The following is a 144,179-nucleotide window of genomic DNA, read 5'->3' as shown; positions in this document are numbered from 1 at the left end:
CTTTTGGAAGGTTTCATTCCCCGACTACCACTGTCACGGTTGATCACATGGACTGTTCTTCCCCGCACATGAAAACAACGTCTTCTTTCAACCACACGGAGGGTTGGAATCCTGCCTAACTCAACGCATATCTGCTTTAATTACCACACAATGGGAAGGGAGCTAATCTTTACATTTAAGAAGAAATAACTGATTAATGCAGGCTACATGTTGTCGTGTAATTAACTAGAAGTGTCCTTTATTGCAAAACCGTAACAATATATAGGACTCGTAGCCTTACTTGGGCATGGAGCTGCACAGCCCCGCCCCCGTGGCGCACCATGGGCTTGTCTCTTCTCGGCGACCCTGCCCTTCTTGTCCAAACAGAGCACGGAGCACATATTCACAATGGCGGCGAACGCCGCTTCCAAACCAGGGCCAGTTGAGAGAGCGCGCACCCCACACTTGTCAAGCGGTTTTGCACAAAGAGGGAGAGTTTGGCTGGGAAATGCAATCCTTGAAGGGGACCTATCTTATTTCATTTGGTGCAATGCAGTCAATTAATGGGAAACAGAGCCTTAAACTCACATAGAATAAAGAAATAACTATAGAGAGGTTCTATGATTGGCTACGTGCTTGTACATGGACTAGCTAAGGGGACGACCTTTGACCTTTACACAAATGGAGGTATTTACAAAGAATTACTATTTACAGAGGGTGATATTTACAACAATTACATCAAGTGCAGGGTTTCCCAAATCCGTTACACTGCACCCTCATCCTCCAGGCACGTCCCGTGCCTATAAAACTTTACTTAATGTGGCACGTAGGTGTAATTCCCTCTACAATTAATCTGACCCTGAGTGTGACAGTTTTAAAACACAAATAAGTATGTCCCACTGTTGCATTGCACCCTATCTAACAGATTCACGCCCACAGGATAACCGAATTGCGGAATTAATTCACAAACTAAACATGTACGGTGGGGAGCATTATTTACAAGACTCGTTACTTGGACTATTTACAAAACGCAACCCAGGACTTGTGATTTTTCTTTTGGGAACAAAAAGGAAAATGCTGTGGGAGGGGAGGAGACAGCATGCACTGCATCGACGCACCAGCACCCATAAAGAGCACCAAAACACCAAAGCACCAGAAAGCACCATCCAGTGCTCATTTCACACCATAATAATAAAACACACAAAAAAAACACTGATGCTGGTCTTCCTCGTTCTGCTCTGCTGGTCCGTCGTTCTTCCAGATGTTGTCGTGTTCTTTGCTTGCGGCCTATTTGGTGGAAATAAAAAGGCACACAACGCATCCATTTTTTATTTATGGCCCACAGGGGCCGACTATGGGTGGTTCACCTGTGGGCTGGGTGCCACCTCACAGAGGTCCGCAAGCAAGATCTTTCTTGGGCCATCGTGGCCGGTCCCAGCAGAGGGGTTAGGCCCCAACACGTGGGGTCCATTGGCCACAGACTGTGGTCCATAAGTGGTGCGTGGATGCAGGCAGCTGGTTGCGAGAATTTCGGGCACACAGACACGGCCTCCCACATGCTCCCTTTCAGTGCCCAGAGAGCACGATCCTCGGTTGGGAGAAGGAAGACAGAGAAGACAGGTGAGTCATGGGTCAGGGTGCAAGGGTACACATCAAACAAGGCAATGCAGAATCAGGGGCGCATGGGAGCGAGCTGAGAAAGGTTCGTCCCTACGTACGCCCCCCACATGTGACCTACACTGCCCCCCTTGCCCCTCCCCGTATTTACAAAATCTACACACTTACCAATTCGTCACTACTGTCTCGTCTTCCCCATATTTCCCTTAATACCAAATTCGTCACCACAATCCCTCGAACCAAATTTGCCACAAATTCAAATTCCTCATCAATTCCTCTTAAGGAGGAAGAGATGGAACATTAAGCACAATGTCACACCCACGTCATGATGCGTCTCACAATCCAAAACATTTGCACAGAAAAATAAAAACAGATGGCATGGTGTGGAGTTTCGTCACCGCAGGTGAGTGGATGTAGATGGTGCGAGGGGATTCTTAATCCTAACTATCCTCTAAATGACTTTAATACACTTTACACTACCCGGGGTCTTTTCCTGCCAATCCATTGGCCATCTTACACTCCATGCGGTTTTAAGAACCAATTCCCATTGACCAAACTGTGGTGCTTCATCAATTTGGGGTCTCACTCCCCCAGTTCAACTCCCTGTGCCTTTGAACAATTTCAGGACCAGGTTGGACAAATCCAGGTTGGACAGTTCAACGCCCTCGGCCGTTTGGGTACCGCCCCTGTGCTCTGTTTTGTGGCCTTATATGGCAATGCCACGGTCTTGTTACCTTATTTGGGTATGGAGCTGAACAGCCCCCCCGCCCCCCCCCCCCCGTGGCGAGCCACGGGCTTGTAGCCTTACTTGGGCATGGAGCTGAACAGCCCCACCCCCGTGGCGCGCCATGGGCTTGTCTCTTCTCGGCGACCCCGCCCTTCTTGTCCAAACAGAGCACGGAGCACATGTTCACAATGGCGGCGAACGCCGCTTCCAAACCAGGGCCAGTTGAGAGGGCGCGTACCCCACGCTCGTCAAGCGGTTTTGCACAGAGAGGGAGAGTTTGGATGGGAAATGCAATCCTTGAAGGGGACCTATCTTATTTCATTTGGTGCAATGCAGAGTCAATTAATGGGAAACAGAGCCTTAAACTCACATAGAATAAAGAAATAACTATAGAGAGGTTCTATGATTGGCTATGTGCTTGTACATGGACTAGCTAAGGGGACGACCTTTGACCTTTACACAAATGGAGGTATTTACAAAGAATTACTATTTACAGAGGGTGATATTTACAACAATTACACCAAGTGCAGGGTTTCCCAAATCCGTTACAATATATATATACACAAAGAATTAAGTTAAGCACCCCCCCCCCCGTTTTTTTACAACCTCGCACATTACAAGTTTGTTGTCATCAAAACAGTGTAATATACCCATGATATTGCTATATTTTCTGGAGAAGTGATATTATGGTCACATAAAAACATAACAATCATGCCGTTTTCAATATTTTATTCTGAATAATTTAAGGTGAAATTTTTTGGGAATTTTAGGCATATTTTCACCTCAATTTAAGTATGGAGCTATAGGTCCATCACGGACAGTGTGGATGACGTTTATGTTTTCTAACGTACAGTCATTGTTCTGAGAAGACCTCTAGCGATCTTTGCGTCAATAACGTGTGTAGGACCCACGTGATCGGATCACTGACTCAACCCTACGTCTCATAGACCCTGTAAGCCGTCGTATGCGTTGCTGTGGCAGGTTGTTCCATTCCCGATGTAATGCACGTTCCAATTCATCCAGATTGGCTATTGGAGGGACCATCTTCGCAATTTGTCGTCCCAACATGTCCCAAACGTGCTCGAGGGGGTTCAGGTTCAGGACAGGATTAGGGGGTGCTTAACTTAATTCTTTGTGTAGGGGTGCTTAACTTAATTCTTTGTGTATATATATATATATATATATATATATATATATATATATATATACTGTTGCGAATATGGAATTTGGCCTCCATATCCGCTTGTAAATATTCCCCTATTTCTCCAATACTCCCCAACTTTCCCCAATCTCCCATCCCCCATTCCCTAGTCCCATTGCATGTAAATAACACTCAGTAGAGCCGACCTTCCCCTTATTCCCCCATTAAATGTCGTGCCCAGGTCCACCGCACCACACGTAGACAACTTTCGGACATCTTGCTAGTTATTCTTAATCTATGTCAGTTAAGGCCTCGTCTCCATTAATTATGACTCTTCGTTGCACCAGAATGTGATTATATGGCATCAGTAGTGAGTTTAGGACCTTTCCCATACCTCCTTCCATCTTCTTCCCCAACAATTACAACAACAACAGAGGAGATGGCGGCGGCGCGGGGGAGGATGCGTCCTCACACCGGCTCGATTAGCGCCATTGACCACGCGCTCCACGGGGTTACCACGGAGGGGCTGGCTGTCAGCTCCTCCTCAAGGGCGGAGCCTGGTAACCCCCCGCACCCAATCAGAAGGGCGGACCGATTCCATCTGGGGCGGCGCTAGCGAGCCGAGGGCGTGTCACTCCCCGCCGGATATACGCGGCCACGTAGCGGACGTGACGTCAGATTCGCCCCCAGCTGGAGAAAGAAGGACCTGCGAGCGCTGAAACAGATGCGCCTGAGTTTGGAGAGGCCTGAGAAAGACCCGCCTGAGAAAGAACGTCACCTCTGAGCGCTGCGACGAGACCTCCCCGCATCTCTGGACCGAACCGTGTTGACCCTGCTTTGAGCCAAGAGTGCACCTTGAGCCATCGATACCCGCTTTCCTGCCATCAACCCCCGTGTGAGTCAGCCGTTGTCCCGTTTGTCTGTCGTCTGTCCGGGGATAATATAAGATTGTGTCTAAGTGCTTGTCTTTCTATGTTGTACCTCTCGTCCCTGTAATCTGACCTTCCGTAACGAATATAATCTCCTCCGGAGGTCTTGAGAACCGAATCCCTGGTGTCGTCATTTTATAACCCAGCCGGGTGTCTTCTTTTTCTTATTGAGCCAGCGTAACGCGACTTCGTCAACGTCGAGTATAGTCGGGTAATTTGTGCGGACACGACGGCCATTCCGCTCGGCCCACTTTGACATCAAAGTCGTGTCTGTAACAATTGGTGTCGAGGAGTGAGATTCGGACCCGGGACTAAATTAGTTAGGCCCAAATTTTGGGAGGGAAAATCGGTTCGGAGCGCGTACGGCGCTCGACCGAATCGATTCGGAGCGCGGTCCCGCGGTTACTGCGCTCGCCGAAATTATAACGAAAAAAAAAAAAATTTGGATTTGTTTTACGAAACTCGAATTTTGCAAGTCGCGCTATGGCGGATCAAGACGGCTGGGGTCCGGTAGGGGAGAGTGAAGCAGGGTCGGTCCAGGACCAAATTGAGGGACATGAGGGACATGAGGAGAGCGAAACAGCGAGGGTAGCAGGCACGCAAAATGGCGCCTCGCAAGAGCGCGCGGTAGCCGAGCCCGCTGTATCAACGGGCTTTAACATGCAGCCGATTGACATACAGGCCCTCATTGCGCAGCTACAGGCAGCTGTACAGATGAGTATGGGGAGCCAAATTGAGCGATTGGGTGAGCGGTTGGGGAACCGGATGGATGCTCAGGGTGAGCGATTGGAGGGCCAAATGGGGGTAATGGGGAACCGGATGGATGCTCAGAGTGAGCAAATGAGGGTTGATAGTGGGCGATTAGAGGGCCAAATGAGGGGTACCGGTGAGGGATTAGAAAAGAAATTTGAGGGGTTAGACAACGGGATAAAAGAGGTGAAACATGGGTTAACGGGGGTAGAAAATAGAATGGCTGCCCAGGAGAATCAGATAGAGGGAGTGAAAAATGGGTTAGAGGGGTTAGAAAACAGTATGGAAGGCAAATTGAGGGACATGAGGGACCAAGCGGAAAGGGAAGTTAAACAAATGGAGCAGCAGATAGAGGGGGTCAGAATGGGGGTAGAAACCAAACTGGATGCTCACAGGGAGGAAATGGAGCAGATGAGGGTGGCATCTGGGCAGGAGATGCAAGTGATGGGAGAGGAGATCAGAAGAGGAGTGAGTGAGGAGGTCGGAGGAGTGCGCGAGGAGGTGAGGCACTGTAAGGAGCACATGGAGAAGGAGGTGAGAAGGGGGACTGTAAAGTTACAAGGGGGCATAGAGGACCTGACGCAGGAGGTGGAGCAGCTGACGGTGGGACAAACGGAGTTAGTGGAGCAGGTTCAAAGGAACACTGCGGTATTAGGAGGTTTAAAAGCGACACAAAACGACATAAAAAACGACTTGATAGCGACAAAGAGGGAATGTCAGATGGTACGTGAGGGACTGACAACGAGGCTGGACGAGGTGATAGAGGTTATGGAGACGAAGGACCGGCAGGTGAGGACGCACATGGAAACGGTCAAGGTAGCCTTGGAGGACGAGCTTGAGGAGACGTACCGGGGAATAAAAGAGGTGAGGCACAAATTAGAAGAAGTGGAAGAAGGGGTGAGCGAAATTAAGAAGCGACGGAGAGGGGATAACAAAGAGATAAAAGAGGAGATAAAAGAATTGGTCCAAAGTCTGTGTTTGGATCGTGATGTGCTCGTTAACCGGATGAGGGATTCGCAGGTGATGGAGGAGAAGCGAAGAGGAAGAGGACCCGGTGTAAGTGGTGACCAATATGGTCGTGCGTATGATGCGCCAGGTGATTTAAGAGGCTTGGGGGTCGAGATAGACCCGGGTGTTCGTGAGAGGCCGTTGGTGAAGTGTGCGACAGGTCTGGTGTGCGAAAGAGGAGGTGTGCGAGAAAGTCCGACTCTGGGGTGTGTGAGGAAAAAGTGCGTGCCAAGGAGTGAGGGTGCTGGCGAGAGTGAGTCGGTCGTAGCGCGTGTGCGAGGGAGCACATGGAAGCGCGGTGTGGTGAGTGTTACAGAGGGTGTGACGGGAGAGTGTGCGCGAGAAAGGTGTGTAACGGACAGGTGCCTGAGGAAAGAGTGCGCTGTCAAAGGCAAGGAAGAATGCACACCTGTGGGGAGTGTTACAGAGGGTGTAATGCAAGAGTGTGCGCGAGAAAGGTGTGTGACGGACAGGTGCATGAGGAAAGAGTGCGCTGTCAGAAGTAAGGAAGAGTGTCCACCTGTGGTGAGTGTTACAGAGGGTGTAACGGGAGAGTGTGCGCGAGAAAGGTGTGTGACGGACAGGTGCATGAGGAAAGAGTGCGCTGTCAAGAGTAAGGGTGAGTGCGCTGTCAGGAATGGAGGTGAAAGTAGTGAGAGTGACATGGAGCGTGAGTTAGTTGTGACAGGTGAGCGAGGATGTACACCTGGGATGGAAGGATGCGCACCTGGAATGGTAGAGCGTGAGTGGGAATGCACGCTGGAGTTGGTGGTGAGGCACGTGGTTGGGTGTGCGAATGAGGGCACACCTGTGATTGTCACAGAGGAGGTGACCGAGGAGGGGGCGCGAAGCGGTGTATTGGTGAGGTGTGCGAGCAACGAATGTGTGCCAAAGTGTTCGGTGGTCAGGTGTGTGACCAAGGCTGTGAGTGGAATGGGTGTACCTGGGTGTGTAAGGAAAGGTACGAGGAGCATGGGCACGGCTGGATGTGTGAGCAAGGAACGGGCTGCGGGGTGTAAGCGTCCAGGTGAAGCATCGACGTTAGACGGGGTAGAGTTTAGAACGACTTATAGCCGAATCGGGCCCTCGGTGCGTGCTGGGCCTCGCTTTGAACGGCCGCGTCCGTGCTCCACCAGGCGGAGCGGGCGGCAGGATAGGAAGGGTCGTTATGGCGACCACGTTTTGTTGAGACGTGCCGGCAGGTCGAGATCGGGACATTGGATGGCTCCACGCCGAGGTGATGTGTGGGATCTCGGCACGGGTAAACCCCCGTCCCTGCACCGAGTGCCGGACGCATCCAGCCGCTGGCACAAAACAACCAGCATCCATTGCTTGGCTTTACGAAGCCGGGTTTTGGACAGGGATTGGCGCACCGAGAGGTATTAGTGAGTAGACTGGGTGATGAGGTTAGTGTTTTGGACCCAAAATTAGAGAAAAACAAAATTTGATGATTGGCAAGGGATTGGCAGTAGTGATTGGCAGATGATGGGCAGTGATTGACAAATTTTTAATTTGTTGAAATTCGATGTGCAAAATTGGTAGTGAGAGACCCCCGATGTGGTGGGATGGCAAATCCACCATCCTTCCCATGTGGGGGCAAAGGAGCACTAGATTATGGGGTGTATGGCAGTGAAAACTAGCCCGGGTGGGTTAGGTTATTAGTAGGGATCTAGAAGAGATTGACATTAGGTAACGTTAAGTTTAGTTAGTGACTGATACCTGTAGTGGGGACGCAGGTAGATTAGTGTGGATGATAATGACGTGGGAGCGCAATAGTTTAAAGGGACGACTGGGAAGCGCAAGTTTCAGAAGGGAGTAGTTAGCTGAGATGATGCCGTGTGTGTGAGGATGGAACAGGAGTGATTGCACAGGTGTGCAACTGGACAGGTGTGTGGAGCAGTGTGTGAGTAGTGAGTGTGTGGATCAGCGCAAATGCGCTTGGGGAGAGAAGGGTGCAGGTGGCACCAGGTGTGAGAGCACAGGTGTGCAAGTACAGGTGTGTGGAGAGAGTTGGAGTAAGTGGTACGGAGTGGTGTGCATGGTGCGAAGGTGTGGATGGGGGAAGAGTGGACCCCTTTCACGAATACCCGGGGCGGGTAGTGTAAGTGTTAGGTAGAGGGTATAGGTAAGTTGTGGTTGGATATTGGCATTTGTGGTGCGGTTGCAGAATGGTGTTGTGAATGGGTGCATTAGTGTTGTGGAAATGGCGGGGCGTGTAGCCTGTTAGTGTGTGTAGTTGGTTGGGCACTCCACCACTGTGAGGATGTCGGCCAGGTGAGGCCGCAGGTGGGCTCTGGGAGCCGGTAGAGTTGTGGATGGGGCCCGAGGATCCGGAGGATGGACCCGGGTAGCCCAGTGCCAGAGAGGGCACCGAGTGGGGAGAGTGCCAGAGGGCCTTCCCCTGGTAGTTAGGTTAGGGTAAGGAGCAGGTAAGCTCGGAGGCAACTGCAGTGGTGGAGGTGTGCAGGTGGGTAGACCCACTGGGAGAGGTACACGTCGCAGCCCAGAAATTGTACGAGGGCACCAGGAGATGAATCGGGGGAGTGAGACCCCAAATTGAAGAGCACCACAGTTTGGCCAATGGGAATTGGTTTTTAGAACCCATAGTGTAAGAGGGCCAATGGTTTGGCCGGAGAAAGACCCCGGGTAGTGTAAAGTTGTTAAAGTCACTTAGGAAATAGTTAGGATTGATGAACCTGTCGCACCATACGCAGCCACTTACCTGTGGTGATGATGATGACTCCACACCTGTGTTTGCTTTGTTTTGTGCAGAAGTAAGAATTGCTGTGAGGATGTGTGAGACGCATCACGACGTGGATGAGACATTGGGGTGATTCCATCTCTCCCTCCCTAGGAGGGACTGATGATGAATTGGTAATGGCAAATTTTGATGTTGAGTTGAAAATGGCAAATTTTGATGAGAGTTGAAAATGGCAAATTTGATTGGTTAGGAGGGAGAGAAGACGAATTTGGTTTATGGGAGGAACGGGGAAGACAGTAGGGATGTTTGTTGATTTGTAAAGTAGATGTTTATGGGTAGTGTTGTGTTGTGTGGATACAGTAAGGGGTAAGGGAGGGGCCATGTAGGTTACCTGGTGGGGGGGGGGGGCGTACGATAGGAACGTACCTGTCTCACCTGGTTCCCATGTGCCCCCAGTGTGCATCACCTTACATTGCGTGCACTTTTGCGCCCTTACCACCTTACTCACTTGTCTGCTTCTTTTGTCTCCCACCTCCGAGGATCTGGCTTTGGGGTAGAGAGAGAGGAGAGAGAGGTGCTGGCTGCGCAGTTGTGGGCCTGCACTTTCGCTGTTTGCTGCCGGGATCGATACACCATATGGACCGCAATGTTTGTGGCCACCCACAATGGACCGCAGTTCGTTTGCGGCCAAGCACCACCCGGGGATGGACCTATGGGTCAACGTGGCACCTATGCCATACAGGTGAACCACTTTTAGTTAACACCAAGTGCACCACAAGAAGAGCAAGAGACACCTGCAGGGTTAGGGGTTGTCGAATTTATTTTTATTCCAATGAACAATGGTGACTGCACCGATTGGTGGTGGGGTGGTGCTTTTGATGCTGGGAAAGGGTGCTCTGCACGTTATTAAAGGCCGTCGGCCACAGAGCACTCGTGGGTTGGTGTATCGATGCTGGCAAGCGCGCTCTCTCTATGCATAACATCTGCATGTGTTCCTCCAAAAACAGGTCCTGGATCGTAGTGTAGATATCAGCGTAATCTTGTAAATAATGCTCCCTACCGGCTGTATGTTTAGTTTGAGAATTCTTTCCGGATTCGGTTATCCTGTGGGTGTGTTTCTGAGAGGAGAAGGGTGCAACGTCGCAGGGGGACATATTTACTCATTTGTGAATATCTATAAAACTGTCGCACTCAGGGTAGAGTTAATAGTAGAGGGAACTACATTGCGTGCCACACTAAAGTAGGTAAAAATTTATCGGGTCGGGACGCCCCGAGGGTAGAGAAGGGTGCAATGTTGCGAATATGGAATTTGGCCTCCATATCCGCTTGTAAATATTCCCCTATTTCTCCAATACTCCCCAACTTTCCCCAATCCCCCATTCCCTAGTCCCATTGCATGTAAATAACACTCAGTAGAGCCGACCTTCCCCTTATTCCCCCATTAAATGTCGTGCCCAGGTCCACCGCACCACACGTAGACAACTTTCGGACATCTTGCTAGTTATTCTTAATCTATGTCAGTTAAGGCCTCGTCTCCATTAATTATGACTCTTCGTTGCACCAGAATGTGATTATATGGCATCAGTAGTGAGTTTAGGACCTTTCCCATACCTCCTTCCATCTTCTTCCCCAACAATTACAACAACAACAGAGGAGATGGCGGCGGCGCGGGGGAGGATGCGTCCTCACACCGGCTCGATTAGCGCCATTGACCACGCGCTCCACGGGGTTACCACGGAGGGGCTGGCTGTCAGCTCCTCCTCAAGGGCGGAGCCTGGTAACCCCCCGCACCCAATCAGAAGGGCGGACCGATTCCATCTGGGGCGGCGCTAGCGAGCCGAGGGCGTGTCACTCCCCGCCGGATATACGCGGCCACGTAGCGGACGTGACGTCAGATGCGCCCCCAGCTGGAGAAAGAAGGACCTGCGAGCGCTGAAACAGATGCGCCTGAGTTTGGAGAGGCCTGAGAAAGACCCGCCTGAGAAAGAACGTCACCTCTGAGCGCTGCGACGAGACCTCCCCGCATCTCTGGACTGAACCGTGTTGACCCTGCTTTGAGCCAAGAGTGCACCTTGAGCCATCAATACCCGCTTTCCTGCCATCAACCCCCGTGTGAGTCAGCCGTTGTCCCGTTTGTCTGTCGTCTGTCCGGGGATAATATAAGATTGTGTCTAAGTGCTTGTCTTTCTATGTTGTACCTCTCGTCCCTGTAATCTGACCTTCCATAACGAATATAATCTCCTCCGGAGGTCTTGAGAACCGAATCCCTGGTGTCGTCATTTTATAACCCAGCCGGGTGTCTTCTTTTTCTTATTGAGCCAGCGTAACGCGACTTCGTCAACGTCGAGTATAGTCGGGTAATTTGTGCGGACACGACGGCCATTCCGCTCGGCCCACTTTGACATCAAAGTCGTGTCTGTAACAATACATATATACATATACATATACAGTGCGTATCAAAAAAAAGGTAATCCGAATTTAAGGGGCTAATATGCAAAGGGTTATTTATTTTGACAATTTACATGTGGTTTAGTAATTAAGAGGAGATCCCCAGCTTTCCATTTATACCTTCCATGCATCATTGCTGTCACACATGACCGAGTACATGTTCATTGAAAATGACAAGTTCAAATTGCATTTTTACAAGTTTGGCTAATCGATGCAAGTCAGGATAATTGGTGCAAAATGAACGTCAGATGTGAACTTTTCTCAGGAATGATTGGCTTTTATGCACCCACACCTTCAACATGTCCACCTCCCCTTTCAAGACAAAGCTCACAGCGGCGGAGCATGCCCTGAACTGCTCGTCTCACCATAGCCGGGTCATTGCGCAAAGCATCCACTTCATGTCGAATACGGCCCTGCAATTCGTCAAGATCATGGGGAGGAGTTACGAACACCTTGTTCTTGTTCTGTATATGTATATATATATTATATATATATATATATATATATATATATATATATATATATATATATATATATATATATATATATATATATATATTCTGGGATTTGGAATGTCCACAGGTGCAGCAAAAGTCTACAGGTTTATACGGAATGTCGCAAATGGGATTGATTAAAAAAAACTCTACTTTGCTTTTTCTCTGCAGGGATTCGAAATTTTCACGGTGGTGGCCTTTGATGGTGACCAAGAAAACCTAAATCCCATCATGTACACGATAGTTCAAGGTAATCAATTGTTTTTGTCATTATTTTTATTATGAGCCACAATTTGTCAGTTCATTTGGATATGCGGCCTGTTGGCCATTTAAGTTGCCAGTATTGCACACCTCAAAGCTGTAATGCGTATATTGTTTCTAGGAAGTGAAGGGTTGTTTCTAATAAACGAGACCAATGGTGTCATCAGAATTGAAGATGTCAACAAACTCCAGGAGTCAACATACAATCTTACTATAGAGGTAACGTTTGTGCTTGTAAGGTACAATGCTCAATTATATTGAAAAGGAGGTTCTTCCAATAAACAATGCATGAAACACCAGAGGCCTAAAGTTAATGATGTGACAAGGAAAGACACATACCAGATGTCTCTTCACTGAGAATTTGTGCCAAGAGTCAGATTTAGAAGTTGTCGCATGGCAGATTGGCATCCTCAAATTGAGCCTTTTGAATATGAACATGGCACCGTTTTGTTTTCTCAAATTGTACAAGTTTGTCAAACTTAGCGAAAATAAACCAAAAGTTTCACTGTATCGCAGCAGAACCTGTCGTATTGTTTTAGGCAACGGAAGTAGGACCACACGCAACAGGGCCGAACAAATCACGGGCTACAGTGATCGTTTCAATACTGGATGTGAATGACCACTCGCCAACATTCTATGGTGTTCAAGGTCCACAGCAAGTTTTTCATGTGAACATTCAGGAGCACCCACCAAAAGGAGAAGTCCTCCAGCCTCTCAATCTCACTGTCTGTGACCATGATAAGGTATGACCTCTGCCCTGCGACACCTCTTACACCGATCACCAATTTGGTAAATCCCGCTCATCCCTCCAGAACTTCAACACGGCAGTGTGCATGTCATCTTCCATTCCTACCTGCAATCTTTTCTACCCCAGTTAACCCTCTCTACCGCCATGTCCTTCCTGGTCACTGTCTTTTTTTTTCTCCCCTCTTCTCATTTCCCATAAAGGGGTCTCTGTACCATAACAAACCATTGACTGGAAGTATATCCTCGATGTGTGCGCACTGAAACTTTTGAGCTGTTTAGCTTGGGATTGAATCTCGGCCACCCTAAAAAAAAACTGTCATACAGGTAGTTCACATGTAGGAAGTGCACCATCCATAGGATAGGCCATTAGACGTTAAGCCGGAAGACCCATCTGCCAGCACTGGGTGGGTTAAAGGGGCGTTTTGGGGGATTGAAGGGGCAATCCCATAGTATCTTTCAGGAAGAGTAGAGAAGATTATCGCCGGAACCCTGAACAAATTACAAATCCTGCCCAAAGCACCTTCATTCATGTATCCTGTGTCAGTGGAAACATTCTGGGATTGGTTCAAGCCTTGAAATGTTTCTCGACTAGTTGTGAAATGGTCCGGAGCTCTGCAGAGAGTCTGGGCCTCTAATTATTTTTATTGTACAAATCATTTCTGGTTTTGTAAACTGAAGCCTGAAAACATCAGGGACAGAAATGCCAACACCATTTCGGATAACTTGTCCACCACGTGCGTTCTCCCCTAATCCTCTCTCCTCTACACATTCCTCATCCCTCTATTTTGTCCCTCGCTCGGATGTTGGTGTCCTCCTCCTCTCTCTACTGTCCCTTTAGCTCTGTTGCATCCTGATCAGTCCCAGTGTTCTAGCTCTTCCTTGAACCTTGACTTTGCATACAAAAAAAACATAAACCTATAGTTTTTCCTGTCCTACAATATGTATTCAATAGGACAGTTTATTGCGTACACAATTTGGGGAATGACGTGGGGGGGCAGGAAGGATGTCGGCCCGTATGCATTATTGCGGGTAGTAGTGTGATGAGGGCATTGAGGAGGTTAAAACCCTTTGCCACAACTGCCTCTGTAATAAATAGATGGCCCCTTTCTAAGAACACTTCACCCCGGTGTCCTTAGGGAAGCAACGCAAAGTTCCATCTTCGGATATGGGATCAGAGGGCACGTTTCAAGTCGTTCCGACAGTCATCGTTAACAAGGCCCCGATCTCTGTCGTCGTTAAGAATGGCAGCTTCATCGATCATGAATACAGGCGTGTTATCAAGTTTCAGGTGAGTGGTTTAAACCTGATCAGACTGGTATTAGTGAACACAATGTATTGAACAACCAAAGTTTTGGGATTTAACCGAACCAGTGCACCTCCAATAAAACTGTTAGATAGAGCAAGTGTATATTATGATTACTGAACTACATCCTTTTATCCCCAATGTTTACCGATGGATAAATATTCGGTGTGATCAATACTTCCTCAAGTCTTCAGTGATACAAAAAAGGAAGTTTACTTTATTATGTGATTACTCCACTTGTTTGTAGATACTTGCTGAAGAAATGGAAACGGTGGAACTGGACAGCTCTGTAGCAGACGTTGTCGTGAACATCATCGATATCAATGACAATGTTCCGGCCTTCAGTCGTGATCACTACGTGGCTCATGTGCGAGAGAACTCACCCGGAAGCTCTTCAATAATCAGCATCCTTGTGAGCTCAATTCCTCTGAATCGCCATGTTTTCATCCATTCTTACGATGAGCGTTTCCTGCACGCCCAGGTAACAAAGCTCGGTCTGAGAACTCACACTTGGTGTCAAAAGTACAAAAAGCCGATGGAAATTTTAAACTAACGTAACACACTTTGGATTCCAGAAGCACGGCAGAGTCGGGATGGTTAATACTTACATGGGTGACCTGGTGAAGCACCTGGTGGAGTTTGACTCGGTGACGGTTGTCAACATGCTCGGTCAAATCCGGCATATCCGCTCTTGGATTGGAATCTATAAAGAGAAAAAAACAAAAAAAAGATAATTTTTTTAATAGATAATTCTATAAAGAGAATGCTAGATCTAATTCCCCTAGCCCTAGCCCTAACCCCAAAAAAGAAAACTTTGGTTGAGATGCAACGCTAGATGGTAGCACTGCACCTTGGACAGGTGTACAAGTCTGGTGGATACATTTTCATTTCGATTGTGGATGTTAAATATCCCATTTTCCCAGTTGTCACCATTTTTGTTGTTGTCATACTGTGAAATAGTTGTTGTTGCTGTCATTTCCCAACTGTCAAATATCAGTTGTCATTTTCCCAGTCAACAAGTCTAGGATTGAGATAATTCCTTAACAGAGTGAATTGTGCCGAGAATGGGGCTGATACAAAAAGGCAGGTAAACTGATAAATCAAGGTAATGGAGAATGGATGTGTTGGTTGCTGTTCATATCCAAAGAAGGCCGTTCACTGAGATATGTGAATCACCTGGTCATTTTTTCGGAGTATGGAAGCTGATACCCAGACAACAACCACACTCTAAGATATAATATTATATATATATATACTAGCTGAGGTACCCGGCTTCGCCCGGGTTGAATAAGAATAATACAAATATATGATGAAAAGAACATGTATATTTTAGAGCAATATCACAGTACATTTCCTACATGACGTTTTGTCAATTTTCAATTTCTCAAAACCTCTTGGTATACAACATTTCTGGTTTTCTTACTTGGTGCCAAGACATAAAGATTGCTTGGTTTTCCAACCCTCGAGCAGCCCACGTACAGCTGGCCATGGGAAGTACCCGGCATTGCCGGACGGGGGAAGGGAGGGGAGGAGGAAGGGGAGGGGAGGGGAATGGGGGGGGGAGGGGAGGAGAGGGTGGGGAGGGGAGAAGAGGGGGGGAGGGGAGAAGAGGAGGGAGGGGGAGGAGGAGAGGGGAGAAGAGGAGGGAGGGGGAGGAGGGAGGGGGAGGAGGAGAGGGGAGAAGAGGAGGGAGTGGGAGGAGGAGAGGGGAGGGGGGAGAGGGGAGGGGGGAGGGGGGAGGGGAGGGGAGGGAGAGGGGAGGGGAGGGAGAGGGGAGGGGGGAGTGGAGGGGAAGGGGGGAGGGAGAGGGGGTGAGGGGGGAGGGGGAGGGGAGGGGGAGGGGAGGGGGAGGGGGGAGAGGGGGGAGGGGGGAGGGGGAGTGGGAGGGGGGAACGGCTAGCTTGGCAAGCGATAGCAGGCTTTTTACTTTTATTTTTACCTCAATGAGGGCTATATATATAGTCCGTGCTTGGAGCCTTCAAGTTCAACATAAAGTTTTTTTATGAAAAATAATGCAGATGTATAACAATCCACCAATGCAAGTTCAGAAATGAATGCAGATCCTTTACTTTGCAATACAAACGCAATTCCCGCCATTTCCACTCACGATCGAGGCCTCCACAGTGACCGCGCCTCTTCTTCCTCCTACAACTTCGTGTCACTTCTTTCACTCAAAATGCACGAAATTCTGCCGCATGAAATTATGTAGAGGCCTCGTCGGGGGGATTTAATGTAGATAAGGAAGGCGTTGTAACAGAAGAATCAAAATAAAAGTGGAAGAACATAAGGAAATGGGAGCTATTCTGGACCCACAGCCAAACCCGACAAACCATTGCAATACACCCCGAACGTCTAGCGCCGCCACAAACTACACCATGGAATTGCAGCTGGCGCGGTTTTTTAAAACCATTGATATTAAAATAAAACCACCGGGATTTTATGCCGATTCCGAATCTGTGTCTAAAACTTTTCTCCGATGTGTCGTTCTTGAGTTATAAGCGGACATCCAGACAGACACACACACACACAGACACTCCTTTATATATATAGAGATATATATATTGTTACAGACGCGGTTTTAGATGTTAGTTTACCGAGCGGTTTGGTATTACCGCGTCCGAACAGTTACTCCCCGATTAGAACCCTATCCCGCCCGATTCCACTCGAACGTTGGCCGAATCGCGCTACGCTAAATCAATGATGGAAAGGACACAATGGCTGGGTTAAATGAAACGACACAAGGGGTACAGTTCTCAAGTCCTCCGGAGGAGGATATAATTGGTGATGCAGAAAAGGGGTAGATTACACGGTAAGAGGTAAAGCACAGAAAAGATGGGCACTTAAACACAGTCTTATCTATCCCCGACAGACCACAGACAAACGGGACAAGACTGACTTACACGGGGATTGATGGCAGGGAAGGACAGGCAGTCGATAGCTCAAGGTGCACCTTGGCTCAGGGGCAGAATCAACACGGTCCGGTCCAGAGATGCGGGTAGGTATTTCAGCACTCGGAGGTGGCGTCTTTCTCTGTCCAAGCTGAGGGCGCATCTGACGTCACCTCCCTCTTCCTGCGCATGCTCAGCGGGGAGTGACACGCCCTCGGCTCGTTGTCTCCGCCCCAGATGGAATCGGTCCGCCGCTTCTATTGGGTGCGGGGGGTTACCGGGCTCCGCCCTTGACGAGGAGCTGACAGCGAGCCCCTGCGTGGTAACCCCGTCGGAGCACATGTTCAATGGCGGCTAACCAAGCCGGAGTGAGGACGCACACTCCCCGCGCCGCCGCCGCTGTTGTTGTTGTTGTTGTTGTTGTACCATGAGGAAGAGCTGCGGGGAGGTATTGGGAGGTCCTAAACTTTCTAACGGTGCCATACAATCACATTCTGGTGCAACGAAGAGTCAGAATTAATGGAAACGAGTCCTTAACTGACATAGACTAAGAATAACTAGCAAGATGTCCTATAGTTGTCTACGTGAGATGCGGTGGACCTGGATGCGACATTTAATGGGGGAAAAAGGGGGAGGTCGGGTCTACAGAGTGTTGTTTACAGAAAATGGGACTAGGGAATGGGGGATTGGGGATAGTTGGGAAGTATTGGGGAAATAGGGGAATATTTACAAGCGGATATGGATGGAGGCCAATCTCATATCCGCAACATTGCACCCTTCTCTACCTCGGGGCGTCCCGACCCGATAAATTTTTACTTACTTTAGTGTGGCACTCAGATGTAGTTCCCTCTACTATTAACTCAACCCTGAGTGCAACAGTTTTACAGATGTTCACAAATGAGTAAATATGTCCCCCTGCGACGTTGCACCCTTCTCCTCACAGAAACACACCCACAGGATAACCGAATCGCGGAAAGAATCCTCAAACTAAACATACAGCCGGTAGGGAGCATTATTTACACAAGACTGATATTTACACTACGATCCAGGACCTGTTCTTTGAGGAACACATGCAGATGTTATGCATAGAGAGAGAGCACGCATGCCAGCATCGATACACCAACCCACGAGTGCCCTGTGGCCTTACGGCCTTTAATAATGTGCAGAGCACCCCATCCAAGCACCAAAAGCACCACCCCATACATACAGTCAGCACCATCCGGTGCACCAATAAAGTGTTCAATAATCACCGGTGGTGTCGCAGCCGGCCGATGTTCTGCCGCTGGGCTTGCCTTCTTGAAGTGCACTTGGCCTTCTGGCTTCTTTCAAAAATAAAGAAAGGCGCCAACCGCGTCCATTTCTAAATTGTGGCCGTCAGGGGGGGCCAACTATAAGTGGTTCACCTTTATGGCATAGGTGCCACGTTGACCCAGAGGTCCATCAACGGGTGGTGCTTGCCCGCAAAAGAACTGCGGTCCATTGTGGGCGGCCACCAAAATTGCGGTCCATATGGTGTATCGATCCAGGCAGCAAGCAGCGAAAGTGCAGGCCCACAACTGCAGAGCCAGCACCTCTCTCTCCTCTCTCTCTGCCCCAAAGCCAGATCCTCGGAGGTGGGAGACAAAAATAAGACAAGTGAGTAAGGTGGTAAGGGCGCAAAAGTGCATGCAATATAAGGTAATGCACACTGGGGGCACATGGGAACCAGGTGAGACAGGTACGTTCCTACCGTACGCCCCCCCCCCCCACCAGGTAACCTACATTGCCCCTCCCTTACCCCTTACTGTATCCACAAAACACAACACTACCCATAAACATCTACTTTACACATCAACAAACGTCCCTACTGTCTTCCCCGTTCCTCCCATAAACCAAATTCGTCTTCTCTCCCTCCTAACCAATCAAATTTGCCATTTCCAACTCCCATCAAAATTTGCCATCTCCAACTCAACATCAAAATTTGCCATCAACAATTCATCATCAGTCCCTCCTAAGGAGGGAGAGATGGAATCACCCCAATGTCTTATCCACGTCGTGATGCGTCTCACAAATCCAAACAGCAATTCTTATTTCCTGCAACACAGAACAAAGGAACACAGGTGTGGAGTCATCATCATCACCTCAGGTAAGTGGCTGCGTATGGTGCGACAGGTTCATCAATCCTAACTATTTCCTAAATGACTTTAACAACTTTACATTACCCGGGGTCTTTCCCTGCCAATCCATTGGCCAACTTACACTATGGGTTCTAAAAACCAATTCCCATTGACCAAACTGTGGTACTTCTCAATTTGGGGTCTCACTCCCCCGATTCATCTCCCGGTGCCCTCGCACAATTTCTGGGCTGTGACGTGTAGCTCTCCCAGCAGGTCTACCCACCTGCACACCTCCACCACTGTAGTTGCCACCCGAGCTTACCTGCTCCTCACCCTAACCTAACTAACTGGGGAAGGCCCTCTCGCACTCTCACCCCCTCAGTGCCCTCTCTGGCACGGGCTGCCCGATCCACACCCGGGATCCTCAGGCACCCACTGACACTAAGGCTCCCAGAGCCCACCTGCGGCCTCACCTGGCCGACATCCTCACAGTGGTGGAGTGCCCAAACCAACTACACACACTAACAGGCTACACGCCCAGCCATTTCCACAACACTAATGCACCCATCCACAATACCATTCTTCCACCCGCACCACAGATGCCAATATCCAACCACAATTTACCTATACCCTCTACCTAACACTTACACTACCCGCCCCGGGTATCCGTGATGGGGGTCCACTCTTCCCCCATCTACACCTTCTCACCATGCACACCACTCCGTACCACTTACTCCAACTCTCTCCACACCACTCATTCCAATACTCCATGTATTCCACACACCTGTACTTGCACACCTGTGCTCTCACACCTGGTGCCACCTGCACCCTTCTCTCCCCAAGCGCATTCGCGCTGATCCACAACACTCACTACTCACACACCTGTCCAGTTCTCACACAGCATCATCTCATCTAACTATTCCCCTCTGAAACTTGCGCTTCCCAGTCGTCCCTTTAAACTATTGCGCTCCCACGTCATTATCATCCACACTAAACTACCTGCGTCCCCACTACAGGTATCAGTCACTAACTAAACTTAACGTTACCTAATGTCATCTTCGCTAGATCCCTATCAATATAACCTAACCCACCCGGGCTAGTTTTCACTGCCATACACCCCATAAACTATAGCGCATTTGCCCCACTTTGTGAGGGATGACAGAGTTGCCATCCCACCACATCGGGCATCTCCCACTACCAATTTTGCACATCAAATTTCAACAAATCAAAAATTTGCCAATCACTGCCCATCATCTGCCAATCATTACTGCCAATCCTTTGCCAATCATCAATTTTTGTTTTTCTAATTTCGGGGCCAAAACACTATCCTCGTCATTACAGTCTACTTATTACATCCTCTCGGTGCGCCAATTCACGTCTACAGCCCGGCTTCGTACAGCCGAGCAATGAACGCGGGTCGTTTTGTGCCAGCGGCTGGATACGTCCCGCATTCGGGGCAGGGACGGGGGCTTACCCGGGCCGAGATCCCACGCACCACCTCGGCGTGGAGCCATCCAATGTCCCGATCTCGACCTGCCGGCACGTCTCAATAGAAAGTGGTCGCCATGATGACCCTTCCTATCGGGCTGCCCGCTCCGCCTAGTGGAGCTCGGACGCGGCCGTTCAAAGCGAGGCCCAGCGTGGATCGCGTACGGCGGTCCTTTCGAACCCGCCGTGGCTCGGATCCCCACTGGTTCTCGCGGCACGCGAAGCCCGGCACGCACCGAGGGCCCGATTCGGCTATAAGTCGTTCTAACCTCTAACCCGGTTACCGTCGATGCCTCACCTGGATGCTTACAAGCATACGCTACCCCTTTCTTGCTCATACCTCCAGCTGTTCCCATGCTCCTCGTACCTATCCTTACACACCCAGGTACACTCATTCCACTCACAGACTTGGTCACACACCTGACCACCGAACACCTTGGCACACATTCGTCGCTCGCACACCTCACCAACACACCTCTTCGCGCCCCTTCCTCGGTCACCTCCTCTGTGACCATCACAGGTGTGCTTTCACTCGCACACCCAACCACGTGCCTCACGACCAATTCCAGCGTGCATTCCCACACACGCTCTACCATTCCAGGTGTGCATCCTTCCATTCCAGGTGTACATCCTTTCTCACCTGTCACAACCAACTCACGCTCCGTGTCACTCTTACTACTCTCACCTCCACTCTTGACAGCGCACTCGCCCTTACTCTCGACAGCGCACTCTTTCCTCATGCACCCGTCCGTTACACACCTTTCTTGCGCACACTCTTGCGCACACTCTCCCATCACACCCTCTGTAACACTCACCACAGGCGTGCTTTCTTCCTTACTTTTGACAGCGCACTCTTTCCCCATGCACCTGTCCGTCACACATCTTTCTCGCACACCCTCTCCCGTTACATCCTCTGTAACACTCACCACAGGCGTGCATTCTCCCTTTACACCCTCCGTAACACTCCTCACTACGCGCTTCCATGTGCTCCCTCGCACACGCGCTACGACCGACTCACTCTCGACAGCACCCTCACTCCTTGGCACGCACTTTTTCCTCACACACCCCAGAGTCGGACTTTCTCGCACACCTCCTTTTTCGCACACCAGACCTGTCGCACACTTCACCAACGGCCTCTCACGAACACCCGGGTCCATCTCGACCCCCAAGCTCATTAAATCACCTGGCGCATCATACGCACGACCATATTGGTCACCACTTACACCGGGTCCTCTTCCTCTTCGCTTCTCCTCCATCACCTGCGAATCCCTCATCCGGTTAATGAGCACATCATCACGATCCGAACACAGACTTTGGACCAATTCTTTTACTTCCTCCTTTATCTCTTTCTCATCCTCTCTCCGTCGCTTCTTAATTTCGCTCACCCCTTCTTCCACTTCTTCTAATTTCTGCTTCACCTCCTTTATTCCCCGGTGCGTCTCCTCAAGCTCGTCCTCGAAGGCTACCTTGACCGTTTCTATGTGCGTCCTCACCTGCCGGTCCTTCGTCTCCATTACCTCTGTCACCTCGTCCAACCTCGTTGTCAGTCCCTCACGTACCATCTGACATTCCCTCTTCGTCGCTATCAAGTCGTCTTTTAGTTCTTTCTGTGTCGCTTTTAACCCTCCTAGTACCGCAGTGTTCCTTTGTACCTGCTCCACTAACTCAGTCTGTCCCACCGTCAGCTGTTCCACCTCCTGCGTCAGGTCCTCTATGCCCCCTTGTAACTTTACAGTCCCCTTTCTCACCTCCTTCTCCATGCGCTCCTTACAGTGCCTCACCTCCTCGCGCACTCCTCCGACCTCCTCACTCACACCTCTTCTGATCTCTTCTCCCATCACTTGCATCTCCTGCCCAGATGCCACCCTCATCTGCTCCATTTCCTCCCTGTGAGCATCCAATTTAGTTTCTACCCCCATTCTGACCCCCTCTATCTGCTGCCCCATTTGTTTAACTTCCCTTTCCGCTTGGTCCCTCATGTCCCTCAATTTGCCTTCCATACTGTTTTCTAACCCCTCTAACCCCTTTTTCATCCCTTCCATTTGATTCTCCTGAACGGCCATTCTGTTTTCTACCCCCATTAACCCCTCCTGTATTTCCCCTAATCTATTGTCTAATCCCTCTATTCTACTCCCTAACCCCCCGATCTGGGCCCCCATGTCCTCCCTCAATTTCTCGCTATTGGACCCCATCCTTTGTTCTAACCGTTGGCTATTGGCCCCCATGTCCTCCCTCAATTTCTCGCTATTGGACCCCATGTCCTCCCTCAATTTCTCGCTATTGGACCCCATGTCCTCCCTCAATTTCTCGCTATTGGACCCCATTTGGCCCTCCAATCGCTCACCCTGAGCATCCATCCGGTTCCCCATTACCCCCAATTGCTCACTCTGCAGTTTGAGGGACGCCTGCATTTGCACCATAAATTGCTCCATGAGGGCCTGCATTTGGGCCATCCCTCCCACTTGTGCAGCGGGTGCGGCCGCCGTAGCTATGTGCGAGGCGCCATTTTGCGCGCCCGCAACCTCGTGCGCGAGGACGCCATTTTGCGACCCTGCCACCTTCACTGCTTCGCTCTCCTCATGTCCCTCAATTTGGTCCTGGATCGACCCTGCCTCACTCTCCTCTACCGGAACCCAGCCGTCTTGATCTGCCATAGCGCGACTTTCAAAATTCGGGTTTTTATTTTTGTAAAACAAAATCAAATTTCGCCGTTAATAATTTCGAGCGCGTGAAGCGCGCTTCGGGTCCGATCTCACTCCTCGACACCAATTGTTACAGACGCGGTTTTAGATGTTAGTTTACCGAGCGGTTTGGTATTACCGCGTCCGAACAGTTACTCCCCGATTAGAACCCTATCCCGCCCGATTCCACTCGAACGTTGGCCGAATCGCACTACGCTAAATCAATGACGGAAAGGACACAACGGCTGGGTTAAATGAAACGACACAAGGGGTACAGTTCTCAAGACCTCTGGAGGAGGATATAATTGGTGATGCAGAAAAGGGGTAGATTACACGGTAAGAGGTAAAGCACAGAAAAGATGGGCACTTAAACACAGTCTTATCTATCCCCGACAGACCACAGACAAACGGGACAAGACTGACTTACACGGGGATTGATGGCAGGGAAGGACAGGCAGTCGATAGCTCAAGGTGCACCTTGGCTCAGGGGCAGAATCAACACGGTCCGGTCCAGAGATGCGGGGAGGTATTTCAGCGCTCGGAGGTGGCGTCTTTCTCTGTCCAAGCTGAGGGCGCATCTGACGTCACCTCCCTCTTCCTGCGCATGCTCAGCGGGGAGTGACACGCCCTCGGCTCGTTGTCTCCGCCCCAGATGGAATCGGTCCGCCGCTTCTATTGGGTGCAGGGGGTTACCGGGCTCCGCCCTTGACGAGGAGCTGACAGCGAGCCCCTGCGTGGTAACCCCGTCGGAGCACATGTTCAATGGCGGCTAACCAAGCCGGAGTGAGGACGCACACTCCCCGCGCCGCCGCCGCTGTTGTTGTTGTTGTTGTTGTTGTACCATGAGGAAGAGCTGCGGGGAGGTATTGGGAGGTCCTAAACTTTCTAACGGTGCCATACAATCACATTCTGGTGCAACGAAGAGTCAGAATTAATGGAAACGAGTCCTTAACTGACATAGACTAAGAATAACTAGCAAGATGTCCTATAGTTGTCTACGTGAGATGCGGTGGACCTGGATGCGACATTTAATGGGGGAAAAAGGGGGAGGTCGGGTCTACAGAGTGTTGTTTACAGAAAATGGGACTAGGGAATGGGGGATTGGGGATAGTTGGGAAGTATTGGGGAAATAGGGGAATATTTACAAGCGGATATGGATGGAGGCCAATCTCATATCCGCAACAATATATATATATAGAGATATAGATATATATATATATATATATATATATATATATATATATATATATACACATATATACAGTGGAACCTTGACTTACGAGTGCACCAACTTACGAGTTTTCCGAGATACGAGCCGTCGCTCGGGCGGTTTATTGCTTTGAGATGCGAGCCGAGATCTGAGTTACGAGCTTACGCCACCCGCCACCAGGTGGGTTCCGGTCACGTGGTTATCTTGCCGTGCAAGTATCTCTGCCGTATATCGCTGCTGTTTTGTTTTCGCATTTTGGTTATTTTGGAGCTTACGCCACCCGCCACCAGGTGGGTTCCGGTCACGTGGTTATCTTGCCGTGCAAGTATCTCTGCCGTATATCGCTGCTGTTTTGTTTTCGCATTTTGGTTATTTTGGAAAATTTTCTTAGTTTTAACCATGGGTCCTAAGAAATTGAGTGCCAAGGGCAGTACTGAGAAGAAGAAGAGGATGATGTGCTTGGATATAAAACACACAATCATCGAAAAACATGAGCGAGGTGTGCGTGTTGTCGACTTGGTGAGGCGGATGTGAAGGCAGCTGAAGATTTTATTATAACTTTTGCCGAACTGATAGAAGCCGAACGATACATCCCCCAGCAAATCTTCAACTGTGACGAGACAGGGCTCTTCTGGAAAAAGATGCCGAGGAGGACGTATATAACGGCAGAGGAGAAGAGCATGCCAGGCCACAACTTGTTCAGAGTGCCGGCGATAGCTCGCCTTCTCTTTGTGGAAGACACGGTGAGATCCTCAACATCCAACAACTAATGGGACGCAAACGGGGCGCCCAGTTTAGCGGTACACACATTGATGAATCACCCTGCCTGTGAAACACCGACATGACAGGTTATAGCTGGGTCGGGATTCAAACCCAGGCTGGACAGTTTAGAGTCAAGTGTGCGTACCTCCAGTCCAGGCCATCCTGCCAACTTGTATGCTGCATACAGGTGAAATATAAAGCGCGAGATATTTTTTATATATACTGTATATTTAAAAAAAAATTGGTGTGGTTTTTGGCGGGCTGGAACGGATTAATAGCATTTCAATGCATTTTAATGGGGAAATTTAATTTGAGAAACGAGCAAATTGAGTTACGAGCTCGGTCACAGAACGAATTAAACTCGTAAGTCAAGGTTCCACTGTATATATATAGGAGCATAAGCTGGATCAGCACGTCGCTGCGTCCTTGGTACGACTCCTCCGCACCATCCCAACACACACCACTGTCTGCTACGGAATGAGGTGTTTTTATGGCGGCCGGAGTGCAAATCCTGCCACCAACCTCCTTGAGAGAAGACCCAGTGAGTTGGTATTCATTTTACTGACCTCTGAAGGATGACAGGTTGAGCCAACCCCACCTGGTATTAATTAAACAGCTGAACGGGATTCGAGCTCAGGACCTTAAGATCCCAAGCCCACCACCCTAACCATTAGGCCAACACCAGTTATAACTCTAAGATAGCCTACTGGTCGTCCAGGTAGGAATTGGAATTTGTTCAGCGTACCAGCCATAACTCACCTATTCATCACAAAAAGACGCCATGGGATCTTTTCTGTCCACCAAGTAATGCCAGCAGATGGAGTGGGCACCAGTTTAACATCTATCTGAGGGATGGCACACACATTGATGAATCACCCTGCCTACGGAACACTAGAGTGACAGTTTATAGCTCAGCTAAGAATGAAACCCAGACTAGACAGTTCAGAGGTGAGTTTGTGTACCTGTAGACTACCCTGACAGCCCTAAGGATAACTCAGAGACATGGTGAGCCATATGATTTCTTCTTGTGTCTACGTATCTTTGTATATTGTGTCTTTGATGACCTTGTTAGCTCGTTCCACGCGTAGCGAGAGACGTTCCACGCGTAGCGGGAGACATTCCACGTGTAGAGAGAGAGACGTTCCATGCGTAGAGAGAGAGACGTTCCACGCGTAGCGGGAGACGTTCCACGCGTAGTGGGAGACGTTCCACGCATAGCGGGAGACGTTCCACGCGTAGCGGGAGACGTTCCACGCGTAGCGGGAGACGTTCCACGCGTAGCGGGAGACGTTCCACGCGTAGCGGGAGACGTTCCACGCGTAGCGGGAGACGTTCCATGCGTAGCGGGAGACGTTCCACGCGTAGCGGGAGACGTTCCATGTGTAGCAGGAGACGTTCCATGTGTAGCGGGAGACGTTCCACGCATAGCGGGAGACGTTCCATGTGTAGCGGGAGACGTTCCACGCGTAGCGGGAGACGTTCCACGCGTAGCGAGAGACGTTCCACGCGTAGCGAGAGACGTTCCACGCGTAGCAGGAGACGTTTAGCGATCACTTCTGTGTCTGTTTGTGCATCTGTCCGTGTCTTAACTTTTTTTACCATTTCAGTTTTGTCATCAAATTTTCAACAAAGGTTAGTTTTGATATGGAGAAGACAAATTTATAATTTGGTCAAAAGGTCAAAGGTCAGCATCACCTAAAATCATCAAATTGACCTAAATGTAAAATTACCATTTCGGTTTTGTCATCAAATTTTCAACAAAGCTTAATTATGATAATATGGAGAAGACAAATTTATAATTTTGTCAAAAGGTCAAAGGTCAGCTTCACCTAAAATCATCAATTTTAATCAAATTGACCTAAATTTCAAATTACCATTTCAGTTTTGTCATCAAATTTTCAACAAAGCTTTATTATGATAATATGAAGACAAATTAATAATTTCGTCTCAAGGTCAAAGGCCAGCATCATCTAAAATCATAAGTGTTAATTATTTTTCATTCAAAACATGGTAGTTGTCTGAAAAAAAAACCGGTCCGAAACAATTGTAGTGGGTCCTTTTCCATCCATGGGAGGGCAATATTACAACAAAGTAGAAGTACGCAGGAAATGTTAAAATTGAGTTCATGACTTGATGCAATTTCAAAGCATCGTATAGATATCAGGGCAAGTGTTGTACATACGTGTTAAATTAACAATGCACTATTGTCCTTAATGCTGATCCTAAGCTTTTCTTACAGGCCACAGATCCAGATTCCGGCGATTTAGGAGAAATTTCATACTCGCTTTACGGTGAAGACAGCAAATCGTGAGTACAAAAGCGAAATTTTAATGTTTGTAATGAGCATTTTGAGATTGTTGGCCTTTAATCTTAGTGAATATTAAATTTTCATTTAAATCTTGATATTTTGAATGTCGCGTCAGGGTGAACACTGAGTGATCTTCATCCGGGACTGTCTAGGTATCATATTCCAGGCACTAAGTAGCCTGGACAAAGCTATTGTCTGAAACTTCAATTTCATCTTGTTAATTATTCTGACATTGAAAGGGGGTAGAAGGAAGCAATATGGTTTGGTGTCTATGATTGTTAGAGCCACCACCTATTCCTGGCCACTTTACATGCCAATTGTGCCCTCTAGCTGCCACATGGCCTCTCATGCGTTGCGGTATCACCTGGATCTCATCCCAGTGCTGCACATGTCACCTTTGGGCTTCGAGAGGTTGAACCCATGCTACTGGTCATCAGAATTCAGCTGCGGTCTTGTTGTGTCAATGCGTACAATCCATACTAGCCTGCCCTACGGTGTAGTTCCCCATGACCTCATCTTCCCTACTGCCACTCTATTCTTCCTTTTTGATGTCTGACTGCTCCCCAAGACATTATTTTATAACAACATGAACAGAAAAGTGGGACTGCCCCTTACTCGATCATCAGTGTGGTAAACTATGATCATCAGTGTGGTAAACCATGAAATCACTCCTCTCGCCTACCCATCTGGGTGTTGTTTATCATCATAGAAAATGTCTGGCAGATGGTGTGCAAGAAACAGAAGTCTGCGCCAAACTCACTTGTCTCAAGATCCTGTTTACCACTGTGAGTCAATAGCCACTACCAAAGGTTGGGGGCTCCTGCAATGTAAGTTATCACCATTCCAACTCTGATTTCTAAAAAATTGGCGATGCTCTTGCAGTTATTGCTCCCAGTAGATGTCTGGGCCTGGACCAGTCCAGGGTGGTATTATTTCAACATTGACTGCTGGCATCACCTTTGGAATCCAAATTGTTTCCCATGAGACCCTTTCAAAGCCTATTGTAAGAGAACAGCAAATGGGATTTGCTACATCTGGGATATAAACCTTTTGTTAACGAACAATAAGATCTAGGCAAAGGACATGAGAAAAGTTTGCAAAATCTTATACAGAAAACACACGTAGTAAATTGTACTGGCAAATACTGTATGTAATCAAAGCAAACTAGAGCGAAGTCGATGGTGCGCCATCGCAAATCCCCATGCTTCCCACCTAAAGCAAAGTTGAAAGATGGCAAAACGTTCCATCAGAAATGACCCAATATCAAATTTTGAGTTGGAAAATCTTCTGTTTTGACCCCTATGACGCAAAGTACCCACACCCTGGGTCATGAACCAGGGGTAAAATGCCAAAAAACGTTACATATTTCATGCGTCCCCCAATGTTGATTGCATGTACAGTTTCATGAAAAATGGTTTAAAATGTGCCCTAATTACATTTTTTGGTATTTAACCTTTTGACCCCACCCAGGGCATATACAAAATACTTAGGGCATATAAATTTGTTTTACATATACAAAGTTTCCAAACTTTAAAGTTTTAAAAGTTTTTTAATTAACAAGCTGAAATTGAAGTTTCAGAAAATAGCTAATTCGACCAGGATACTTAGTGCCTGAAATATGACACCTAGGCATATACATATACACAACGTTTCATTTTAAAATGTGCCCATAATTGGTATTTCACCATCCAGGTGGTGGGGCCAAAAATGACACTGAAATTGCACCTTATTGCCATGTACGTAGTCATTCGAGGTGCGGGACTTCGCCAGTGAGCGCGAGTGACTTGGCTTAAAAAGATTGGTGGCCGGCCAATTGGGAAACGCGCATTTAATCTGCATATGGGGCCGTTCAAAAAATACGTTAACACTATTTTTTAGGGAGGCTCGTAAGGCTTTGATTAAACCTGATAATTTAACATTCGACCTCAACAAAGCCAATGGAAATCTGACGCAACAAAGCCGAACAGTGTATAACCAGCAGAGGCCAAGAGGCCTAATGTGTTAGGCACACCAGAAAACCAATATGGCGGCCCTATCATTTAGTCTTGGTGCTATGGTGGGTGGAGTGAAGCGACAGATGTGGGTCAAGCACAACACCGACAGTGATGACAACAATAACAACACCGCAACGCTCTTGTAGACCTGCGATAGGTTGCAGGTAAAAACATTTTTTGAGACACCCTGTATGTATGGCATAGTACTACCGGTTACACGTCATATTAACCAATCTGTAAATCAGGGGGAATTAACTGTCTGTAGGGATGGGAACTTCGCTTGTACATCAAATTACTCACAATATCCAACCTTCAGCTTGCAAGAATGGTCAACTCAGACCTTGACTGCTGGGCAGCTATACTATTTGCTGGGTCCTTCATTACCCTGCGCTCGCGAAATGAAAAGCAGGGTTCGGTGATCGAACCCTGTGCGTGTGGCATACGCCGTACGTGTCTGCATTAAAAAAAAAAACATTTTCTCGGCAACCGCTGGTCCGATTGACACAAATTTTTTTACCCTAGGAGCGACTCTGCCTCGAGAATGTTTTATTGATAATTATTGCATCATAGGTCACATGGTACAGGTGCCATCTTGGAAAAATCGAAAAACATTGCACCTCTATATCTCCGAAACCATTCAATGGAAAAATTGAAACAAGGCTCATTGTCAAGTACTCCACATGGGGAGTAAGATATGTTAGTGATGATGTCATCGGTACCTTAATTATGATGTCATAATTCAACAAGTACAATGCTTGATCTGATCAGTATGAAAAAAAATTCTCTGCAACTGTTAGTCCGATGGACACTAAATTGTGACCACAGGCATGCCTCCTCCTGTAGAATATGTTAATGATGATTATGACATCATAGGTCACCTGGTACGGGCACCATCTTGGAAAAACTAAAAAATATTTCACCTCTAAATCTTCAAAACCACTCCATGGAAAAAAATTGAAACGTGGCTCATTGTAAAAAAAACTCCGCATGGGGAATAAGTTTTGTTAATGATGATGTCATTGGTGCCTTAATTATGACGTCATAATTCGACAGGGACAACGCTTAGTCTGATCAGTTTGAAATTTATTGAGTGTGATCTACGCAACAATTATATTAGAGAATATAAATTTGTGATGTCGTCGCTCACGTGGTCTGGCAGCCATATTGAATCAAAGAAAAAAAAATCCTTCAAAAACAGAAGAGTTGGCCATAGGCACGCCACCTCGCACCAAGATGAGTATTCACACAGGGTAAATATTCTATGAATACCATCTAGTTTTTGAAAGTGGACCGTCTCAACTGCAACCAGTATTGTGAACTATTTAAATAACAGACTTTTATCTTCTCAATTATTTTCTTGAAGCAAGGCATAACAACTATGGAGTGAGGTCTTTTCTATAAGTATGTTTACGAATTGTTAGCTTTGCTGGGAAAGTCGTTTAAGACAATTACCATACCTTGATCATATGCTTGTACATAACATTGTATAATTATTGTGACTTTGTTGGGTTCTTAAGTTATATTTTCCGGTCTCATGAAGTTCAGTGTCTGTCTGTCTCTCTTTTGTGATCGTAATGTCCGTAAACACAGCTTCCTCATACACCCAAGCAAAGGAACACTGTTCACACAGCCATGGACAAAGTTGGACGCAGACATCAGCACCGAATACCACTTTTTTATCCAGGCCATGGATGGTGGAGGCTTGTTCAGTGTTGCCAGAGTCCTAATCATAGTTACCACCATGAGCGACCATCCATCGACCTGCCCAGGCCGTGTACTCTGGAACGTCATGGCCAATGACGTGCCGCTTCACATCGAGGTAAGCCATTTGTAAAATCTGACAAGGTACAGTATTGCACATCTGAAGTTCCCAGCTTTCTACAAATGCAATCACATATTCTACATAATTTATTTTGGAAAAATCAGGTGCTTTTTTATGTTATAGATGGAATGCATTAATAACGAGAACGCCACTCGTAGAGCTCATAGTCTCACTTCCTGTATTCATTCTGAACAACAAAAAAAAATCATCATTAACTTAACACACTACTATTATGGTCCACTGCGATTATGGCCAATATACCCGTATCATCCATGTGCCATACTAGTACCCGACTGCAAAGCCGCAATGAGCCGGCGAAGCCAAAGCCTCTTGCCACTATTTTACCCATCACGATGACATCAGTAGGTTAGGTAGTTGATAGTAAGTCGGTGTAGGTACCGTACCTGGTAAGACTTGGTAAAAGAGAAGAGCAGATAGTCCTCCCCAATACCTACATACAATAAATGTCACAAGAAGCTTAAGGAAGTAACTATACGATGTGCTAGCTTAAGGCCTATTTTAAGAAATTTTAACTGGGCTTAACATACGTTTTCACAGTATGTGTGTCGTATTCTAACTTCAGTCGCTGTCAGGGCTGGTTCTCTCCGGGCACTGCAGCTTCCTCCTCCAGAAGAAGTTAGCTTGCAGTAAGATCAGTGCCGACAGATCAGACGATAGCGCCGTTTCAATGGCAATGTGTGACTGTCGACGTCGTTAATCAAACCGAGCTTTCTTTCTTTATGTAAACCGCTTATACCGTATTTCTGGCCGTGAAAAACTATCCCCGACGGCCACGAGATTTCTAAAAAATAATTCTTCGTCAATTTTAGAATATTTGACGCCATTTTCACCCTCCGAAATGCGTAATAAGCTTTTTAAAAATATTTTTTCAAATGCTCGAATCTCATTGGTTCCGGTGTTTGGTGACGATTTTCGTTGAAGATAACGAGGTTGGTATATTAATTACAAATTAGAGGTTCATTAGATTGTGAATCAAAGAACGACGGGTGAAACAAACTCCGATTGAACTTTTTCGCAATAGTTTTATGCAAACTTCCGCATCCGGTCGATGGCGGCCTCCATTGCGTGATTTGGTTTTAGAAATATTTTTTCAAATGCTCGAATCTCATTGGTTCCAGTGTTCGGTGATGCTTTTCGTTGAAGATAACCAGGCCCGTGCGGGCCGAGGTTGGTCTTAAAGTATTTTAATAACACATTAGAGGTGCATAAGAATGTGAATCAAACAAAGACGGGTGAAAGAAACTCCTATTGAAAGTTTTCAATTTGTTATGCATACTTCCGCATCCGCAAGATGGCGGCCTCCATTGCGCTTCGGAATTCTCAAGCCAAGGCATAATCTGGTTTTCGACATAATACGTACGCGTTTATTGACAACACCGGCTTCGCCGGCTATTATGTCATATAGTTTTTTGGCATAGTTATGACGTCTTAAGTTTAATTCTTCACTCACATCTCATCATAGATCAGAATGTGAAATTTCTGATTTTTTGGAAAAGCATTTCAATTCAAGCATTTATGGCTTCACCGATGACATCATCGTTATCACGCTACATGCCCCATGAGGAGTTGATGACATGTGCCAAGTTTTAACTTTTCTTGTTCAGCAGTTTCAGAGAAAATGATGTCCATTTTTTTCCTTTAATCCGATATGGCTGCCATACCATGTAACCTATTATGTCAGAGTTATCAAAAAATATTCTCCCTGTGGAGTCGCTTCTATGTTAAAAGGTTCACATCGATCGGACAAGCGGTTGCAGCGAAAAACATTTTAAAGCGAAACTATATGGACACGGACATACAGACACATGCAAACAAACACGGGCGCTGCAATAGTCTCGCATCCCCTTTGGTGCAAGACGAACTAGAATGGAAGTCGGTTGAGCGCATATCTCCACCAGGCTGAATAGTTTACGTTTTGTATCTCACTGGTAGGCTGGATCTGCATCCGGACCTCCACCAAAATCCAATCGGCTAGTTCTCGTCACCTAACCAAGTCGTCCACCTAGTTTTGTCATAACCCATCCATAACCTTTTGAGATATCGTCATATCTATATATATATAAAACACAGTGTGTGTGTGTGTGTGTGTGTGTGTGTGTGTGTGTGTGTGTGTGTGTGTGTGTGTGTGTGTGTGTGTAATGTTACCGATAGACTCCTAAACGGAGAGGCTTACGTGCTTGATATTTGACATAGACATGGCCATTGAGCGTGGGACGAACATGGCCGAACTCAAAATATTTGACGATCCATATTTTTTATTCATATTTACCTCAGCGCATTTCAGCGCACGGAATCAACGGAATCAGCGCAGGTGGGCGCTGATTCGCTCAGAGCGATCACGTGATGACGCTATGACGCTATGAACGCTATGAAAAAAAAAATCGCTATGACGCTATGAAACGCTATGACCGTTTATGACGCTATGAAAAAAAAAATCGCTATGATGCTATGAAACGCTATGACGCTATGAACGATATGACGCTATGAACACTATGACGCTATGAAAAAAAAATCGCTATGACGCTATGAAAAAAAAAATCACTCGCTTTGCCAAGGGGCTCGCTCCCCCCCGCCCCCGCCCCGTTTCCCTCCCCTCCGCCGCCCGGCAATGCCGGGTACTTCTGCTAGTATATATATATGTATATATATGTGTATATATATATATATATATATATATATATATATATATATATATAATTATATATATATATATATAATATATAATTATGTAATTTTTGACCCAATCGCTCAATGGTGAAGAATCACTTTTAAAATTTCGTATCTGGATCCAGAACTTCACCAAAATCGAATCAATTAGTCCTTGTCTCAAACCCACCATGCCCACAAAGTTTCTTCTAAACCTGTCCATAACTTTTTGAGATATCCTGCTCACACACAGATGGATAAATAGACAAACAGGGATGAAAACATAACCTCCATCTACCTTCGGTGGCAGAGGTAAATAAAAATGTGTGCATCAGACTTAGGTACTGTTCATTTATTTATGTGTACGCATGTGGAGAGGGGTGATGATGACAAAATTAAAACTGAGAAAAGTAAGAGAAAGAAGAATGAGAGAAATTTGGGAAGAGGAGAGAAATAAGTTTAGGAAGAGATCAGAGTGGAAGGAAGAGAAAGATGTAGCAAATTGAGGCTAGGAATAGGCAAAACATGTCCGTTATTTTATAAATAAATAGCACAGTATACTTGTGTGGGAATGCACACATAATGAGTAGGTCTGATTTTAAAGATGTATTGAAGAATCATCAAGGATATTTTTCAGTAAAACACTGTGGACATGTCTCCGAATGACCTCTTCATTTACCTGGTGTTACCCAGGCCAAGGATGGAGAGATGCCGTGGCCCGACAACCTGGTACAGCAATCGCTTGTCCAGGTAGAGCCTCTCAACATGTTTGAGCGAAACGGCTCCATGGGTCAACTGTACCTGCAGCCTCGGGAGTGCAAGTTAAAGACCTCGCAGAACTTCAATTACAACCAGCGATGCAACTGGACACAGCTGGTACGAGCACATGACTGCGGATTGCTAGTTTTCACCTGCACAATGTTGATCACCTTCAAAGTCTTCGACAAGGTGAGTTTCCCACATCTTGGAATGATTGCCTAGTGATTTGATGTTTGGGGTGATCGTGGTAGAGCTAGCTCATATTGTGCAGTACAGGTTCAAATTCACTTCATTTCCAGTGAAACAGAAACTAATTTTCCAGGGACAGCATTCCAAAGTCCAAGAAGTGCTTCCATAACAGAAAAGAGTTTATTTAACAATACCAGAAAAAGGTTCAGTCTGATGTTTGAGGAAAGTCCTGATAACCAAAATAGTCTAGACATGTGTGCCAACTTAGATCATCAGCAGAGCCGCACAATCTATGCCAGACATGTGGATGTTGTAGAGGCCTAGCCACACATATCGGAAACCATTACTAATGTCTCATTAAATGTTGTCTCAAGTCAAGATGCTTTGGTGGTCAAGTTTCAGATTGTATGTTGCTTCAAATTTCCTGTGTTGTCTTCCAGAAGACCCACATTAACACCTTCCTGATGAGTCTCAAGCAGGAGTCCTGGACTCTGGTGACCATTTTCTTGGGAATAGTAGCCGGTCTGGTAGCCTTGATTGCAGCAATTTCTACAGTCTCTTACTGGCGCAGCGTCAAGCGCGCCCGTGTTCATGCGGGGAGCTGTCAACGTTTGATTATCAGGTCTGTCTGCCGGGATCCACCCTCATCCAAGATTCTTCAACAAATGGAGGAAGGTTGTGCCACATACCGATTGCAGTAGTCAAGGGGGTGTAGCGTTATGTTTCTACGTCACAATGCCCCTTGCTCTAACTAATTGTGCATCTTCCTTGACAGAGCTACACTTCCTGTAATTGATAAAACATGTGGAATAGAGGAGAATAAAATGCCTTTAGCAAACTTCCAAATCCACAGACAAAGCTCAACATGTGGATGCTTATGATGCTTTAAGTTATACCTGGTGTCTGTGTGTGCATGTTACCTTATTTTCCAGACATCTAATGAAAGGTCAGAAGCAGATTTCATGAAGAACGTTCGCAACAACCCAATGCGTACACTAGGCGGCATAGGTGCACTTCTGGTCTTCCTCGTTCCCTTTGCACTTTTGATCTCCTCGCTAACCTTTTGTCGGAACAAGTGCTCAAAGCGCATTGCGCCAGTTCGCCTCATCATAATCACGAGGCCCAAGGACCCAACACCACACTACATCCGATGCCTGCAAAGGGTTCTTGGTAAACCGCTCAATAAGCGAAGAGCACGCACCAGGTTTGAGCATCTGCCACGACGACCACATTGGAATAATGCCCGAGTTCCTCTTCCCGACCACAATACCATTCGTAACATCTGCCGCCTCCCTGGGCCTCCTCCTCCAATTCCTCCACCTCCTCTACCACCACCACCTCCAGCACAACTAACTACAACAATGCCCATCTTGCCTAGACATCAGAATGGTCATGCTGGAGAAATTAAGTACAAGATCACTTCATCTTCATGGCAGGTTCAAGAGAAAGAAAGATTTGATAGTGCGGACCACAAAAACTCAGCAGTCATTACCGAGTTGAAAGAACGTTTCAAGAACGTGAAGCAGAAATGAAACTTATAAAACAGTTATCACCCTAAGATCCACCACGTCATTCTACATGATGCAAAAGCTGAAGAAAGGCATAAATTGAACTGTCATTATATAATTGTTTCCCCTCGACAGGGGGGTAGGGGGTGGGGGGGGGCGAGATCTGTTGCTTTTCTTGTTTCTTACTTTCCAACATAAACAATTGCACACCAATCCTTCATTTCTGCGTCAATTCTATTCAAAATATGGGTGGAAGAGCCCTGGTCCGATACACCCAGATCCTTTTTTTATGTTTTTGATTTGGACCCCCATTCCAATTTTAAAGGGTCAAAGTTGAAACATTAAAATCACAAGTTTTGCAATTCCCTTGTATTTGAGTCAATGGAGATGAGAGTTTGCACATGGATGCTGTCAAATAGCCCCAAACTAATGGGGGAAAACTTTGGACGAAAAGTGTTTTATCAATCATACAGATGTCAAAGGTCAAGTCAATAAAAAGTACGTTTTTTGCCCTACCTCTTTATTTAAGCTAATCCAGATAGGAATCAGCCAAACAAAGCCTTACCATGGTCCTGACAGAGCGAAGTAGACAGACAATAATTTGTTGCTTTTCTTTAAATTCCATAATTGATCAAAGGTCAAAATGGGGCACCAAATTAATATTCCTGGTCTACCCAGCATTCGTATTTCGACATTTGTATTTTGATCTGAAGAAGACTTGGCACAAAAGGACCTTCCCACAGCCCCTCAGACTAAAGCAGGAAGACTGTGGTTCGGTGTCTTGTTTTATATTATGTCCACAAAAAGCTAAACACGGCTATCATACATTTTCTAACTCACGTGACCCTAGCCTTCCTAAAAATTACAAATAGCCTTGCTCCTTCGGACTGATACCGACCAACTCCATTGGCTCATAGCCTATAATAAGGATTAACACATTACATTCGTTTTTATGGGTCACCGGAGGCATTATGTTTTCAGGTTGTCCGTCCGTCTGTCAGTCCGTGATAGGTTTTCGTTACCGCGATAACTTGAGAACGGCTTAAGGGATCTTAGTCAAACTTGGTGCAGGTATGTATAATGTGGTAAAGTTGAACTGATTAAATTTTGAGGTCCCGAGGTCAAAGGCCAAAGGTCAGAGGTCATGTTAGATAAAAATCCTGTTACCGCGATAACTTGTGAACCAGTAATGGGATTGTGACCAAATTTGGTACAATTATGTAGAATGGTGTAAATATTAACTGATTAGATTTTTGGGGTCAAGAGATCAAAGGTCAATGGTCAAAGTCTGTAATAGGTCTATAACTTGAGAACGCCTGAAGTGATCCAATTCAAACGTGGTACAAGTATGTATAATGATGTAAAGATTAACCGATTAGATTTTGGGGTCAAGAGGTCGAAGGTCAAAGTCTGTTATAGGTCGATAACTTGAGAATGCCTGAAGTGATCTAATTCAAATGTGGTACAGGTATGTATAATTATGTAAAGATTAAATGATTAGAATTTGGGGTCAAGAGGTCAAAGTTCGAAGTCTGTAATAGGTCTATAACTTGATAATGGCTGAAGTGATCTAATTTAAACTTGGACAGATATGTATAATGATGTAAAGATTAGCTGATTAGATTTTGGGGTCCCATAGTCAAAGGCCAAAGGTCAGAGGTCATGTCAGGTAACAATGTGATAACTTGTTAACAGCTGAATGGATTCAAATTAAAACTTGGTACAGGTATATATAATGATGTAAACATGAACTGATGTACATTTTGGGGGCAAGAGGTCAAAGGTCAGATGTCATGTCAGGTAAAAATGTGACAACTTGAGAACACCTGAATGGATTTAAATTAAACTTGGTACAAGTATTATAATGATGTAATAATGTGGGCGGAGGCATATTGGTCGACATCATGACGTCGAAGAGTGTCGTTTTAGTTCATGCCTTTTTTTGTCCTTCATGATGTCTTTAAAAACTACGGTTCCTGTTTGTAATGATTTTCTATTTTGATTCACTGCCAGAGAGGCAGATAAAGTAAAATAATTACCTTACTACTCTCTGCGCATGTGCGATCGGGACAAATTCAGAGACAAAGTACAGTAAAACAGAAAACTTGTCTTTCTATTCATTTTCCAATTCGTGTTCACAATATAACATTCGATTTAAATAAGTTGTTCCTCGATCATAAACTGATAAGACAGACAGACGGGTGGACATAAATCAATTGCTTAACCCTACTTTACTCATGGCTGTTTTTCCATAATTTGAAAAGTGAATGGTAAACTTATCAAATGCAGTAGCCACTGTAAACAGAAGACAGACGAATGCACAGACCGACACCACAGTTCACAATATATTATAATAATAATAATAATAATAATAATAATAATCTATCTATAATTCCAGTAATCTCTGTGTGTTTGTTTGTACGTTTGTACGTTTGTACGTTTGTACGTTTGTACGTTTGTACGTTTGTTTGTTTGTCTGTGACCGCTGTTTCTCGACAACCACGGGTCCGATATACTTTTAACTTGCCAGGTATATTGCTGGGGACCCGAGGATGTGCCTTTTCAAGGTTTCATATTAATCGGACAATTACTTACCGAGCTATGTCCAAAAAACGATTCAACCAATCAGAGAGCAGCGAACTATCGCGTGTGCCGAACGTGGCGGACACACTCTGCCTCGGATGGCACATTTGAGAGCGTATTCATTTATTTCACGTTTGCAAACTATGTTGGCGCTATGTTGGCGTTAAACTATGTTTTAAAACTAATAAAAACCATTTCATGTAAATAGAGGGGGGAGGGATTGTCACTGTACTCGCACGAGCAGATGGCGGAAGTGCCTGACCGCCAAGTGAAGTCCGAGCAACTCGCGGTCGAAGGTACTGTAACGGCGTTCGGGCGGGCGAGGCTGCCGGCTAAAGAACGCCAGCGGTTGCCAAGCTCCGTTTTAAAACTAATTAAAACCCCGGGGGGATTGTCACTGTACTCGCAAGCCGTTCGCCGTTCGCTTTGGCGTTGCGAATGGACCAAAACATTTCATGGACGAAACCATTTCATGTAAAGCGTTCGCCGTTCGCTTTGGCGTTGCGAATGGACCAAAACATTTCATGGACCAAACCATTTCATGTAAATAGAGGGGGGGATATAATTTTAGATATAGATATAGTACGGGCATGCCCTAGTAATAATAACTAGAACTGCCACTTTAAAACTGCTGGCAGTGATGACCGGTTTACTCGCACCCACTTTTGATGCAACCCCACTGTTGATACAACCCCACTGTTGATACAACCCCACTTTTGATACAACCCCACTTGTGATACAACCCCACTTTCATTGGACATGCTTTGACACAACCCCCTTGGATACAACCCCGACACACACACACACACACACACACACACACACACACACACACACACACACACACACACACACACACACACACATCCCCCCTACCCCCTCCCACACACACACCTACACCCCTCCCCCACATGCACACCCCTCCAAACACACACACACACACACACACACACACACACACACACACACACACACACACACACACACACACCTACCCACACCCACACATCCCTCCCCCCCCCCCCCCACACACATCCCTCCCCCCACACACATCCCTCCCCCCACACACACACACACACATCCCTCCCCCCACACACACACACACATCCCCCCTACACACACACACAACACACACACACACACACACACACACACACACACACACACACACACACACACACACACACACACCAAGCCCCACCCCCACACACACACACATCCCCCCTACACACACACACACACACCCCACCCCCAACACACACACACAAACACGCGCACACCCCTCCCCCCACGCGCACACACACATCCCCCCTACACACACACACACACACACACACACACACACACACACACACACACACACACACACACACACACATACACACACACACATCCCCCCTGCCCCCACCTACACACACACGTCCCACCACCCCCACAAACACACACATCCCCCCTACACACACACACACACACCCCACCCCCAACACACACACACACATATCCACACACACACACACCCCACCCCCAACATACACACACACACACACACACATCCATACACACACACACAAACACGCGCACACCCCTCCCCCCACACACATATCCAGACAAGCGCGCATCCCCCTCCCCCCAACCCCAAGACACATCCCACACACACATCCCCCGACACACACCCCCATGCCCCCCCCACACACACATCCCCCCACACACACAAATCCCCACACACACACACATTCCCCCTACCCCCCACCCACATACACACACATACATACACACACACAAACACATGCACACATCCTCCCACCCCCACCACACACACACACACACACACACACACACACACACACACACACACACACACACACACACACACACACACACATATATCCCCCCACCCCCAACACACACACACACACACACACACACACACACACACACACACACACACACACACACACACACATACATATATCCCCCCACCCCTAACACACACACATGCACACATCCCCCCCACCCCCAACACACACACAAACACACACATATCCCCCACCCCTAACACACACACAAACACATGCACACACCCCCCACCCCCCCCAACCCTAACACACATGCACACACAAACACCCCCACACCCCTCCACACATACACCCCTCCACACACACACATATCCACCCGCCCCCTCACACCCACACACACACACACACACGCACATCCACACATCCACACACACACACACACGCACACATCTCCCCACCCCACTTCCAACACACACACACACCCCTCCACACATACACACACACACACACACACATATATCCCCCCACCCCTAACACACACACATGCACACATCCCCCCCACCCCCAACACACACACACAAACACATGCACACATCCCCCCACCCCCCCCAACCCTAACACAAATGCACACACACAAACACCCCCACACCCCTCCCCCCACACGCACACCCCTCCAAACACACACACACACACACACACACACACACACATCCATCCCCCCCTCCACACACACACACCCCTCCCCCCCTCCACACACACACACATCCCTCCCCCCACACACACACACACATCCCTCCACCCCCACACACACACACACACACACATCCCTCCACCCCAACACACACACACACATCCCCCCTACACACACACAAGCTTATTTTTCAAGATATGCAGGTTGCAAGGTCAGACATAGATATGGTGGCGGCCATCTTGGATTTTGACGTGGCGACCCAATTTTCGATAGCGTTCTTCCTTGTGCCTAGATACACCCACGCACCAAATTAGAAGTTGCTACTTCGCTTATTTTTCAAGATATGCAGGTTGCAAGGTCAGACATATATATGGTGGCGGCCATCTTGGATTTTGACGTGGCGACCCAATTTTCGATAGCGTTCTTCCTTGTGCCTAGATACACCCACACACCAAATTAGAAGTTGCTACTTCGCTTATTTTTCAAGATATGCAGGTTGCAAGGTTCAGACATACATGGTGGCGGCCATCTTGGATTTTGCCGTGGCGACCCAATTTTCAATAGCTGGCGCATGCGCAGATGGGTTGCACTGCGATGCCACTGAAAAGCGACTGAGAAAACCGCGCATGCGCAGATCGCGGACATGATTCATTTCGATTTCTATCTTTATTTAATTTCCGAAAAGACGTCTGCATTCGAAAATCGCGTGATGACGTCACGACGTAAATGCATTTCTTCATATAACTTCAGATCGGCTGGATGGATTGTGACGAAATAAACGGCATCGTGTAGGGCATTTATTTGTGCAAATTTGAAGACCAATTACGACCATGACAGCCATTTCCTTCTCGCACAGCACCTTACGTAATATGTGGATGGATGTTTGCATATGCGCAAATGGGCCACTGTATTTTCGTGTATTACGTACGCGCCTTGATGGGCTTACTTTCAGTGAAATACGATCGAGTTAAAAATAGTCAGAATTTGAGCAAATCTGTTTCATTCGTTTGTTAATATGCCTCATCTATTGACAAATCTGCGATTATAATTTTTTTTGAAGTTCAAATGACCGCGGGAGATCGCGTTATCGTGAGCACGTTCTGGAAAGACAAAATGGTGTGTTTCTTCTTCTTTCAACAATAAAGACTTATAGCTTCGCGACCGTACATCCAATCATCTTGAAATTTTGCACACTTGTTACTCTGCATGACTTCTACTACAGTATGAAGTTTCACGTCGATCAATAAAGCGATTCAAGAGATATCCATTTAAAAAAAAAAATTTCGTTTAATTAACGATATCTGCCAAACCACGTGACCTATCGCAAATTCTAAAATGACATTTTAGTAGACTGACATGCTGAACAGATCTGTGAATTTTCTCCTCGATTGGATCAAAAATGAGGGAGGAGCTAGGTTTTAAAGGTTTATGCTTTAAAACGTCATAACTCTGAAACCATGTGTCGGATGATGTTGTGCTCGCTGACTTTTTTGTTCGTCATGAGTATGCGATGCCGCTTGCAAAGTTTGGCCTCGATCTGTTCAGCCGTTGCAGAGAAAAAGCGGTTTTCGTGTTTTCAAGAAAAACAATATGGCTGCCGAACCACGTGACCTACGACGTCACAAATTTATATTCTCTAATATAATTGTTGCGTAGATCACACTCAATAAATTTCAAACTGATCAGACTAAGCGTTGTCCCTGTCGAATTATGAAGCGGTCACCGCCTGAAGCGGTGAGGGCACTGAGGTGCCCCTCCGACACCTGCCTCCAGCGGCTACTCCGAAGCAGGGGACTCCGGGTTTGGGGACGTCGTACCCGGTAGTTTCCGAACCTGTGCTGGCAGGGTAATTCGCCACACTGACCGCTACGGATGGACCGACTGACCTGTAATAATGATAATGGATTTATTTCATACAGCGCTTTCCAGGAAGCCCTGAAGACGCTTTGACAGAGTGCGAAACATAAAACAATTGCGCAAAGACAAGAATCAATAGGAATATTTATTTGACACCCCAATAATGATATAATGACTTCCTCTACCCATTAATGCTGACGCGTGCTCGCTTCCTGCCTAGTGGCAGCATAGTTCTAACGGCGGGGAGAATGTGGTGAAAATGTACCAAAGTTGAACCCAGGTGTGATGCTCACTTAAACCGCTGGGCGGTGTCTATAAGACCTCGGACGTCCGCGACTCGAGGCCACTCCTGCGACTTTATACAATGACATGTAGAATTGAATGGTACGTACCCACTTATATTCTAGGCTTGCTTGCATTGACTGATATATCCAATCTTTCTCATATGATGCCTTGATCCTGACATATATATATATATATTGCATGGTGTATTTTACAGGATGATGTAAAGATATTATTGAGATTAAACCTATCTATGGGACGAGTTGTGGATTTGGTTGATTTTCACAACAAGCACCAATGGCCCGGAACTGTTCTACGTTGGTCAGGAATGATGTGTAGGCATCTGTTTTGTCACCACTTGTCCCAGGGCTCTGCAAGGGACACTTCAAGGGTTCAGCAGTGTCCCGCTGGCAAATCACTCAGTGATCCCAGTTTAGCTCCATGTTGAGTCACACACTGAAAAGATACAAGCATATTGGAATATTAAGAACCCAGTTTCTGTGTATAGTTCCATAAATACTTTGCTGGAACTCGTTGTAGGTCTACTGGTAGTGTTGCCATATTCAAAATCCTATTCAGTGTGTTCAGTGGCCTAAAAAAAACCAACATTTTCCAACCAATCTGGTCTTCTTATGACTACCAGGACTCGAGAAAAGCTATATTTTGTCATCGATGTCGGCCATCTTGAATTTTGACGTTTTACATGAAATTTTTTTTTAACTCCGGAGGGCTCCGAGGCTAACATCAATTAGTAGGCCCTAAGGGAGCCTCAGGCCAAATATTGTGCTTTTATCCGCCCGGTAACGGTAATCTTTAAATATAGCACTAAGCCACCTGACTACTTAGCCAATCATTTTTTTTTTTATTATTATTATTATTTTTTTGGATACTGAATACAGCTCGTGAAAGAGCTGACATTTACTATGTCATTTACTATCATGAAACATGGAAATTTTGTTTTTTGGGAGATGTTTTGGAGGGAACTGCAAATTCCTCTTCCACATTTATAAATGACTCCCAATGTGTGCATGCACCAAGCATGACACACACACACGCACACACACACACACACACACACACACACACACACACACACACACACACACACACAATGAGATACATATAGGCAATGGACTGAAACTAAAGGTAAACAAAGAGACACATACCTTATCAAGGCAGACATAGATAAACACACGTGGATCGAGGTTATAAACGCAGACATTGATGGAAGTAAATGTAATTTCGGCCGTAATATATCAGAATTTATAAAGGCAAACATAGAGAGACGTACCTGGAAAAAATACCTTTTTAAAGATAAACATAGATGGATTGATCTGAATCGTCTTTGTAAATGACATTGACAGACATACCAATACTGAACTTTGAAAAGGACATTAAGTAAATTTTTATGAAGGCCAACATAGACAGACGTACTTTAAACGAACTTTATAAAGAAAAACATCAACAGACACACCTGAATCACACTTTATTCAAAGGTGAAACCTTCATCTCCTTCAAGAATAAAAACACATGCAAAACAAGGTCTTTTGTTCAAAGTAAACAATGTGGACAAACCACACTGGTTATAGAGGAAAGGGGGTTTCCATGACGTTATCACATTATCTTGGTGTTGGCTTCACGGTTAAGGTGGCTGGCTTGAGATCTCAGGGTCCTGATTTGAAGCCCCTGTAATACCGTTGAATTAACACCAGGTGGGTTGACTCAGCCTGTCACCCTTCAGAGATCAGGAACGAGTACCAGCTTACTGTGATGAAATGCGCCATTCGTGTATCCTGCGTCGAAGTGGGGATTGTGTCCAGGATTGTGCCCAATAGTCTATAAACTGCTTCTGCAGCCCAATGTATCTGAGGATGCTAAAACGAGTGGTCAATCACATTACTGAGAGTCAGTAACTAAAATCTGCTATGATTGATGATCTGATTAGCAGGGTTGCTGGCAGGGTGGCAAAAAGCTGGCAGGGTTGCCAAGACTGGAGACTGGATGTATGCACATTCACTCTAAGCTGTCAAGCCTGGGTTTGAATCCCGACCCAGCTATAAAATGCCAATCTGGTGTTTCACAGGCAATGTGATGATGATGATGATTTCACAGGCAAGGTGGGTGTCCTGTTAACGAAGAAAAGGTACTCGTGCCCCATCCTCGACAATCTACATGGAGCTCAGTCTCTTCTGTCAAAGCAGTTTCTTGGCTCACGTTACAATCCTGGACGCGTTGCCACTCCAACACAAGAGACTCGAGTGAGTGTGCAGGGATTGGTAATTTGTCCAGAGTGCCGGTGATAACTCTTCATGAAGGACATCGTGAGATCTTTAGAATACAACTAATGCCAGCAGACGAGACGGCCAGCTTAACGTCCATCCGACGGGACATATGATAAATCGTCGTGTCTACAAAACACCAGGATGGCAGTTTATAGCTGGGTTGAGATTTGAACCCAGGATTGACAGCTCAGAAGCGAGTGTGCGTACCTTTCGGCTTCCAGGTACAAAATTACTCGTATATTTATCGATAGATGAACAGGTATAAACCAAAATAAATAAACAAACATACCAAGATTGTGAGTCTTGGAGACAAGAAGGAGTAATGGAGTATCAGAGTTCTTGTACGGTATCGAACGGCTTGCAGGAAGTGTTGTGGCTAAACCGTATGATGTAGAGTTACTTAACACTGTGAGGTGTTGTGACGTGGATGTAAACAAAGGCGCTCCTCCTCCTCCTCCTCCTCCTCCTCCTCCTCCTCATACTGCATTACAAAATACCCCTTTTACCCTTTTTAAGAATGTTCAGGGGTCTCGTTTTCCTATTATCTTTACCTACGTTTAAACAGCCTTTTTTAAAGTTCTCTTTCGTATGAATGTAAATTAACGTATACAGGGTCCTAAATCTCCATAGGACAACACAGAATCAAACGCCTGGTCACGTGTTCCTGTCCGACCTCAAACAAGGGAACCAGGCCATTTGGCCCATTATGGCCGAAACAAGGGGACGAGGAGTCAATTTGACCATTATGGGTGAAACAAGGGGACGAGGAGTCAATTTGACCATTTTGGCAGAAACAAGGGGACGAGGAGTCAATTTGACCATTATTGGAGAATCAAGGGGACGAGGAGTCAATTTGACCATTATGGCAGAAAAAAGGGGACGAAGAGTCAATTTGACCATTATGGGAGAATGAAGGGGGCGAGGAGTCAATTTGACCATTATGGCAGAAACAAGGGGACGAGGAGTCAATTTGACCATTATGGCAGAAACAATAGGACGAGGAATCAATTTGACCATTATGGCAGAAACAAGGGGACGAGGAGTCAATTTGACCATTATGGCAGAAACAAGGGGACGAGGAGTCAATTTGACCATTATGGCAGAAATAATGGGACGCGGAGTTAATTTGACCATTATGGCAGAAACAAGGGGACGAGGAGTCAATTTGACCATTATGGCAGAAAAAAGGGGACGAGGAGTCAATTTCACCATTATGGGAGAATCAAGGGGGCACGGACTCAATTTGACCATTATGGCAGAAATAATGGGACGCAGAGTCAATTTGACCATTATGGCAGAAACAATAGGACGAGGAGTCAATTTGACCATTATGGCAGAAATAATGGGACGCGGATTTAATTTGACCATTATGGCAGAAACAAGGGGACAAGGAGTCAATTTGACCATTATGGCAGAAAAAAGGGGACGAGGAGTCAATTTCACCATTATGGGAGAATCAAGGGGGCACGGACTCAATTTGACCATTATGGCAGAAATAATGGGACGCAGAGTCAATTTGACCATTATGGCAGAAACAATAGGACGAGGAGTCAATTTGACCATTATGGCAGAAAAAAGGGGATGAGGAGTCAATTTGACCATTATGGCAGAAACAATAGGAAGAGGAATCAATTTTACCATTATGGCAGAAACAAGGGGACGAGGAGTCTTTTTGACCATTATGGCAGAAACAAGGGGACGAGGAGTCAATTTGACCATTATGGCAGAAATAATGGGATGCAGAGTCAATTTGACCATTATGGCAGAAACAAGGGGACGAGGAGTCAATTTGACCATTATGACAGAAGCAAGGTAACGAGGTCATTTGTCCTTTTATGGCCGAAACACTGATACAGGTATTCTTGCGCTTTCAGAGACGGTCATGATACCACCGCCTATAACTTGGCTGGTCACCCCAAGACGATTTTCAATGCTGCTATAAAAGATCACTGATGAGGCAGATGTCACATCTTTACCTCCGCCACCTAATGTTGATGGAGGTTATGTTTCACCCCTGTCTGTCTGTCTGTCCGTTTGTGAACAAGATATCTCAAAAAGTTGTGGACGGATTCGGACGAAATTTGGCAGAGATGTAGCGTATGTGACAAGGACGAAATGATTAAACTTTTGTAAAGATTTGGATCCAGCTCCTAGAATTTTTAAAGTGATTCTTCACAATTGGGAGATAGGGCCAAAAACGATACATAGAAGGATATCTCAAAAGGTTATGGATTGATTTGGATGAAACTTGTTGGACAGGTTGTGTGTGTGATAAGGAAGAATAGATTCGATTTTGGTGAAGATCCGGAACCTTCTGTCTGTCTGTCAGTCGGCCATAATTTTTTTAAGTGATTCTTCACCATTGAGTGATATGGCCAACCAGGCGGAGGTATGCTCTCTACTGAGTGCCATTTTAGTTACTCATTGAATGAACATACGGACATATGAGACCATTCAGTCGGTAAGCCCTGGGAGGGCGAAACACACACTACAACATTGTAATAATGCTCTGCAAATATTAACAGACTCGGTATAACAAAAAAACATATCCAAACAAGAAAGAGCAATCAGAGATTGCAGACACTCGCCAGGACGTATTTTCAGTGGTTTTAAGGCTTGTGTTAAAACAAATATGGCGGCCGAACCACGTGACCAATGACGTCGTGTTTTTTTTCTACACCAATTCATCCCTAGATGATGCTCAAGAAATTTCATCTTGATCGGATGAAATTTTGTACTTGTCGAATTATGACGTCATAAAAGAGGGACCTATGACATCATCATTAACATATTTTATTCCCCATGGAGAGTTCTTTACAATGAGCCATGTCTCAATTTTTTTATATGCAGCGCTTTCGGAGATATGGAGATGCAAAGTTTTTTGTTATTTCACAAGATGGCGGCCATACCACGTGACATATGACGTCATATTTATAGCCGGCGAAGCCGGTGTTGTGAAAACGCGTACGTATTAGGTTGAAAAGCCAGATTTTGCTGGATCCCTTGAGAATTTCGAAGCTTTGACGCACCAAATCGCACAATGGAGGCCGCCATCTTGCGGATGCGGAAGTATGCATAAACAATTGCAAAAAGTTCAATAGGAGTTTGTTTCACCCGTCTTTGTTTGATTCACAATCTTATGCACCTCTAATTTGTAATTAAAATACTTTAAGACCAACCTCATTCCCCGGGCCCACATGGGCCCTGGTTATCTTCAACGAAAATCGTCACCAAACACTGGAACCAATGAGATTCGAGCATTTGAAAAAATATTTCAAAAACCAAATCGCTCCATGGAGGCCGCCATATTCCAGATGCGGAAGTATGCATAAAAAAATTGCGAAAAAGTTCAATAGGAGTTTGTTTCACCCGTGTTTTTTTGATTCACAATCTTATGACTTGTTCACAAACCTCTAATTCACAAACCTCTAATTTGTAATTAAAATACTTTAAGACCAACCTCGTTCCCCGGGCCCGCATGGGCCCTGGTTATCTTCAACGAAAATCGTCACCAAACACCACAACCAATGAGATTCGAGCATTTGAAAAAATATTTAAAAAAAGCTTATTACCGGTACCGCGTTTCGGAGGCTGAAAACGGCATCAAATATTCTAAAATTGGCGAAGAATTATTTTTTAGAAATTTCGTGGCCGTAGGGGATAGTTTTTCACGGCCGGAAATATCCGAAGTTGAGACGGAATTCGCCGAATTAATCAAGAAGGAAATTTTATAAATTTTAATCTCATCCAGAATGCAAATGGTGTCATTTTGAACTAGGTATGGTACCTACTACACCTACCTAACCCCAACTACCTAACCTACTGATGCCATAGTGATGGGTAAAATAGTGGCAAGGGGCTTTGGCTTCGCCGGCTCATTGCGGCTTTGCAGTCGGGTACTAGTACCCGGCGAAGCCAGTGTTGTGAATGAACGCGTATTATGTTGAAAAGCCAGATTTTTCTGGATCCTTTGAGAATTTCGAAGCTTTGACGCACCAAATCGCTCCATGGAGGCCGCCATCTTGCGGATGCGGAAGTATGCATAAACAATTGCGAAAAAGTTCAATAGGAGTTTGTTTCACCCGTCTTTTTTTGATTCACAATCTAATGTTGAAAAGCCAGATTTTGCTGGATCCTTTGAGTATTTCGAAGCTTTGACGAACCAAATCGCTCCATGGAGGCCGCCATCTTGCGGATGCGGAAGTATGCATGAACAATTGCGAAAAAGTTCAATAGGAGTTTGTTTCACCCGTCTTTTTTTGATTCACAATCTTATGCACCTCTAATTTGTAATTAAAATACTTTGAGACATGATGGAGTGACTGTTGAGTGAGTCGCCGGCTCATTGCGGCTTTGCAGTCGGGTCATATTAATTTAAAAATTATACAGGTGGAGTTGCACCTATGGTGAAAATTTCCTGTCAATCGGACCAAGGGTTGCAGAGAAAATCATATTTATTCTGTGCGGACAAACAAACAGACAATCAAACAGACTCAAATGCAATACCCTCTCCTCAGGCGAGGGTAACTAGAAGAAAAAGACATAAAATGTCATAGTTCCTGTTGTGGTTTTAGTAATTTTTCTGTACGGAGTTAAAGGCTGTCAGTCGGCCATCTTTCGTCAGATAACAAAACAAAATATACTGCATATGCATTATGCATACTCAATTACTCATGTATCGTCTTTGTGGCAAGTTTGAAAAAAATCATTCTATGCATGTTCAATAAATGGTTGAGGACACGTTTAAGTAACAAAATGGCTGCCAGTCGGCCATATTGAATCTGATCTGGGAAAAAGAAATGACATGCATAAGTAAGCCATAATTCATTATCTGTGGCTGGTTTATAACAACACCGACAAATGCATGTCCGTGAAATGGCTGAGGACATGTTCAACATCGGGTTTTTTTACAACTAAAACGGCCGTCAGTCGGCCATCTGTGATGGCATCGCGAAACAAAATTATGTGCATATGTGTACCGTCATGTATTGTCTTTGTGCCAAGTATGAACATAATCGGTCTCTCCGAGATTTGGTTGCAGACACACGGACGAGACCAAATTCATAAGCTCCCGTTTCTGACCTAGTACAATGGGGGCTCATAAACCTCATCCCGACATCAGGATAAAGATGCAGGCCACACCGATCAATCAATAATCAGATATCTGATGGGCAGGAAAAGGTTGCCGTTGTACAAAATATTTGTACATACAAGATCGCGACCGTTTTCAGGTGATGTAGCGAAGATGAAACGGTACAATGCGGATCACATAGGGACCGGATTCATCAGATTATAAACGGCACGCAAAACATCGAGTCTATTGCTCACAAGCGTCTTTGACCCAAGATGGCTGAGGGTCATGAAAAACAGGATGATTGGCTGAGTGAAACACGTGACATATCAGCTCCACGAAACAGCAAATGTGAATAGGCAGTTTACAGATAATTAACCACTGTCGTCTCACAACAGCAGAGAAAGTTACAACTCAAGCCAGGACATGTCAAATTAATAATGCAAAGTTCATAGAGTTTGCGAAACAGATGCTAAGTGAATGTCAGATCAGTTGTATCATGTCACACTTCAGCTTCGAGCAATAGGCACAACTTGTTCACTGGTCTGGTCAGGGTTGTGGACCGAGTATGGATTTTTACACTCCGAACGAGCCCCGACTTATCCGGATAGATGTCAACAATTTTGCCGAAAGACCACGAGTTTATTGGTGCACTTTGGTGTGAAGGAAACCTTGCTGCTTTGCTCATCCATGAGGTTTGTAGAAGCTCGACCCAGCGCGTCTGGACATGGAAGGGAAGTTTCCCAACAATCTTGTGAAGATTGGGTGATTGTTCCATCTCTCAGAGATAATGGTTATCTTTCATAGCATTGTTACATTCTCGAAGCGAAATGGCAAATTAATCAATTCCTTCCGTATCATCGGCCTTTATAGATGGCCATTTGAAGTTCCTAGATACCCTCGCCTGAGGAGAGGGTATTGCATTTGAGTCTGTTTGTCTGTCTGTTTGTCCTGTTACGGATTCGTCACTTCCGTTGTTGTGGTTTTCATCCACTGTAAACATTTTTGATTCCATGTACTATTATTGTTGTCGTTTGAAGGAAATAGAGATTACTATTTTCAAAAGGTAAAAAAGTTAATGTTTTAAAATGAAACCGGAACCGGACGATGACGAAGAGGAAGAGGAGGAAGAGAAGGCGGAGGGAGTGAGTCGGACAAGAAGCCGAGCTGCTTCGAGGTCTGGAGCGAACGATTGGCGAACGAGAGTCACGAGTGAACTTTGGGTTTCCCAGGAAAAGGATTCCTGCGACAGAGTTGTTATCGCTGTGACAGATCAACCTGCGTGTCAGGTTTTGCGGTTGATTCCGAGGAGAATCATCGTAGTGCCGTTACGCCTCGAGAGCGGGCCGTCGGCCATTTTGCCTCGCGCGCTTTGCGCATCGCTAAAGGTTTTTTCACTTCGCTTCAACCATTTTCACCACATTCAGACGTTAATCTGGTGTGCGTGTGTAGCGTGGCTTTTGAGTGGGAAATCTGCGGTTCGCCGATTTGGAGCCATGGAACGTCCATACCTGAAGGTGTGATTTCCCCGTAGCTTCTCGAGGACACCTTCGCCCATCTTTGGCAGTGTAACTGTCAACCCAACGGGATTCTGGTCTCGATACGACATCGTACGGACGATCACTGGAGTGGATCGACTTTGGCTTGAAGCCGGAATCAACTTTGGCTTGATGCCGGAATAGAGATATTGGGGAATGCTCTTCTTTTCGCTCACTTGGAGCACAGTGAGTTATATTGTACGAACCTGATGGTACCATCATAGGAAATATATATTGGTTGTACAATTGATTACTATTGTTGTTGTACTGTTATTCTTGTGTGATCTTAATACAATACTTGTTTGTTGGTAACAATTGGTGTGGTTTCACCATTGATCTTTGACATACAGAATAACACATCTTTCTGCCGTGACTCCTCTCAGGGCTCGGAGGTACACCGTGACCGGGGTTTGGGGAGGAGCACGTAACAGTCCGCACAGAATAAATATGATTTTCTCTGCAACCATTGGTCCGATTGACAGGAAATTTTTACGATAGGTGCAACTCCACCTGTAGAATTTTTTTAATGATAATTATGACATCATAGGTCACGTGGTTCGGCCGCCATACTGGAAAAACCGAAAAACCATTCTGTCGTCCATACCTTGAAAGATCTTTGAATGATGTTACGGGTATTCGTGCTCTTTCAGACACGCTTGCAATACCCCACCTATAACTTGGCTGATCACCCCAGGACGAGTTTAAATGCTGCTGTAAAAGATCACTGATAAAGCAGATGTCACATAACGATATAAGCACCAAATTCTTCTGCTTCTTCCAAATTACTCATTATTAAATTAACATACGGACATATGAAACCATTGAGTCAGTAAGCCCCGGGAGGGGGGAAGGAGGGCGAAACACACACTGGTAATGCACAAAACCTTGTAATAATGCTCTACAAATATTAACCGACTCGGTATAATAAAAAACCTATCCAAACAAACCTCATCCCGACATCAGGATAAAAATGCAGGCCACACCGATCAATCGATAATCAAAGTTATTTGTTCGGCAGAATAGGGTTGCCGGTGTACAAATTATATTGTCGTATTCACAGCCGGTTAACACCGAGACCCATGAAAGGATGGGCCGAAACAGGCTTTAACTCCGAGGCGTTCCGAATTATGGAGGTAAAAGCTCGCGCGCGTGGCTGAGGAGAGTCACGACGACCTTAAAGCTTTTAATAAACCAAACAGGATTATTCACGAACAGCCGACAAGGAAAAATAAAATAAATTATCAGGTTGGTAGACACATTTTGTCCGGGTTGGAAGACACACCCTCTCGACCAATAATGTGTCACAGGTAGGCGACTCTCGCCCGAAATAGATGGCACTTCCCGGGGTTCAATGTCAACCCCTCTTCCCGAAGGCGTGGAAAAAACTTGTTCCAGTTGGGAAATAGCAAGGTCAAATGTTGATGAATGGACTAGAATGTCATCCAAATAGACGAGACAGAATTTCCAATGCCACCCTTCCAAAACTCTGTCCATAAGCCTTTCAAATGTGGTGGAGCATTGCACAGACCAAATGGCATAACCTTGAATTGCCATAGACCTGTTCCCACTGAAAATGTGGTCTTCACACGACTGGCCGGGTCTACTTCAACCTGCCAGTACCACTCTTTAGGTCCAAAGTGCTATACCACTTCGATCCAGCGAACGCATCAAATGTCTCGTTGTTTCGAGGAAGAGGATATGAATCCTATCTGGTCACATCGATCAATTTCCTGTAATCCACACAAAATCAAACCTGTCCCATCCTTCTTCCGTACCAGGACCACTGGTGATGCCAATGCTCCATCAGATGGTTCAATTACGTCCTCGGCATACATTCTGGCAATTTCCTCCTCAGCAGTTTTCCTTTTTCCAAATGGTAGCCGTCTTGGCGGTTGCTTAATTGGTCTTGCCGCCCGCGTCTCAATCCAATGGTTTACCACTTTTGTGCGGCCCAGCTTCTTACCTGCTAGCATGAACAAGTCCTGGTTACGGGCAATTAACCAGTGGACTTGTGTGGCTTGACCCTCATCGAGTCCTGCAATACTGCGTTGTTCCAGATCTGCGAGTTCTTCAGGCCACTCACCATCGTCGCGTGCCCTGTAGGGTCCTCTATTCCGGACCTCCCATTACACTCTACCACCTCGATCCCCGACATCCAGGTAGCTAGCTGGGTGCCCGCTCTAACTACCCTTAGCTGATCGGTGGCATTTAGCACCTGTACTGGTACCCGTGTTCCTTCGGACCCTGCTAACATTCGTGCTACTGCGATTCCGTAAGTCATTGGCTCTTCTATCGGTTACACTAGTCCCAGTGGGGATGATTCACACCTGACGACAGCTCGCTGAGTGATGATCAGCATTTCTGAGTTTGGTGGTACAGTCACAGACACAATTACACTTGCATCCTTTGGATCTTTTTCTCTCTGCTCCTAAAATAGAACCATGTCCTTTCCAATCTTCAAGCACATCCGATCAAAATCCAACTGGCAGCCATTCTCGACCAGGAAATCCAGTCCAATCAAGCACGGGTCACATAGTTTCGCCACCCACACCTTTGTGTTATACTCCATCCCAGCCCACCGCAAGTTGATGACTCCACTCCCGAGTATTGGCACTGTCTCCCCATTGGCCAATTTCAGATGATACCCTGCTTCAAGGGGGAGTGGTTTCCATCCCTTTGTTGTGTGTCGCAGCATGTTTGGATGTACAATGGTTGCATTCGCCCCTGTATCCACAATTGCTCGAATCTGTTTCCCCTCTACTGTACACAAAACTGTGACATTCCGCAGCTGATCACCAACTCCACTCAACCCAAGCACCACGACTGAGGCTACCCCATTCACAGCCGGCTGTCACCCCACACGACCTGCTACGTCCAGTTTCCTGAATGACTAGCTCCATCTCATCTTGGGGCCTCTGATCTCCCTTCTGCAATATGGCTTAACGACCCCCCCGCTAACGGAGCAACTGCCATGGATATTGGATGTTTCATTTACATCCCGTCTCGGTCCTCTTCCGCCTGTGAACTCCTGTTGACGTCCTTGCTACCTACACTCCGATTGCAGGTGGCTCCATATTCCGCACCCCCAGCATGTGAGGTCCCTTCCCCGGGGATCAGAAAACACCATGTTTCCAAACACCTTCCATGCCAACTCGACCTGATGTGCTGTCCTGAAACGTCTTGTGAGGCATTGTACCACTTCATCATAGCCCAGTGGGTCTTCCAGCCAGCCATTCAGTATCCCCAATGCCCTTCCTCTCAATAACGCTACCAGCATAGCCGCCTTTTGACTAACTGTCCAACTGTTCAACCTGGCAACACACTCAAATTGTGTTAAATACACCTCTAAGTTTTCTTCCCCATTCCCCATTATTATAGGGGCCACATGCGACATCTCGACTGCATGCGTTACCCGCAATCGTCCCCATAGTAATGGAAGCATGAAGCCCACTTAGCCCAACAGCAGATAGGGAGGCAGTCCCGGGTTGCGATATGTCCCCCATACACCAAGCATTCTGTTCTTTAATTTTATCTGTCCTAATCCCTTCCAACTTCTTCTCCATTACTTGGAAACGAGTTTCCATTTCCTCCTTAAGTCCAGTCATCTGTCCTATCATGTTTTTGGCCTCAGCCCTCTGAGCATCAATCTTCTTGGTCATTTCAGCTCTTTGAGCATCCATCTTCTCATTTATTTCAGCTTTCTGAACATCCATCTTCTCATTTATTTCAGCCCTCTGAGCATCCATTTTCCCAGTTTGCACCCCCAGTATGGCCATTATGGAACTCAACTGCTGGTCGATGTCCCTCGGCATGGACGACACCAACTTTCTGCCACTGCCTGCTCCTGGGCAACTGTGATCGAATGGGCGGCTGGGAGAAAAATTTTCAGCACCCTCCAGCTGGCAGGACTCAGTTACCCTTTCCACAGATGTAACTGCCCTATCAAAAAATCCACGTCCATCCACCCCTGGATTAAGGGCGAATTTTATTGTCCTCTTTGGCAAAGGTTCCTGCATTGTTTTCACCATTTCCTCAAATTGAACTTCAGACTTGTCCATATCAAAACCTTCCTCCTTTCTCTTTGCCTCCCTAAAACGATCTCCCATCCCACTCCTGACACCACTTGTTACGACCTGGCCCCTGCGTGAATGGCTCGGGGTACTGCCTATTGCTCCGGAGATCCTAATCGATGTTCTCGGGAGGCAAATACATTCCCCGTGGGCGGATCGCACCATATGAGCAGTCAGAAGTGACCTGGCGAAGTTACCATCCAAATGCTGACACAATTTTACACCCCTCACTCTTCAACACACAGTATGCCAATCCAGAAATGCAATGCAAATTCAAAACAGTGGAATAAATGCAAATCCTTTACTCAAAATCAATAAAAAGAAAACACAGGGTATATCACCAAGGAATAGATAAATCATAAGGAAAAAAAATCCCGCTGATATGCAGCGGCAAAGATCGAGTAATTAAAGGACAAACAGGCGCCGAGACAAAACAGACAAGACAATTAAATGACCCACCCGGTATTCCTAGCTAATCCCAAAGGGGAGAGAGGGGAGAAGCAAAATAACAAAGGAATATTCGCCAGGATATAAAGAAAATAAAAGGTAAAATAAAACCGGGAGAGGAGGATGGAAATTCAGGCCTGTTTCAGGTGGCGTTCCGGTTGCCTCGCCTCAGACACATGTCCTGAGGATGGTGCCTCCCCTCCACTCTTCTCTTTCTCAGTGGGTGTCCTCAGACTCCACGAATGACTTGCCCAGAGCAGTTTCTGCAAAACCATAAAGCTGCACGTTGCCTCCGGTCGGTTCAGACGAAACTTGACGAGGAGCAAACGCTTCTGCTCCCTCTCTCACTTTTCCTCACGATCCCATGTGCACCGAGAAAATCCTCCTCCACCCCAATCTCTCCGGCACCGACTGTGCCTCCCACAGGCAGCCCTCAGAGAGATTCATCAAACCCTCAAAAATCTCACACAGGCCGAGTTTCTCGTCGAATCTTGCACCGAGTGTCCTGCATTCGTTTTTGCCTTCCCCCCGTGCCGACACACCCCTCCCCCCCCGTGCCGACACACTCCTCCCCCCCCCCCCCGTGCCGACACACTCCTCCCCCACCTCTCCTCCTCTTCTTTCTTTTCCACCCAGAGGTTCTTTCTCTATTCAATTATGTAGAGCTCCGGCAGGAGGGAGAAAGTCGATGAGGAAGATCTTTGTTTTTCTTTTAACAAAATAATAAAAAGAAAGTCGATAGGGGAGGAAGAAAGAAAAGAGCAAATCTGGTTTCACAGCCGGCCTGGAATTTCACATAAGGTACACCCCAACGATCACAGCTTCTCGTCATTGCAAGCCCAGCTCCACGAGTGTACCATCATTAAACAATCCACCCCACGAGTGTAACAATGGGCAGGGCGATGAGCAAGGCGAGGTGACAGCTCGATGACAAAAAGTTGATGAAGATCCGGGCAGGATAATCACAGGCACTGAGGGAGGATGAATACGTCTCCATGGCCAAGGCAGGATGGCCTCCTTAACGCTCTCCTTCCAATAATTCTCCTTAGAACTTCACAGTTCACTTCAGGAACGCTGTGAACACCACGGTTTTCCTCTCACACCTCTCTTCTTCTCCTTAGCCTCTGAGAGCTCCACTGTCTTCCTTTCCCGCTCGTCCTGGCTCCTCCCTATTCTCCTCAGCCTCTCCACAGAGCAGCGAGCTTCACAGCACCCTGTTCCCACCCAATTCTCCTCACAGAACTCACTGCTATTTGCTACTCCCTCGACTCCCTTGACAACGCTTTGGCTCCACCCCCGTCCAGGGGACGATTCTAGCCCCGCCCCTCTCTCTTTGCCTCTCACAATGTGATGGTGATGGCTTTCTGCGTCGATTTTCTGGGCTTTTGTGAACACTGAACAATTTTCAACAGAGATGTCACCCAGAGAGACATGTGGAAGTTTACATGAGGTTTTACACACATTTTTTTTTAACTTTAATGCCTCTATATCCCTGACCAAAGATGGCGGATGGTCATAAGAAACAGGATGGTTGGCTGAGCGAAACACGTGACATTTAAGATATTAAACAGCCCCGCGAAACGGCAAATGCGAATAAGCAGCTTACAGATCATCAACCACTGTCGGTTCACAGCAGCAGGGAAAGTTACAACTCAAGCCAGACTAGTCAAAACGTGGCAGGGTCAAATCAAGAAAGGTGATGCGCAATGGCGCTGCAAACGTCCGCAACAATGGAACGAGGAGGCCATTTGGCCCATCATGGCCGTGTTGTATTCCCGAGTTAATTTTGGACAAAGACGGTCATTTACGGGTGTTTCCTCGGTCCCCACGTCCATTCTTCTTCCACGTGCCCCTCTTCCCTGATGTTGGTGCGTTTATCTACTTTCCACTGCGTTCGAATCTTTAGTTTTCTTTATTTATGACCATCATATCTCATGAAGTATTGTCGTGATCTTCTTCTCCTTACGTAAGCACAACACAGCGAGTCACATCATTGGCTGAGGGCAAGGCTGTGCCGCTAACCCGACGACCATGTCGGGGTAAAGCAGCAATTTGGAATTTTGTTCATGGTGCCGGCGATAACTTGCGTCCTCTTCGCGAAGGACACCGTGGGGTCTCTAACTTCCACCAACTAATGGGATTGGGAGCACACGGGACGCCAAGTTTAACGTCCATCCGAGGTACGTCGCTCATATTGATGCCTTGTGGGTAAACGGAACTCTGGATAGTTGTTGAAAGAGGGAAAGAGAGTACAGGGGGCGGAGATCGACTCGGTGGGAATGTGAAGGGGGCGGGGAGTTTGGAACGGTCAGAAAGATTCTAATTGGCGGGGACGGGGAGGATGAATGGGCGGAGTGATGGAACGAGCAGAGAGGTTTAATCGGCGGGAGAGTTCAGGGGAGGTAGGAAGAGAGAGAGAGAATGTTGAGTAAGAATGAATATAAGAGAGCTGGTGGGGGTGGGATGTATCATGTATTGAAGGGAAGAGGCCTTGTGAAGGGAAAGGGGCGTGGTGAAGGTGGAAGGGGCGTGGTGAAGTCGAAGAGAAGGGGTGTGTTGAAGGGAAGGGGCGTGGTGAAGGGGAAGGGACGTGGTGAAGTTGAATGGGAGGGGCGTGGTGAAGGGGAAGAGGCGTGGTGTAGTTGAAGAGAAGGGTGTGTTTAAGGGAAAGGGTGTGGTGTAGTTGAAGAGAAGGGTGTGTTTAAGGGAAGGGGCGTGGTGAAGTTGAAGAGAATGGGCGTGGTGAAGAGGAAGGGGTGTGGTGAAGTCGAAGAGAATGGGCGTGGTGAAGGGAAAGGGGCGTGGTGAAGGGGAAGGGGCGTGGTGAAGGGGCGTGGTGAAGTGGAAGGGGCGTGGTGAAGTTGAAGAGAAGGTGTGTGTTTAAGGGAAGGGGCGGGCTAAATAGGATAGGAGAGTCAGTCAGCATGAAGAAGGTGGGGATTTGGGGAATAGTAAGGAGGCGGGCACAGCGTTTGGATCAGGAAGCTGCAATCATTCGGCGAGTTTCGGTGGCGACTCGGGAAGGTTTCTTGCAGTGAGATGGCGTCCGGTCGGAGGGTGATCACATTCGTCACAGGAAACGACAACAAGTTGAAGGAGGTGATTGCATCATTTATGTTGAGTTCAGTACATGACGTCATGCATTGCACGTGCCGTGAAATCGTCCACTTTCATTGTCATTGTGATGGTGCAAACTCGGGTTCGTGGGGTTCGATGCCTGAATCGCCGCTTCTTTAAAAACATCGAACTTGAATGGGAAATTCTCATCAAGCATTGCGCGGGGAAATCAATTGCAATTGAATCGAATGGACAATTGAATCGAGTGCAATTAATAATTATTGTTTGTAGTTTGAGACTTCCAAGTGCTTTAACCGGTCCGGCTTTTGCTATAGTTGGAATGGTGATGCCATCAAACATCCACCAACTAGATGGACAAGATGGACAGCGAGTCGAGCTGTTGATGGTTTTACTCCTACTGTGGTTTCTTCTCAAAACGAAATGGTTCAATTGAGAAAAGGGAGCAAAAAGTGTCCATTACAGCAAAGTAAACGAGAACGGCACTTGGTGGAGAGCACACCTCACCAGGCTGAGCAGGTTACCATTTGTATCCCACTGATAGATCAGATCTGGATTCGAACCTGAACCAAAACCTCATCGACTTGTTCTTGTCACTTACCCAACTTATCCACCAAGTTTCATCCGAATTCGTCCAAAACTATTTTAGATATCCTGCTATATATCGTTTTTGGTCCTGTCTCTCAATCGTGAAAACTCACTTTAAATTTTTTACTAAAAATTTTCAGATCCAGTTGCGGATCCGCTCCACCAAATTTCGTCCGAATCCGTCGACATCTTTTTGAGATGTCATGTTCACAGACAGACGGACAGACAGACAGGAAAACATAACCTCCATCCACCTTCGGTGGCAGAGGTATTAATTAGGTGTGTGTGTGTGTGTGTGTGTGTGTGTGTGTGTGTGTGTGTGTGTGTGTGTGTGTGTGTGTGTGTGTGTGTGTGTGTGTGTGTGTGTGTGTGTCCGTGTGTCCGTCCGTCCGTCCTGAAGCATAACATAGAGTGCTCATGTGATGACAGCTTCGTGCAACTGATTGTTTCAAATGGTTCAGGTTAAGACTGTGTGCTCTGTGTATTACGTGTGGTGTGTTTCAGGCAATGCAGATCCTGGGGGATAAGTTCCCATACCAGCTCATTGCCAGGAAAATTGACTGTAAGTAGACTTCAATATCTCCTAAAAACAATACTGTGTGTGTGTGTGTGTGTGTGTGTGTGTGTGTGTGTGTGTGTGTGTCCGTGTGTGTGTGTGTGTCCGTGTGTCCGAGTCCGACATCCTCGTAATCCCACAATCACTCTTACTTGAAAGAGTCACTTAGTCACAATTGAAGCACCTAGTCACAATCACTCTTACCCCCACCTTCATCAATTGCAAAATACATAATTTGCACAAAGAAGACAGACAGCTTAATATGGTTAGTTAGTTATCTCTGCTTCGTTTAATGATGCATCTAAACACACCTTTTGGTATTGTTTGGCAACTACTTTTGCAGAACTTCACAGTTGTCTGGGTTCCATGGCTATGTACTCGGCTTAAGTAGACCACAGCATCCCCTGGCATGCTGCCTGTACAAGGTTTATTGGGAAAGCCAGCTGCATGGCTTTCCTGCAGTGCTGCTTTAAAGGCCGTCCTTTAGCTCGAGTTGCAGCCCGTTATAGCAACTCATCCCCAGAGGTAACAAAGACCGGCAATTAAATATCTTCAAACAGATCTCCTACTGCAGATTGTTAAACTAACTTTGAGTAAATTACGAATGCATTTTGAGGTATTGCTTTCTATGCAATTCCAAAGGTGTTGCTTTATTTTTGGGTTTTTGTCCTGAAGTTTTTGCTGCAATTTTGGTTTGCATTTGAAGGAAAATTGGATCGATGAATAATTTAGTTTTTTTGCAATGTTATTATAATCCCATACTCTCTACCATTTGAGGCCTTGCTTGCAAAAAGCAGGAACCGGCGGAAATTCCACGTAATGTGAAACATGACATCAAATCCTCAACTCCTTCCCAAAGCCTCAACCACCCTCTCCAAACTCTGTCCCGTCTCTGCCCCCCAACCCGACTCTCCTCCCCCCTCCATGTAACTCGTCAACCCTCCTCTCTCCCTTATAGTCTATCACCTACACCCTTTAATACCATAGCAGATTACCCACCCTATGGGCAATGTTGTTCCAGGCGTGCAACACATTCTTCTGCCATTCCCTTTATTTGGGTGGTGTATAGGCAACAGACCGCTGCCTTGAGCGTTCCCAAAAATAAAAGTAACCCGGGTTACTTGCAGAAAGCAAATACATTCGCACTGGCATATATAATACATTGTGGTTATATAGCTTTGATAATTATTCCAATTGCACCCTTCTCGACAACCCCTAAGGAAGAAAATGGCAAAAAAAAAAAAAAAAATCTTTAGAGGCCATTTTTCCCGCAAAGCGGGAAACCGTGGTTGTTGTTGTTGTTTTTGTTGGTCCCCTTTTTGAAGCAATGTTTTACGGCCGGATGCCCTTCCTGCCGCCAACCCTGTTTGTCGCCTTTTACGACAAACAGGGAATTACCAGTGAACTGGTACTCAATTAGCCGACCTCGGAAGGATGAACAGGCTGAGTCAACCCCCCTGGCGTTAATTCAGCGATCGACTGGGATTCGAACCCAGGATCCATAGGTATCCTAAGCTGGCATCTTAGCCGCTAGGCCAACACCAGGGATACCAAGGTGGATACCCCAACACCAAGGAAGAAAATGGATGGGTGGAATTTTTTTTCTTCCCAAAACTTGATTGAATCAAACAAAACTTAAGAAAACACACCATCAGGGTGTCCTGAGTAATCCCTGAAAGGTTCAGCTTCCTAGGTGAAATCCTCTTGGAGGAGTAGATGAAATGTACAACATACAACATCCATACTGTATAGTATTCAATTTTTATATTACTTGAGCAGTAAAAATGAAAATTTTAATCCATCAAGTGAGTGAAAAATTACAAATTTAAAAGCACCGCATTGACCTTAAAAGCGACCGGTGGTGTTGACATCTCTGGCAGCCAATCTGAGTGCATCTACTCTCAACCAATTGTTCTGCTCTGTGTGCCGACATTGGTAATTGTGTCTAAATCCTTGAGAATTATGATATGCCGAAAGTGTAAAGAAAAAGTATCAGTTGAGAGCTGAAATTGAAAGGGTTAAGGCAGATGGAATAGGGTGTTGGTGCCACCACTGTTGTGTGCCAATTTGGTTTAAGGGAGTTGTCTGCAAGGACAATTGTTGAGAACAAAGAAAAAATTGAAGCACCTAGTCAGTTTACGACACCTGTAGGTGCGGAAACATTAACGAGATTGAGGAGCAGTTTAATGGAGAAGACGGAGAGACTTTCATCCACTTGGATTGAGGATATGAATCTGCATGCTATGCCTTAAACTAGGCAGTAATTATGGCTACGGTGCTGAGTTTATGTAATGAAGTAAAAGAGCAGGAAGGCGAGGGATCTACCAAGGAGACGGTCAGTCGAGGGTGTTTCGATCTATATAAACGTTGCAGCAATTTGCATAACTGGGGAATTTGCAATTGCGGACGAGCAGGCATCACCTGAATTGCCATTTAAGTGGTTCAGACCCTTGTGGAAGCTTACCCTCCCCAGCTATGTTTTAAAATGTGGATGAAATGGGATTTTAGGTGCGATCCTGTCCCCAGACCTTCTCGTGTACCCACGCATCTACGGAGTAAAGACAGTTGAAGGGCAAAATGGGTGTGCTGGGTGTGCTCCAAGACAGCTCATTGGTAGTAAATCATCCGTAAATGTACAAAATTTACATATTTTTTTATAACTAATTACTAATATTTATTTGTTTGGTGTTCAATAATGATTTCAGGTTATTACAGTTAATATTGTTATGAATTTGGGGTAAAGGGGAATATCTAGATTTAGGTAGATCTGCATAGGTAGGTGTCCGGCTGTCATGATAGGGAACCTCACCTGTAATTTCTGTGTTTAGGCGGTTTGTCGGGGTAAGTGTATACCTGTGATCATACGAGGATGATCCGGTGATGAATAGTTGTAGGGACTAAGATAATTCCCCTGTGTGTCAGACCTGGTGATCATACCTGTGTCCCTTATGGCAATGCACTCTTGTAGACATTAGATAGGCCCTTAGTGCACACATTAATTAAATCCCCCTCACCCCCTTGCAATGACTGACCATAAGAACTGACCAGAAAAACCAACGGGCAGCGGCTGCGCAGTACGCCACCCTGGCGACAAACATCGTGCAAGGCAGGCAATAGCCACACTCAGGACACCAACGCGGTGAGAAGATTCAGGAAGGTAAAGGAGCGACATACTGATTGGCCACCAGCTGATGAGACCACGGCCAATCAGTGCGGAAGGCGCAAAACCACTACCTAGAAGCGGGTTGCTGATTGAAGGACAAGCGCCGGTGACGTCAGAAGGCGCAAAAGACCACCAAGAAATGACGCACTGGTTGGGGGAGATAGAGAGTGACGTCAGAAGACGATCGATAAAACCACTGGCAAGCCGACATTTTGCCCTTCTCGTTCCTGGTTCCCTCCTGCCCGGAGCTCTTCCCTTTGCCTCTCTTCCCTTGGCCTCATGCTCTGGACTGGCACTTTGGACTTTTGACCTGTTCTTGCCTTTGGACTTTGGTGGGGAGACCAGCGCCGACGATTATCCTCCCCTGTTGTTCATGCTCCTGGTGCCTGCATGCTGCGCTGTGTGGGTGGGACAGACCGTGCAGCGAGCGGTGTTCGCGCCAACGCCCGAGCGGTTCGCGCCAACCGGAGCGCGGTCGGACGGCTGCGCTTGGAGCTGACCATCCCGGACAACTCCTGACGGCCACATCCATACAGATAAGCCCACACAATCCACAACAAGACGAGACATTTATTTTATTAGCCTTCCATTTGTCTCGTATCTGAAGTCTGTGCGGGGACGTCCCAATTTAGGGTTTAGTTTTTATTGTCGCGTTCCATTGTTTTCGGTTCCGTTAATTAATATTTATTGTTGTACATAATCCCGTGTTCGTGTGAAGGTAATAATTTGCAGGGAGAATACATCGTCGGGGCCAAAAAGGTAAGCCGCGGCATTTTTCCCCAATATCCCGGCTCGTGTATTGGTCCGCCATCAATTGGATTGAATAAACGCCTCCATTAAAGCTTGTTTTGGCCATCCGTGATTCCTGGTCTTGACCGAGGGGCAATTGTGCGACAATATTGTTACGTTTATGGGGGTAGGCAATCAAATACCTTGGTCCAGGTAGATTGTATAGATTACCATGCTCTGAATGTCGTGTAAGAAAACCTTGATGTAAATAAGTCAGCTCCTTGCGTTCGGTGTAAGTGTATATTTGTCTTCATGTGAGGGGTGGAGCTATGCTAATTAGTTAGGGCATAAGGCAACTTTCCCTGTATGTAATTGCCTCTGTGGTTTTCCCATTGTTCCTTATGACACTCGCAACACCAGCCATGCACTCAGCACCTATAATAAAAACCACATAACAAGCGACCGGATCCGGACATTCAAACACTACCACTGACGCCACTGGCCGAGTCATTGCCGGGGACGGCCGGAGGGACCGTGGGGCCCCGCCCAGGGGGGTGATGATTGGTCAGGGCGATGGACTCCTGCAATGGCGCTCACTGATTGGAGCGCGCATGGACATCATCATGGAACGTTCTAGCACCAGGGACAAAAAGGACACGTCCCGCCATTTTCCTTCTCTTGGCTCTGGGTTTTCATAGCGTGCAGTCGCATGTCTTGCTTGGTCCTGGCTTCCATCACGTACAGTTGCACTTCTCTCTCTGTCTTGGGCGGCCGTATTCCTGGCTCATATGCGATCGTGAAGAAGAAGAGTCCATCTCGTTTTTCTCCTCTCTCTCCTGGTCTGGGCTTCGTCGTGAGCAGACGTATTTCCCTCTCTCTGTTCCGGGCTGCGAGTAAAAGCGGATGCATCCTTCTCTCTGATCCCGGTGGTGCTGGCTTCATGACGGCTGTGTGCCATGGTGTGGGCGCCTGAGAGACCTCTGTGCTTTGTTGAGCGGACGGCGAGGAAGGAGCGAGGGCCTGTTTGCTTCACGTTTGGCGGCTGGCGGGTGAATGGACTTGGCGCCAATGCATGTTTTCCCGCGCAGGTACGCAGGACTTGGGACGACCCGACCCCCGGATGGCCACGGACGCCAGGCGGAGTAACAGGCAAATGCACCACATACGTTTTATTACTTTCGTTATTTTCCCCTTGTGTTGTAATTGTGTTTGATGGAGGATCCTCAATGTATAAATTTTAGTACTGCACATTTCTTGTTCCCTGGCATTTATTTTTATTAAACCATTGTTTATTGAATTTTAATTCTTTGTCTTGTCCGTTTATTTGTTGTGGGAATCGGATAACCCTGTGCTGCATCCGTCCAGGTAAGCTCGCTGCCCTCCACTACACCCTCGCGCATGCAAAATAACACCGCCATAGTTGAGTGAACCTCAATGTATTGAACCTCAAAAGTGAACCTCAACTGGCTTAATCGGGCTATAATGGCTTAATCGGGCTATAATGGCTTAATCAGGCTAAAATGGCGACCACATAACACATAACACCCCTGGTGTTGGGCTATTATGCCGGGTTGGGCATAACTAGATGCTATTCATAGAATACTGTTATGTTTGTGGGAATGTCAATCATTTAGGAGTCGTGTTGTTTTGGGGATCCCTGGTGTTGGGCTAGTGGCTAGGGTGCCGGCTTAGGATCCTAGGATCCTGGGTTCGAATCCCGGTCGATCGCTGAATTAACGCCAGGAGGGTTGACTCAGCCTGAAACCAATCCTTCCGAGGTCGGCTAATTGAGTACCAGTTCACTGGTAATTCCCTGTTTGTCGTTAAAGGCAGCAAAAAGGGTTGGCGTCAGGAAGGGCATCCGGCCGTAAAACATTGCTTCAAAAAGGGGACCAAAAAAAAACAACAACAACCACGGTTCCCGAAAAAGGCCAACCCCCGCTTTGCGGGGAAAAATGGCCTCTAAATGTGGTTATTTTTTATATATATAGTTGAGTGAACATCTCAGAGTTGAAGCTTGGTTGGCCATCCGTCACCAGGGGTGTTAATCCCGGGGACACGTTGAAGGAGCTGCGCTCCAACGCGAGTCGAAAGAATTGACGCGACCAAAGACGGAATTCGTCCGAGTTGCTTTATTGAAACAAAACAGCTTAGGTATTCTGAAAAGCCCGTTTATCGGGCAGCAATATATATACACATTTATGCCCGGGCGTTTGCCCGGGAAAACCGAGACCGGGCATGCCCGGGTGTCAAGGGCGAGTCCTGGAAAGGCGAGTCTGGACATGCCCGGGCGGCCTGGCAAGTCGAGGCTGGGCATGCCCGAGCGCTCTGGGCGAGCCCTGGAAAGGCGAGAGCTGGCATGCCCGGGAAAGACGAGACCGGGCGTGCCCGGGAGGTTCGGGCGTGCCCGGGAACAGCGAGTCCGGGCATGCCCAGGAGAGGCGTGTCTGGGACCATCCGGACGAGCCCGGCATGGCGATCGCGCCCTGGCCGCGTCCTGGCAGGTGCAAGGCGATTGTGTACATTCAGCGGGAACCGCTACAACGTCAATGTATATCATTGTCATGGCCGGAAATAGTGCATCTGGTCCACGTATCCTCATTAACACTGCTTTATGTTTCCGTTCTGCATGAATTGTTATCTATCAGGAACCTATCCTTCATGCAAACCGGGGTATTACTATAGTTTAATTCGCGCTAAAGCCAGGTCATGAAGTGCAGGGTATTATTGTACATACTTTCACTCCATTATACTGCATATAGATTTATAATACCTCCCTGACTATTTTATTTCCTCTGCATGGGTTGTAATAAAAACGTATCTTGCTTTCATGATAGACGATGGCATTGTTCAGTCTTCGAATGTACATTTAACTCTCCCTTTCTTCGGATGGTGTATAGACAACAGACCACAACCTAAAATAAATAAATAAAACTGGGGTTACGTACATATTGTGCATATATAATAGCCGGCGAAGCCGGTGTTGTGAATGAATGTGTACGTATTATGTTGAAAAGCCAGATTTTGCTGGATCCCTTGAGAATTTTGAAGCTTTGACGCACCAAATCGCTCAATGGAGGCCGCCATCTTGCGGATGCGGAAGTATGCATAACAAATTGAAAAAAGTTCAATAGGAGTTTGTTTCACCCGTCTTTTTTTGATTCACAATCTTATGCACCTCTAATTTGTAATTAAAATACTTTAAGACCAACCTCGGCCCGCACGGGCCTGGTTATCTTTAACGAAAATCGTCACGAAACACCGGAACCAATGAGATTCGAGCATTTGAAAAAATATTTCAAAAACCAAATCACTCAATGGAGGCCGCAATCTTCCGGATGCGGAAGTATGCATAAAAAAATTGCGAAAAAGTTCAATAGGAGTTTGTTTCACCCGTCTTTGTTTGATTCACAATCCTATGCACCTCTAATTTGTAATTAAAATACTTTAAGACCAACCTCGTTCCCCAGGCCCTGGTTGTCTTCAACGAAAATCGTCACCAAACACCAGAACCAATGAGATTCGAGCATTTGAAAAAATATTTCAAAAAAGCTTATTACCGCGTTTCGGAGGGTGAAAACGGCGTCAAATATTCTAAAATAGACGAATAATTATTTTTTAGAAATATCGCGGCCATAGGGGATAGTTTTTCATGGCCGGAAATATCCGAAATTGAGACGGAATTCACCGAATTAATCAAGAAGAAAATTTAATAAATGTTAAACTCATCCAGAATGCAAATGGTGTCATTTTGAACTAGGTACGGTACCTACTACACCTACCTACTACCAACTACCTAACCTACTGATGCCAGAGTGATGGGTAAAATAGTGGCAAGAGGCTTTGGCTTCGCCGGCTTATTGCGGCTTTGCAGTCGGGTACTAGTTCATCGTGGTTATATAGCTGAGATGGATATCAATAGCACTTACCCTTCGGCTGAGGCCTGAGGCCTATACATACAGTGGCTTGCATAAAATAAAATCATGGACGTATGATTTTCCTGGTTACAATTGTGGGCGGAGTCATCCCAGCTGTCCAGACAATTGGTTTTGACTGTAAGGCATCATACTCACGCAGATAGCTTCATTACGTTTTTAATATACAAGATAAAAGTGTTGGTATGTAATTGTGGATCAAATTAACATTTTTATGTGCATTTTCATGGCTCCTTCACTGTTGTGGTACCAGGACCCAATGTCTCATGGATCACGATTAATAGGAAGTCTGCTGCACACCATCTTGTCTGTGGTCCATGCCAGCAAATTTGGAGAGGCAGCCGGGACGATTGAACGATGAGAAGGACAAGCTCTTCCAGCTTTGTGTAAGCTAACAAGGCGGATGCAATGTATCTACAAGTGGAATTAGACCGGTCAGGTGCTGTCATGCTGGATTTTCACTTTTTGCAGAATTTTAATCCATCCAATTGTGTGCAGCACTCAGATGTGTGTTTGCTTCATTACTGAGAGTGTGGCTGTGCCACTGCCAGTGCCTCCCTTGAATTAGGGTAGGAATTTGGAATTGGCCAGGGTGCTGACGATAAATAGCCCTTTCTTAGCGAAAGGCACTACAGTATCCTTAAAGTCCACAATAGCCAATAGAACACCCAGTTTAACGTCCATCGGAGGGATGGCACACACGTATTGATGCCACGCCCTGCATACGACCGAAACACAAGGGTGACGGTTTATAGCTGGGCTGAGATTCAAACCCAGGCTGGACTGCTCAAAGGTGTGTGCATAACTCTGAATGCTGAATTTCAAGGAAATATTCGGATCTATTTTTTACAATAATCTTAAAGATCAGCTTCTGCATTGTCCTGTTTATGATGGATCAGTAGGTTTGTATCAGTGATATTGCCATGCCCTCATTAATGATGCAACTGAAAGCTGGACGTGACAAAAAATGACTAAAATTATAAAGTACATCTCCAAGACCGTGCCATAGCACATCGCCCACCTAAGGTGGGCTGACACGAGTAGTTCCGCCCAGAGGGTGGGATGCCTACTAGTGTACATAATGAGTTTGGAGCAGTAAGACTTGTCAGTACACTTCATACAGCTGTGATGGATGTTCAAAAGGTTGGCGAGATGCAACCACACGTCGTTTCAGAGGGATAAGCATCTTTGACCATTTCGGTGTCTTTTGGGTCTTAAGGGTTGTAGTGAAATCGTATCCGTACTGAACCCGGGTGGGGATGCTCGCTGCTCGCTGTCATTGTTGTCCCCACTAGGGGCGTGACTATAAGACCCGTTGCTGTGTCAGTGCTCCGAGACTTCTCCCTTGTGACATGTTACATCGGTAGCCTCGTTAATGGTACGCCTTTATAGAATATCTAGCTTGCTTGCATTGACTGATATGAATGGCTTTATGAGATGTCGCATCGTATGCTTATTGTGTATTTCTACTTACAGGAATGATCTGATGATCTAAATGCAATTAAACCAAACCGTTGGACTAAAGTTGTGCGGACCTGAATGGTTTTCCACAACACTTAATTGCATTTAAGATCTGCTGACATGGCTGGCAACAAGACGTTGACGGTGTCCATTTTCAGCGCCGACCCACAAGCCACGGACGGAGGCTTGCAACTCAAGCACTGGCTCCGACAACTGGAGCATCTCTTTGATGAGCCTGAGACCGCTCCGACGCCTGCCGCAAAGCTGGCAATATTACACTCAAAAATCGACTACCGGGTCTACCACGCGGTCGCTCAATGCACGACGTATGATCTTACCATCGCGGAGCTCAAGCGGCTTTATATAAAAGAAAAAAGCCCTGTGTATGCGCGTTATTTGCTGCAGACGCGGCGGCAGCAGCCCAACGAGCCTATGGATCATTACGCCCAGGAGCTCCGGCAGCTCATGCTGGACAGCGCCAAGGAGCCACGGACTCCCGAGCAGGCTAAAGATGATCGACTTTTAGATGCCTTCATAGCAGGGGTCTCCTCCCAGGAACTACGTCTCAAACTCTTGGAGAAGACCGACCTGACCTTCGCTACGGCGGTTGAGCAAGCGACGGTGTATACCGAAGCGCGGATGCAATCGAACGCCTATGATCGCACGCGCCTTTTGGCGGGCACCTCACTACACGCCCGGCCGGAGAGTACCACTGACGAGGACGTGGATCCGCCTGCTGAACTCCGGGAGGCTCCGGAGGATGACCCTACCCTGACAGCTGCCGTTACGACCAGCAGACCCAAGGCCTTGCGCGGGGCCGCATGTTTTTTTTTGTGGAGGGCCTCGTCATGCCCGAGTCGTGTGTCCGGCACGTGACGCTATTTGCCATTTGTGCTCGCTAAAGGGACATTACGCGAAAGTGTGCAAGAAATCGGCACGCGGCTCGCGGCCCTTCGACTCGCGCAGCCGCGGTCGCGCAGGCGCGGCAACCTTGAACGGGCTTGTAGCAGAACCCACGAGCCCAGCGCCTTACCCGACTTCGAAGGGGAGGGCCCCTCTCCGCGGCCCGCTGGGCGCGCAGACAACCTTGACTGGCGCCACCGGACAGCCACCAACGTCTCATTCTCCATCGGGGACAAAGGCCGCGTCCTTGGCCAAACCTCGAGCCACGCAAGGGAAGAAACAGCTTTCGAATACTACGGAAGCCTTTTGTCAAAGCGACCAAACGAAAAAGGCGATTTCGAATACTACTACGGAAGCCTTTTGTCAAAGCGACCAAACGAAAAAGGCGATTTCGAATACTACGGAAGCCTTTTGTCAAAGCGACCAAACGGAAAAGGCGATTTCGGCTACAACGGAAGCCTTTATCTGCCAGGAGTGTCAAAAGGCGATGCCAAATACTACGGAGGCCTTTTCTCGTCGGATTTTGAATCGCGAAACACCGGAATGCTGGGGAAAGCCCTCTGATGACGATAATGGATTCCCCATGGTCAACGCAGACACCGGCCACGATCGCAAAACTGCTGCTGGTGTAGGATCCACCCGCGAGGCTGGTCCGACCCATTCGGGGGGCTCGGTCCCGCTCCCAGCTGCCTCGTCTGGCCTGGCTCAAGCCCTTATTCCCCTTATGGTTGAGGGCCATTGTGTTCAGGCCTTGGTGGACACCGGATCTACGGATAGTTTTATCGACCAGCGACTTGTGCTCAGGCATGGATGGCGGATCGGGCGGTCTACGAGACGGATCTTCATGGCTTCCCAGGGACTCCGGCTTAGCACAAAAGGGGAATGCCGATTGAAACTAGTGCTAAAGGGACGGGTTTTCCCTGATGTACACCTTATGGTTTTACCCGCTTTATGTGCTGATATTCTGCTAGGACACGATTTTCTTAAGCTGCATGGACGTCTGGTAATGGAGTTCGGTGGGCCTGACACTCTTGTTGTGGGGGCGGACGACGCGCTAACGGTGTGCGCCCTAGCGCAAATGGACGTCCGTCCGCTTTCACTGTTCCCCAATCTAACCTCCGACTGTACCCCTGTCGCGGTAAAATCGAGACGCTACTCTCGCGCGGACATGCAATTCATTGCGGACGAAACGACTCAGCTCTTGAAAGACGGCATCATAGAACCTAGTAGGTCGCCGTGGCGTGCCCAGGTCTTAGTGGTGCGCAGTGAGGCCCATCGCAAACGCATGGTGATCGACTATTCCCAAACGATTAACCGCTTTACACAGCTGGATGCCTACCCCCTTCCGGGGATGGACGCGCTAGTGCAACAGGTGTCCCAGTATTCGGTCTATAGTACTCTCGATCTCCGTAGTGCGTACCACCAGATCCCTATCTCTAGGGCGGATCGTATCTATACCGCTTTCGAGTCGGGGCAGCGGTTGTACCAATTCACACGATTGCCCTTTGGGGTGACGAACGGGGTCGCTTGTTTCCAGAGGGCCATGGATGACCTCGTTGCGCGGGAGCACTTAACCGATGTTTTCGTCTACCTCGATAACCTTACGGTTTGTGGATATGACCAAGGGCACCATGACGCTAATCTGAAGCGCTTCCTTGAGGTCGCGCAACGGTATCACTTAACTATGAACGAGGATAAGTGCCGATACTCCCTACGCACCATAGATCTTCTGGGGTACACCGTGACCCATGGCTCTGTCTCTCCGGATAAGGAACGTCTGCGACCTTTGCTCGACATGGCCCCTCCCTGCGATCGGGCGTCCCTGAAACGCGCCCTTGGGCTGTTCGCCCATTACTCCAAATGGGTGCAAAATTTCTCCGCGAAACTTCGCCCCCTTGTGGCCTGCGACACTTTTCCCCTGAGTACGGCCGCATTGACGGCCTTTGAAGGTCTTAAGACCGACATCGCCCGAGCCGCCGTAGCAACCATCGACGAGAGCGGCTCGTTCGTCCTCGAAAGTGACGCCTTGGATCAGGCCATCGCGGCGACCCTCTCCCAAGGGGGACGTCCCGTGGCTTTCTTTTCACGGACTCTTACCTCCGCTGAGCGGCGGCACTCGTCCGTTGAAAAGGAAGCGTATGCGATCGTCGAGTCTATTCGGCGATGGCGCCCGTACCTACTCGGGCGGAGCTTCCAAATCATCACGGACCAGCAAAGCGTTGCGTTCATGTACGACACCTTACACGCCCAGCGCATTAAGAACGAGAAAATCACTCGCTGGCGTATCGAACTCGCCGACTTCTGTTACACCATCAAATATCGCCCAGGGAAGGATAACCAGGCCGCCGATGCCTTATCGCGCCCCACTACATGTGCTGGTATCACCTCGTTGGAGGGCCTACGGGTGCTGCATGCTACTGCGGGCCATCCCGGCGTAACGCGTTTCGCTCATTTCGTGCGGAGTGGGAATCTCCCTTACTCGATTGACGATATCCGCCGTATCTGTCGCGACTGCGCTATCTGCGCGGAAATCAAACCGCGTTTCTATAACCCCCCTATGGGGACTCTGGTGAAGGCTACACGCCCGTGGGAACGCTTGGCGATGGATTTCAAGGGCCCTTTGCCGGTGTCGAGCGGCTCTCGCTAGCTGCTCACTATCGTTGATGAGTACTCACGATTCCCCTTTGCTTATATGTGCGCGGACATGACTGCTGCCACGGTGATGCGTTGCTTACAGAACTTGTTCTCAATGTTCGGTTACCCGGCCTATGTCCATACCGACCGGGGTGCAGTCTTCTTGTCTCAGGAGGTGCGCGGCTATCTGCTCCAAAACAACGTTGCGTCTAGTTACACCACGCCGTATAGACCCCAGGCTAATGGGCAGATCGAACGCTTCAACGGGATTATCTGGAGGGCCGTCATGCTCCATCTCCGGACCCACGGCCGGGGCCTCGATAAATGGGCTTGGTCGCTACCTGCGGCGTTGAACTCAATCCGGGCACTCCTGAGTACGGCAACTAACCAAACTCCCCACGAGCGTCTTTTCCACCACCCCAGGAGCTCGGGGTGTATACGGTCTTTGCCCAGTTGGCTCGCTGGGCCCGGGCCGGCCTACCTTAAACGGGCAGTTCGCGCGAGCAAGTACGACCCCCTTGTGGACAAAGTGCAGATTCTCCAGGCTAATCCTGAGCATGCTCGTGTGATGACGTCTGATGGTCGTGAGACTACTGTCTCCGTTCGTCATCTTGCCCCTTGCGGGGTCGACGACCTTAGTAGGGAATCGGACGAACCAGTCGAACCCATCTATGAGACTATGACCTCTCCCGACGCTCCCATCGCCGATAGTCCACCGACCCTCCCCCCGTCGAGACTGCCCGGGTCCGACGACTTGGCGTTACCCCCTTCATCACCCGACCCTGTTGACGCCTCTGACACCGGGGATACAGGGTTACGAGACGCCGTACCCGGGGAATTTCGAACGCGTGCTGGCAGAGAAATTCGCCGCCCGGCCCGCTACGGTTGGGCCGACTGATACTCCGCGCCCATGCTGACGCTCACTCGCTTTTAGCCACGCGGCCGTATAATTCTGACGGGGGGTGAATGTAGTGAAATCGTATCCGTACTGAACCCGGGTGGGGATGCTCGCTGCTCGCTGTCATTGTTGTCCCCACTAGGGGCGTGACTATAAGACCCGTTGCTGTGTCAGTGCTCCGAGACTTCTCCCTTGTGACATGTTACATCGGTAGCCTCGTTAATGGTACGCCTTTATAGAATATCTAGCTTGCTTGCATTGACTGATATGAATGGCTTTATGAGATGTCGCATCGTATGCTTATTGTGTATTTCTACTTGCAGGAATGATCTGATGATCTAAATGCAATTAAACCAAACCGTTGGACTAAAGTTGTGCGGACCTGAATGGTTTTCCACAACAAGGGTCTTTTGGGTTTTCATGGTGTTTTGGGTCTTCAGGGGTCTTAGTGGTCTTGGGGGACTTAAGGGTATTTTGGGTCTTCAAGGGTTTTGGTGGTCTTAAGGGTATTTGGGGACTTAAAGGGTCGTCAAAGGTCTGAGGTTTCTCGGCAGTCTAAACGTAATTAAGAGTTCACGGATTGTTTTTTGGGTGTTCATTTTATTTGAAGAAGAAGAAGAAGACGTTTTGGTCGCATGTAAACAAATATAACCATATACGCTTGCTCTATTATAATAAAATGCATCATGGCCTCAGGCTGCTGACATTGAATTGTTGAAATGGTTGAAATGCAGTTGAAATCGTTTTTATCAAATTGGTTCTCTTGAAATTTTCCCCTCTCCTCTCCAGATCTGCATGTGTGGATCAATTTTTGTCCCCCGTCGCACCGCGGAGCGAAAGGGGGACTATGGTTTTGCCGTACGTGCGTGCGTGCATGCGTAAGCGAAGGACCGAATTCTAATTTGGTGTGTGGGTGCGCACGTTCAAAATCCAAGATGGCCGCAGCCATGTATGTCTGAACATTGTGAGCGGAATATCTTGAAAAATAAGCGAAGTACCAACTTCTAATCTGGTGTGTGGTTGTATCTAGGCATAAGGAAGACCGCTATTGAAAATTGGGTCGCCACGTCAAAATCCAAGATGGCCGCCACCATATATATCTCTGAAACTTGTGAGTGAAATATCTTGAAAACTTAACGAACTACTAACTTCTAACCTGGTGTGTGGGTGTAGCTACGCATAAGGAAGAAGGCTATTGAAAATTGGGTTGCCACGTCAAAATCCAAGTAGGCCGCCGCCGTGTATGTCTGAACCTTGTGAGCGAAATATCTTGAAAAATAAGCGAAGTACCAACTTCTAATCTGGTGTGTGGGTGTATCGAGGCATAAGGAAGAACGCTATTGAAAATTGGGTCGCCACGTCAAAATCCAAGATGGCCGCCACCATATATATCTCTGAAACTTGTGAGTGAAATATCTTGAAAACTTAACGAACTACTAACTTCTAACCTGGTGTGTGGATGTATCGAGGCATAAGGAAGAACGCTATTGGAAATTGGGTCGCCACGTCAAAATCCAAGATGGCCGCCTTGCATCTTCCACTTTGTCAACTCACATCACTTCACCGACGGGGGACCTAGGCGTAACGCTTGTCCATCGTGTTACTCCCTTTGAAATAGACTTTGTCAATCGCTTTCGGTCCCTGAACCTGTTCATGGTTACATGATCTGAAGAGAGCTGTCATGTGATAAGAGTTCTTGAATTCACAATGAAGGATTTGGCAACTCAGAGCATGTATGTTCGAAATTAAATCAGTTTTTATTGGGTTTGCTTGAATATTTAAATCAAAACAGACATCAAATTACAAAACTGCGAATTGTTGGATTTCTGATGATTTCGCTTCACTCAATTGTGTGGGAAAAACCCAGGGGATGTTCATTCTTCTTCACCTGAACATGTCTGCATTGTTGAGACATAGTTTACTTTGTGCTGATTTACACCTTTCTTGTTGCTTTTACATACAGTACTTTTCACAGGATATTTAAATGATAATTATATACGGTGAAGTTTGGAAAATTCGATTTTTGTTTCTTTTATAACGGCCTGGACTCATTGGACTCTTTAATCTGTGTAGCCTGTGTTCACATCTCATCCAAGCTATAAACTGTCGCCCCGGTGTTTCACAGGCAGCGTTTCATAAATCGCCCTTAATGCAATCGTAAGGTGTGCCATGGACATTAAACCGGGCGACCCGTCTGCCGACATTAGTTGTTGGACGCTAAAGATCTCCCGGCGTACTTCACGAAGAGTAGGCGATCTATCGCCAATACAACAACACAACAAGAGGCATTGTAAGGCCATTTTTCCTGCTAGAGCGGGGGTTAGCCTTAGAGAGGCACATAAAGAAACTAAATGTATTCCATTGAGTTGGGGGTGATCAGTGAGGGGCAAGGGTTTGGGGAATGGAGGAATGAACATGTAGAGCAATGCTACCACCTGTGTGGGAATCTGGCATGTCAAAGCAGAGGATACAATAACCAGGGAGACACAGAAGAATCCTAGACATTCTGTGAAATAAATGTTTCCTTGGGATGACTTTTAACAAAGCTTAGCTTCAGCAGCCTTAATCTGTTAAGTTGAAGTGCAGACCTCCGATGTTTGGACCAGGAAATTAGAGATTGAGAAGCACATATGTGAGAGAACTGGTAGAGGGGAACAGGCACAGGGTGTTTATTATTATTATTTACTTTTTGATGTGAGGTGGCCTTCACCACTGGTGTGATCACATTTGTATAAACCCAGGTCAGCAAGAGTCGAACACCTTGTGCGAGTGTAAGTGAGTATTGGTCAAGTGTGTGGAGTTGACAAGGACTGTCTGGGAGTTGTGACATGACTCTGCTATTCAGACAAGGGAGAAGAGGACACAATAAGTATTTATTTGATAGATGATTTGGCAGTAGTTGAAGAGTCTTTGAGGCATTGAGGAACAATCCTTTATTTTTCGACAATCAATCTTTAAAAAAAAAATATGGGGGGGTGGGGGGGAGGGTGGGTTGTCATAATGACAAGTTGCAGCAATACCTACAGGAAATGGATTGTTTACTTAAGCCATACATGATATCAGTCGCAAAAGCAACATCTGTTTCCCTTCCAAAACGATCCAATGCCATTCTCCGGATTTCAAACGAGTTGCTGAGCAGTGTAGGTGGTGACACATTGCAGCTTACAGGGAACCCAGTGGGAAGATGATATGTAGTTTGACATCGTCACTTCCCTGCCAAGTCCTAGTGTTTCATGGTTGCATGACTGACTCCAGTTTTGCTTTGCTTTGCAGTGCCGGAATATCAAGGAGAACCAGAGGACATATCTCGGCAGAAGTGCAAAGCGGCAATGGAGTTGGTACGTTTTAAGCATCTTGTGGGCCGCAAGATTAAGGACATTTATTATTTTCCCATTTGTTTACTGCAATAAGTGAAGAACTGTTGCAATATTTCACCAACATTGTAGAGATTGGAGATCAGAAAGTGTGTGCGTGAGTATATGATGTTAGTTTATGATCGAGGAACGACTTGATTTCAACTTAATTATACATTTTGAACATTAATCACGAGCCAAGTAAGCGTGAGATAAATATGCAGTGGAGTGGCCAAGTGGTTTGCGCCACGCCTGAGATCCTGAGCCAGAATGCCACATGCTGGTTTTGAGATGTGCTGCATGGTGTGCACTGAGCTTGAATCGTGCCAGGGAGAGTCAGCTAAGACATGGCCACGGTGAGCTTTTCCATTTTTCCTCCATGTGAGAGCAAATATCATGACGACTGCCGACACCATTTCTGCGTCACCTCGAGGCTCTGTTCCCCCTTTCTTTTATCCTTCTAAAGGCAATTTTAACTTGTTTACTTGCAGCCCACTGCTCCTAGATCTAATTCCTCTCTTTTTATAAGAACCTGTAGCCATAGTGAGTGTGGTTAGTTCTGGTAGTTGACCAAATGTACATGTTTTTATGTTCATCCCATGCTGTGTCTCTGGCAGTTCTGTGTCTGTAATGATTGATTAATTCAAAGTGTGATTTTATTGTCATTATTATAAAATTTATTAGAAAGTTTGAGAGTCTGTCTTCCTGCTCATATAATCTTTGCTCGAAGATGATATTGGGTAAACCAAAGTCATTGATTTTGATACAGTCTGGCATCCCATCCCGCCTTACTCTCCAAACTCTGTGCTTGTGGCATCCAAGGCCAACTCCACTCTTGGGTTCCTGACTTCCTCCGCTCTCGGAGCCAACGTGTAGCTTGCAACGAAATCTTTTCATCTCCTCTCCCTGTCGAGGGCAGTGTACTGGGCCCAATCCTATTCCTGATCGTCATCAATCAACTCTCTGACTCTCTGGAAAATCTTCCTTATCTATGGTAATTGCTGATAACTCCACCCTCTGCCATGACATCCCTCATACTTCAGACGAGCAGGGTTTCTTCCCTCTCTTCAGACCATGAAAAAGAAAACCACAAGCTGGTCAAACACTCGGAATATGTCTTTAAATCCTGAGAAATCTAACCTTCTCACTATCTCTCCGAAAGAACCGTCTGGCAAACCCTCCTATCTACTTTCTCAACAATCCTCGTTCAGTCATTGAAACTCTTGGGTCACTGTCAGCCACGATCTTTCTGGACAAACCGGATGATTTCAAAGTTGCCCTCCAAAGGCAGATGCTGACTGGGCATCCTCGTTCTTGCAGAGTCCTTCCTTGGGAAACGTGAACTATCTACCGACAAGTCTTTCATTTGCAGCTTGATGGAGTACTGTTCTCCCCTCTGGGCTGGCTCCCCTGCCTTACATCTTGCTCAGCTTGACGATGTGGAAACCAACGCCTTCAAGATAATCGGACTTTCCCACGAATAAGGTGAGTCTATTGATCTATAACTTTGCCATCACTGATTGTCTGTCTTCTTCTGCCTCCTTTCTGGGCCCAGTTGCTAGTAACCCGATTAAGCACTATGCTGTGGATAAATCACCAATCCGGCTGATAATTTTACCCTACTGTTGCTCAAAGCCTGGATAACTTTATCTGCTGGATAACTTTATCTGCTGGATAACTTTATCTGCTGGATCACTTTATCTGCTGGATAACTTTATCTGCTGGATAACCTTATCTGCTGGATAAATTGGTGAGTTTTCCGGATAACTTTATCCAAGCTCCTCTGGCCCAGATAACACCTTATCTGTGGTTAGTGATGCATGCATAGGTTTGTCCAATTCAATATGGCAGACAATCCAGATTTTTTGACATCTGTCGGACAAACGTTGAAAGGAAATTCCGCAAACGTGTTTATCCAGTCTGTCATGTATGGACGTGCAAACATGTTGAACCAGAGTGTCACGTATGGACCTGCAAACGTTCCCCGTGTTCAAATGGGTCACTTTCCATTTCAGGGAGTCACATCAGAGTGTAGATGGTGCGGACATGAAACGGGTCTGTATCCTGAGAGTAAATAAATGTACGACAATCGATCATTCGTGAACCATTTCTCCTTTAATTCCTCCGCTGAGCGATAGTTATCTCCGACACCGTTGACGGCAGCTGTGATCGTCAACCACACCTTCCTCTTCACATCATTCGTTAGGGTGTTGGAAAATGTACTCCTACTGAGCTTTATATGATTCCTCTGCCACCACACACAGCATATCATATTCAGTTGGAGTAAAATTTGCCTTCCTCTTTTTAGTACGACTGATTTCAGCCTTCATGATAGCTTTGCCATCAGATGAGATATCCCAATGCATTGTGGGAAGCCATCTACCAATCCTAAAAGTTATCTCACCCTTATATGTCGGATAGTTAACATAGGATAAGAATTTAACCACAGAATAGTTGTTATCCAGTGGTCAGATTATCTGGGTTTCTAGCAAACGGCAAGGTCTTGCACCCTCTGCCCTCTCCATGCTTTTCCCCCCACATATATCTGCAGGGCGCACATGGTTCTCGAGCCTTTGAGTGAAATACCTCTTGGTAAGTGTGACGTAACGCGCGCGTTTGGACCCGGAAACAGAATTATGACGCGGCGCGTTACGTCACGGCTTACCAAGAGGATATCACAATCGATATGCTCTACCTTTACGTTTTTCATTCAGTGTTAAAAACAAACAAACCAATTGTTAAAATGATTATCAAATATCGAACGCATCGGCGTTACTGGTCTTCCAACGACACAGTACTTATAGGCCCGGCAGAAGGATCATGTTATTACCCAACCCTTGTGGGGTATATTAATCACAGTAGATCTTCGCTCAGTTCTGTAAGTAAAACTTACCTCACAGATGTCGGGATTCGTCCAAATTTCTTTGTTTAATGTTATAAACGGCATTAGCGACTATTTAAAAAGCTAATAATATGTTTATGGTTTATAATATTGTTACGGATCTCTACGTCGGCCTTTCCCCCTTAAGAAGGGGGGATTAATCCCCTTGTCCGCGACTGACCGACGTGAGTCCTGGGGGTCCCAACGCTCCTTCCGGTCGGGAGCAGCCAGGGTATTTGGTCTACAAAAAGTCCCAAGGACCTGAGTGCCACTCCTGACCGTGAAGCAAGGGAGGGACTCCCGCTCGAACCCCGGTTTTAGATGGTCTAGTTGCCGAGCGGTTTTTAGCAACCCGAAGTTCGAGTCATTAGCATTCACTAACCCGATTCCGAAACGTTGGCCAAATCGTGCCACAGGTATTCAATGAAGGAAATCACTAAGATGACACGGATGTGAAGAAGAAGCAGAACAAAGGTAGGAAATACGAATATGATTTATTTACTACTATTTATGTACACAATGAAAAGTAACCAAGGAGAAGGAAAGATAAAATAAAGACAGAAAGAATGGAAGGAGACACAGTGCAAATATTAACTTATCTAAACAGGCTTAACTTATACCCTGGGACAAGACAAAAGACAGACTACAAGCACACTTACACGGGGGATGATGACAGGAATGGCAGGAGGTGGATGGCTGGAGGGAGAGGAAGGTTCAGCTGGACGCTGGCTGGGGCTTGATCCCGCACGGGACGTCGGCCTGGACCTCGACGGCCACCGATGCCACCGATGCCACCGCAAACTGGTTCCTGCCTAGCAGCGAGTCGAAGCTGCGTGGTGGAGTCAAAGCTGCTTGGTGGAGTCAACGCTGCCTGCTGGAGTCAAAGCTGCGTGGTACTGCTCGTGGGGCTCTGTCACTTCCTTCCTCTGGACTCATCTGCCGCATCTCTCTCTCCCTCTCTCTCAAAGGCTTCCGCGCGCGCTTTTATAGCGCGCCTCCAGATCAACCCGCGCCACGCCCGAGCTGGTCTCTCACCGGTCCTGATTGGCGGGTCGGGGCTCGCTGGCTCCACCTTGTTATGACGATCGGCGGCTCCCCCCCTTCTTCTCCGATCTGACCGCGTGTTCAATGGAGGTTTTGCAGCGAAAACCACAAAGCAGTAGTGGCGAATGCAGAAAACCGCACGCCGAAAACCGCCCAATGCAGTTGGCAATTGATGACAAAAGGGGATTGCGAAGGGAATCTACCTTATTTGAATTCGGTGCAATGGAGTGTCAATTAATGGAAGACAAAGCCTTAAACTAATACACATAATAAGGAGATAACTACTGAACAGGGAGATCTATAATATGCTACGGGATTGTATATGGAATAACTACGGGAACGACCTTTGACCTTTATACACCAAATGGAGGAAGGAGGGTGATATTTACAACAATTTCATTACACTTACAACGATAATAAAAACTACAACACCATTCTCAAATCCACAACAATATTTTACAAGCCCGGCTTTGCCGCTGTTAGACTTCCTGTCTTGTTGTTATCCTCTTGGTAAGCCGTGACGTAACGCGCCACGTCATAATTCTGTTTCCGGGTCCAAACGCGCGCGTTACGTCACGGCTTACCAAGAGGATAATCCAGAATCACTCCTCACCCCCACTCATTTGTTTCTCCTTTTTCCTACCTGTGGAACCAACTTCCACATTCTCTTCAATTCCATTCTTCCCTCCTGGTCTTCAAGACAGATGTTCACCACAATCTCAGATCATCCCCCATCCAAAACCATGATCTTTTCTACACCCGTTAAAACCATCCCCCAGCAAACCCCTCCCCCCAAATTTTGCATCTCTATCCATCTTGTCCACCCCAGTTGTGTTCTCCTCGACACTTCATCGTTACCCGCATCCCTTGTGTGTCCTTCTCTGTCTATTTTCTCCCTCGGCCCTTATGTTGGCACTTTCCCCCCTCCCGTTCCCTTCTCTTTCTGCTGTTCCTTTTGTTATGTTGTGTCCTGGTCCATTCAGTGTTCTATCTCTTCCACGAGCCTTGACTCTGTATAAAAAAGCCATTGATTAGGCAGGAATGAGGCACTCAAATTCAAAATTGGGCTGCTCGGCAATCTTAGGATAATTGTCCCCAGTGCAATTGTGGTCCACCAAGCCCCGGTCACATTACAATATGCAGTTTTTCTAATTGATGGAAGTTATATGATAGCATTGAGTCCATTTTGGCTTTCTCTAACTTTCGAGGGAAATTTATTGGAGATTATGCTCGGGATCTAGGAGTAGCACAATGTGATAGAAGGATGTTGTGGGGGAGGTGAGGTTTATTGTTATTGTACTCGTTTATCAATAAAGCTATATCACAAGTACACACATCTTATTACCTCCACCACCAAAGGTGGATGGAGGTTATGTTTTCACCCCTGTCTGTCTGTTTGTCTGTCCGTTTGTGAACAAGATATCTCAAAGTTGTGGACGGATTTGGACGAAACTTGGTGAACCGGTTGGGTGTCTGACAAGGACAAATAGATTAGATTTTGGTTTAGGTCCGAATCTAGATCCGGCCTATCAGTGGGATACAAAAGTAAACTGTTCACCAGGTGGAGGTATGTTCGCTACTGGGTGCCGTTCTAGTTAAATCCATGTTTTATCTGCTTTGCTCCTTTACCTTTTCTAAAATACTTAAAACATATTTTTAGATCAGTAATTAACTGGAAACCCAAGGTAATTGAAGGGTACAGGTGCATGGATTAATATTCTGTTGTTTATTCAGTTTCCTCAGCTTTCCTCTTCTGACTCACAAAAAGCCCCATAACACAACCAAATGAAACCACCACCTTCAACTTCCTCGGATCATGCTCCATTTCCTCCTTTTGTGCAGGATATGAGGCTCGTAGGGGAGCTGCCTCCCTCACACACATGAACACACAGAGGAATACATGAGACAACACAGGACTGTTCGATGAGACAAACACAGCCACTGAGCTTTGGGAGAAATTTTGACACGATGCAGCACAAAAGAATAGTGTCAAAATTTATTTACAAGTAAAAGCAAAACATAATGGGTTTTAGTCAAAGGGTCATTTACCTTTTTCACCTCTCCTTCTGCTTTGCTCTGCACCATCCACCCCCACTTTCTTGCAGATATAATTTGGAAAGGCCCTTCCGCCCCCCCCCCTCCATCCACCCCTCGCCCCCCCCATACCCACTCCCATTATGTCAATCTTTGCTTTTGAAACAAATTGGAATGCTGTTATTTTTTGGTTTTGTTTTCACCGACTGTTAAACCTATTGTTGTGGTTGTGTACTGTAGGCATATTTGTCATGAAAAAAAAATTCGTGTATTTTTTTTGTTAAAAGCAAAAACCCACTTGATTTTGTAAGAAGGTATCATAAGCTTTAAAAAAATTTAGGGTGGCATTTTTTCTGAACATTCTAATGGCCTGAAATCCAAGATGGTCACCACCGTAGCAAAACGTCCTAAATTTGACGCTAAAATTAACTTAATGTGGTTTAAATATTTTTGTTTTCAGCATGAACTGCTTGGAACTTGTATATAGAGGTGACTATAATAACAATAACTTCCACTTGACTACTAATCTTTTTATTTTGCACAATTTCAGACAGAGGCTGCCTTTTTTATTTCAACATGGCGGCCGGAAAATTGACGTTCGAATCCAGTCACCGGCAGAAGTTTGTTCGCTTTATAGTGTTAAGGTTCCACTTGTCCATTTTATGGTGTACTAACATATTCTTTTCTTCTTTTGCAGGCTGCAAGTACCCACAGCAACCATCACCCAGGATAACATAGCTTAGAGACCTTAGATTAACCAAAATGGCAGAGTCTTCATCTAACAAGAAGTCAAAAACGGTGGATTTTGAACTATGCTTTGCCAGTTGAGCAGCAAGCAAACAGATTATACAAACTATGTGCTTCATCCTTCTTTGCCTTCAGTAGAGAAAGTAATTACAACAACTGATGTTCGATGTTTATATGGGGAAACAGAATTCTCTACATTAAAGAATCGCATAAAAGGTTTGTCAAACTCAGTGCAGTATTTCACGAGCATGGAAACCCATTTGAATCCACTGATGAGGATGAGATCTACAACCTGCTCACCAAAGCAGTTATGAATGAAACTGCTACCAACGACATCCTTCGGCGTGATGAGATTGGGCAACAGATGTTTGAAGGTTTCGTCACTGAACGCCTAACGGAAGGAAAACTTTCTGTGTGGGACAAAATGACCAAAAAGAAACTGGGTACCTTCAAAAGTGCCAATGCAATGGCAGAAATCCGAATGGGAGACAAGGTGGTCAAAATCAAAGAAGAGCGAGGACTGTTGCAACGGTTCATTGTTATTTCAAGAAGTCGACCAGAGCTGAATCTCAAGGAATGCATCGGAACTTATGAGTTTGGTGTGGTGCCTCGATCACTATTTGCTTCAGATGGATCCCTCCTGCTGGCATACGATAAGGCATCAATACTTCATCATCTTGAGAAGCTGGACAGTAACACACAACATGTTCAAGCTGACAGAAATGAGGCAATCCAAGCAATCCAAGTACCCTTGCAGGTGGCAGACACAGCAGTGGAACATACAAATGTTGACCCAACAGATGAATCGTCAGCACACCGAGTGATCATTATTGATGGGATGGCTATGGTGAATTCAGTTATCAAAACGGAACAAATGAAAATATGCCAAGACTTTGCAGATGCCTTTCTCCAGATAATCTGTAACATGGCAGCACAATATGATGAGGTCAGATTGGTGTTCGACCGGTACATCAAAACATCGCTCAAGGAACAGATGAGGGCAAAGAGGACCAAGGGAAAGTCAACATATTACCACGTGAAGGACAACACTTTAATCCAACATATTTCCCTGAAGGACTTCTTATCAGATATCCGCGCCAAAGGACAACTGACCGACTATTTGGCTGACAAAGTTGTATGTCTCAGCAAGAGCTCCAACAACAGACTGAAACAACTTATGGTGACCTCAGGAACACAAACCAAGGGCAATGTTGATATCCCAGACTCGCTCCTCACTCACAGCCAAGAAGAGGCAGACACTTTGCTTGTACTGCATGCTCTAACTGTTCTCAATGAAGCAGAACTTGTTGTCAGTTCCCCAGACACAGACGTCTTTTTGTTGCTTGTCTACATGTATCCAAACTTACCAACGTCTACAACCTTCCTTACGGGAAAGGGCAGGCTGAAGAGGAACATTTCTGTGCGGAGCATATACAACAACTTAGGACCAAAGCGCGCTTCTGCACTGTTAGGTTTTCATGCTCTGACAGGTTCCGATATGTCTGGTAGATTTGCTGGCAGAACCAAAGACTCGTGCTTCAAGGCATTTATGTCTTGTGATGATGAGATCCTGGATGCACTAGCAATGCTCGGGAATGATGACATTGATCTGCCCGCTGATGTATGCTCTCAGTTGGAACGCTTTGTCTGTATTTTGTATCGATCCAAAATCTACACAAAAGTGAATGAGCTCCGTTGGTTCCTCTACTCAAATCGTGCAGCCGAAGGAGAAAACCTACCACCAACTTCTGGTTCACTGGACTTACACATTCGTCGGGCACATTACATATCCTTGATTTGGAGAAAAGCTTGTGAAACTCACCCGTGCCTCCCAGCACCACCTGCATTTGGTTGGACATTTGATGCAATTTCAAGTCACTTCTCTCCAGTTCGCTGTTTGAATCCACCAGCTCCTGAAGCAGTATTGCACCTCATAAAGTGCGGGTGCAAACGTGGATGCGAAGGAAGGTGCAGCTGTCGCAAGAACAATATCCCATGTACGGAAGTTTGTGGATGCTGGGTTTTCAGCTGCAACAACAAAACTGTCCAACCAGGGATAAATGAAGATTGTGAAGATTGAGGTGTTACTTTCGATGACATTCACAAAATTATAATTCACTTGATATCCATTGGTAAAAATACTAAATGAAAGCCAGGCATTTAATCAGTATGACTTTTTGCATCTTCCTGTTTAAACGATTTAAGAGATTGAACAGTAAATCAAGTATTTCATTTTATTTAGATCTGTTTGTTGGCTTGTTAATTATGTATTCTTTGTGAAAAATACATGTCTTTAAATAGATACTTTGTTTGTAATTACATGCGAAGGGAGAAGGTATAGTTTACATTGTGGGTGCGCGGTGGCCATTTTGGAATTTGGCATGTAGATCATACATATAACATAAATTTGATGATTCCATTCGATTCCTGGTCTCAGAAAACATATATTTAGACACTTTATTTGTAATTGTATCGCATGTACTCGCGAAGATATCGCATTATTAGTGTTCGGCGGCCATTTTGAACGCCATCTTGGATTTCATAGTCTTAGAATGTTCAGAAAAAATGCCACCCTAATTTTTTTTTAAGCTTATGATACCTTCTTACAAAATCAATTGAGTTTTTGCTTTTAACAAAAAAATACACGAAATTCCAAATATGCCTATACTAGTGGGTTATCCTCAGTATTCAAGTACAGCTCACTTAATTACCCAAAGAGGACTGGCATTGGTGCATTCTAACCTCATGCCAGTGATGTTCCCCAGTTATCTGTGACTTCTATCTAGCACATTGACACTACACTGCATTTTAAACTTTGATGATTGTCTTGACTTCCCTTTTCCACCTGGCGTTTGAAAATAATGTATTTGCATATCTCGCTTGTTGTCTATGAAGAATCCATCAAGCAAACGGCTGATTTTGAAATGCTCTTTCTGAAGGTTGATGGGCCACTCATCGTTGAGGACGCATGTCTTTGCTTCAATGCGCTTGGAGGTCTCCCAGGCCCATACATGTGAGTGTCAACTGCTGGGCACATAATTTGGTTATTTCTGTACAGTAACCCTCTTTCTTAATGTTTGCTTGTTTGACATTTTATTTTCTGCCAGAAAATGGTTTTTGGACAAACTAAAGCCTGAAGGTAAGCCTTGAAGGAACTCATTTTTCTATCTTTGGCTGTTCATTGATGCAATTTATGTCAATTCTGGGGGAATGGGGTGAACTGATTTGATTGCATGTTGTGCAGTATAATTCAATTAATAAGAATGTATTATAATAAGAAAGTGATTGATAAGTATTTTGCATGAAAAGAACAACTTTATTTACAAAGATTATTGCTCATATTGGAGAAAGCTTTTATAATATAGAACGTGAAAGACATACAACCAAGTCATGGGTAAACATGACAGCTTGCGGGTCATTTCATGGTAAATCAACCAGAGATGTTCACGATCACTTCCAATTTTGATGAGATTTGGCACCCATTGGAACTGATGGGAATCCTAATGTTGCAAAATTCAAAACCCTGCAAGTGAAATGTATTTTTATTTAAAGTAAATAAATAAATCAGTTGGACACGTTATTGTATGGAGATGGCTATCATAAGGAATTCATGCCCATAACCTTACTGCAATAATGCCATTCATTGACTTTCGAAAAGCCTTTGACTCCATCCATCGTGGCAAGATGATGAACATCCTATCAGCATATGGAATCGCTGATCAACTTGTGATTGTGACTTTCCATATGCCTTGTAATACTTGTACCAAGATGCTCTCGCTCAATGGAGAAATGCAACTTTACAAAGTTCTAGCCAGAGTACTACGGGGAGACATCCTTGCCCATTACCTGTTTGTCATAGTGCTTGATGACACACTCTGAAACGTTGTAATAGGCAAGGAGGAGGGATTGTGATTCCAACTACAATTAAGAAAAAGTAAAAGAGTCACAATGGAGGTTCTTGCTGATCTTGACGTTGCAATGACAGAGACATTGTCAGAAGGAGTGATCAAGCGCACAACTTCTCAAGAGAGTTCAAGTGCCTGTAAAAATAGGGCTGACGAGATAGACACTCTGTAGAGAGCATACCTCCGCCAGGCTGAACAGTTTATGTTTAGTATCCCACTGATAGGTTGGATCTGGACCTGAACCAAAATCTAGTCGTCTTGTTCTTGTCGTCTAACCAACTCGTCCACCAAGTCATGTCATCCATAACTTTTCGAAATATCGTGCTATATGTCGGTTTTAGCCCTATCACTCAATGGTGAAGAATCGCTTTAAAACAATCTCTGATTTGCATCTGGATTCGAATCTTCACCAACATTTAATCAATTCTTCGTTGTCACACACCCAACTGTGCACCAAATTTCGTCTGAATCTGTACAAATTTTTGAGATATACTATTCACAGACAAACAAACAGACAGGGGTGAAAACATAACCTCCACCACCTTCGGTGGCGGAGGTAATACTTAGTGCGACAAAAAAAAACTAGAGTGATGGCATCAAGTCAGTCGAGAGAGGTCTCAATCATGTCAAATGAGCGAATAAAACCTGAGACTGTCAAAGACTTCTTGATTCCTGGGTTAACACAACTACTCATGATATCAAAACAAAGGAAAGCTGCCGCATGGAGAATATGCAACAAACTTTCAATAATATGGACGTTGACACTCTCGGTGACTAAACCGACACCTCCCTCTGGCTTTGCTGGTGGGGAGGGTGACTGTGATACCCTGCAGGGACTAAAAGCCTACAAAGGGCAGATGAGCTGCTGAAGGGAGCCAATGGCCATCCCGTAAGGAGATGGTGTTTCCTAAAAAAAACACCCATCTGGATTGGGCTGGTTCAAGTTATACCAAAGACTTTTAAAATGGTATGTATTGTTTCCTTGCTTGACGTTCAGCATTTAAAAGAATAGAGCACGGACAATCCCCTTCGGTTGGCATCTATGGGGAGGAGGAAATGTCCCACTAAGTCCCATGAGAAAAGCGGCACCATTGTTATGACGTCGCTGGTACCAAGAGGATCCCGGGAAGTGAAGGCAGCGATGGCACATCCCCAAGGTGTGTGTGTGCGTGCGTGCGTGCATGCGCGTGCGCTCTATTACGAGCCTTAGAACGTATAATAAATAGAGGAACAACTATTCATGGCAACAGTTGTCTGTCCAGCTTCATGGAAGTGAAGCATGACCCCTCAATGCAAACAATGAGAAGGAACTTGATGGATGCTATACTCAACATCTTCATTCAGCTTTCAATGTCAACTGATCTGAACATAAGACAAATAAAGAGCTCTATGGTTCTCTTCCAAGGCTGTCGGTTAAAATTAGAAGAAGACGTCGCAGGATTGCTAGGCACTGCTACGACCGCAAAAAACGAACCTATTTCCAATCTTGTACTCTGGACACCTAAACATGGAAGGTTGAAGTGGGGCAGTCCAGCACCTCAACTACATCAACATGTTAAAGAAGGATATGGGCCTCGAGACGTAGGAACTACACACCAATGCTTGATCGAGAGAACTGGAAGCTGAGGCTCAATATCACCTGAGTTTTGCCTGAGCCGACTTAAGAAGAAGATAAACTTTACATACAATTAGGGATGTCCATTTTATTCTGGCAGGGAACCATAAAAGTATAGATTATAACCTTCAATCAAATATAAAGCATTAATTTATGAATAAATTGAAATGGACAACCTCTAAACATTCAATCTTGTTAATATGGAAACCATATGGACCAGACATGACACAACCCACAAATTGTTAGGAAGATTCTCCGAAGTTATTTGCTACCAATTATTCATACCTTTCTGTGTATAATGATGTAAAGTGGAAAAAAAGAAGTGGTTTGATGAACAAATTTGGTAATTCCTCAGTTTTTGGAACTTCATCAGTTTCATTTTCTTTTGAAACGAAACAATAATTATCTTTATCCCTTATTTGTTTTTATTTTTTTATTTTTTACATCATGCCACCATTGATGTCATCATTCGCAAACTCGATTTTTTATGAAGGGTGATTCTGGGTGATGTATGGTCTTGTTTTTCTCGGATACCTTTAAACCTATCTTATTTGCATGTAATAAGTAGATTAATTTCAGAGAATTGGGTCAACCTGTCGAAGTAGTTTATTTTCATCTTTTATTTCTTTATTTCCTTCTTTCTCTCTATCTTTCTTTCTTCCTTCCTCACCCACTTCTGACCAGGCCTTTACAAGCTTCTCGCGGCATTCGATGACAAGTCGGCACGTGCTGTTTGCACGTTTGCATACAGTTCGGGACGTAAGGATGACCCAGTGATCCTTTTCCGGGGAGAAACACCTGTACGTTTGTGCATCGTCACTCAGTAACAATCCTTAATGAAACTTTTCCCTTTTTCTTGTGGTCCCAAGTGACATCATAAACTTACCACCTTGTTTCTCAAACCAAAATATATCTGCAAACTTTTCTGGGTCCCATTTTGGTAATGATTGACAAATTAGGCTGATTTAGGAATACAATTCCCCACAACTATGGTGGCACCTGTTTAAACATTAAATTAGTTCATCAAACATTAAACTAGTTTAAACATTAAACTAGAAATAATTATTAAATAGGTAATGTATATGTTAACTCTATTACATAATGCAATGAAAATGGCCCAGATGCAGCTTCACAGCCACATGGATAATGGCTTTACGAGGCCCATCCTTCATTTGCATTATACTCCTCTGATCGGAGTTCTGCACAATGTTTCTTTCCAATGCATTTTTCAGTTCAATCCCAAAACATCGACTCGTATTGTTCAGCTGTTATCTGACACAAGATTCAATATGTGTGATACACGAGTAATGGTTGAAATATAAATAGAAAAGAAAGCAAGGTAATGGAAAACTAACTCTATATCTTTTCAAATGCCACTGTACTTGACTTACCTAAAATTGGCCAATTTCATTATCGCAATTAACAACTAGAAAGCATCTGAAAATGCAAAGCCCGTCCGCATCCGCTTTGTATTCAGACATCTTCTTGTTCTTCCATATGCTAAGCATGACAAAAACGGCTAAAAAAAACATACGCAATGAAGATTGACGATTTTATGCAACCTTGACCTTTTGATCTAAAAGACAATTTGCTTCTAGATTTTGATTTGTGAACCAATTTAGTGACCTAATCTGCAAATTCTTAATTTTCAGCAGGTCAATTGAATGAAAATTGACCATTTTTTGTGTTGCTGACCTTTCGACCATATTGTTCATTTATCTTCTCCATATCTTCAAAAAAAATTTGCTGAAAATTTGATGACAAAAGCTCAAATGGTTAAAAAAAAAAGTTACAGCCCAGACAGATACACACACACACACACACACACACGCACACACACACACAGAAGTGATTGCAAAACCCCATCTCCCGCTGCATGGGGGACGGGCTAATAAAACATTATGTTGGCTGAACTAAATCGGCTACAAATTGAATGCAAGGTATAATTGGAACACATTGTTTTGAATGAGTTGCTCAGCTTTTATATATACAACTTATTCCCACCAGGGGAAAATCGTAGAACCAAGGGGATCACGAGACTTCGGTTGGGATCCCTGCTTCCAGCCGGATGGCTTTGACAAAACGTGAGTTTTTGAAGTTTTTTTTAGATTTGTGTACACTGTGACATCACAAACATAATTGGAGAGTGCATGCTCGTTATTGATTGGATCGTTTTGCGTCAGTTAGCGGATTAACAAGGATTTACGTAACCTCCATGGTAAAAGCTCTGCTTGAGAGAATGTCACAGTTATTTCGGTGGTATATAAACAACAGACCGCTTACTCGATCACTGAGGCCTACCTTCACAAGGCCCGTGATGCTGATCTGCTGAAAATCCTTTTCACGGTCGCTTTCATAATTTTACAGCGAAGGGAAAACTTGTATGGAGGGCATGGCAATTGTGAATATGACAGCTCGAAAGTCTTTGACTTTGCATAGCAGTAAGTACCAACATGGTGGCCGTAGTATGTAAATTGTGGGTGGAGTCAGATGAACTGTCTTGCCAATGGCTGAAACTCGGACGCACTCACGCATGGCTCCTTTTATAGTATGAAACTCGATTCTGAGTTTCAGTTGAGGCCCGGACTTCTGTGGAAAAAAAGAATCGACTTTTCATTTTGGAGACTATCAAGAGGCGATCGATCAAGAGACTTTTTCTTTTTTTTCTGTCTTAGCAGAATGTGCTTAAGATCTCTCTAATTGGATTGGCCTGTTAGTTTCCCATGAGAAACTGTGGCTTATCATGATAGGAATTCTGGTTAAATACACGTAACCAGATGTTTGCCTATTTTCTTCTAATGTCTTTGTATTTCATGTAAATGTATCACTGGTATCTATCTACTCTTGGGGTTGTCCTAGATGTGATACACATACGAGCTTCTCCACAAGCCTTGTATCACAATAGATAAATGATAAGTCTGTCATGTCCGTCTCTTCAGTTATGCCGAGATGCCAAAGGAGACCAAGAACTCCATCTCACATCGCTTCCGTGCCCTGGATGCTTTTCGGAGACACTTTGTCACGGCACATCTTTCCAGCGCAGATGCGAAACTTCGGGTCGCAGACGAGTCGAGCAGCCCAAAGAAACAGAAACTAAGGGATTGAGGGGTGCGATGTTGCAGGAACCGCCGCCCCTCGTGCCATCAGGTTACCTTTAATTTGCCCGTTTATTTGTTTTGTAACAAGTTTTTGGAGTTTTGAAGCTGCAGATAAATGGCAGTTGCAGCTGAGGTTTGTGCACTTTTTGGACATTTTGTTTCATGTTTAAATCGGTCTGACTTGAAAATGCACATTTCAGATGATATTATCTTAGCGGAATGTTAACTTGCTTTTTCGCATTCCTTTTAAATTTTGCCTTGTGTAATGTGCCAAATACCTGATTTATTATACATTTGGCTTTAGTTACTCTTGGTAAGTTGTGGAGAAATTCGTTGTGTTAAACTTCAGAAGAGTAAAATATGCAAATCAAACCCATTGTATATCACACCTCCGAATGCTACAGTCCGAAGATTGCTTTGCGATCATTTCGATTTTTCAGGATTTCTTTTAATAGCAATCGTTTCGAATTGTGAATATAGATCAATGTATTGTTGTTCCTGTACTTGGACCTGTGTTTTTTTTTTTTCAGGTGTTTACCTGTAACACAAGCTTGTCCCTCTTGTGTATAGGCCAAGCTACCTCATTGATGAATCAGAATCGCACCCCTGAGAAGAGTGATTAATTGAAAAATATAGGTTGAGGAATGTTTTGAAATAAAATATCAAGTTTGACAATTGCTTTATGAATTCAAAAAAATAAAAGGTAATATTTTGGATTTGTTGCTTCAGTTGTGGTTTGGATAATTGTGCTTGTTCTTGCTGTTCAACGCACGTCTTTGTTTTGAGTACACATTATTTGCTTTAGATTTTATTTTTCATTGGTATTTGGTGGATGGAGACATTTCTCTGATCTGTCAGTGGCCGAGTGGTCTACAGATTTTTGACATGTATGTTTGAGATGTCCACATTCAGAAAGAAGTTTAGATTAGATTTCTGTAGATCCCACTATAATTTGTACATTTTACTACGAGCTGCTGCTGATCTTGAGATCATTGATTGACCTTTAACTCGGTGAGTGACCACATAGAAGGTGAGCTTTATTCAACATGGGCAAACGTCATATTACCGTATCCCCTGGAGGATAACTTCCTTTTAAAGGTATACGTCCACTTTGCCTTCCATTGGCCTTGTTAAACACCTGTAAACCCTTCATCATGAATGAATGAATGAATGATCGTTTTAAGGCCATTTTTCCCCACGAGATTGGGGGTTAGCCTTGTGGGTCCCATGACAATCATGGTTCCCTGTTTGAGGAAATGTTTTTATGGCCGGATGCCCTTCCTGGCGCCAACCCTGGGTCGCCTCTTACGATGCGCAGGGATACGGTGTACCTATTCTAAACCGGAGTACACACCGGGATCATTCATCCCAGCAAGCTGGTACTCAATTTGCCGACCTCGGAAGGATGACAGGCTGAGTAAACCCCCCTGGTGTTAATTTAGCGATCGACCGGGATTCGAACCCAGGATCCTAGGATCCCAAGCCGGCACCCTAACCGCTAAGCCAACACCAGGCTTCAATTAATTGTAATGATGTACAATTGCACTGGAATCTGCCCATCCCTTGTGAGCAGTGTATCTTTTAATCCACATGATTTTAATGAAGATGTGGATCCATTTTCATGCTCCAGACTAGGGGGTGTCCTCAAATTACGACGAAACAATTTTTCAGAATTCTAACTATGCTATATACTATTCTCATATAGTTCTGAGCCATCTCATTATTTTTCATTCTCTATATGAAAGCTTGAACTCAGAGTTGGTTATTCAGGGTGATTACTGATCAGTTGGACTACTTTGAGGTTTGGTATTGAATGCATAACCAGACTCGGTGGCATAATGGTTAGAGCATCTGTTCTGAGTCTGAGAGGTCAGTGGTTAAAACCCTGGCTGAGCCGTACCAAAGATTTTTTTTTAATGGTACGTGCTGCCTACTTGCTTAACGCTCATCATTTGAAAGGACAGAGTACGGACCAACAACACTGGGAAGACGATGCCAAACGTCCCAGGACAACCCTTGCCAAGAAACTACTTCGGCAGCACCTACGCTGTGTAAAGAGTACGGTGCATCAAAAAATGAATGCAAAGCATGACCCATAATGGGGGAAATGTGGAATTTGGGGAGTTCAGAATTTGTTGTTCAGACATTGTGCCTTTTAACAGGTTCCTTGGCCATGTAGACTCCGCTCCCATGTCTGTTTGATATACAATGTACATTCACAGGTGTGACAGCACAGTATTATTAAATGAAACTATACTCGCAAACATCATCCAAATAAACGTCTCAAGTTCCCAAAATACATTGCGCACGAGTCCTACAATACCATTATTCTTACCAAACATACTCCACCCACCGGCCCACCCCCAAGTAGTTGAAGAAACAACTCTTCATGTCTGTATTTGTGTGTGTATATTTCATATATATATATATATATATGTACATATATATATGAAGGAGCTATGCTCCAACGCGAGTCGGAAGGATTGACGCGACCAAAGACGGAAATTCGTCCGAGTTGCTTTATTGCACGTATCAAACTCGGGTACTCTGAAAAGCCCGTTTATCGGGCAGCAATATATATACACATTATGCCGGAGCGTTTGCCCGGGAAAAGCGAGACCGGGCATGCCCGGGCGTTAAGGGCGAGTCCTGGAAAGGCGAGTCTGGACCTGCTCGGGCATCCTGGGCGAGCCCTGGAAGGGCGGGCATGGCCGGGCGTCCTGGGCGAGCCCTGGAAAGGCGAGAGCGGGCATGCCCGGGCGTCCTGGGCGAGCCCTGGAAAGGCGAGAGCGGGCATGCCCGATTGCCCGGGCGTCCTGGGCGAGCCCTGGAAAGGCGAGACCGGGCGTGCCCGGGAGGCTCGGGCGAGCCCGGGAACAGCGAGTCCGGGCATGCCCGGGAGAGGCGCGTCTGGGCCTGTCCGGGCGGCCTGGACGAGCCTGTCATGGTGATCGCTCCCTGGCCGCGTCCTTGGTAGGTGCAAGGCGATTGTGTACACCCAGCGGTAACCGCTACACACGCCCCTCCAGAATCGACTTGCACCGGCAGGGTCAATTTAAGGGGGGTCCTGATGACCCGGCCGAAGCGACCCCTGGAGGGTCGTGGGGGGGGGGGGGGGGTCCGATGTGGTGGTGGGTGGTCGAGCGGGGGGAACTGTGGACGGGGGGCGGCCTCGCCGCGGAGGAAGGGCCAACCGTGGTGGTTGGTCCACGTCCACGTGCGCCGGCTTGAGGCGGTCCACTGAAATCTGGTCCGCCCGGCCGCCGAAGTCGATGACGAATGACTTGTCGTCCCGTCGCAGGACCCAGAAGGGCCCGTCGTACGGCGGCCGGAGTGGCCCCCGGTGTGCGTCATGACGCACAAAGACGTACTCCGCTGTGCGAAGCGCTGGGGGGACGTTGGCACGGGGGCAAATCGGCGGGCGGCCTCCTGGAGGTCCGAGCGCTGGCGAGCTGCGGACCAGGGACTGGTAGCGTCGGGCACGAACTCGCCCAGGACGCGGAGCGGCTGGCCGTAGACGAGCTCGGCGGTGGACGCCTGGAGGTCCTCCTTGGGGGCCGTGCGGAGGCCCAAAAGGACCCACGGCAGCCGGTCGGCCCAACCGTCGTCCTGAAGGCCGGCCATGAGCGCGGCCTTCATGGAGCGGTGAAAACGCTCGCACAACCTATTGGCTTGGGGGTGGTAGGCCGTGGTTCAACAGTTCAACGACCCCAATCAATCACCTTGTGTACAGTGGCGGGGTAATTTTCACACAACCCCCTGGGGGTCTCTTCCCCGGTTCCTCCACTGAACATAAATTAAGAGGCTTTGAATTCATGTGGTTGAATGAACACACAATTTAAACCCCTCCCAGAGAATAACGCAGCTGCCGTGTGAATGGAGCCGCCGGGTCCACACGAACGGATAAACCACGTGATCCCGAGTCAACACGAAGGGGAATCGCCGACCCGTGTCTTCATCGAGCGCAATTATATTATTAACGGTATATTGTTGCCATGACGGAGGCATACGCGACTGCGATAGGGAGAGCCTTTCCAGAGAATGAACATTCCAAAAATTATCAATTTGAGGTATAAAATCCCACTTAATGCTGAGTATCACGCAATTTTGTGAATATTTTTGTGTTTAAAATGTATTTTTTATTTTTTTTCACATTATTTGTTGTTTGCACATTATTATTTGCTCTTCATTTCTCGTCCCGTTACTCCCATAGACATGATTTTCAATCTTTTCGGTGAGGTAAAGTATGTTTATTGTAAGCAATCCCGCAACACCATTTACTGTTTCAGGACTGATGATTGATTGTTCTGTTTCATCCAGTGATATCTACACTTGGTATCGTGATCAATGATTTCTGGGTCATCGTCGATCGTAACGGGATCGTATTGTGACTCTCCGACGGGTTTGGACAGTCAGAAACACCTTTCTTGAATATATTCTATATCTGACAGGAAAGGAGCTCGTTGAGGCGATGACTCATTCCCATAATTTGTAAATTATTGGCAGATTTTTTTTCCTGACCCTGCCCCTTGGCATTGTGTGTTCAGGAGGATGCATCTTCTTCTTCGTTAGTATACAGAACAAATCGCGAGATAGCCTCATTGGCTGAGGGCATGGCCGTGACGATGATGCAATGCTGCCCTCTACTGGTTAGTGCAGGAATACGTAATTTGTTCAGCATGCCGGCAATAGCTCGCCTACTTTTCACGAAGGACACAATGGGATATTTAATGTCCATATTTGTCATATTACATGATGACATTTTGTGATGTCACGCATCTAATTTGCATACTAATTATAGACAAAGTAATCCGTTTAAAAAATCTTTAACATTTGAAGCCATTATTCAAATTTTGTTTAAATTTGGGGAATGCATGTATTTAAGTGAAAAACGATTGCAAAAAATATTTTTTCTGAGTTATCCTAACGTCATAAAAAATGCTAATTAAACAAGACCAAAAGTCTAACAACGGCCTAGCCGGGCTTGCTTGATACTTTAGTTGAAGAGGATATAATATGACCCGGGTTGGAATACCAGCTAGCGGTTAGAAAATAATGTAAGTATTAAATTATTTTGACTTCAGGCGTGGACAGCCGGTTCGTGAATGACTTGGGTAAAGAAAACGGCGAATGGTAAACGACGAACCAATAAATTGCACATTCCTGTGCCACCTTCAGTCAAAGGTCAGGTATTGACAGCAGGTTCGCTATATTTTCATTCCAAACAGCATCATTCATCATTCCAATCACAAAATAATACAACTATTAATATATCAAAATATAATGCCAAATCACAATTGTATTGAGATATTATTAAACCAGCAAACCATCATCATCTGTTCACTTCCGGATTCGGGAGCAAGATCCGTGTCGATCACATTTCAAAATTAAAATTGTATTGAGGAATTTCTGAAACCTCCTACCTACCTTACAACACCTGCTGGAATCCCAAAACGTTCCACAGAAGGTTATTATATTTCCTTTCAGTAAAATATGAAACTCCAATGGTTACTAAACAATGTCCCCCTGTCATGTGACCAGATCTTCAGCTCTGATTGGTGGACGTTTGTGGGAACATACAGACAGACAAACGGTTTGAGATGGCATTGCCCCATGGGCTACGTCGTTAAAAGTGAACGCGTGGATCTCATTTCTTTTAGTTCAGAGTATTGGAATTGTTTAAAGATGATGTGTGCCAAGTGTGACGTACAGTGAGTGGTCTTTTCCTTCAAAAGTGATGAAAATACCATAAAAGTATCGAATTTTCCAAATATGTTTAATGTTTCACTCATGTCCGGCGAGCGTGTTATTCTAGTTTTTACCTCCGACACCGAAGGTGGACAGAGGTTATGTTTTCACCCCTGTCTGTTTGTCTGTCTGTCTAAATCTGCTCACAGACAGGGAATCTCAAAAAGTTATGGAGGGATTCAGTTGAAACTTGGTGGACATGTTGGGTGTGTGACAGAGAAGAATTGATTCCATTTTGGTGAAGATCCGGATCCGGCCGATAAGTGGGATACAAAACGTAAACTGTTCAGCCTGATGGAGGTATGCACGCTACTGAGTGCTGGTGGGGGGTATGCTCTCTACTGAGTGCTGATGGAGGTATGCACGATACTGAGTGCTGATGGAGGTATGCGCTCTACCGTGTGCTGATGGAGGTATGCCCTCTACCGAGTGCTGATGGAGGTATGTGCTCTACCGAGTGCTGATGGAGGTATGCACGCTACTGAGTGCTGATGGAGGTATGCGTTCTACTGAGTGCTGATGGAGGTATGCGCCCTACTGAGTGCTGATGGAGGTATGCGCTCTACCGAGTGCTGATGGAGGTATGCGCTCTTCCGAGTGCTGATGGAGGTATGCGCTCTACTGAGTGATGATGGAAGTATGCCCTCTACTGAGTGCTGATGGAGGTATGCGCTCTACCGAGTGCTAATGGAGGTATGCGCTCTACCGAGTGCTGATGGAGGTATGCGCTCTTCCGAGTGCTGATGGAGGTATGTGCTCTACTGAGTGATGATGGAAGTATGCCCTCTACTGAGTGCTGATGGAGGTATGCGTTCTACTGAGTGCTGATGGAGGTATGCATGCTACTGAGTGCTAATGGAGGTATGCGCTCTACTGAGTGCTGATGGAGGTATGCACTCTACTGAGTGATGATGGAGGTATGCGCACTACTGAGTGCTGATGGAGGTATGCGTTCTACTGAGTGCTGATGGAGCTATGCATGCTACTGAGTGCTAATGGAGGTATGCGCTCTACTGAGTGCTGATGGAGGTATGCACTCTACTGAGTGATGATGGAAGTATGCCTTCCACTGAGTGCTGATGGAGGTATGTGCACTACTGAGTGCTGATGGAGGTATGCACTCTACTGGGTGCTGATGGAGGTATGCAATCTACTGAGTGGTGATGGTGGTATGCGCCCTACTGAGTGCTGATGGAGGTATGCGCTCCACAGTGTGCCTGTGGAGGTATGCATGCTACCGAGTGCTGGTGGAGGTATGCGTTCTACCGAGTGCTGATGGAGGTATATGCTCTACTGAGTGCTGATGGAAGTATGTGCTCTACTGAGTGCTGATGGAGGTATGCACGCTACTGAGTGCTGATGGAGGTATGCACGCTACTGAGTGCTGATGGAGGTATGCACGCTACTGAGTGCTGATGGAGGTATGCATTATTCTGAGTGCTGATGGAGGTATGCACGCTACTGAGTGCTGATGGAGGTATGCACGCTACTGAGTGTTGATGGAGGTATGCATTCTTCTGAGTGTTGATGGAGGTATGCCCTCTACTGAGTGCTGATGGAGGTATGAGCTCTACCGAGTGCTGATGGAGGTATGCGCTCTACCGAGTGCTGATGGAGGTATGCGCTCTTCCGAGTGCTGATGGAGGTATGTGCTCTACTGAGTGATGATGGAAGTATGCCCTCTACTGAGTGCTGATGGAGGTATGCGTTCTACTGAGTGCTGATGGAGGTATGCATGCTACTGAGTGCTAATGGAGGTATGCGTTCTACTGAGTGCTGATGGAGGTATGCGCACTACTGAGTGCTGATGGAGGTATGCGTTCTACTGAGTGCTGATGGAGGTATGCATGTTACTGAGTGCTAATGGAGTTATGCGCCCTACTGAGTGCTGATGGAGGTATGCGCACTACTGAGTGCTGATGGAGGTATGCACTCTCCTGGGTGCTGATGGAGGTATGCGCTCCACAGTGTGCCTGTGGAGGTATGCATGCTACCGAGTGCTGGTGGAGGTATGCGTTCTACCGAGTGCTGATGGAGGTATGTGCGCTACCCTGGTGCTGGTGGAGGCATGTGCTCCACCGAGTGCTGATGGAAGTATGTGCTCTACTGAGTGCTGATGGAGGTATGCACGCTACTGAGTGCTGATGGAGGTATGCACGCTACTGAGTGCTGATGGAGGTATGCATGCTACTGAGTGCTGATGGAGGTATGCATTCTTCTGAGTGTTGATGGAGGTATGCGCTCTACTGAATGCTGATGGAGGTATGCGCTCTTCCGAGTGCTGATAGAGGTATGCATGCTACTGAGTGCTGATGGAGGTATGCATGCTACTGAGTGCTGATGGAGGTATGCCCTCTACTGAGTGCTGATGGAGGTAGCATTCTACTGAGTGCTGATGGAGGTATGCATGCTACTGAGTGCTGATGGAGGTATGCGCTCTACTGGGTGCTGATGGAGGTATGCGCTCTACTGGGTGCTGATGGAGGTATGCGCTCTACTGGGTGCTGATGTAGGTATGCGCCCTACTGAATGCTGATGGAGGTATGCGCACTACTGAGTGCTGATGGAGGTATGCGCACTACTGAGTTCTGATGGAGGTATGCGCTCTACTGAGTGCTGTTCTATATATTCTCATTTTAAAAAGTTTTCTTTGCAACCACTAGTCTGATCAATGTGAAACTTTAAAAATAGGAGGGACTCCCCATGAAGAATATTTTAATGCTAAGTCTGATGTCATAGGTCGCATACTATGGCAGCCATATTGGATTAAAGCAAAAAAAATTGGACATTTTCTCCGAAACTGCTCAACAAAAGAAATTAAAACTTGGCATGAGTCATCAACTCTCAGTGGGGTATATAGGGTGATAATAATGACGTCATCCGTGAAGAGGTATTGCAGCCATAATACGTTGAATTGAAATCCTTATCTAAAAATGGTTTTGTCTGCAACCGCTAGTCCGATCGATGCGAAACTTTAAACATAGGAGAAACTCCCCATGGAGATTATTTTATTGCTAACTCTGACATTGTAGGTCACATGGTATGGCAGCCATATTGGATTAAAGAAAAAAAAAACTGGACATTTTCTCCAAAACTGCTCAACAAAAGAAATTGAAACTTGGCATGAGTCATAAACTCTCAATGGGGTATATCGGGTGATAATGATGACGTCATCAGTGAAGTGATATTCCAGGCAGAAGTGGTTGAATTGAAATCTTTATCCGAAAAATCTGAAACTTCATATGTCTGATCTATGACCCGGTGTGAGTAAAGAATTAAATCTGGGTGATCGCATCGCCCGCTTAGTCTCCTTAGCATTTTCTATCCCTATATGCCTGTGCCTCCCACCACTACCAAATGGGGTTCACCACCACCAGACCATTAAATCCGCTGCTGCGTGTGCGGTCGGCCAAGGGAACAGTTCTGGCCCAAGTTTTTCATCAATCCGCTGGCCAGACCTGACGTCCTTGTATTTATTCAGGGTGCCGGCGATAACTCGCCTACTCTTCTCGAAAGACACAGTGGGATCTTTATCACCACCAATGCTGACAGATTGGTGTTGCCGTCTCACCGCTCAAACTCGACCTCCGTGCACCGCAAGGATGGATACATTACGCCCTTCTGCTCATTGCACCTGAAAAAGGAAATCGGGGGTCACCTTGTACTTTTTCACGCAGATTATATGTTTTCACCCCTGTCTGTCTGTTTGTCCGTTTGTGAACAAAATATCTCAAAAACTTGTGTACGGATTCAGACGAAATTTGGCAGAGATGTAGCGTATGTGACGAGGACAAAATGATTAGATTTTGGTGAAGATCCGGATTCGGATCCGGCTACTAGAATTCTTAAAGTGATTCTTCACCATCGGGAGATTGGGCCAAAAACGATACATAGCAGGATATCTCAAAAAGTTATGGATCGATTTGGACGACACTTGGTGAACAAGTTGGGTGTGTGACAAGGAATAAACGATTCGATTTTGGTGAAGATCTGAATATGGATTCGGATATGAGAATTATTGGTTCTTCACCATTGAGTGGTATGACCAACCAGGCGGAGGTATGCTCTCGACTGAGTTCTGTTCTTGTTGGTGCTGTGTTTCATTCCTTGGATGAAGCCGAATGTAAATGTAGCAAATCCAATTAAAACTAGAACGCCACTCAGTAGAGCGCATACTCCCGCCGTGGGTTTAGTTGGAATAATACGTTTTGTTTGACATCCCCTCTCCCCAAAACAATAAATGAAAGAAAGTAAGCCCTAACTGTCAGATACTCCTGGGGCTGGGCCTGAGTTGTATGCATTTATATGTATAGGAGAAACCCCATTTTTATATGGTAGTATAGGTCCTAGGCTTTAAAAAAAAATTGGGTTCTCGCTCGAAATCCCTATAGATTTTGCCCAGCTTGCCCCAAAAGTTGCCCGTCGGGCGAGAAACCATACCTGTCATATCTTGGCCATTTCTTGAGCGATTTTTACAAACTTTTTTTTTAAGTAGAGGTTTTTTGGGGTGGGGAACACGTTTAAAACAAAAAAATTCGATATGGAGTCTCTATCAAGTGATTCCAATGTCAATCGAAGGAATCGAACCATGTTTATAGGACTATAGGTACCTACTACCATCACTAGCTTTGATATATTCGTGAATGTCATTTGTCAATGTGTTTTAAGATATTTTTTAACCCTTTTTTATCTCTCTTTCCATTTCAGATTGGAACTGACTAACATCATGATGGAAGCGGTCAATCTTAGCGCTGCGACTGATGCTGCGGTTGAGTTTGATGAGGAGCTTTGTATTATTTGCCAAGAGTACACCCGAGACAAGCTGGTGTGTACACAACATGGGTGCGATCAGATTATATCCGCAAGTGAGACACGACAAGATGCGGTGCTCGCAAGGTTGAAGAAGTTGACGCCTGGTGCTCTATTCAATTATCATGTCACAAATGCGTGCTACAAGGGCTACACAAATAGCACCAAAATTGCCAAGCTTAAGGAGAAGCAGAAAGAAGCATTGAAGCAATCTGTGCCCTCCTGTGATTGTGCATCAACCCAGTCACCAACACCTACTACAACTCGTTCACAGTCAAACAGCATGCGAACACCGGCTTGTGTGGCACCTGGTCGTGCCACTGTGTACTATCAGTATACATGCGTCATATGTGGCAACAAGTCAGTCAACCGTGACTTCACCAAATATAGAATCTGCGAGAGCAACCGAGCAAACATATTCCTAGATGCGACCGTCTACTTCCAGGATGATGTTTTCCGTCGAACTTGTGACCTTCAAGACGAACATGCTGTGTATGGGTCTGATATTTATTATCACAACCAGTGCATGTGCAAATATATTCAGCAGGATGAACGCTCCAGAACTTTTAGTGCCCCTGTACAACTCAATGCCAAGCAGCGGGTGTGGAATGAGATCGTTGACGAGATTGAGATGGGTCTGAGTGCTGGCAAGGGTTATGAACTTTCTACTATTCGAGACCAGATGAACAGCCACCTAGGAGGTAAAGGTAATGTCCAGAATAGGGATGTGAAGGTCCTCCTCTACAAGCAGTTCAACGATCTGATAGACTTTGCTTACTCAGATTCTGCAAGAAAATGCCTCATGGTATTCTATGTGCTGGGTAATGAGGCAAATGTACTTGCTGAGCGTATCCGATCAGTGAGTCCCATGCAATTAGTAGCAGCTCAATTCAGAGCATGCTTGCATGACTACGACTTCGACTTAGATGATCGCTTCTGTGATGCCCAAGATTTAAAGCAAGCCTGGTCAAAGATGAATATCCCAGAGCCCATCCTGCAGTTTTATGGCCATTTGTTTAAATTCAATCCAGCCACATACAGGGCCGCAGCTGACCAAGTAATAACAAGTGACATGCAGGAAGATGTCGATGATGTAGACCAGGAGGAGGAACAGGTGCCGCGCAAAGATGGTTCTCTTTCAGTCCAGCAATGTCGGAAAATACAGACCATGTTCCAGCACATGTTCTACATTCACCATTCTGGCAGAAAAAGAACACCAATGTCTGTATTGAATGCCGAGTTTGCCCACAGTCTAGGACGTGGTGGCAAAATCTTTGTCACCTCTCTGAATCGACAGGCGCTGGCCATGAGCTACACTGAACTTCGCCGGTACCAGCATGACATGGCCGCGTTCACTGTCAACCAAAATGAAGCGGACATGAAGTTGCCAGCCCATTTTGACCCAGGGAACTTCACATCAGCAGCAACGGACAACTGGGACCACGAAGGTGCAAATTCATCTGAACATGATATGGTGTGTGTCCTCTACCAGCATAAGCCTAAGGCCGTCTTATCGAAACCCAAGCGCTCTGACACATCTGTAGTTCATGGTCCGAAAGCCCTAAAGGAAGTATTGCCATGTCAGCAGCTACACGAATTTGGAGAAAATCTGAAAATGGATGACCTACCCACATCCTACAAAGGCCACGATCAACCAGCAGTCTACGATGACACTAGGCGGGACAAGCGACTATCCGATATGGCTTGGGCCATAGGCAGACTTAACTTGGAAGTCAGTGATAGCCACATGGCGGACTTGGTATATCCGACAACTGAAACTATGCGATCGTGGAGCGCAAGCAATGCGGTTTGGACGGATGACAATGCGAGGTGGACGCGGCAAAACTGTGCGATATATCCCACTGCACATTCTGCACGAACGTCAAGGTCAAGACGTTTGCAATGTCCTTCCTGCCTTGCACTGCTTGACTGGATGTGATGCAACGAGCAAAGTAGGCACCAAGAAAGCTGCCCTCAAAGCCCAGCCCACCCAATTGCTTAGAAATTTCGGTCGAGAAATGACGATTACACCCGAGACCAAGGCTGATGCTGAAAAATTCCTCGTGCTGGTGTTAAGAGAGACTAACCAATTTTCGTCCTTCACACAGCTTCGTGCCCAAATATATCATCAGACCAAAGGTTCATCACATCAAAATTTGCCTCCAACGTCAGAGGGTTTGCTTCCACACATAATGCGAGCCTTGTTCGGTACATACTCGATTATCCACCTCTTCCAACCCAGCATCATAGATCCACTACATTTTGGGTATCAGCTAGAGAACGACTGCCTTGTTCCAGTCACAGGGTGCAAGACTCTGAATAAGCGGTGGACAGTGACCTGTAACTGTGGCAAGTGTGCTCGAGCCACATGTCCATGCCGCATGGAGGAGGTGGGCTGCACCCCTTTCTGCAAGTGCATGAAGTTGCAAGATGATGCCTGCACCAATCCATATAATTAGATCTGATATGGTGGAAGTTTACACAAATTCATTGTGATGTGGGTGTTAATCTTAATAAATTTGTGTGATATGGCAGTTGTCTAACAGTAAAACCTGTATTCCTTTTTTTAGCAAAAACGTATCATCTAAAATGATAAAATGACCTAAGAGATATTGAGGATTAAAAATTTCGGACCTGATTTGGTTTCTCCGGAAGAGCTTCAGAGCCGCTATCTTGTAAACCAGTTCTCAAATCGACTAAATATTGCTTTTAGCGTGTTCAACACCCCAAAAAACCTGTATTTTAAAAAAAAAAATTTGTGAAAATCGCTCAAGAAATGGCCGAGATATGCCCGGTATGGTTTCTCGCCCGACGAGCAACTTTTGGGGCAAGCTGGGCAAAACCTATAGGGATTTCGAGCAAGAACCCAAGTTATTTTTTAAAGCCGAGGACCTATATACTACCATACAAAAATGGGGTTTCCCCTATACATATAAATGCATACAACTCAGGCCCAGCCCCTAGAGTAAGAGAATTAATTTTGATATATCTCGGAATTAGAGGAGAAACACATCATTTAAGAATAAGAATAAAAGCTTTAATACAGTAAAACAGAAAAAAAAAATCCCCAAAAAAATTCCTGGATCCGGAATAATATCCTGAGCTTCACCAAAAACTAATCAATTCTTCCTTATCCCAAGGGCAAACATCCCACCAACTTTCATCCAAATCCATTCAGAACTTTTCCAGATATCTTGTTCACAAACATACGAACACACATACGCACACACGTATACATATACGCACACACGTATACATATACGTATACACACGTATACACATAAACGTATACATATACAGATACACACATATATATATATATACACACATATATATATATATATATGACGGACGGACACGATCGAATGCATTACTCCCTGGCGGGAGTAAAAATTCTCAATGGTGTGTTGTTACTGTTTACAGGAATGAGAATTGTGCATTCAGGGTGGGGCGGTGTATGGGTATGCCCTCTAGTGGATAACGTTCCATGGTCAACGGTCGGAAGTGACTCAGGCGCGAGGATCGTGCTGCTAGCTCATCGTTTGTGTGTCTCGCCATGGCGGGCTTTCGACTTTGTGCTGTGTTGTTCGCCCTGCTGATCACGGCAATGTCCGCTCAGCAACACAAATCGTCTTCACGTCCCGAACGGAGCGATTCGAGCAAAGGGAACGTGTTCCGGCAGCTCACGAACTCCGCGCAGGACTTGCTGGGGATCGTGCTGGGGGAGGAGGCTGTCCGCGCGCTCCTCGTGGTCAGAGCACGTGTTGTGTGTGCGCGCGCGCGTGTCCTCGTGCTGTGTGTGCGTGTCCTCGTGCTCCCCCCTCCCCTGTACGACCTTCCCGTACGCTGCCATCGTTGTAATTGTTGTTCAATCCCGGTTCCCAGTGTAGTATTCATTTGACTTTTGGGTAGAATCCAACATCGGACACTTCATTCTGATTACCGGTGTCACGTGATGCTTTGGGGTAAACGGGGTTGGTAAGAGGATTTGGTCCGGATCGTGATGGTTCCTCATGTGATGTTGACGAATCATTATTTTCATCACCGGTAACCACCGACTCCCCCGGGAGCCAATTACGTTATCGGTGAAATATCTTGCACAACACGATGTGCACAGACAGCCGCGACTCCGAGCTAGTTTTATACAAAATAGACATGGGGGGCGCTCTGTAAAGGAGTCTTGTAACAGTGCCACCTGTGGCTGGGTTCAAAAGGTGAGGATGTGGCTGGGTTCAAAAGGTGATGATGTGGCTGGGTTCAAAAGGTGATGTGGTTGGGTTCAAAAGGTGATGATGTGGCTGGGTTCAAAAGGTGATGATGTGGCTGGGTTCAAAAGGTGATGTGGCTGGGTTCAAAAGGTGATGATGTGGCTGGGTTCAAAAGGTGATGTGGTTGGGTTCAAAAGGTGATGAGGTGGCTGGGTTCAAAAGGTGATGAGATGGCTGGGTTCAAAAGGTGATTATGTGGCTGGGTTCAAAAGGTGATGATGTGGCTGGGTTCAAAAGGTGATGATGTGGCTGGGTTCAAAAGGTGATGTGGCTGGGTTCAAAAGGTGATGATGTGGCTGGGTTCAAAAGGTGATGAGGTGGCTGGGTTCAAAAGGTGAGGATGTGGCTGGGTTCAAAAGGTGATGATGTGGCTGGGTTCAAAAGGTGATGATGTGGCTGGGTTCAAAAGGTGATGAGGTGGCTGGGTTCAAAAGGTGATGATGTGGCTGGGTTCAAAAGGTGATGATGTGGCTGGGTTCAAAAGGTGATGATGTGGCTGGGTTCAAAAGGTGATGTGGTTGGGTTCAAAAGGTGAGGATGTGGCTGGGTTCAAAAGGTGATGATGTGGCTGGGTTGAAAAGGTGATGATGTGGCTGGGTTGAAAAGGTGATGATGTGGCTGGGTTCAAAAGGTGATGATGTGGCTGGGTTCAAAAGGTGATGTGGCTGGGTTCAAAAGGTGATGATGTGGCTGGGTTCAAAAGGTGATGATGTGGCTGGGTTCAAAAGGTGATGATGTGGCTGGGTTCAAAAGGTGATGATGTGGCTGGGTTCAAAAGGTGAGGATGTGGCTAGGTTCAAAAAGTGATGATATGGCTGGGTTCAAAAGGTGGTGATGTGGCTGGGTTCAAAAGGTGATGATGTGGCTGGGTTCAAAAGGTGAGGATGTGGCTGGGTTCAAAAGGTGATGATGTTGCTGGGTTCACACCTGTAAAAGTGCCGTCTGCCATGTAGCTCTGCTCTCGTTGATTGGGTTTTTAGCTCACCTGGAACGAAGTTCAGGGAGCTTATGCGTCCGTCAGTCCATCCGTAAACACTTGAAACTTCTTCTTCGAAACCGCTGATGGGATTGCGACCAAATTTGGCATAAATTATATTTGTTGTGTTGTAACTAAAGTTTCTCCGCGGCATTAAAAAAAAATCGGAGTTTAAGGGGATCTACCGGGGGTCAAAGTGGATCCAGGTTTGACCCTCCAAAACAGGTATTTGCTTTCTACTCCGAAACTACACACACAATTTTGATAAAACTTGACCGACCACAACGTTCACCACCCGTGCTGTACCAAAGTTTGTTCTTGGCATTAAAAAAAAAGTCTGCCCATTTGTGGGTTTACGGGGGGTTTCCCCCCAAAATAGGTGTTTGCTTTCTTCTCAGAAACTACACACGCAATTTCAATGAAACTTCACCACAACCTTCATCACCCAAGATGTACCAATGTTTTTTCAAGGCATGAGAAAAATTGGGGTCTGAGGAGGTATACGGGGTTGGGGGAGGGTAGGATAGAGGATGTCCCCCAAAATAGGTATTTTTTGTTTGTTTGTTTGTTTGTTTAAAGTCTTATGATTATGTTGGTATGATTCTTCATGCTGCCCTGTCTTCTCGCAACCATTGAAATTTGTTTAAAATACTTTTATTCAGTGCAGTATTCTGTTTATTCCACCAGGTGAGTGCCAGGAGTATTGCCCCTATGTTTTTATTTGACACCCGTGTTGTAAAACATCTGGGCACGTCTTCAAATTTCCCCTCCCCGCAGTCCTGGCCGATCGGAGTTAAAGTCTTCTTGTAACGATGTGTAGAATGTGGTTATATTCAGGGAGGTGGGATTTAGAGGTCCAGATTCACTAAAACTACTTCATCTGTCCACCAGATCTGTCTCTGACATCGAGTACATTTTTGTCGCACCGCGGAGCGAAAGGGGGACTATGGTTTTCCCGTGCGTACGTGCGTGCGTGCGTAAGCGAAGGACCGAATTCAAATTTGGTGTGTGGGTGCAACCCACCTCAAAATCCAAGATGGCCACGGCCATGTATGTCTGATGCCATGTATGTCTGAACCTTGTGAGCGGAATATCTTGAAAAATAAGCGAAGTACCAACTTCTAATCTGGTGCGTGGGTGTATCTCGGCATAAGGAAGAACGCTATTGAAAATTGGGTCACCACGTCAAAATCCAAGATGGCCACCACCATATATATGTCTGAACCTTGTGAGCGAAATATCTTGAAAAATAAACGAACTACTGACTTCGAATCTGGTGTGTGGGTGTATCTACACATAAGGGAGAACGCTATTGAAGATTGGGTCGCCACGTCAAAATCCAAGATGGCCCCTTGCGTCTTCCACTTTGTCAACTCGCATCACTTCACCGACGGGGGACCTAGGGGTAACGGTTGTTATTTTTCAATCACCTGGATTGATTGTGGTTTTTTTTTACATCAAGGCCTACTAGACAAAGATCTTGGCCATTTGTAAGTGGCTGGTAGTTGGAAGTTGAGTGTGAATCTTACTATAATTCACCAAATGTCCGTCCGTTCGAAGGTACCGCAAAAACGGCTCAACCGATCCCAACGATATTTTGGGTGGGTAATCCTCAGACCCCCTGGAGTAAAATAGGCTATATTGTTTTTCCAAGTTTTCCAATTTTCCAGATTTTCCAACCACGATGGAATATTATTTACCGATATGAACAGTGATGTGGCTTTTATTGAAATTCTACAAATACTGTTTACATTTTGATGAGAATTACGAACCTGCAGCGAATCCGGAAGTGGACAGATGCTGGCAATGCACGGGTTTGATAATATCCCAATACAACCGTCATTCATTCGTAATGTTTAATCGTTAAACGTTAATCGTGTTAATCGTTTTGTTAAAGTATCAATTGATGATTGGAATTGAGTGAATACAAGTACGATTTTGAATTCGTAATTGTGTTCACCCAACCGTACGGAACTTCACATCAGGATTTATATATTTGTTTATGTCACGAATGTTGTTAAAAGTTAACTTTTTATATTGATGTTATTTAATTTGTGATTGGAGTTATGCTGTTTGGAATGAAAAAAGAGATATCGAGTTCAAGTGAATGATGAAATGCCGTGATAGTTTCTACCTTCTAAACGTGACATTCTCAGATCGCCATATGCAAATTCGCCATTTACTGGGTATGGAACACACATACTTGTTTGTTTGCAAACGGGTACGTTTTTCGTGGAAGTCCTTCACGAACTTGCTGTCCATGTCTGATGTGCGACTGAAGTGAAGGTGCTACAGGAATGTGGAATTTATTGGTTTCATGCTTTAGCATTCGCCGTTTCTGCATTGTCTGTTTGCTTCTGGCCTCCCACTCGGGCGTAGCACGGGTACCTCACTTGTCCATTTAATGTGATTTTGACATATAAATCTAATCAATTCGTCCTTGTCAATATTTTGACAAGGGGTCATTCCATGTCAAATCATCAAAGAATCTGCCGTCATCTCTCAGATTTTTGTAAAACTTTGGGAACCAATTGGGACCCATGAAAAACAGCTAGAACTCAAATATTTTTGCTAACAGCCTCTTAATTAGTGAGATACAGGTTAACGAACTTTGGACTAATTAGCGCGATGTCGCGAATTCAAATGGCCATATCTCTAAAAGTATAACACCTAGAGAGCTGGTTTTGGTGTCATTTTAAAGGTATTTTCATGCCCTATAAATTTGTCTGGGCAACATTTTCCTACCTCCAATCACAAAAAAGTTATCACAAAATATAAACTTCAATCGTGAATCCAAAAAAAATGTATCCTTCAAATTTCCTCAAATTCATCCCAGATGTACCTTATGATGTCAAGAAGCTTCCACATAAGTTTTGTGATGGGCACTCCAATAGTTTCTGAGATATGAGCAATAATGTACATGTACGTATGGCATATAGGTTCGAAAATCAGCATTTGTAATGTATTATACAATCATTCTAACCTAGCCATGACAGGGAACACAGGGAACAACCATCAATTGCTTTGAAGTATCATATACTTTCATTTTCAACTGGGCCTGAGGGGAATTCTCATCTGGGGAATTCCAACTGGGATTTCCCATGTGGGTAAGTCGAGGTGATGCAACTTTCACAGTCTAAGATCCCCAGGGAAAGTCCAAGTTGGCTTAGTGTAATGCTTAGGCCTGCCACCAACAGAAATTGGCAGTTCACTTCTGAAAGAGCTGCAGAAAAATGACGACTGCCAAGGAAAAGTTCATCTTGAAGCAGAAATCCTGCTGCAATCCCTTTGGAGCTCATGAAAAACCAAAGTCGTCTGGCTTGAGAGCTGTTAGCCAAAAAGCCATAGCCGCTCATCCAAGCCTCAAACTGCAAAGTGCACAGAAAATCTGTACCCAGTGTCGTAAGAAACTGGCAAAAAGACAACCAGGTGTGGTAGAGACTCAGAGTGAAATACCATTACCAGTGACCAGCAGCGCTATTAGCAGTAGTGAGGACAATGATGGTGGAGGTGAATCACCAATACCAGGCAGTTCAGGGGAGTTTGAATTTCATTCTCCTGAAATGGAACTGAATACACTGAATGAGTCTTTGGGATTGATTGGAGAATCACCTATTCCAAAAAAGAGACTTGCTGCAGATAAATATGTGAAATCCAAAACCAAGAAAATCGGTGACACTGTGAAGAAAAAATTGGAAATCGCGACAGGATTGCCATCTAACAAACTCCAGGATGCAGGACAGGAGATGATAGAACAACTCAAGCAGAAGTTTGAATCAACGACCAAGAAAAGTGAACAAGTGCAGGTGCTGACTGTTCTGCCAAAAAGCTGGACAATTGCTGAGATCACAGAGGAGTTTGATGTGTCAAGCTACATGGCTAGGAAAGCAAAGGCATTGGTCAGAGAACAAGGAATTCTCACCATTCTCAGAGTTGCATGTGTCATGGAACATACCCCAGAGAGGCATGAGGTGGATGTTAAGTTCCTCCATCCACATGGACCATCCACATCATATACATTTCCGGAACCAGCAGACCCTCTCACTATTGACTACCAGGATGTGCTTACTACTGTTGAACCAACCACTGCAACTGGAAGGACATATTGTATTTCCAAGAAAGAAACAAGTGCTGCTGTTGCTGCATTGAAGAGGAAATTGAAAGCCTAAGTCAGGTTAGTGAACACTGTGTACTTGAACTCACTTATTGATTGTATAATACATTACAAATGCTGATTTTCGAACCTATATGCCATACGTACATGTACATTATTGCTCATATCTCAGAAACTATTGGAGTGCCCATCACAAAATTTATGTGGAAGCTTCTTGACATCATAAGGTACCTCTGGGATGAATTTGAGGAAATTTGAAGGATACATATTTTGGGGATTCACAATTGAAGTTTATATTTTGTGATAACTTTTTTGTGGTTGGAGGTAGGAAAATGCTGCCCAGACAACTTCATAGGGCATGAAAATACCTTTAAAATGACACCAAACCCAGCTCTCTAGGTGTTATACTTTTAGAGATATGGCCATTTGAATTCGCGACGTCGTGCTAATTAGTCCACAGTTCGTTAGTCTGTATCTCACTAATTAAGAGGCTGTTAGCAAAAATATTTGAGTTCTTGCCGTTTTTCATGGGTCCCAATTGGTTCCCAAAGTTTTACAAAAATCTGAGAGATGACGGCAGATTCTTTGTTGATTTGACATGGAATGACCCCAAGGACGAATTGACTAGATTTTGCCTGTAATTAGTCAATTGACTAGAATTGACTAGATCCGAGAATATTTTGAGTGATGGGACCAAAAATGATACATAGTATGATATTTTAAAAAGGCGTGGACGGATGATGACAAAACTACGTGGTTGAGTTGGGTAGGTGGCAAGAGGAAGCCGATTAGATTTCGGTTAATGTCCGGATGCAGATCCAGCCTATCGGTGGGATACAACATGTAAACTGTTCAGCTTGGCGGAGGTGTACACTCTACCGAGTGGGATCCAGATCTGGCCTATCAGTATTTATGAACGTGAGTGCATTATGTGCAGGGTGCAGATGGCTTCAAGCATCTTGTCGTCTCATACGTGGACCGGGCCCTGGACATGTCAACCAAGGTGTTTAACGACTTCAACGAAATCCTCGGTTTTGGTGAGTCAAATTCAGATCGTGACACATCAATTCGGTCTTTGATGAAATACACGCCATTTTAATTTCCTCAAGTTGTACAGTTCATCTCGTTTAGACACACTTTATCTAATTGCACTTTCGTGACATACTTTTGCAAAACCTCTTTGTATACTGTTAATGAATTTGAGGACATTAATGTGGAGAAAGTGTATTTTATGCTTTCTGATGTTTATTTTGGATCAATTGAATAAAAAATAAAAAATAAAAAGAACCACAAATGCCATTTCATAGCTTCCTCTGAATTTGAGATGCCAATTATTTTGGTCACATGACCTCTGATGGCATTGTGATTACGAATGACGTACAAGGAAAAGCAAGTAGAGCAAACAGGTATGCGGTTCTTTCAGATGTGACGATATATATGATGAGTGTGAAAACCTATAACTATGGTTAAATCTATTTTGTACTTCTTGTTTCAATTTTACCTTTTTATTGCAGTTTGAACATTTAATTTGTGGAACCTTTTGAATCCCCACGGTATCGAAAGTCCATCAGGTGCTGTGTCTTCAAATCGAGAATAACAGACACCTGCTTTCTTTTTTTCTGTCTCCAACTCGAATTGTCCAGTTTTTGGAGTGAAAGTATGACCGACCCTTTGCTGGAAATTTTGGTTCTCCTGGGAATTCATCCATTCATTTTGTGTGCCACTTGTGCTTTCTGGTTAGCATCATTACTGGGAGTGTGGCTGTGCCACTCATGCAATGCCCTCTGCTATTTATGGCAGGAATTTGTAATTTGTTCATGGTGTCAGCGAATACTCACCTGGTCCTCATGATGGACAAAGTGGGATCTTTAACATCCACAAACTAATGCTGGCAGACGGGATGCCCAGTTTAATGTCTATCCGAGGGATGGCACACGTTAATGAATCGCCATGCCTGTGAAACACCCTGATGACAGTTTATACCTGGGGAGATATTTGAACCCATGCTAGATACCTTCGAGGCAAGTGTGTGTACCGTACCTCTAGGCCAGGGGTGGCGAACCCGCGGCTCGCGAGCCGCATGCGGCTCTTAGCCAGCTCTTGTGCGGCTCACGAGGGGCTGCTCTATCGGTGCATGTTTTTACATTTTAAAATGTATTTCTATAATAAAATCAAAATGCATTTGAATATTTGACTATACTGCCAATAAATTTGCCAATATTTTAAAAATAAAAGATAATTTTGTGGTAATGTGTTTGACAGAAATCTCCCACTAGTCATGCATGAGCCCAAACATGAAACACACTTTCGCGTGTAGAAACACACTTGCGCACGCAGACCCGGAAGTTTGTTAGCTAGGCTAGCACTAGCCCAGCGGCAGTGACCGAATCGCCATGGCAGAGTCAGGAAAACGTAAAGCTAAGCGCAAATATGAAGAGGAGCACAGGGCATTTTTGCCTGAATGGGAGGAATTGTATTTTTTTACGGAGCGAAATGGAAAACCCTTGTGCTTGATTTGCCGCCAGACTGCACTGTCACATTTTAAAGCTTCAAATCTGGAGCGCCATTTCACCTCACTCCATGATAACGTGGCCCGGGATTTTCCCAAAGGCAGTGAACTTTGCAAGTACAAGGTAAATGCATTGAAACGTCAGTCAGAGAAGCAGACTCAGGTTTTTCGGAAATTAACGAAGCACTCAGAGACGGTTACATTACTACATTAGCATCATATCAGTTGGCATGGAACATTGCTCGAGCTAAAAAGCCATACAGTGAAGGGGAATTCATGAAAACGTGTCTCAGAGATGTTATTGCCATCCTCACTCCTGAAAATGACAGTTTGAAGCGTTCTGTGTCAGACCTGCAGCTGTCACGGCACACCGTTGAACAGAGAATATCAGATATTAACAACCCCATTGAAACACAGTTGCATACGGATCTTGAAAAATGTCGGTATTTCAGCATTGCGTTGGATGAGTCTTGCGACATTCAAGATAAGCCACAGTTGGCAATATTTGTACGATCTGTGTCAGAAGACTGCACAATTAAGGAAGAGCTGCTTGACATTGTGCCATTAAAAGATAGGACCCGCAGCATCGACCTGAAAGAGACACTCACGACTGTTGTTGAGAAGGCAAATTTGCAATTACCAAAACTAACAGCAATAGCCACAGACGGTGCACCAGCTATGTTGGGATATGCAAATGGCCTTGTAGGGCTGTGTAAGGCTGACGATCGTTTCCCTGATTTTTAGACATTTCATTGCATCATCCATCAAGAGAACCTGGTGTCTAAGAAGCTGAACTTGGACCATGTCATGAAACCTGTGCTAGAAATTGTGAATTTTATTCGCACTCATGCTCTCAAGCACAGACAGTTCAAAAACCTCATAGCTGAACTGGATGAAGACCTTCCCAATGATCTGCTTCTCCACTGCACTGTGAGATGGCTTTCAAGAGGTAACATGCTTTCCTGTTTTTTTGAACTTTTGGACTCGGTGAAGCTATTTCTGGCAGAGAAACATAAGGACTATCCTGAGCTACATGACCCCCAGTGGATGTCAGACTTGGGGTTTCTGGTCGACATGCTGCATCATCTGAACAAACTGAATCTAGATCTGCAAGGGAAGTTAAAAATGCTGCCTGACCTGGTGCAAAGTGTTTTCACATTTGTGAACAAACTCAAGCTCTTCTAGACCCATCTTCAAAAGGGAGAGCTCACACATTTCCCCTCCTTGTTGAAGGCAAATGGAGAAGCAGCTGAGGTCACAAAAAGGAGCATTGCACGCTATGCAACACTGGTTGAAAATCTGCAGCAGAGTTTTGAGGACAGATTCTGCAACCTGAAGAAACAACGGCCACAGATCACATTCCTCATCAACCCTTTCACTGCTGAATCGGATTGTTTAAAAGCTCCCTTAGTGGCAGATGAAGCAGCATCCCAGTTGGAGATGATTGAACTTTCTGAGGATGACAGACTTAAATGTGTCTTGAGAGAAGGAACCACAGGCACAGAGTTTTGGAAAATTGTGCCCACAGACAGAAACCCCATTGTCAAACAGGCTGCACTCAAGCTAATGTCAATGTTTGGATCAACTTACATCTGTCAATCAGTTTTTTCTCCACTGAAACAAGTGAAGTCAAGACATCGCTCTGTTCTTACGGACACACATGTGAAAGAGTTGCTCCGAGTGGCCACAACTGAGTACAAGCCAGACCTGAAAATGATTGTGGAAAACAAAGACTGCCAGGTGTCCCACTGAAGTAATAAACGACCTATGAAAACTGTTAAGCTATGTATTATGATAATTATGACATCTATCTATAATTCCAGTAATCTCTGTGTGTATGTATGTATGTATGTATGTATGTATGTATGTCTGTATGTCTGTGACCGCTGTTTCTCGACAACCACGGGTCCGATATACTTTAAACTTGCCAGGTATATTGCTGGGGACCTGAGGATGTGCCTTTTCAAGGTTTCATATTAATCGGAGAAGTAGTTACCGAGCTATGTCCAAAAAACGATTCAACCAATCAGAGAGCAGCGAGCTATCGCGTGTGCCGAACGTGGCGAACAGACTCTGCCTCGGACGGCACATTTGAGAGCGTATTCATTTATTTCACGTTGGCAAACTATGTTGGCGTTAAACTATGTTTTAAAACTAATTAAAACTAATTTGCGATTCATCGTAACTGCGATTTGCGACCTTCCGGACAGTGAAGACTTCACTTCCGGCAGCCAATCACAGAACGCGTTGTTGCGTAGGCGTGGCCGATGTGAGAGCGAGCCGAGCCGAGCGCGTGCGCCATTACGGTTCGTAATTCGATTTCTTCCGGAGAAAATAATAATTTCTCGATTTCTTATGCGCATTATTTCTCCCAATTCAGTCAGAGCGAAGGGCGGAAGCGAAGAGCGTTGTTTTTTTTGTTTACGGGCGTACGGGCGTACGGGCGGGGTAGAGCGTACGGGTAGCGTTTTTTTTTTTTTTTGGCAAGGAACGGGCACCCACGTACGGGCATGCCCTAGTACCCATAATACATATAATTATTTATTATGGCATTAGGCCTATAAGTTGCTGTTGTAGTGTGAGCATGCAGGTGTTGTGCGGCTCTTTGCAATGGTGTGAGGGTTTTTTTGGCTCTTTATGCTGGACTGGTTAGCCACCCCTGCTCTAGGCCATTCTGTCAGCCCCTTCCGAGCATAATTACGGAACATTAATTAACTGGAATACGGATCGATATCCCATCATGAACTGTAGCTGCATTTTTCCCCATGAATTTGAGCAAGATGGTCTGTTCCCAACTCCCTGAACTTTGAGAGGAATAGTCTGAAGTTTCTATCTGTACTCCCCATTGGATCAAATATCTTCTAACCATTAAATATTGAAGCATTTTCTCCACGAGCAATGTGCATGTTGGTAAAGCAAATCCTGCTGATCACGATGCTCCTCTAGGACAGTTTGGAGTGAAGGAGTTTTCCCCATCTGGCCCTCAAATCCCAATGCCCCTCCCCTCCCCCTCCCCCTCCCCCTCCCCCCATCACACCTTCACCAAATACCACACAGGGCTTGCATGTATGCGATGTGGTACCTCGGCATAATTTTGCTTCACTAGTTCTTGTAGGGTTGACAGGATAGCCTAGAGGTAGGCACACTTGCCTTTGAGCTGTCTGGCCTGGGTTTAAATCCTGACCGAGCTATACACGATCATCCCGGTGTTTCACAGGTAGAATGATTCATCAACGTTTGTGCCATCTGGCGGATGGATGTTAAACTGGGCATCCTGTCTACTGGCATAAGTTGGTTGACGTTAAAGATCCCACAGTGTCCTTCGTGGAGAGTAGACGAGCTATCGCCGGCACCATGAACCAATTTACAAACCTCTGCCCTAACCAGCAGAGAGTATTGCATCAGCGGCACAACCACACCATCAGTCAATGAAGCTACCCAGCAGTTTTGCCCACCTAGCCCTCGGTTTGTTTGCAGCACATGGCCTTATGCTATGAACAAATAAAAATAATAATGCTTATGAAATTCGTGTTTACATTAATGTTAATGTGCAAAATGTCCCAAATTAATACATAAGTCGGACCCCGCTATTCGCGGTTCCACTATTCGTGGGTTCCGTGTATTCACGATTGATAAATTGCGACCTGCTTCTCTATTCGCGGCCCTATGTCCCGTGTATTCGCGGTTTTTCGCGGGCGCAATTTTTTTTCACGAGCCGTGAGCATGACACATTTATAAAACACATCTTTCACCAGCCACGCACAAAGCAGGTGGACATACGCAAAAAAAACATTCTATGAACAGCGAGCACAACCTGCTTCTACATTCGCGGCGCTGTGGTTTGTGTTTTTACGGCTTTCACCGGATATTCCGTGATTCACACTGTGAACAGCTTCATGTGATATCCTGCCATTCACACATAAACGATGTTTTGTGGCATGCTTTGCGAGATATCCCACAGATGGTAAACATTGCTTCGCATATCCCATCAGCTGCATAACACAATTAACACATCATCCCTGCGAGTTGAGGTACATAATGAAAACGCTCCACAGTATCTATTAGTGCAATTAGCTGTCTCCCTTTTCCCCATTGAAACAATGGCACGGCATGCATTCGTGGGATTTTCGTCGACATTCGTGTGATTTTCGTCGACATTTGCGGGATTTTGCCTCGCCATTTGCGGATTTTGCCTCGCCATTTGCGGATTTTGCCTCGCCATTTGCGGATTTTGCCTCGCCATTTGTGGATTTTGCCTCGCCATTTGTGGATTTTGCCTCGCCATTTGTGGATTTTGCCTCGCCATTTGTGGATTTTGCCTCGCCATTTGTGGATTTTGCCTCGCCATTTGTGGATTTTGCCTCGCCATTTGTGGATTTTGCCTCGCCATTTGTGGATTTTGCCTCGCCAATTGCGGATTTTGCCTCGCCATTTGTGGATTTTGCCTCGCCATTTGTGGATTTTGCCTCGCCATTTGTGGATTTTGCCTCGCCATTTGTGGGTTTTGCCTCGCCATTTGCGGGTTTTGCCTCGCCATTTGCGGGTTTTGCCTCGCCATTTGCGAATTTTGCCTCGCCATTTGCGGATTTTGCTTCGCCATTCTCGGTTTGTTCCTCGACATTCATGGATTTTCAAGATTCGGGAACCAATCCCCCCTTTTCCATTGAAATGTTGCCCCGCCATTTGCATTTTTGCAATTCACGGCACTTCCCAGGAACGTATCCCCGCGAATAGCGGGGTCGAGGTGTATTCTATTTTTAATACACAAGGAAGGGTTGTTCAAAATTGATTTTTATTGTAGAATAAGCAAGATAATTGTTCTTTGCTCAAATGTGGTGCATTGAGTGATTGCAGGAAGTGCTATAAATGTTTGTCAATGCATTATGGGTTAAAATTGAGATGGTGGCCGAACATCCAAGTGTGCCGAGGACCAGTTGTGCCATGCAAACAACTGCCGTCACTCATTAAAGGGCTGAACCGACAATTCTGGAGAATCGCCGGATGACCATTTTTGAAATTACACAAAAACTTGATGTCAGTGTTGTGGTCCAAGAGCTAGGGTACCTTTTGTGCAGCGTCTGAGGCCAAAAGGTTTGATCAACTTTTCTAAACCAAAATTTAATGCAGATTCCAAAAATCCATTTCTTATATGCCGCAAATATTGCGGTTTGGGTGAAAAATGCGTTTTTTTGGTGTGGTCTGAAGTCCAAAAATATCAATTTCACGCTGTAATACATTGTACATTTTAATGTGGAATCATAGGCCAAATGGTTTTTAAATCATTTCTAAATCATAATTTTATGTAGCATCTGAATATCAATGTCTTACAAGCTAGACATGAAGCCTTTTGGGTGAAAATCACATTTTAGTTGGTTATGCGTATTACACAGAAAACTCTGAAATTGGGTTTTAATTCTAAATACCATTTTATCATTTATATTCACATGTGAGGTATCAACATGAAAGTATTCACATACAGTGTATATACATGTATTTTTCAAGGATAACAGTGTTTTTAGAGTGAAGTATAGTTGCTATGGTAAAGAACACTAATCCTGCGCTGATTGCTTATAAAGGTTGACGACTAGCACCTACTAATGAGTCTATCATCATATATATCGACCACCCTCGAAACCATTGATATGTTGTTATGAAATATATTGCATGTGATTGGTTGCCATGGTAATGGGATTCATTATTAACAAAGTGCAGATCATTACACAAGAAATAAGCTTCCATTGACATATCTTTTTCATTAGACCTCTCTGACAACTGTTCTCATAATGACATCCTCCTAAATCAGATGCATAAAAAAGGTAAAGTTTACCAGTTTACCTCACATGCGAATATAAATGATGATAAAATGGTATTTAAAATTAACACCCAATTTCAGAGTTTTCTGTCTAATACGCATAACCAACAAAAATGCGATTTTCACCCAAAAGGCTTCATGTCTAGCTTGTAAGACATTGATATTCAGATTCTACATAAATTATGATTTAGAAATGATTTAAAAACCATTTGGCCTCAGATTCCACATTAAAATGTACAATGTATTACAGCGTGAAATTGATATTTTTGGACTTCAGAGCCACTCAAATGGCTGTTACGATGGCAACTATATTTTAATTTCAAATTATTTGTGTTCTTGAGTGATCTCCAGGTCAGTAGCTTTATTTTGATACCTCACATGACCATATACCAGAGAGTAAAATTGATATCTAGAATTAAAGCATAATTTTCAGATTTCGCCAAAATATAGAAAAATAACAACAAAAAAACGCATTTTTCACCCAAACCGCAACATTTGCGGCACATAAGAAATGGATTTTTGGAATCTGCATAAAATGTTGCTTTAGAAAAGTTGATCAAACCTTTTGGCCTCAGACGCTGCACAAAAGGTACCTTAGCTCTTGGACCATTGGAACTGTGCATTCATTCTCACCTGAAATTCGACGATTGGTGCAAGATAGGTAACAAAATAGTTCACCTTTGAGAGGAAATGGCAACGTGTGTGATCATTGCATCAGAGGTCATGTAATTCTAACATGCTCTGGGGCATGATTTATTTAAGAAGAATATTTCAGAGGCAATGTGAGCTGGCATGGAGTGAAGAAGACCTTGGTGTGCACCAAAAAAAGAGTAAAGGTTCTCCTTGGTGTGTGGAATTTGTTTTGTTGGCAAAGTATCAAATGCGCAAGTGCTACAGTGATTTGTTCTGCAATGACGAGCAATACAGTACACAGGTTGTGTGTACGTGTGTGTGTGTACGTGTACATGTATAAGCACGGGGGGTTGTGGTTGACGGTTCAGATATACTTTGAACGGCCCGGACGAAATTTTTATTTGAATTCTGTGGTAAAATGACCTGCAGAAAGTTTGACTGGTTCGTTTCTGCCTTCATTTGCCTTTGTATTGCAGAACGCGTCAGCTTGGATCAAGCATCATGGAAGTCTCCCACTGGTCTAATCACTTGGCTAGTTCTAGCCTTCTTCGCCTGGAAATTCTTCCTCTTCATCCTCTCTTCTTCTTTTTCGCTCGCCTTCTCTTTTCTGAGCCCCGTGTTTCTCATGTTTCGTATCGCTCTGTACTGCATTGCAGCCATTTACATATTCACCAAGGGCCAGCAGGATCCTCATCATGTCGTGCCGGTCTTGCTCGTCGCTGTTGCGGCGTATTGGTTGAGCGGTCTTAAAACGAATCAGTCTTATGGGGCACGGTGGAGTGGCAGGTTAGAACAGCGTGTTGCTTTGTTGGAGGATGACCTGAGATGCCTGGAACAGCGGCTTACTCGTGTTCTTGTGTCGCAATCTGAAGGTGAAAGTGAAAATTAACAGTTTTTTTGTGTTTAGGATGATATGCTTATTTTGGTGAAGGTGTTAAGATTTCAAGTATAGATTGTATTTGCAAAACCATTTCAACTTGGTTGACATTTGATTTTTTTGGAATTTTGACCGGCTTGAAATTAAAATTGGGCTCTGACCGTTCTCAGTGTCAGGTAAACTGAATTCGTAAGGATACATTTCGCAAGTCCTGGCCACCGTTTTGGTGTGAAGTTTCATTTATTCAACATTTCTTTAGGATGGTTTGTTGGTGCAATTAAATGATTTTTTTTTTTTAAGCATCCGTCGATGTTTAATGCTGAGGTGAATAGGTCATTGATACTTTGTCAAGTTGGTGCTGGTCTACTTGATATTGATAGAGTTGCATCGACTTTGTTTAAAGAAAACATTCATTTGGGAAGTCGTATGTATCAACCTAAGATACGATGGCTTGGCAGAAAATAACACCAAAACAAAACTTTATCTCAATCACTATCTAGCCTCGGTACACTTTTATTTATTTCCCTTTTTTTGAAGCCATATTGGCTCCTCGATAATCCTGTGTTAAGTTGGGTATGCTTTCTAATAGAAACAACTTGTGCTGCAGAAATTTTCCTTTTCAGTCCTCCTCCGAAGACCAACAAATTAGCTGAAAAATTCAGCAATTTTCACGATCTGTGAAATGAACACAATCATATGGATGTGTGTGTGTGTGTGTGTGTGTGTGTGTGTGTGTGTGTGTGTGTGTGTGTGTGTGTGTGTGTGTGTGTGTGTGTGTGTGTGTGTGTGTGTGTGTGTGTGTACATATATATATATATATACTAGCTGAAAGCATCCGGCGTTGCCCGGGTTCTTTTTGAATGAATTTACTACTATAATTCAGCTTTTACTCGCAGCCGTAGAAGATTGACTACTATAATTCAGCTCAGCTTTTAATTGCGAAATGGTCCCAGCCCGGCCAAAGTGGTCTCGACCGGCCTCACCACCTAGCCTATAACCTTCCCGGGGCCCGGCCCGACATTTTTGGTTCTTTTTGAATGAATTTACTACTATAATTCAGCTTTTACTCATGGCCGTAGAAGATTGACCACTATAATTCAGCTCAGCTTTTAATTGCGAAATGGGCCCAGCCCAGCCGAGGTGGGCCTCGCCACCTCGCCACCAACCTTCCCGGGGCCCGTCCCGACATTTTTTGTATTCGAGGTTTCCTCATATCTTTCACCGTTCAGGAGATTAGCTTGCACAGACAAACAAACAAAAACTTTCTTTTATAATATGGAGAGATATATATATATATATATATATATATATATCAATGACATCATCATCAATGTATGAACCCGTGAAAGCATTGGATTGATGATGATCTGTTTCCCAACCTGATCCAGACCTTGTCAAATGTTGAGTCCATTCTATTGCAGCTCTTCCGTATTATTTGGCTGAGGTCGGCTTTTCCACGGCTTCCGGTCCAAAAGTTCCCAGACATGCTCATACATGTTCGATGGCATTCGTTTGTGATGCCTAGGTCAGAAACTGCAGTCCTTCCCATCCATGTATGGCATGTGGCACCACCTTCTTGCAGTAAACGTGTTCCATAAACTGCAAACTACTGAGCTGGTAGACAAGTAAGTGGGTTTCTATTTTTGCAGTGTGTAACACCTTTACTGCAGGAATACGGTGCCACATGCCATGGGATCCTGAATCGCTTCTGTATGGAAGAGACAGAGTAGGTTGCAGCTCCTTGCCGAGTCCTGGCAATGCCATCAAACTTGTTTTGGAGCATGGATCGAGAGTTGTGGAAAAATCGACCTTTGCCAAATAATATGCAAGAGTTGCAACAAAATCTCGATCAGACCGTCACAGAATATCAATGATTCGATGCCTTCATGGGTTCAAAAAGACATGCTATCAGATACTGTAATACAGGGTGTCCATAAAGTCTTGTGCAAGTTAGAACTTTTATAACTTTTGATCTCGACATGCTAGAAACAAACGATTAATGGTGCATGAAAACATAATTTACGTTTTACTCAATCCATTTATATTTCTTAGGCTTTAACATAACCGACAATTTTTCACAATACATCGTTCAATCCGATTTTACAACTCGTTGAAAACATTCTCCAGTTGCTGCTGAGTAATTTCATTAATTGCATTTGTGATCGTAGCCCTAGGTTCATCTAAATAATGTGTTTTTGATGAGTAAACCGGTTTTATGTAGTACCATAAAATATAGTCCAATGGGGACAGGACAGGCAAACAAGGTGGCCAAGTAATTAGTCCACGTCTACCAATCCACTTGTCCGAGAACACGTCATTCAAGAACCGCCATACATTCAAAGCAATGTCGCACGGAGATTGGTCTTGCTGGTTCAACGGGATTTGTGAAGGAGAATTTTTTTTTGTGTAGAGAATCGAGGCTCGTGTAAGAGCTAACACATTGAACATGAAAACATGCACAGACACATAAAACATGCAATGAATGGAGCGAGAGACAAGATGGGGAGGGAGAGGGAAGCACACAAGCACAACAACAGTGGAGAACAGGGACGTCGGTAGATCTGTGGAAGGGAGAGGGCTGGGGGAGGAGGGAGGGATACACGGTATAAAGCAAATGAACACTTCTAGGGATTTGAGGAAAGAAGTTGGGGATTGAAAAAGGTGGATTTGGGGTGAAATTAACAGGGGTAGAAAAGATCAAGGTCCGATGGGGGAAGACGAGAGATGGTGGTGAAGAGCTGTTTTAAAGACCTGGAGGGAGGAGAGGGATTGAAGAGAGTGAGGGAGTTTGTTCCAGAGGTGGGGAAAAAGAGGAGTGAAGGTGAGCAGAGAGTCTTGATTTTGGCAGTTAAAGATTTAACCCAATGTAGTAATTGTGGTGGATACCATGGATACCACAGATGTAGAAGTTGCCTCATCAGACAATGTCAACTCGTCAAGAAACTCAGGGGAATTGTTGATTTAACAACACCAATAGCCTAAAATTAATAACCAGATTAACAAAACATGTTGCCATTTACATGAAATGTGTTTCCAAATACCATTTACAGTGTGATTCTATCATGTACATTAAAAGTTATAAATGTTCAAAGTTGTACAAGGACTTTACGGACACCCTGGGCTGGCAGGATGGCCTAGAGGTACGCTCACTCACCTCTAAGCTGTCTACCCTAGGTTCGAATCCTGACTCAGCTATAAAGTTTAATTCCGGTGTTTCATAGGCAGGGTGATTCATCAATGTGTGGTGCCGTCCCTCAGATGGACGTTAAACAGGTGTCCCATGAGTTGGTGGACATTTAAAGATCCGACGGTGTCCTTCACGAAGAGTAGGTGAGCTATCACATGCTTCCTGAGTAAATGACAAACCCCTGCCCTAACCAGCAGAGGGCACTACATCAGCGGAGCCACACCCTCAGACAATGATGCTACCCCGCATTGCTGCTCTATCCGCTAACGAAGTGCAAACGAGTGAAGAAGAAGATGTGGACACCCTGTATATGTTGTCCATGTGATTGTGTTCAAATTACAAGATTAAATTGGACATTGTTTACAATCACAGGTGATCTTTTTTATTTTGGCAAAGGGCAGTGCACAAGGTGAAATTATTAATTATTTTTCCTACTTGATTAAACACTGGAATGGAAATTGTGGAATTGTCTTTGAACATCCCAAATCACATGGGATCTGTGGGATCTATCCCGGCCTTATTATGCTGTTGAGACTGCTGTGTGTGAAAGAAGCAAAGCAGGATACTGACTTGTGATTGTTGTATCTTGTTGTCCACTAGGGTGTTGTACTTCATATATATATATACATTTTATTAACATTGTGTCTGTGTATTGTATAAGAAACACATGAGCACAGCTAGCATGAAATACTTATTCGAGTGTTGTGATGTTTTGATCTATTATTATGGGTTTGGTTTTGTAATCGATTAATTGTGGAGTAAGAACATTTTCACGTTTTGAAAATCATAACTTTTTTCGTTTTTGTTGCTGTTTTTTTTGTGCAGATCAATGTAATGCTTTGGGGGTGTTGTCCTTGTGAAACATTATTTTATTTTGTAATAAAGGAAGATGTAAAATTGTGGCCTTCCAGCTCCAATGATAGTTGCCTTGGCTTTACGATGGAATTAACTCTTCTTTTTTTTGTAACCAGTCAGTGGAGTACTTCCTCAGCACACCTGAACTCCTATCAACCTACAAGGCCTTCATCCACAGCTTGATGGAGTACTGCTCTCCATTCTGGGCTGGCTCCCCTGCCTTACATTTTGCTCAGCTTAACACCGTGGAAACCAAGGTCTTCAATATCATTGGAATCTCCCGCGATGAAACTGAGTCTATGGTCCTATCGTCATCGCAGACAGGTCGGTGGTCTCATTATCTCGTGACCCTCCTTTTTTTTGTTTTTTTGTTTTTGTTTACAGAGTCGAGGCTCGTGAAAGAGCTAACATTTATCAAACAAACAAATCAAACAAACAAGTAAACAAAGTATATAAAAAGGGGAGCGGTCGACAAGATGGGGAGAGAAGGGGAGGTAGCACACAAACACAACATTTGAGAGCAGGGACATCGGGAGATGTGTGGGAGGGAGAGGGCCTGGGGGGAGGCAGGATAGGTATAAAACGCAAGGACACCAAGGACTTCCAGGAAAGAAGTCAAAAGTCACCTCAAAAAAGTGGATTCAAATCCTTTCTGGTCTTGCACTCTCTGCTCTTTCACATTCTGCAGGGCACACACAGTGGACACAGTCCACCACCCACCTCCTTCTGGTGACACTCCCTAAATCAGGGTCACTGCTCACCTCCACCCATTCCTTCCTCTTCCCCCCAACCCCTTTCCCCACCTGTGGAACCAACTTCCACATTCTCGGCAATCTCATTCTTCCTTCTAGGTCTTCAAGACATCTGTTCAATAACCATCTCAGATCATCCCCAATCCAAAACTATCATCCTTTCTACCTTCGTTAATCCCCCACCCCAATCCCTCCTCCTTTCAAATTTCCAGTTTCCCTCCTGAGAGTTTCCTTCTGTATCCATCATGCCCCCCCATGCTTCCTTTCCTACACCACCCATTGTTTGTCCAAATCTTCCCCATATTGGGATTGAGCAATCTGTGACCGTGTGATGATTCGGCTCGTTCTGATATAACCGTGGGGAGGCTGTCGTGGATGAAAGGTGTCCAGTTAATCTTTTAATAGCGCAATGAATGCGTGTTTCCCAATCGGCCCGTTACCGGATTTTGCCTGCAGGTTGTGACCACAGTGCGGGCATTCTTGTTTAACCCTTAAGACTAGGGGAGTCAAAAAGCGGCATCTGCTTATTAGCCCATCACCCGCACAGCAGAGGCAAGGTTTTGCAATCGCTTCTATGTGTGTGGCATTGGTTGGTTTTTTTTCCCATAATTTGTGTTTTAAAAGTTGGAACGGAGTCCACCCAGGACTCAAAATATCCACCCCAGCTTCGGTGAAGGATTGCGATTAAGGGCTAAGTTCTGAAGTTGTGTTGTTCTCAGAGTTTTGTTCCAAGGGCTCTTTTCAGGATCGTCACTGAGCCCCCCCCCATACAGCCTCCAACTGTAGTCTGTTTGTGGTAATGTTCCCAGGGATTGTTTGTAGGATCTCTGTAAGGTTCTTATTTATCATTCCTGTTGCACCAATTATTATTAGTACAAATTTGGTGCTCTTCAGCCTCCGGGATCTTTTCACTTCATTCTGAGGTCTTGGTATTTGGTCATTTTCTTGATTTCTGTGTTATTTAGACCAAAATCACTGGTTAGTGAAACCTCAATTAGCAAAGCCTTATTTTCGTCTCCCGTCGCACCGCGGAGCGAAAGGGGGACTATGGTTTTTCCGTCCGTCCGTTCGTGCCTGCCTGCGTGCGTAAGCGAAGAACCAAATTCTAATTTGGTGTGTGGGTGCAACCCACGTCAAAATTCAAGATGGCCACCGCCATGTATGTCTGAACCTTCTGAGCGGAATATCTTGAAAAATAAGAGAAGTACCAACTTCTAATCTGGTGTGTGGGTGCATCGAGGCATAAGGAAGAACGCTATTGAAAATTGGGTCGCCACGTCAAAATCCAAGATGGCCGCCACCATACATATGTCTGAACCTTGTGAGCGAAATATCTTGAAAAATAAACGAACTACTAACTTCTAATCTGGTGTGTGGGTGTATCTACGCATGAGGGAGAACACTATTGAAAATTGGGTCGCCACGTCAAAATCCAAGATGGCCGCCTTGCGTCTTCCACTTAGTCAACTCGCATCACTTCACCGACGGGGACCTAGGCGTAACGCTTGTCCCCCTTGTACCTGAGCAATATGTCTGGACGCAATGCTTTGTTTTCTATGTTCAGGCTCATCCGGTCGTATGTGAGCATTATGTCCTTGTTTTAAATGATTGTTTTTGGTTCATGTTTCAATGAGTTTTGTGGAACTAGGATATTGAAGTTTTTGCAGATGTGCCAGTGCTTACTCCACATACCTTGTTGTGCCTTTGGGTGTACAGCTGGGGGAAGGAAGGGAAGAGGGGGCGGGGGAAGGGAAATGGATGGGGGAGAAAAGGGTGAGGGAAGGTGGAGGAGGAGAGAGGGTTGTACTTGTACTTCACGTTGTAATGGTCATCATTTCCCATGTTAAATCCTTAAAGTTTGTAAGTTAGTCAAAATTTATCGATTCTTGATAAATCTTTCGACAACTTGATTCACTGAAACCATGCGGCCTAACATCTAGACAAGACAGAGCCGAGGTGCGAGGTCTATCACCCATATTTTAAAACATTAATAAATCAAAAACAATAAGTGCTACAAACACAAGACTTACCTTATTATATTCCAGACACCCTTGTCTTTCCACCCGTATCAACAGTTATGGCGCAGGAAACCTGTCCATGACGGTCTAAAGCCAGCTCCCGTTCCCTGTTGGTGGGTGTACAATCTCAGTAGGCCGAAACAAAATTGCGGCTTGAGAACCCAGTGATGTGACAGTGGGCTGACCAAGATGGCGGACCACCACTTTCATAAGGCTTTTTATGTTTTTTTTTGTTATGACCACCCACGTATCTTAATGTGTTCTGGTGCATTGAATGCGTGTTTCCCCATCCACCTCCGCTTCGGCCCGTTAGTCCACGTCTACCAATCCACTTGTCCGAGAAGATGTCATTCAAGAACCTCCATACATTCAAAGCAATGTAGCACAGAGACTGGTCTTGCTGGTTCAATGGGATTTGTGAAGGAGAATTTTTTTTTTTTTTTTTTCGTCTACAGAATCGAGGATCGTGTAAGAGCTAACACATTGAACATGAAAGCAGGCACAGACACATAAAACATACAATGAAGGGAGCGGGAGACGAGAGGTGGAGAGAGAGGGAAGCACATCATCTTCTTGTTGTACATGATATTGTGGATGTTTTGGGATTGAGTAAGGTGATTGATGGAGTACTGACTGCTCCATCATTCTTCATATGACCTTCTGAGGTCCATGTTGATAACATGAATTTGTAAATTCCTGATACATGGTGGAGGTGTTTTTGGTTTTCCTCCAGCATGTAGAAGTTTGTGGGCACCAAATAACACCAAAGTTGATAACGCCAAAGTTTGTGGGCCGAGGAAGCTCGGTCACAAAAACTTCTACATGCTGGAGGAAAACTAAAAACAGATTTCGAATCAGCATCCCAAGAGCTATCTATCCACCCACTATGTATTATATCTGAAAATGACTTGTTGGCCAGTGCAATTGAAATTTGTAGCTGTTTTCGGCTTTTTGCATTCGGAAAAAGAAGAAGAAGTCTGAATACAATGCGGACATGGATGGGCTTTACATTTTCAGATGCTTTCTAGTTACATTTGGAACACTAGGGCATGCCCGTACTATATATATATCTAAAATTATACCCCCCCCCTCTATTTACATGAAATGGTTTGGTCCAAAGCGAACGGCTTGCGAGTACGGTGACAATCCCCCCCCTCTATTTACATGAAATGGTTTGGTCCAAAGCGAACGGCTTGCGGAGTTTGGTAAAGAAATCGCCATAGCGTGCACAAACGCGCAGGAAAGCGAAAGAATCGCAAATTAGTTTTAATTAGTTTTAAAACATAGTTGAACGCCAACATAGTTTGCCAACGTGAAATAAATGAATACGCTCTCAAATGTGCCGTCCGAGGCAGAGTCTGTTCGGCACGTTCGGCACACGTGATAGCTCGCTGCTCTCTGATTGGTTGAATCGTTTTTTGGACATAGCTCGGTAACTACTTGTCCGATTAATATGAAACCTTGAAAAGGCACATCCTCGGGTCCCCAGCAATATACCTGGCAAGTTTAAAGTATATCGGACCCGTGGTTGTCGAGAAACAGCGGTCACAGACATACAGACATACATACATACATACATACACACAGAGATTACTGGAATTATAGATAGATGGTGGAGGGGTGAAAAATTTCCACCTTTTTTGTGTATGATCTGGTTCTTTCATTTGTAATCATCATCATCACCTGTGCCGTTTTAAAGTACAGCTTTGTACTGTAGTTGTGATTATCAGATTTGATGAAATCAAAAGTTTCCAAATACTTTAATGAAAAACATATAAAGGAAGATTCGTTTTGAAATACTTTAATTCAAAGTCGATTCATGAAACAGGCACATGGAAAGTCAATCAAGTATTACATCTTTGACATCAACATTGCAATGTTCTGGTGAGGTTTCTACAACATTTGAGACGTGGTCAAAATAACGAGCGAGCTCTTGGACAACTACAACAAAGTACAACTACAGGTAATTAAGGCAGGAAGAAGCTTATAGGTCTCAATTCACCTTTTATTACACAAATGCTGCTTGACCATCCTAAAATTGCATCTGCTACATCCGTCGTCTGGCAGAGCGTTGAGAATAAGGTAGGAAATCTTTCTCCCTCCGTTTTCAACACATTTCCTCCTCCACGTACGAAGTGGGAAAATATCCCATCTATAATGAAATGCACCACACATCAACTGCTGTTTCGCTCATATTTGAAAAATTGTCTTTGTGACGTCATAAACACACAGCATCTTGTACACGGTGGATTTAAACTGCAGTCAATTACCAGTACAGTGGGTTTCTTTATCACGATGATGATGTTTTGTTTGTATGTCAATCAGATTTAAAAATCTTATTGTTTCTCATAATAGGAGTGTAGTGTGCGCTTCCTGTACCTTTCCGTTACACTCGCCCTTCCACATGCCATCGTTGGTACGCATGAAGATCTTGATGACGTCACCTTCGCTGAAAGAGATATCCCGACGATCGCGTGCCACAAAATCGTAGCGGGCAATGGCCACACCAATGGGGACAGCTGTGAGGTTAAATAAACAACCAGAGGCCATGGTGGTGTCAAAAAGATCTGCACGTATGACATCACAGTTGACTCTTGCTAATTGGAATAGATGTATTTCAGAGATAGATCGATTTGGTGAGACCTTTTTTGTCTCCCCTGGTTCACCCTAACAGCTACCCAAGGAATATGGCCATTTTAAATAAAATAATAATTTGAATAGTGTAGATGCTGCTGTGAGAATTTTGTGTACAGTATGACACCAATGGGGCATCAGACAAGGGTCTACAAGTACATTCTCATACAGTACAATACTCAACCTGAGAACATTTCACATGTACAGTAAAGTCGAAAAGAGGAACGATTTGATGGTGTGATGATGGAGGGCAACACCCGCGGACTACCCCAACCACGTAACATATGCAGAGAACTCGATAACAAGAAGACTCATGCGGAGCACGATACTTACAAAATCCCCCCCCCCCCCCCCCCCCAAAAGTTGTCCATTTCATCAAGATTAAAATTTACGATCTTGATCAAAGCCCGGGTCAACAGGATGAAAAGTGACGATTTTTCAGATGAAAAATGATGATTTTAGCAGTTTGACCTCGAGTTGACCTTTTGACCTCAAAAATACTTGGTTTCCCAATTCAGTGATGCAGTACGCAAATGCTGTTCTATTTTCAAGTCAATCGGATGAAAATTGATGGGTTTTCAGATGAAAATTTATGATTTTGGAAGTTTGACCTAGAGTTGACCTTTTGACCTCAAAAATGGTTGGTTTCTCTATTTAGTGACTCAATGTGCAAATGCTGTTCAATTGTCAATTCAATCGGATGAAAATTGATGGTTTTTCAGATTTAAATTTATGATTTTGGAAGTTTGACCTAGAGTTGACCTTTTGACCTCAAAATAGTATGTTTCCCAATTTAGTGACTCGATAGGCAAATGCTGTTCAATTGTCAAGTCAATCGGTCGAAAATTGATGGGTTTTCAGATGAAAATTGATGATTTTGAAAATTTGACCTTTGACCTCAAAAATAATTATTCATTTCCCAATTTAGTGACTCAATGTGCAAGTGCAATTCAATGTTCAAGTCAATCGGATTTAAAATGGCGATTTTAGAGATTTGACCTCCAGATGACCTTTGACCTCAAAATCAATGGGCTTCTCAATTGGGACGACCTATACAACTTGGTGAAGTTTCGTGACGATCGGTTTAGAATTGTGACCTGTAGGCCGGTGACAAACAAACAGACAGAACCACAAACGCAACCGACCAATATACTTGAGAAATCTTCGATTTTGCAAGTAATAAACATTCAACAAGCTCTTTCACTGTTTTTACCCTCCAAGAGTGACCACTCCAGGGCTTCACACCTGTTTTAATTGGGATTGAACAAACAAACCATTGAGATGCCGCATGAAACCAAATTCCTCAAAAAAAGAAACATTTAGCGACCCGATCTTAAGAAAACCTGAAAATGTGAATAGTGCTCCAACTTGTAGCTCATTCATTTTGAGTAGATTCAATATTGCTGCATTCTACAATAATGGGATGTGTTGAGAATGTAGGAAGCGATCAGGAAAACCTGGGTCAATGGGCAGGAAGTAAAACTCTTACAGACCTCCATCATGGAATTGCCTGGTCAGGGTGTCTATCCATTATGAACCTCCGTAGTTCTTTCTAAAACCCCAAAAAGATTGTTCCAACATAAAAAGGGTCTTCAAAATGCTGCCATTTGAATTGGCCCCAGAGAGCATGGTGTTCATGGGGCCTGATTCTATTCAAATAGTCTTCATGGGGCCTAACCTTCAAAGGTCGTAGGGAGTAGTCTTCATAGGGCCTAACCCTAGTCAAATAGCTGGATTCGATTTAGCAGGTAGTTTTATTTTGTATTATTTAAATAAGGGTATTGTGGAGGCTCGTTTAAGTTGTAAGGGCAGAATGGATCAATAAAGTGGGGCAACTGTAAAACAGGGATCACAACAAAGAGGTGCACCACAGTACTAGGAAATGAAAATAGGGCCTCGGCAGGTGTAGTAAAGCTAGGTCATGGAAATGAATGAGGCCATGAGGTGGCGTTTGGCAGGGGGACTTCAATTTTTGTGGGGAAGAGCTCACCACAACATATTTAAGAAGACAGTTTCATAGGTAAGAAAAGAAGGTTGTGAAGAATATAATAGAGGTGGGGTTTGAGTTTAAACCTGCGGAGGGCAAACTAGGCAAGCATTTTTGGCAGAATTCGAGTTTTTTGAGTCGCTGTATGACAGGGTGACCTCAAACCGACCTTTTATCTAATATCTTACTAATAACAACCTCAAGTATTTTCAGGTGATTGAAGAAGAGTGAACCACAAGACAGACTATGAAAGTTGGCGACGATTCTTCCCTTTTCACCCCTCAGCCCAAATTGGGCTTAGGGGTATTGTCATCCGGGCATCCGTCCAACTTTTGGTTTTCGTCAATTTCAAGCAGAACGGCATGTCCGATTAAATCCATGTTTGCAGTGTGTGTTGGGGTTGAGTAGAGGAAGGTTCATGGGCGCGCTGCGATTTTCAATATGGCCGCCACGGCAAACATCTTGAAATTGGTTTCCGTCAATTTCGAGCAGAACGGCTTGTCCGATTAAATCCATTTTTGCAGTGTGTATTGGGGTTGAGTAGATGAAGGTTCCTTTCGAAAATGGGCGTGCTGCGATTTTCAATATGGCCGCCACGGCAGCCATCTTGAAATTAGTTTCCATCAATTTCGAGCAGAACACCTTGTCCGATTAAATCCATGTTTGCAGTGTGTGTTGGGGTTGAGTAGAGGAAGGTTCATGGGCGCGCTGCGATTTTCAATATGGCCGCCACGGCAGCCATCTTGAAATTGGTTTCCGTCAATTTCGAGCAGAACGGCTTGTCCGATTAAATCCATTTTTGCAGTGTGTGTTGAGGTTGAGTGGAGGAAGGTTCCTTTCGAAAATGGGCACGCTGCGATTTTCAATATGGCTGCCACGGTAGCCATCTTGAAATTGGTTTCCGTCAATTTTGAGCAGAACGGCTTGTCCGATTAAATCCATTTTTGCAGTGTGTGTTGAGGTTGAGTGGAGGAAGGTTCCTTTCGAAAATGGGCACGCTGCGATTTTCAATATGGCTGCCACGGTAGCCATCTTGAAATTGGTTTCCGTCAATTTTGAGCAGAACGGCTTGTCCGATTAAATCCATTTTTGCAGTGTGTGTTGAGGTTGAGTGGAGGAAGGTTCATGGGCACGCTGCGATTTTCAATATGGCCGCCACGGCAGCCATCTTGAAATTGGTTTCCGTCAATTTTGAGCAGAACGGCTTGTCCGATTAAATCCATTTTTGCAGTGCGTGTTGGGGTTGAGTAGAGGAAGGTTCATGGGTGCGAAATGGGTTAATGGGTTCATGTGCGAAAATTTCATTACTTGCAGTTCCTACTCGGTATACAACTTCGCTTCAAATAACAAATTATCATCAATGCTTCCTTTCACCATGCATGGGCTGAAGGGTTACACCCGCTTTGCGGTGCTATTTACTTTAAAATGCCGGGGCTATTAGGCAAAATGCTTATTCTGCTGAGATTTTTTCCAAAATTGGACTCCTACAAGAAGACTCAAATCGAGTTTACATGTGAGTTTGGAACTTACACTGTGCTCTGCAATTCACGCTCATTTACCTGGGTCAAAAGGTTCAGAGAAAAAGGCACTGTCGCAAATCTCTACAAGTAAAAGTGCTGCAGGGCGTACACATTCGGGACTTCCTCAAGAATGTAAGGTCTTCTGAGAACATTCACCTTGTTCATGATTCAGTTGATAGAATCCCTATAATAAATCTCTCAGTCGTCGGAGTCAAGAGCTTGGAATTTCCTGTGAATCAGTGAGAAGAATTCTCATCCACGATGTGAAACTGTATCCATAGAGCATTCCGATTCAACACAAACTGACTGCAGCCCATATGCAGAAAAGAGTGGCAATGTGCCAATGATTGGCAGACAAGATAAAAGAAAGGTCTAACTTCATTATCATTGTCTGGTTTTCTGACAAGGCCCATTTCCAACTTTATGGGCATTTAAACTCCAAGAAGTGTGTATACTGGAGATCGACCAACCCCCAATATAGGGCTTGAGCAACCGGCGAGGGAAGAATTTATGGTATTTTTATGCCTCCGCTGACAAAGTCGCCGGAGGCATTATGTTTTCGGGTTGTCCATATGTCTGTCAGTCCGTCCGGGCTAAACCTCGTTTTTCTCAGCAACCATATGTCCGATTGAGACTAAACTTTCAGGGTAGGAGTGACACCCATGCACAATGTTTTTATGATAATTGTGACGTCATAGGTCACGTGGTATGACAGCCATCTTGGATTAAAAGCAAATTTCTTATTCCTTAAAGAACAGACATACAGACATTGCCTTATTTTATATAGTAGGAAGTCAGATAGGATATATATATATTTACACACACAACTGTGAGAAATAGTAGAAACTCCACAGTACGAGCAGGGCGTCTCATTTGTATAAAATAAATAGTCGGGAGATTAAATAAGACGCGGACGTAGCTTCAGGACGGTCGATCTTTAATTCTCCATAAGCTTTCGACCAACAAAGGTCCCTTCTTAATCGTCCCCAAGTTCAGCGGAAGAAGGGACGACTAAGGACTAAGAAGAAGGGACGACTAAGGACTAAGAAGAAAGGACGACTAAGAAGGGACCTTTGTTCGTCGAAAGCTTGTCGAGAATTAAAGATCGACCGTCCTGAAGCTACGTCCGTGTCTTATTTAATCTCCCGATTATATATAATATATATATATATAATCTTGTACACAACATTCCAATATATTACAGTTGACCAAGCAATGCAAAAGTGTAAAAGTATATTTAACATCAAGTGTTTGAGTTATTTTGAAAAGCAGGATGACAGAACAAGAGAGGGTGAGAAGGCCATTCCAGGTGAGTAAAGTCCACAGACCTTCGATGGCGGCTCGTGGGCGCCGAGATGGGACAGGAGTGCTCGCTATCTCCCTGTAAGCATACTTTAGGTTAGTGTCGAGCGCGCTGAAGCCTTCCTTGAGTGAGTGTACCTGGTAATACTCCACCAGTTGCTGCAACAAAGAGGAGAGCGTTAAGGGTTTGCAGATGGTCTTCGGATTTACAAAATGGAAACAATGGACCTGATCCCCAGCTCTTCCTGTGGTTTTACCTATTTGCTAAAACATCCCCTGGATATTTTAAGGGAGGGTTCTTTCAAACCCAGGACCACAAATGTGTTTACCCTCCGGCTATTCCATCTGTTCTCTGTACTAGCATGTAGTTGTGATGCTGGAGCAGGAAGACATGCTTCCCAGAGTTAAAACTATAGTCTCGACAAACCATCAGGTTAAATGATCATAATAATCACAAATACTCAAGGTTGACGAGCACACGGTTGTCCACTTACCACCATGCTTTTAAAGCGCTTGTTTTCCGTGATGTGGTATTTCCCATCATTGCAAATGATCTTGATGTGTTTCACGTCGTCCTTGTACCTGGATCGAGGCAGCATCGTTAGGTGGCAACAATTGATAACACCGACGGCGTACAGGTACAAGAGGACACCTTGATGTGGTGCAGGTATGGTAACCGTCAATTAATACTTCAACTTGGTTGGAGAACATAGTCTTTGTTTTTATGATTCGCAAACCATAAGGGGCCATCTATGTATTAAGCACTCAAAGGGCAGGCCGGTAGGACATGTGAAAATAAGATATAATTTTGAGCAAAGGAAGGAGGATGTAATGAGGAAGAAGCAAATTATAGTAGAGTTGGGATGAAGGGGATTAAAAGATGGGAAATTTGGAAAGGAGGCAGTAAGAAAATGTGAGGGGTGAATGTAGGAGGCATTAATAGGGCTTAATAATTATTGTATGGCCTGGAAGAATAGCCGAGAGGTTTCCAGCCTGGGTTTGAATCTCGACCCCGCTATAAACTGTCACGCTGTTGTTTTGCAGGCAGGATTACGCATCATTGTGTGTACTGATGCTTGGAAGGATGTTAAACATGGGGCCCCATCTGCCAGCACGAGTTTGTGGATGTTGAAGATCCTACGGTCTCTTTCCATGAAGATTAGTGTCTTTGTTAAAATGCGTTCGGTGTCTTTCAAAAAAAATGTCCATGGTGTTTTTCAATATCACAAACTAGTCAAACAAGTGGAACACGTCTTTCAATCCTGACAAATCTCACACTCTCACTTTGTCTCTTCAAAAAGACCAACTGGACAACCCTCCCATCTACTTTCTCAACAATCCTCTTGAAGAAGTTCTGTCGCTCAAGCTTTTGGGTCTCACTATCTGCCATGATCTTTCCTGGGAAAACCACATTTCAAATCTGGCCTCCAAAGCCAGTCGCCGACTGGGCATCCTCCGTCGTGCGAAGTCCTTCCTTGGCACACCTGAGCTCCTCACCACATACATGGCTTTCATCCGCAGCTCAATGGAGTACTGCTCTCCCCTCTGGGCTGGTGCTCCTGCCTCACACCTCGCTCGGGTTCACGCTGTTGAAACCAAAGCTTTCAGAATCATTGGAATCTCCTGCGATGAAGCCGATTGTGAGGGCCTTTCACTTAATCACCGCAGGCAGGTTGGTGGTCTTTCTGTCTTCTACCGACTCCTCTCTGGCCTTGCCCCCCAAGCTCTCTCTGTGCTCTGTCCCCCAAATATTCCTACAGGTCGCACAAGATCTGCCTGCAACCCTCTGATGATTAAACTGCCAAAATCAAGACTCTCTGCTCACCTTCACTCCTTCATTCCCCTTTTCTCCCACCTCTGGAACAAACTCCCTCACTCTCTTCAATCCCACTCCTCCCTCCAGGTCTTCAAAACAGCTGTTCACCACCATCTCTTATCTTCCCCCATCCAAAACCTTGATCTTTTCTACCCTTGTTAATACACCCCAAATCCACTTCCTTCAAATTCCGTTTTCTTTCCTGAAAATCATTGTAGTGTCCATCTTGTTTATCCCGTGTATACCGCACCAGCCCTCTCTCTTCCACAGATCTCCCGATGTCCCTGTTCTCTGCTGTTGTTGTGCTTCCTTCTCTCTCCCCCTCTTGTCTTCCGCTCCCTTAATTATATTTTTTATGTGTTCGCTTTTACATGAGTCTCGCATTCATATACCAAAAAAAAAAAAAGAGTAGACGACCTATTGCCAGCATCCTGAACAAATTACAAATCCCTTCTCTAACCTACAGGGGGCACTGCATCAACGGAACAGCAAATGATGCTACCCACAGTCACATGCTGCATACACAAGAAGAAGAATCGTGCTTCAAGAAGAAGAAAAACATAGCCACACATTCTTTGGGCGAATGAGATTTCCAGTATTTAAGTCAAATCAAATTACAAATTTCAGGTTGGAATATCATCTTCCCAAGTATTTTTTAAAAGTTCAGAAAAGAATGGCATGTAGATCTGTCATGATAATGTACGTCATTTGCTTCTTCACATACTTTATGCTAATTGCGTAGTCCTTCTGCTCCTTCGTTCGCTCTCTTACGAGGTACGTTCCATGGGGTCTCTCAATGAGGGTACTTCCTGCGGTGTCTCTGTCCTTTGTATCCATAAACCTGGCGGTGAGGGGTCCAGCAATATGTTCATTAATGTAATTGTTTAATTCTAGGAGGGGTAACAGGTAAAACACAGGAAAGGTACTTGTGCAACTTGTGAAAAATGTACTAATATATTTTAAATCAACCTCAACCTCGGAAGGTTGACAGGCTGAGTCTATCCACCTGGTGTTAATTCAACAGCGTGACAGGTGCTCAAACTCAGAACCCTAAGATCTTAAGGTAGCCACCTGAACTATTATGACAACACAAGGCTAAACAAACAAGATTAGCATTGCAAATGTAAATAAAGAATTGATATCTAACGGACTTGGCACAATCACCAAAAGGAAGTTTTTTCTATAATTTACTGCTACAGCCTGGTGTTGGCTTAGCGGTTCGGGTGCCGGCTTGGGATCCCAGGATCCTGGGTTCAAATCCCGGTCGATCGCTGAATTAATGCCAGGGGGGTTGACTCAGCCCGTCATCCTTCCGAGGTCGGCAAATTGAGTACCAGTTGACTCAGCCAGTCATCCTTCCGAGGTCCGCAAATTGAGTACCAGTTGACTCAGCCAGTCATCCTTCTGAGGTCCGCAAATTGAGTACCAGCTCACTGGTAATTCCCTGTGTGTCGCAAAAGGCGACTAACAGGGTTGGCGGCAGAAAGGGCATCCGGCCATAAAACATTGCTTCAAAAAAGGGACCACGGTGCCTGGAAACGGCCAACCCCTGCTCTGCGGGGGAAAAATGGCCTCCAAAGGTGGTTCTTTTACTGCTACAACTTACCAAGGGTATCCGCCATACGATGTAATCGTCTTCTTGCTGGGTTTCTGTAAAATTTACACGTCCGGTGAGGGTGGAAGTAGGAAATGAAGGATCCGAGTTTGTCACTGAGTGATGTACACGTGTTGTTACCTTGACGATGTACGGTTCCACGTAGGAGCAAGGAAACCATCCGGTTCTCTGCGTCGTCATGTTTCTACCCTGCAAATTGATACGTTGTGTTACAGGGATTTATAAAATTATACATGGTAAAATGCACTTGGAATACAAACTGCCATTAATGTACACGGTTCTTTTTCAAGGATATTCAAGAAACCTGCACCCACGAGGAGGTCATTTGGCCCATCGTGCCTGTGCTTTAAACACACCCCATTAATTTTATTTATTGATTGATATGTACTAACGACTAACCTCATTCCTATCGTTAATTTAACTTAACATCTACAAGTGGGGAATCTGTATCTCCGTCCGTCTTAGCACACCGTTAGCACACCGTCCATCATATCGAGACATAAAGCCGGCTGTCCTGTCTGCCTTTGGGTTGTGCACATGAAGTCTCCCATGGTATCCATTGAAGAGTATAGGCCGTGAGGCCTGTATATGTCAACACAGTAATACATCTAAAAATACACATTGATTCTTTGTGTCACGAGTGTAAAGGTTATTCTTGGACAACTCTTTGTAAACAGTGCATGGCCAACTTTGTCACTCTTTAACCCTCGTACTTTCCAAAACTAATTATTGATTCCTCAACATTTGATGACATACCAACGCTGCAATGATAGCTAGAAAACGTCCCATAATCTAAAGCCCATCCACATCCACTTTGTACTCAAACTAAATTTGATAAAAACAACAAAAATGTAAAATTTATTAAATAGTGTTCTCCATCTTACTATAATTCACCAAATATCTGTCCGTCTGTTCCCAGGTACCGCAAAAACGGGTGGGTAATCCTATTTTGGGTGGGTAATCCTGGGACCCCCTGGAGAAAAATAAGCTATATTGTTTTTCCAATTTCAGCTTTGGTCTCCAGCATTTTTAGGTTTGGACTCCCGCATAATAGTTATTGTCCCGGGTACTGCAAAAACGACTGCACCAATCACAACAATTTCCTGGAACCCCTGCAGTAAAATCCTACGATAAAAAGAACATGACATGAAAATTCAAAACGGCTGCACAGTATTTCATGAACATTTCATTGTGGAATTGAGGAAAATCCTGATGCATTACGAACCTGCCAAATGCGGAAGTCGACAGATTACGGCAATGAGCGGGTTTGATAATATCCCAATACAACCGTCATTTAAAACAGTATTTTGTTAAAGTATCAATTGATGATTGGAATTGAGTGAATACAATTACGATTTTGAATTCGTAATTGTGTTCACCCAACCGTACGGAACTTCACATCAGGATTTAAATATTTGTTTATGTCACGAATGTTGATAAAAGTTTATTTTTTATATTAATGTTATTTAATTTGTGATTGGAGTTATGCTGTTTGGAATGAAAAAAGAGATATCGAGTTCAAGTGAATGACGAAATGCCGTGACGGTTTCTACTTTCTAAGCGTGATGTTCACGGATCGCCATATGCAGATTCGCCATTGACTGGGTGTGGAACAAACGTACCCGTTTGTTTGCCAACGGGTACGTTTTTCATGGAAGTCCTTCACGAACTTGCTATCCATGTCTGATATGCGACTGAAGGTGCTACAGGAATGTGGAATTTATTGGTTTCATGCTTCAGCATTCGCCGTATCTGCATTGTCTGTTTGCTTCTGGCCTCCCACCCGCCCGTAGCACGGGTACCTCACAATAAAGGTTTGTTGAAAATTTGATGACAATCTCAGAGGATAAAATAAAGAAACACGGAAGTGAATACAAAACCCGACCGTCTCGTGCTGTGCAGCGGCGGACGGGCTAATAAGGCCTATTTGTACTTGCTGTGGCTTTGCCCTTTGACATTTTGACCCAATTATTAATTAGTCTTCTCTATATTCTCATAATATGGGTTTGTTGAAAAGTTGATGACAATAGCTCAAATGGTTAAAAAGAGTTATGGCCTGGACAAACAGGCAGACACACACACACATAAACGCACACGGAAGCGATTGAAAATGCCCGTCACCCACTGTGTGGGCAGACTGGCTAACAGTGAAAATGAGTTCAAAGAAAAGAGGAATGAGTTCAAAGCGACAATTAGGCTCTTCCATTCGTCTCGGCACCGACATTGAAAAAACAATAAAGAAAGAGCAAAACGATTTTCGGTGCACTTTGATTTCTCATCAGAGACTATTTAATCTACCTTCGTGTGGGCATGGCATAATGACGTCACACAGATGCTCTCAAACCCGTATGGGTCACACCACAACTTCACAGGAACTAAAAACACTTTTTGACCAATACAGTTATTCTACAATGACATATTTGTTGGCAGGATCCTTCTGAAAAGTCATGAAAACAGGTCCTTAATGGAAAATTTCAGCTCAACTTTCAGTTTCAGCTGAGTCTACATCATGGGCTTAAATACATGGGCATGGGGTATATTGGGTGGTTTGCCGTTGCCTTGCCAGCAGTCAATCAGGGCAGGAATTTGTAATTTAGCCAGGGTGCCGGCGATAACTCAACGACCCTTTGTGAAAGACTCCTGAAGGATCTTTAACGTCCACTAATAACCGGTGCTGGCATATGGGTCCTCCGCCTTAACGTCCACCCGATTGACAGCACACACCTTGATGCCTCGCTCTGCGTATGAAACACCTGATGAAAGTTTATATTTGGGTCAAGATTTTACAGCTCAAAAGCTCGTGTGCATACTTTTCAGGTATCCTCCCAGACCTCTCAACCACACATTAGTGCGAAAAGCCCAGGCCTCACCTCCCACCACAGGTTGTTGGCATCTCCTTGAATGAGTTCGATTATATCGTCCTTCTCGAACGTAATCAATGGGCTATAGCAAGGTGGTGGTAGAGGATTACCCAAGTAGTCTTTGGCAGCGGTCATTTGCGTGGCCCCTTAAATGAAAAACAAAAAGGTACATG

General features: G+C 45.3%; 5 protein-coding genes across 5 annotated transcripts in view; 4 read left to right on the top strand and 1 right to left on the bottom strand.

Moving 5' to 3' along the window:
• CDHR1 (cadherin related family member 1) overlaps positions 1–36,501 on the top strand; it is a 45,814-nt gene extending 9,313 nt beyond the window's left edge. The window contains 12 exon segments of the mRNA XM_078784002.1: positions 11,966–12,044; positions 12,177–12,274; positions 12,595–12,798; positions 13,939–13,966; positions 13,969–14,090; positions 14,353–14,517; positions 27,470–27,537; positions 31,123–31,351; positions 34,715–34,969; positions 35,410–35,591; positions 35,745–35,757; positions 35,902–36,501. Coding sequence (XP_078640128.1) covers positions 11,966–12,044; positions 12,177–12,274; positions 12,595–12,798; positions 13,939–13,966; positions 13,969–14,090; positions 14,353–14,517; positions 27,470–27,537; positions 31,123–31,351; positions 34,715–34,969; positions 35,410–35,591; positions 35,745–35,757; positions 35,902–36,501 — 2,043 coding nt within the window.
• Positions 36,502–59,838: 23,337 nt separating this feature from the next.
• ITPA (inosine triphosphatase) lies at positions 59,839–94,429 on the top strand. The gene is made up of 8 exons (XM_068125269.2): positions 59,839–60,193; positions 61,262–61,319; positions 78,310–78,374; positions 88,035–88,108; positions 88,203–88,234; positions 91,300–91,415; positions 92,623–92,699; positions 93,555–94,429. The coding sequence occupies exons 1-8, from the start codon at positions 60,134–60,136 to the stop codon at positions 93,718–93,720; spliced, it is 648 nt and encodes a 215-aa protein (XP_067981370.1). The 5' UTR covers positions 59,839–60,133; the 3' UTR covers positions 93,721–94,429.
• Positions 94,430–97,875: 3,446 nt separating this feature from the next.
• Positions 97,876–106,855, top strand: LOC144893336 (uncharacterized). Its single transcript, XM_078783749.1, has 2 exons — positions 97,876–97,952; positions 104,169–106,855. The coding sequence occupies exon 2, from the start codon at positions 104,188–104,190 to the stop codon at positions 106,207–106,209; it is 2,022 nt and encodes a 673-aa protein (XP_078639875.1). The 5' UTR covers positions 97,876–97,952; positions 104,169–104,187; the 3' UTR covers positions 106,210–106,855.
• An 878-nt stretch (positions 106,856–107,733) lies between these two features.
• LOC137432937 (uncharacterized) lies at positions 107,734–127,548 on the top strand. Its single transcript, XM_068125268.2, has 3 exons — positions 107,734–108,021; positions 114,566–114,665; positions 123,059–127,548. The coding sequence occupies exons 1-3, from the start codon at positions 107,827–107,829 to the stop codon at positions 123,469–123,471; spliced, it is 708 nt and encodes a 235-aa protein (XP_067981369.1). The 5' UTR covers positions 107,734–107,826; the 3' UTR covers positions 123,472–127,548.
• Positions 127,549–132,056: 4,508 nt separating this feature from the next.
• The window catches only part of LOC137432936 (guanine nucleotide exchange factor VAV2), a 114,182-nt gene continuing 102,059 nt past the window's right edge, over positions 132,057–144,179 (bottom strand). Inside the window, 8 exon segments of the mRNA XM_068125264.2 lie at positions 132,057–132,423; positions 132,651–132,790; positions 137,741–137,873; positions 138,209–138,296; positions 140,255–140,371; positions 141,137–141,180; positions 141,266–141,334; positions 144,016–144,152. Of these exon segments, the coding sequence (XP_067981365.2) occupies positions 132,379–132,423; positions 132,651–132,790; positions 137,741–137,873; positions 138,209–138,296; positions 140,255–140,371; positions 141,137–141,180; positions 141,266–141,334; positions 144,016–144,152 (773 nt within the window). The 3' untranslated portion in view covers positions 132,057–132,378.

This window comes from Myxine glutinosa, chromosome 8, assembly GCF_964187855.1.
Source record: "Myxine glutinosa chromosome 8, kmMyxGlut1.1, whole genome shotgun sequence".
NCBI classification, from domain to species: Eukaryota; Metazoa; Chordata; class Myxini; order Myxiniformes; family Myxinidae; genus Myxine; species Myxine glutinosa.
The sequence above is the reverse complement of the archived record's forward strand: the minus strand, read 5'-3'. Positions and strand labels throughout refer to the sequence as shown.

Excerpts from the sequence above, each read along its gene's own strand:
- LOC144893336 (XM_078783749.1), top strand. The coding sequence starts at position 104,188 with ATGATGGAAGCGGTCAATCTTAGCGCTGCGACTGATGCTGCGGTTGAG.
- ITPA (XM_068125269.2), top strand. The coding sequence starts at position 60,134 with ATGGCGTCCGGTCGGAGGGTGATCACATTCGTCACAGGAAACGACAAC. Across the intron at positions 61,320-78,309 it reads CATTGCCAGGAAAATTGACT|TGCCGGAATATCAAGGAGAA; the intron begins GTAAGTAGACTT and ends TTTGCTTTGCAG. Across the intron at positions 91,416-92,622 it reads TTTTCCGGGGAGAAACACCT|GGGAAAATCGTAGAACCAAG; the intron begins GTACGTTTGTGC and ends TATTCCCACCAG.
- LOC137432937 (XM_068125268.2), top strand. The coding sequence starts at position 107,827 with ATGGCGGGCTTTCGACTTTGTGCTGTGTTGTTCGCCCTGCTGATCACG. Across the intron at positions 108,022-114,565 it reads CTGTCCGCGCGCTCCTCGTG|GGTGCAGATGGCTTCAAGCA; the intron begins GTCAGAGCACGT and ends CATTATGTGCAG. Across the intron at positions 114,666-123,058 it reads CAACGAAATCCTCGGTTTTG|AACGCGTCAGCTTGGATCAA; the intron begins GTGAGTCAAATT and ends TTTGTATTGCAG.